The following is a 112055-nucleotide window of genomic DNA, read 5'->3' as shown; positions in this document are numbered from 1 at the left end:
TTTTAGTGCACTTTTGCTAAAAAAAAAAAAAAAAAAAAAAAAGGATGTGTGGGAAAACCATATGATCCATTCCCCTAGAGAAGGTAGAACTCGGGCATTGGCATTATTATATCAGAGCATGGGGAGAGAACAAAATTAGGAAGAGGAAGGAAAAAGACAGCATAGTAGTATAACTTAGAAATTAAAAGGAAGCTCAGAAATAAAGGGAGAATTTTAGAGAGAATTTTTTTTTTTTGGAAAACTTGAAATAAAGATTAAAATCACTTTTCTTTGTTTATTTTATTTTTTAAACAATTTTTATTAGATATTTTCTTCATTTACATTTCAAACACTACCCCGAAAGTCCCCTATACCCTCCCCTCACCCTGTTCCCCAACCCACACACTCTGGCTTCCTGGCCCTGTCATTCCCCTGTACTGGAGCATATAATCTTTACAAGACCAAGGGCCTCTTCTCCCAATGATGGCCGACTAGGCCATCTTCTGCTACATATGCAGCTAGAGACACTAGCTCAGAGGGTACTGGTTACTAAAATCACTTTTCAGTGTGTCCCATCTTTCTTCCTGTGACTTTCACTTGCAAGCTGTTAGCCTAGATGGTCCTGTGGAGATAGGAAAAAGACTACTTAATACCCTGCTGTTTTAAGATGAGGTGCTAAAGGCCAGAGATTGGCCTCAGAGGAACTCAGACAGGCAGGCCAGCTATCACATTCCCCCTCCCCCTTTATGAGAGAACCAGAACACCAGAGCTGACCTCGGACAGAAATGTGGGAAATATAAGAAGCAACTAGAGAGGTTACAGGTAGAGGATGAAGCTCTTGGGAAGTGAGTAGTGCTGGAGAAAGGGGAACAAAAAAGTTCAGACCTGGCGATTGAGAGTGGGAACTTCCCACAGGTTGAAAAAGGGACGCCAACTCAGCTAGAATGCAGATAGTGGCTCTGACCTATGCTGGACACTTAACAGTTTCAAGCCCCCACTACCTCTAGGCAAGATGGAGAACCGGGAGGAGAAGGAGCCTATACAGGGTGACAGGGTTAAAAAGAAACAGCCCATTTTGAGGGGAAAAAGGTGGAGAGAGCTTGATCTTGAACCAACTGAACCAGAGGGGCAGTCTGGGGTTACAATATTACCACCATTAGCTTTCCCCATCATTGCACAAGGTCACACACATCAAAATGCCAAGTGCTTCAATTGTGGTATAATCAACCATGTGAAAAGAAATTGTGACCAAGCCACTAAAGTCTCAGAGCTCAAAATGTCCAGTGCATTACCTTCGAGGAATACAGTACTCTAGGCCATAAAAATGAACAAGGTATTTCTGTTGGTAATGGGTTCTTGGTATCTTACTGCAAAGTTTACTGTCCAACTCTTCAGAGACAACTTTTCCTGGAGTTTTGGGGATTTTTTGTTTGTTTGTTTTTTGTTTTTGTTTTTTGACACCAGGAAGCAGCTTTGGGGCCCTAACTCAAAGCTCCACAATAAAAACCATGAATCATATTTAGACAAGAGCAGCTGAGAGTCACAGATCATAAAAAAAAATTAAAAAGTGGGGGGATAGAGGATGATAGGGTAAAAGGTTTAAGGTTATTTTGTTGAACTCTTGCTTAATGTATTGTGCATATGAAACTCATTTGAAATGTAATGTAAACTTCCACTCTTATGAAAGCTACCATTGCAAACTGTTTAGGATAATTAGAAATGTAAGTTAGTAGTTAGTCACTTATAAATAATCTTACTTATAGTCTTGCTAGGTCCTAGTCCAGCTAATTAGAGAAATGAGCTTTGTTTAGCCTCTTCCATATGTTTTCAAAGTTAAGCAGAAAGTAAATAGCTAGAAACATTTGTCCCTTTAAGTATGCTGAGATAGATAGGTAGTCTTCAAACACTTCAGAGATGTAAAGAATATGGCATTTAATATGTTATAATAGTAAAAGTTCTTTCTGACAGAAAGACACATCTGCTCCTGCCAGTGCCCCCAATCTACTTCAAAGTAGTTGATGATGGGCACCAAAGAACCTCCACATGGATTTTGCTTCAAATGTGGCAATGCTGGCCAGTGAGCAAAAAAGTACCCTTGACTTATGACAGCAGGCTATCCAAAATGAGGACAAGCAGGAAATTGGAAAGTCAACTGTCCAACTTTACAGAGATAATATAGGCCAATCCTTCAAAATTCCTGCTTCACAGAAAAATCTGTTGGCTATTCTGGGCCTGTCAGGTGAAGATGAATGCCCCAGTAATACAGAGGAACTTTGGGTGACTGTGTAAGCAACCAATAGTCTCTGTCATTTCTACACTCTGGGAGCTTCTTGATCTGCACTTCCTGTTCACTCCGGTAATCTTTATCTTTTGCGGGTCTCTCACCAGGCTGAAGGCTAGATAGTTACAGTGTTACAGTTTTCCTTATTGAAGATTAAAGACATAAAAGCTTAAGTATTTTAGGATCTAAGGAAATGTTTTAATGTCTACATAAATGTGTTTAGGTTGGCAAGTGAAAGTTATGATAAGAAAATAATTTAGGTATGAAACATTGGACTCACTAGGATGGGACAGATAGTGGAGTAGTTTCTCCAAAGCTTCTGAATACATGTGGACTGGACATTATAGGTGTAATTCTTGCTTGATAGTTTTCATAATTTATCTTCCTGTTTATAGTTTATTAATGTTAGAGAAAAGGCCATTATTTTGTACTTACGGGGAAATGTAGCGAGAATTTTGGTTTCATTTAAAACCCAGTTATGTTCTATGAATATGCTTTTGTTTTAATACCAAGTATGGGATAAGATGCTGCGTCACAGCAGGTGATTGTTTTTTTGAGTGATTTTTTTTTTGCCAGTTCTCTGTTTTATTTTAGTTTAATTCTGGGGAACCTGGAGGGAGCATAAATGAGGGGGAGAGGGCTGCATCCCCCCAGCACTGCCCATCAAGAATTGCTTTTAATATAACTTCGCAACTGAAAGTGACACTATGATAATCCAGTGAAGCCTAAACTGTCTCTTTACTGGTGCCTTGTTATTCCAGAATTGTGTGAGCACCATGCTCACAGATGCCTGCACAGAGGAGAACCCATTGGCCTTCTGCAAAGCTGATCCTAGAATCGAGTGGCTTTACATGTTCAGTTTCAGGAGCGTGGTTTTCAATCTTACATAATCATTAGTGTAAACTTTCTTCAAAGGCACCTGCTATATAGCCCAGTGCTTTGTCATTCCATGAGGTCTTTTGGAAATAGAACCAGAGGGGAAAAGTTGGTGCAGTGAAAGCTGAGATTTAAGGAGAAAACATAAAATCCCAACCCTTAAAATAATATTAATATGTTTCCTCATTTTTATTATAGGCATGTTACATAAACATATATACCTCCTAGCAAAATGAGCCAGTTTCCTGCTGTGAATAAATTTATACCAGATTTTCCTAACTTGTATTAAACAAATGCATATCAATTACTGCATACATCATTATTATTTCATGTAATACATTCTTTTTTATCAAATACCAGGCAAATAAAAATTGATTTTAATTTAGTTTTGAAATAGTAACAGAATTCATTCTTCCATTTTAATTAAAATATTTATAGATGAATCTACTACAGCCTCCTCTGATTTTATCTCAAACCTATGTCTGTCTCTTACCTCCATGGGATAGTCACTGAAAAGCCAAGCTTGGTTCTCCTCAGGTACCTACAAGATAATTATATGCACAAATATAAGCACAAAGACAAATATTTCACAGTTTGTATGCATTTCTATCTAAAAGGTGTTTTGCTATGGAACTTATTCTGTAATATACAGCTTTTGCTGAATAAAGTTAATTCATTCATTTCAACTGCTTATAAAATTCTATGATAGGGATATGTGCTAAATTTTATATAATGACTCACCTCTGGTGAGCATTCAGGTTTATTTTCATAATTACAAACAATGCTGTCTTAATATTGTGCTTATTTCTCTTTGTTTACACATACTGTCAAGGGTGTATCTAGAAATGGAATCATTGGCAATAGGTGTTTGCAATTTGAATCTTAATAGATATTGCCAAACTGCTTTCTAATTAACATTGACACTCCCATAGAGGTGTATGAAAGTGGCCTTTCCCCAGCAGAGCCCAAATTGCATCACCTTCAGAAGTTCTACTAATCTCTGGCATCAACAATACCATCCATATGCCTATGCCTCTGTCTCTGTCTCTCTCTTATCACTTATGTTTTTCTGAATTCTTTTTCAATCTTACTAGCCTTATAAGTTTATTTAATGTAAAATGTTTAATTTTTAAATTTTTATGGTTGGGTCTTTTACTATTTGGTATTTTTAGTTCAGTTATTTCTGCACCTTGAATATCAATTTCTTTCTTGTTGAATATATTACTAATATTTTCTCCCAATCAAATTTTATTTTAGTAATGCCTTCAGTTCATGGAACTTCTGAAGTTTTAAAAATCAAATTCATGTACTTTTTTTTTCATATGCATTAAAGTAATTCCTAATAAAAATAAAATGATACTTTTTAGTTCTTTATAGATCGTGGCTATTAATTCATTATTAGATGAATAACTGGCAAATATTTTTTCTCCTACTTTGCAGGATGTCTCTTCACTCTGCTAGTGATGTTTCCTTTTTTTAAAAAATTAGGTATTTTTTTCATTTACATTTCCAATGCTATCCCAAAAGTCCCCCCATACCCTCCCCCCCAATCCCCCCCCCCAACTCCCACTTCTTGGTCCTGGCATTCCCCTGTACTGAGGCACATAAAGTTTGCAAGGCCGATGGGCCTCTCTTTTCAATGATGGCCGACTAGGCCATCTTCTGATACATATGCAGCTAGAAACACGAGCTCGGGGGGGGGGGGGGCGAGGGGTACTGGTTAGTTCATATTGTTGTTCCACCTATAGGGTTGCAGACCCCTTTAGCTCCTTGGGTACTTTCCCTAGCTCCTCCATTGGGGGCCCTGTGATCCATCCAATAGCTGACTGTGAGCATCCACTTCTGTGTTTGCTAGGCCCCTGCATAGCCTCATAAGAGACAGCTATATCTGGGTCCTTTCAGCAAAATCTTGCAAGTGTATGCAATAGTGTCAGCGTTTGGAGGCTGATTATGGGATGGATCCCCGGATATGGCAGTCTCTAGATGGTCCATCCTGGGCATCATCCTGAGTGAGGTAACCCAATCACAAAAGAACTCACATGACATGTACTCACTGATAAGTGGATATTATCCCAGAAACGTAGACTACCCAAGATACAAGATACAATCTGCAAAACACATGAAACTCAAGAACGAAGACCAAAATGTGGACACTTTGCCCCTTCTTAGAATTGGGAACAAAACACCCATGGAAGGAGTTACAGAGACAAAATGATGTTTCCTTTGATGTTCACAAACGTTTATATTTTGTCTAAACTCATCTTGTCAATCCTTGCTATTATTTTTCTGACCTATTTTCCTACTCGAGAAGCCATTGACTCTAGGGATATCTTCAAGTGTTATGATTTCCTTTACTTCTGTCAAAGTTCCAAGTCTTACATTAAGAGCTTGATACATTTAAAATTGATGCTTTTGTATGCAGAGTCAGGAATCTCCTTCCAGTTTTCAACATATGGATATCCATTTTCCCTGATACAATTTAGTAAAAAGGCTGTCTACTTTTCAACATATGTTTTGGGTACCTTATTTGAAAAACAGATGCCTTTAGCTGCATGGGTTTATTTCTAGACCCCTTTGTTCGTTGGTCTATGAATTTAATTTTCTGCTGATACCATGCTGCTGTTTTATGGACCTTTGGTGGGAATATAAATTAGCCTAATCACTAAAATTGAAATTCCTCAGTAGAAATTCCTCAGCAACTAGTAACAGACTTAACATGGCCCCTTACTATACAACTCCTAGAATCAGTCACCATGCAATAAAGTCATACAAACATACAGGTTTGTTGAGACTATTCACAGCAATTTGCACCAATGAATGCATGAATGAAGAAATGTAGTATACAGAACAATAAAATGATGTCAATTTCAGGAAAAGTAGAACTTGAAACCATCATGTCTAATTGAGTTATGCAAAATTCCAAAAGAGTCTAACACCTGTTTTTCTCACATGAAGAACGGTGACTACTTTGAGGGAGGGGACATTACAACAGAAAGGGGACGAAAAGGTAATAGGGTATAAATATGGTGAAAGTACATCATGTTCGTGTATAAAAATGTCACAGTGAAACCCATACTTGTGTAAACATATGGTAATAAAATATATTTCTTTCTTCTACATCTTCAAATAATTTAAATTTGGTTATCTTTGTTTGCCCTGGTTTGCGCTTAGGTTGATCGTCTGTCTACCTGAACTTACTTCTGTGTAAACTGACTAGATTTGCTACAAGGCCCAGGGTTACAGAGGAAGGGTTGAGGGACCTTCAACCCCAGATACCTCAGCTTATTACCCTGACAATTATCAGGCTTCACTCCTTGTTTGACCTTATAAGGTTACCCTACCCTACCCTATACCCAGATATATAGATGAAGCATCTTCCAACACCCCAGTCCTGACCAAGGTATACAACCACAAAAACATTGCCCCAGAGACCCTGGCCACCTCCCCAGGGGTATAAATAATTCCCCTTTCTCCCCACACCACCCCCAATAAATGAACCAGCTCTCTGAAGCTGCTCCCAGTGTGGTTGTCCCTCCCATCCCTAAACCCCCAGCACTCATCAGCAACAGAGTACTGCACTCAACCTTTCCTAGCTAAGGCTCCATCCCTCCAGTCCAGCTCAATTCCAACAGGCCTGGCTACCCCAAGGGCAAAGTAGAGATAGAATAGCAGACACCTACTGTTTATATGATATAGAAATGCTGACAGAAAACCATCTCTTACAATCTTGAATAATGAGGAATGCAAAGCAACTTCTATTTAAAGTACTACCTGTGTCACATTCTAAAGCCTCATGTACAAATGTTTGTTTGGACTGTTCTCTGTATTCATCCTTTGCCTACCCACAACACTGTGCTTAGTAAGCAAATTTTTTTTCTCGTCATTCAAATTTCTGATCGCCCATCTTTCTCTACTTTGTTTTCCATTCCAAATACAGACAGGCTTTTTACTGTACATTTACATTTCTATTTAGAATCATTTTGCTAGACTCTGTGGAAAGTTCAAGGATTTGGGAAGGAATTCTATTAATTTTGGTATTAATTTGGAGATAGAGGGTCATCTTTTTCTAGAGCACAGTTATTTGAAAGAGCATATCTTGGGTCAGCAAGATGCATTAGCAGGTAAAAGCACTTGTCACACAAGACTGACAACCTGTGTTCAACTGCTAAAATCAACTGTGGAAAGAAAGAACCAACTCCTGAAGATTTCCACTGACCTCCATATGAACACTAACACACATAGGCAGGCACACACGTGCACACACACACACACACACACACCAACACGTACATTAAATAAAATAAAAAATTTAAAACGTGTACATACATCTTTTAGACTACAGTGTAATAATGATCTAAGAGTAAAGCTACAATGTACTTATACTTGTGTGTCTGTGATGGTCCATATTGGTTATTAGAATTTTAATCACCCAGGGAACAATCTTTTTTCCATTTTTTTAATTAGGTATTTAGCTCATTTACATTTCCAATGCTATACCAAAAGTCCCCCATACCTACCCCCCCCCCACTCCCCTACCCACCCACTCCCCCTTTTTGGCCCTGGCGTTCCCCTGTACTGGGGCATATAAAGTTTGCAAGTCCAATGGGCCTCTCTTTCAAATGATGGCCTATTAGGCCATGTTTTGATACATATGCAGCTAGAGACAAGAGCTCCGGGGTACTGGTTAGTTCATATTGTTGTTCCACCTATAGGGTTGCAGTTCCCTTTAGTTCCTTGGGTGCTTTCTCTAGCTCCTCCATTGGGGGTCCTGTGATCCATTCAATAGCTGACTGTGAGCATCCACTTCTGTGTTTTAAACATGCCTATGAGAGTGTTTCTACATTCAGTTCAGTAGGAACATACAGCAATTAGGTGGGCAGCATTCTATCATACCCTGGAGTCCTGGATTGAAGACAAGCTGAGCACCTGCATCCCCCCCCCCCCCCCCGCCGCCTCTCTCTCCTTCCTGACTGTGGCTACAGTATGACCAGCTGCCTATGTTCCTACCTCTTTTAATTTCTCACAACCAGAGACTGTGGCCTAGAACCAACAGTCACACTTTCTAAAGCTGATTTTGCTATATAGCAAGAATAATAACTGACACAGCATTGTTCCTTATAATTTAATTATAAGCACACTATGGTAGCCTATGTATGCAATCTCAGGATTTTAAAAGCTAAAGCAGGAGGATATGTTTGAGACCATCTAAGGCCTAACATAATAAGATCCTATCTTTAAAAATAAGCCAATAGGAGTTTTAAAATCCTAAGAGAAATATTCATTGTAAAAACTCAACCTATTAAGATAAAGGGTTTATCAGTGCCATGAGTCTGTTTGAACTCATGTTTGTGCCTCTAAATAGCAAGACCACACTTTTGCAAAACTGTGCATATTCAGAGTAACTTATCAACCTCATCTAGTCAACAAGCAGAAATAAACACTCATGTCCTACATGGCTTCCCCAAATATTCCCACCATTTGAAACCTGATTAAATCCAAGTTATCTTGCATAGTACTTATTATTATTCTTTGAGTTTGCAGCACTCCTTTGTTCCTTTATATTTACTAGGGCTATTTTACCCCACGTTAAACTATTTAGCTCCCAAATAAAAGACACAGAGACCTTTAGATTTATAATAAGCTTTAAATCACTATAGCTGGGTAGGTAATAACCCTCTAAGCAATCTTGTCTGCTTCCCTGTAAAAACCCTTTAGATATTACTTGCGATGTATTCCATTTGGGCTGTTTCTGCTCCATCAGGCCAGCCCTCATGACCACATGTTCATGATCCATGCTACCCCATGATGACTTCCTTCTTCTCCCTTCCTTGTCCTCCCCCATGGATTCTACCTCAGATCCCAAGAATGGGAATCTTTTTCCCAGGTATCTCTCTTCTGTCCAGCTACAGGCTGTCAGCAACTTTTATTATCCAGTCAGGTATAACCGGGTGGGGGGTGCAAGGCATCCATAACAAGGACTCTTGTATGTGAGAATATGATCATCTTGGGATACAGAAGTTAGCATTTGAATACACAGCAACAGATCAAACTCAATAAACTTCTTTCTCTCTCATGAGAGACTCAATAATTCTTTAGGCAGCACAGAATCTTAAGAATATCATCTAGACTTTAAGTCTCACCAAACTCGGTTCCAGATTAGCTTCCTAAAACTCTTCAGACCTTATTTGTCTCCCTAAACTTTTACAGCTAACTTCTTTTACCATAACTTGTTCAACTTCTTATCTGACCAAGGAAAGACACAGAAGTTGTAACTCATTAGATTTTGATTTACAGTAAATTAAAAAATCCAACCAAAATTCTTTTGAATATTAGTTTAAAAATAAATCCTGCATATTATATCTCCAGATAAATATCTTGACAATAAGGTTTTTGAAAGAGAAAATAATTTACTTTTATTTCATTTTTTTCTAGGAGCAATCTATATCTATATTGCCCTAATCTAATGTCTCCTTAATTGATGTTTATGAATAATACTATAAAATACTTGTCAATGTATACATTGCAGCAAGTCAATCTAGTTAACTAACTAGAGTAGATGCCACGTCACATTTTATGGCAAGAATGTTTTAAATCTACTGGGATTTTGAACTATACAGAACTATATCAAACATGATGGTCACAGTGAGTATACCAAATCAGTAAATTAAGTCTTCCAGTCTGAAACTCCATGTCTCTTAACAGTGGTGAGGACTAAACCCAGGATATTACTCATGCTAGGCGAGTGCTCGACCATAGCTCGATCTCTATCATCAGCTTTGGATTCTTTAGGCACCATCTTTCCTCTGCCCCTCTCGGACTCAACTATGTTCATTTGTTTCTAAAAGATTGACTTTTACACGCTCATTCCACATGTACATAAGATTGTACAATGTTTAGCTTTTGTATCCATTTTAGTACTTTTCCCATAATGCCTTCCAGTCCCTGCAACACTGTTTCAAATCACAGAATTTCCCTTTTGAATGATTTGATGGTATATATTGTATACATACCCCATATGTTCTTCAGTTTTAGCATGACACTTAAACCTTCTGTATTTTGGCTGCTCTCAGGAACACTGAAATGGGCGTAGAAAGCTTTTTCAATACTTTCAGATGCATTTGAAGCAGTGTGACTGCTAAATCATATAGCTATTTTATTTTTAATTATGAGAAAACTTCTAAGAGATTTTCTAAATGGGCTCCATTAGATGGTATGAAAACCAGCTGTCTTAATATGCAGAATTTCTCAGCCTACTTAGATTTTCCTTTATGGCCTTCTATAAATTACAGAAGAATTATAATTACATTATCAGGTCTATTTAGGGCACCTTACATTATAACAGTAATGAAAATGAAATTTTCTCATTTGAATCAGTGATTTCTTTTACACAGGAACCTATGAGCTCATTTGTGTTGATCATTAATGTACTGTTACTGCACCTTCTTACTTTCCTTGCGTATTAACCAATCTATTTGGGTTCACTCCATCATCAACAGTTCATAGAATTACCTTTCTTTTCAGTATTTATATTTTATTTCCTGATTTAGCATCGTAACGAGCTTTAGGTGCATTGTTCCATGACATTAATGCCTCCACACTGTGTGATACTCACCTCAATCTATCTCCACTTGAAAGTCTATAGTTATCAGATACTAACTCACCATTCTCCATGGACCTGACTGGGACATAGCAATGAGTCTAGAGTCAGGCATGGTCAGAATGGTAATTTCAGGATGGCGTCCCACTCAGTTAGCTTATCCTCTGTGCTTAACCGAGGCAGGTAGGTCTCATGAGTTCTTTTACAATGTTAAAAGGAATGTGTGTGTTGTTTCCTTAGAATTAAGAGGAAGGGGTACAGGATGCTGATTCATAGGACAGCAAAAAGGAAACCTGAAATAAATAACTAAATTGCTACGTAAATAGAAAAGTAGGCTTTTGGTCTGTATGAGATAAGCTTGCAGAAATTGATAGCAGTTCTTTTTTAGAATTTTTCTCTAGCAAGAGCTGAGCTATCTAGAACTCTCTGGAGAGCAAAACCAGCTCTTTTAGAATTTTTCACAGCTCTCTATACACACACACACACACACACATATGACTTTTGACCTCTTAGAGAGCTGACACAGCTCTTTTAGAATTTTTCTGGATTTCTGATCTTGATCTGAAAACCGAAGAATTACTTTTAGAATTTTTCTAACAGGATTTTTGACTTGGTCAGAAGATCCAATAATTTTTTTTTTGAAGTTTTTCCAGCTTTGGTCAGAAAACCCATGAGCCATCTAAATAGCTTTTAGAACTTTTACTAGCAGAGAGAGCTGTTTAAACCAGAGTTTATAGAATAGCAAGAAAAAGCAGAACACACACAGAGTGAGAACAGTCCGGAAAGCCATTTCAGCAGAAACTAGTCCACCAGCTTAGACGCACGATTTGACTTTGGAGGTGTTAGTTTTTGCCACTCCCAAACACCCCTCTCTCGGGAACCCTTCTTCAAACTCAGGCTGGTCCTTGGCAGAATATTACCATACTAATTACAGGATAATGCCAAAGGCACTTCCTCAAAACCAACATGGTGAAAAACAAGGGTTTAGACTTCCACATCACAGTAAATCACAGTGTACTCAAGGCAGGAACAGAAGCAGAAGCCATGAAGGGATGCCATTTACTGGCTTGCTCCTTATTGCTTGCTTGGGCTGATTTTTTTATATACCCTGGGAACACCTTCCCATTGTGGGTGGGACTCTTCCATATCAATCATTAGTCAAGAAAATGCCCCACAGTCTTGCCCATAGGACAATCTGGTGGGAGCAGTTTCTCAACTGAAATTCCCTCTTCCTAAATGATAGGCCTAGACTGTCCAGTAAATGCAGATGCTGTGGCAAAGACCAGCATTGGACTAATGAACACAGATCAAGGAGCGGCAGTCAGACAATGTAACTCCTTGTTGGGAAAATATCCTATGGTGAATTTCAAAGGTCCCAACATGAAATTCAAATTGGCCATTTTAGGTCAACAGCTGAGAAACTTATCCACAGAGCAATTAAACAGCACTGCTCTAGGTATAGTCATTAATTATCCAGATATCAAATTCAGAGCTGCTTCCATAAATAAAACAAATTAGACATTGAAGCTGAAGATTTGGTAGATACAGAAAAATATATAACAATAAATTAACCAAAATTTTGAAGTACAGATTGGCTTCTTAAGGAGATGAATTTTCAATTTCCAGGGGTTGGAACATTTTCCCTGGTAAACAAAGTATAAGATGGCTTAAGTGTTTAGGGACAGAAAATCAAATAGGAAAATAAAGGCTATATGTGGTTAATATAGCCATGAATTCATGGGCATAAGACTGGTTACAACAATTGAAGACAGACTAACATTCCATAAATCTCAGAACTAAGCCATAAAATAAAAAAAAAATGCTCCTGAGAAAATATTGAAAGATATCATCAAAAACATTCATAGACTGTCTGGGTTGTCCATAAGCAGGATGCAACAGATGTTGGCTCTTGAGTTTTATATGGGGGAGCCACTACTGATAGACTAGTGGTTGACTAATGAAAGTTACAGGCACTCAAAGAGCTAGTCCATGAACAGTTTCAGGCTCAAAATACAGATGAGTTCACAAGCCCATGGAATTCTCATGTTTGTTATTTAAAAAAAAATCAGAGGAAAAAAAAAAACCTCAGAGGAATAAAATAATATAGACGACAGCCTCTTGACGGCCTCTTTATAGCCTGATTTTCCACTGAATTTCTGTTAACTTCAGAGTGAAAGTCAAGAAATATGTTTGTCTGTTTCAACAGGAAATGAAAAGCTGTGGTTTCTTTCAAAATTAATAAAGATTAGATTTGACCAGTGGATATGTGAAAATCTTGGCTTCAGACATGAAGAAAGAAATCAAGAAGAATAACAAAACCGGTGGCATGAATGCTGAATCCTCTACATGGAAACTGCTGTTACTGGGTGAGACATTGCTACATAGCCAATAAATCTTATTGGCTACAGAGTCCTCAGTATGTATTATTACACACCATCCTTTTAAATGCATGGATGGAGATTCACATTACAGTTTAGTTATACAGTCCAGACTCATAAAGTTTGATGCCTTTCACCTGCTCAGACAAAGAGCAGAGAATCCTCTGTATCTGATTCGATCACACATTCCATACCTGTTAATGCAAAAAATGTCTATTGCCTTTAAAAGTTTGTGTGTTTTCAGGAAAAAAAAGGACCAGACTGACTCAATAGATGTTTCCTCAAAAATACACATCTAGAAAAACTTCAAAATGACTAGCCAAGATGGTCACAGACTGCTTCAGCCAGGACTTCAGTTAAGCCCTCCACTTTTCCATCCCACTGAGACTGGACAACAAGTGGTACAGTTAGCTTTCCTAGGATCTGGCCAACATCCTAATTTGCTTAGCCCTCTCCCACCTACTACCAATAAATTTCATCACCTCCAGATAACAGGAAGAAATCTTTAGAGAACAAACAATCACTGCTGAGAGGATGGGTGGGTTTTGGTCTCTCAGTGGGTGATGGATTTTTGTCATCATTTTAGGGGGTGGTCAGTCACAATTTGTTAATGGTCTTGGTCAGGGAGGCCACAAAGTAAAGGAGGTTAGATTCAGGGATCACTTCTTTTTCTTTCTCCCATCTTTCCTGCTTTCTCTTCTATCTAGTGTTAGGAAAAAGGAGGAAGAGGGGGGAGAAAAGCAAAGGTATAAGAATAATAGGATAAATTGTTGAATCTGCTTTCAGACTAAATATTTAAGGTTATTTTTGTTACAACACACTATATATGTTTCAATTCTTGCTTAAAGTATTGTACCTATGAAACTCATTTTAAAATGTAATGTAAAGTTGTAGTACTTGAAATATGCTAGTGAAAGCTGTTTAGGATAATTTAAAAATGTGAATTAGTCGATCAATCAAGCTTGTAGTCAAGTTAGGTACTACTTAAGTTATTTACAGAAATAAGCTTTATTTAGCCTTCATTCAACAGATGGTAAATAACTAGATATAAGCCACATTTGGCTATTCAGAAATACTTTCGAAAACCTTTCAGAGATCTACAGAATATGGAATTTAAGATGTTTTCAAAACATAAGACTTTTCATGACAGTGACTCATGTCTGCACCTGGCAGCACCCAATACTACTTCAAAGATGAGCACTGAAGGAATTCCGTATGGAGTTTGCTTCAAAGGTGGCAAAGTTAGCCACTGGACAAAAACCTGCCCTTGCTTCAACTGCTGACAGCATGGTTTCCAAAGTGTGGACAAGCAGCACATGGAGGAAGTCAACATTGAACTTTGCCAAGACAAAGTAGGCCCGTCCTTCATGATCCCCGCTTCACAGGATGTCTGTCAGATATTCTGAGCCTGTAAGCCAAAGACAATGCTCCCACAGTGCAGAGGAGTCTTGGATGACAATCTAGGCAGCCAGCAGTCTCTGTCATTTCTGTAGTTTTGGAAGGTGCTTGCTCTGCACTTCCTGTTTACTCAGGTAAGATTTATCCTTCTCAGTTTTCTAACGGGATTGAAGACTAGATAGTCTCACATTTAGCTTAAGTTGTGAAGGTTTTAGGAAAAAGATATAAGGTCCAAAAAGACGTTTTTAGGTTGATAAATGCAAGCTATGATAGAAAGTGAGTTAGGTACAGAACTTTGAACTCATCAAGATAGGATAGAAAGCACTGTACTTCTCCATCGTTGCCAAATGCAAACGGGCTAGACACTCTGCATGTAATTCTTACTTGATAGTTCTCCTAATTGTCCTTACTGTATACATTTCATTGATGTTAGAGAATGAGTCTTTTATTTGACGTTAAGGGGAAATCTTGGGGTGATAGTTTTGGGCACTGTGTACAGATTGTTTTTGTATTATTCAGATGCTGATTTCTGCACCAACAGAAATCTGATTATAGAATGTTTTATAAACCTCTTCTCCATCACCTTCTGATTGGTGAAAAGAGGTGCAAAGTCTGTAACAAAGCAGGAAGGGATAGGTAGGACTTTCAAGCAGAGTTAGGGACTCTGGGAAAAAGAAAGAGACAGGTGAGATGCAGAGTGAGAGATTCACCAGCCAGATGTGGAAGAAGAAACAAGTGCCAGTATTCAGGAGGTAATGAGCCATATGGCAAAATGTAGATGAGTAGAAATGGGACAATTTAAGTATATGAGCTAGTTAGGAACTAAGGCCAAGCTTTCATACTTAATAAAAGGTCTACATGAATGGCTGACCAGTGACAGGCCCTACTTAGGATCCATCCCATGGTCAGGCACCAGTCCCTGACAATATTACTGATGCTATGTTGATCTTGCAGACAGGAACCTGGCATGGCTGTCCTCTGAGAGGATCTACCCAGCAGCTGACTGAGACTGACTCAGATACTCACAGCCAAGCATTGGATAGAGGTCGGGAACCCCTGTGGAAGAATTAGGGGAAAGGACTGAAGGAACTGAAGGGGACACCATCGGAAGACGAACAGTGTCAACTAATCCAGACACCTGGGAGCTCCTCTGGGACTAAGCCACCAAGCAAGGAGCATGCATGTGCTGCTCCAAGGCCCCTGACACATATATGTAGCATAGAACTGCCTTGTCTGGCCTTAGTGGGAGAGGATATGCCCAATGCTGTAGAAACTTGATGCCTCAGGGTGAGGGAGACACTGGGGGTTGGGAGGAACTACCCTCTCAGGGTGAGGAAAGGGAGGAAGGAGGGACTGACCCTGCAGGGGATCAGGAGGGGGTGGCATTTGGAATGTAAATAAATAAAACAAATAACTAATACAAAATTAAAAGTCTCTGTGTCATTACTTGGGGGAGTTGGCACCTCAGAGACTATCTGTTTGCAGTAATATGTTGCATATTTTGCATTTCCATAACTCTGTCTGATCACATTATTCTCAACAACAGTAAGAACACATTAATGTCAATGATGATTTGTATATGCTCAGCCCAGGGAGTGGCACTATTAGGTGTGGCCCTGTTTGAGCAGATGTGGCCTTTTAGGATTAGGCATAGCACTGTGGGTGTGGGCTTTAAGACCCTCATCCTAGCTGCCTGGAAGCCAGTATTTTGCTAGCAGCCTCCAGGTGAAGATGTAGAATTCTCAGCTCCTCCTGCACCATGCTTGCCTGGATGCTACCATGCTCCCACTTTGATGATAATGGATTGAACCTCTGAACCTGTAAGCCAGCCCCAATTACATATTGTCTTTTATAAGACTTGGATTGGTCATGATGTCTGCTCACAGCAGTAAAACCCTAACTAACAGTGTCCAAGTAACTGGAAGGTCCTAGTAAGCATGGGTGTTTAGGTGTGAGGAATGGAAAAGAAGAACTGTTCTCAAAAGAGTTAAAATACAGAAAGGGAACTGAAGAATCTCCATAACAGAGCTTCCAAATCACCATTTGCAAATACCAGCATTAAAAAGTTGCTTACACCTGTGACTAATATTATCTTTTGTATCTTTGTGTTGCCTAATAAAAATGCAAATTTCTTGAAGGGAAAAACTACTGTGAATACTGTTTCTTCTGTGATAGTTAAATACATAGAAACACAAAGCATATGGGAATTTTGTTTGCTTGTTTGTTTGCTTGCTTGCTTTCAATTAAATAAAGCTTATTGGGTCCTACATGTCCACTTTTGGAGATACTGGGGATATAGATTCACATATTCCATGTCTTCAAACATCATTTTACAGTAATAATGTACAGTAATAGTACCGTACAATAAAGTATTTCCAATGATACTAATGAGAAAGTCTGTGAAGAAAAGGAAAAAGATAACATGGCAGAATCTGGGAATGGTGAAATAAATAGTGGGAGGAAAATGTGACATATAAGTTACAAAATTTCCTATAAAACCAATGCAAGAAGAAACAGATAAATTCAACAAGTCATCAAGAATTTAAGCATTTACCTGATAATCAAAGAGCTAGTCTTCCATCTCCAAACCAAAAACATCACATCTGGATTGCTAAGGAGTTCTACCAAACTTTAAAGGATGTTGTACAGGATGAGATGGTTCAGTGCTTAAAAGTACCTGCTTCTCTTGCAGAAAACCTGAGTTTGGTTCCCAGAAGCCATATCAGTGGCTCACAAACATCTCTTGATAAATATACACAAATGTGCAAAAAACATCAGTTAAAATAAGTGTCTCCTATTTACCAATTCAGTAAGACTTCATAGTTATGGAATACTAACAATTGCCATCATTTACTATCTATTACAATGTCAGGCCAAGAGCCACAACGTTGATTTATAATTCCTTAGTACCCTAAAGAACCTTGCGAAGCAGTGTCCTCACTATGAATATGAGGAAACAAAGGAGGAGAGGTTAAGACATTCACTCAGTCACACAGCTTATAACCGGAGAAGCCAGTACTCAAATGCTAGGCTAGGAGGTTTGTGAGAGTGCGCTGTCATGTCCACAGTGGATTTTTGTAACATTAGTACTAACTGGGAGACAAATACTGGAAGCATAGTGGTGCATAGAAATACAGTTCATTTCATAAAAGTAGTTTTCATGTACCACATCCAAAGAGTCCTTTCAATGAGAAACTTCATAACTTGAAGTCTATTAAATCCATACTGTGAAAGGAAATGTAATCTTCTTTTGTCTATCTGTGTGTTCAATATGTAGTCCCAGCTTCTCTGGAGCTCCCTCTATAAACCAGGCCTTGAACTCACAGAGACCTACCTGGCCTGCCTCTAATTCCTGAGTGCTGAGATTAAAGGTGTAGACCACCACACCTGGTGTAGTTTTCTCTGAATTATTTTAAACATAAATATCATATAACATTGTCAGGATAATTAAATGGATAACCTGGTTAAAGAAATGGTGAGATGTGGTTTAAAAAAGGGGGTGGGTTATTCTAGGAAATATGAGTTCAATGATTAAACAAATGTTGAAAAGCCTACCCCCCCCCACCCCTCCCCCCCCAATCCTAACAGATCTCAGCCTCTCAAGTACTGCCTGCCACAGAAGGGCAGAAAAGTCATCTTGAAAACAAAACAAAACAAAACAAAACAAAACAAAACAAAACAAAAATCAACCCAAGACCTGAGAGTTCTAAATGGGCACAATGATCTTCCATCTACCCTATGAGTTGGTACCAAAATTGATTTGACCCAGCTATGTTAGAAATTGTCCCAAGTTATCTAGATATCCTAAAATAAGACAAATCCCTTGAAGCAAACATTCTTAGAAACTGGGAAAGTCACACTTAATAGGGATCCTGCTAACAAAGCACATTGGTGTAATATGTCCACCTACACATCAACAATATTACCATTGATGTCACAATCTATGAGGTCAACAAAAACAAATCATCAGATTAGCCAAGTCACAAAGTCAATCGCCCTAGTCTGTGTTCTTCAGTCTCAGTGGCTTTTCTATATACCTGGTAATTTAGAGTCCTGATGTTTTTAACTTTTGCTATAATCAGAAATTGCATATACTATACCTGAATAACTCAAGACTTATTCTGATGTTCACTTTCTGACCCCATCAAGTTCCCAGACTATTAAACTACGCAACCCTTCTGGACAACAGCTAAGCCATGCACACTATTCTGGTCTCTGCTCTGACTACATCTGGGTGAGAGGGGTGTGGTGTGACCAAAGGCTGAAGCTGGCTACACCACTAATCATGGAGATTATCAATCAAACATCTGCCTATTCTACTACATGTAGGTGGTGAAATGTGATGTATGAGTAACCAAGAGACGAACAAAGGGAAAATAAAGTCTATGTTGACAGAAAGTAAGTGCTACGTAGATACACAATCTACAGCACTACAAGTTTATTGAGGCACCTATCACTCAGAAGTAGTGGCCTTACATAGGAAGAGGTTAAAGACAGAAGTTACCTGAAATTCAGGAGCAAGCATCAGGTTCCCTATGCTACCATGCTGTCCTTAATCCCTTGCACTCACGATAACACACTTACCATCTGATTCCTTGTCTTTATGATAGAAACTCTTCTTTGTTCTTCAAAAGCCTGTATCTAAGATTAAAATTCTGATGTGATGAACCCTAATGTCCTTCTAGCGATTGATGGAATGTCTTTGATATCAACTCCCAAATACTTGCTTATCTAAACCTCTTATTCTACCTCTGAATTCTGACACTATTGGGCTGTCCTCACTAAATTGCCCAACACAGCTGTTTGGCAGGGTTTAACTAACCAATTGCTTCTTATTCTTCACTCTGCTTCATCCTCCACATCCAGTGCCTCAGTAAGGACTGCTTCAAGAAACAGCTCTTTCTTCAGTTCCATTGCCTTACTTAAAGACTTTTTTTTTTAATCTCTTTTCTTTTATTAAAATAACCGATGATCAACTTAATCTTCCACTCATATGCCTAAAAGTCATTTTTACTGAAAATATCTGATCTTCTTAAAATTCTACTTTGAAAAGTCTTCCATTGCTACCTAATATAAATAAGCAAATATCCACATCAAATAACATGCACATGCCTTGACCTGGCTTTCAGGACTTTCTTTATATGGCCTTTTGGGCTGAACACCCCTGCTCTTTTCCATATTTTATTTTTAGATATGTGGATGTTTTGCCTGCTTCTATGTCTCTATAATGCATATGTGCCTGGTGTTTGCTGCAGCCAGAGAGGGTGTCAAATCCCCTGGAACTAGAGTTACCAATGATTGTGGGTGTCATGTGAGTGCCGAGACTAGAACCTGGTCCCCTGTAAGAGCTATCAGTGCTCTTAACCACACAGACATCTCTCCAGCGTCCCATAAACTAATCCTCTTAACCTCAGATTGCACATCAACTCCTCTTGACCTCTAAACAGTGAGTTGACTTCTCATCTCTTCTATTCATCTACAGATACCTTTATTATCACACACTGCTTACATGTCTGCCTTCCTCATTCAATTATGAACTCTTTGAGGACAGAGAGCATGCCTTACTTATTTATAGTCCTGTGACACACATGGTGATGGACAAGTTGTCACGTTGTTTGTTGAATGAGTGCATTGTCCCTGAATATTGTGACTTATTTCCATCTGACTTTTCCTTAGTACCCTGCAGAGGCTTCCCACTCAAAAATATATTCGTACATATCTGTCTATGTACTATCTCTCTCCTGCTTTCCATCTATACTACCAGAATATCTTGAAGGGAAAGGCAAAAGGAGAGTGGGAGCATTATTTCCATTCCACCTCCTTGATCTTCCACATTCTCCTGTGATTAGTAAACTATGCTAGACCCTGTTTGGACAGATTAACATTTTTAAAGTCTCAAACATCTCTATAACGCCTTCATCTTGGCTGAATTCTTTTATTCAATATTCTAATGCTTCATGACTGTCACTAATCCTCACTGTTTGCTTCTGTAAGACATGGAATGCCTAGTGGTCTGTTCTTCACTGATGATGACGTTCTTTGCTGATACAGTCACCTAAAGACCTAAAAATTTTATGGTTCCAGAATCAAGAGTTTCTCATCCTTCCTTGGAAAATTGGACATAATATTACCCGAGGACACAGCTACACCACTCCTGGGCATATAACCAAAAGATGCTCCATCAGATAACAAGGATACATGCACCACTATGTTCATAGCAGCCTTATTTATAATCGCCAGAAGCTGGAAAGACCCCAGATGTTTCTCCACAGAAGAATGGATACAGAAAATGTGGTACATTTACACAATGGAGTACTATTCAGCTATTTAAAAAAATGATTCCATGAAATTCTTAGGCCAATGGATAGAATTAGAAAATATCATCCTGAGTGAGGTAACTCAATCACAAAAGAACATACATGGTATGCACTCACTGATAAGTGGATATTAGCCCAAAAGCTCAGAATACCCACGATACAATTCACAGAACACATGAAACTCAAGAAGGAAGACCAAAGTGTGGGTGCTTCGGTCCTTCTTAGAAAGGGTAACAAAATACGCATGGGAGCAAATACAGAGACAAAGTGAGGAGCAGAGACTGAAGGAAAGGCCATCCAGAAACTGCCCCACCTGGGGATCCATCCTATATACAGTCACCAAAGGCTGACACTATTGTGGATGCCAAGAAGTGCATGCTGACAGGAGCCTGATATAGCTGTCTTCTGAGAGGCTCTGCCAGTGCCTGACAAATACAGAGGCGAATGCTCACAGCCAACCATTGAACTGATCATGGGGTCCCCAATGGAGGAGTTAGAGAAAGGACTGAAGGAGCTGAAGAGGTTTACAACCGCATAGAAAGAACAACAATATCAACTAATTGGAGCTCCCAGGGTCTAAACCACCAACCAAGGAGTATACATGGAGGGACCCATGGCTCCAGCTGTATATGTAGCAGAAGATGGCCTTGTCAGGCATCAACGGGAGAAGAGGCCTTTGGTCCTGTGAAGGCTTGATGCCCCAGTGTAGGGGGAATGTGAGGGCAGGGATTCGAGAGTGGGTGGGTAGGTGAGGGCACACCCTCATAGAAGCAGGTGGAGGAGGGATGGGATAGGGGGGTTCTGGAGGGGGATCGGGAAAGGGGATAACATTTGAAATGTAAATAAATAAAATACCCAATAAAAGAAAAAAAAAGAATTTCTCATCTTAACTGTGCAACCATGTTACAAAACAAAACAAAATAAAACAAACAAAACCCCCAACAGCTCCCCCCCAAATGAACTCACTTAAAAAGGGAAAGAAGAGACAAAGGAGAGGAAAGAAGGGGAGGGGAGGTGAGAAGAGGAAAAGAAAGGGAGAGTACTGGATGAGATGGGACAGGATAGGATAGGATAGGACAGGATAGGATAGGACAGGAGAACTGAAAGCAACTTGAAAATCTTGTTTGAGATCAATATTACTTCTACCAGTGTCCTGAAAATTTCAAACATCAAATAAAGATGTATTCAGTTACTTTTCTGCTCCATCACTGGATTGCAAAGCAGGAAAGTCAGCTTTTAATATGCCAAGGAACCAGAGACAATATTGACCTGGAAAAATTCTAACCCCAAAAGAGCAACTCCCAGGAGATGACTACCGCTCCTGTAGGAAATCATCTAACCACAAATTCCAACTCCCCTTCACTCCTACAGCCTCAGTCACACATCTCAAAGGGCTGATCCCTTGAATTATGACAACCTGACCCACTTCAGCACCCCAGAGGCCATATGGCAACATATGTCTTTCCAGCCTACTGGATAGGGAAAGGGAGGGACAATCAATTGAATGATTGTGATTGAAATCCTGTAATTTATGGTTTGTCAATAACTCTTGCCCTTGGAGGAGTTCTCTTCGCCCCTTAACAAATCCTAGCAGCTATAGCATAACTTCATACATCTAACACACCTCTGAAACCATTTGTTGCATGGTAACAATAAGACAAAGAATAAGGACTCTTTGGGGATAGAGATATCCCCTATATCAGAGCTCTATACACAATGCCATTAAAGACATCAAAGAAAAAAACCTTTGGATTCTAAAATTAAAAAGCTAGTATGCAGATGGGATCAGCTATGCTAGAGTGAACTGGGATGGAAATTGGAATCAAAGCATTGTCTTTTTACCCCACAAAATAACATTGGATGTGATATCCCTGCAGTCACTAAACCACAATGATCAAACAGCCTCAGGGTTTTTGACAAATAAAATCATGTAAAGATATTTTCTTGAAACACAGAAAACTAGCTCTTAGAATAAAAGATTTTTCTTTTTCCCTCAGAAAAATCCCTGTCTTGGGCTTATTTCCTAGCAAGTGATGCAATCTGGCTCAGTGCAAAGAGGAGGTAGGATGAAAGTCCTGGGTTACAGATGAGGGTCTTTACTCTTGTATTTAGCAGCCATCCAACACTAGAACTCTTCATCCACAGTATAAAAGAGCTGGATTATCTCATGGCCAAGAAAGGTCTCTCATGTAGTCTAAGTCACCTACACAATAATTAGGAACTACCATCTCCAAAATTAACTGCTGAAACATTTTAACAACTCCAGTGATGACAATTTTTCTTTCTTAGACTAAGTTATCACTCTTGTCCCTGAGTTCTACCTACTCTAGCACTATGAAGCTTGAGCAAAACCTTTTTCTCATATGACAGCCACCAACATAACTAAAGACTGATATGGTGTCACCCATCCATGGCCCATCCATACATCAATCCAGTTAAGCCTATTCTCTTTACTACTTAAACATGTAATCATGTTATTTGTTTCCCCTAGAATACATATCAAGTTACCCATCACCTTATTGAACTGTGATCACAGGAAGTGAATAAAATACTACAGAAGTCATCTTATAAATGTCAAATAAGGAGGACCAACACAGACTTCATTCTGGCTGATCTGCTTTTCTTAACATAGCCTGATACTGCACTGTCTACTAGCTACCACATCAGTGCCACTGTTAAAATAAAACTTCCTTAATTGTGAATCTTCAGTGCTGTTATGATGTTTAATTTAGAACCAAAGTCAGATTTTTTTTACTTTTGTTTATTTTATAACATTTCAACTATTGATACTTCATGCTAAAAATCATCTTGAATCTTTGCTTCCAAAGATACCTGCCATCTTTTTTTTACTAATTCATCCAAGTTATTTATAAAATACATTAACTGTGATGTAGTTTTAGAAGTCAGTCCTGGAACATGCCAACATGATACTGATATGAATCTATAATATTTGGGGTCTTCTGAGTTTAGAGAAAATGCTGCAGTTTTGGGTGCCTGTCCTTGTCACTCTTTGTACTTACATTCCCTGCTCTCTCAAACACAATGATCTAGTCTTTCAATTGCTTTTGCAGTGATTTCCACAGATAATTTTGCTCAGGATTTGGGGAAACTTGTTGAAAAAAATGAGAACTATAAATAAAGTTGCTAAAAACAAAACAAAACAAAAGAACAAACAAAAAAAACAAAGGAGGAAAATTATAAGCAGCATGAGGTGGTAGAAATAGGAGCCTGGATGACCTGAGATTGAGTCCTCCTTGCTCACCTTCTCAGTATCAGTTCTCTCATCTCTGAAATAGGGATAATGAGAATGACCTCACAGGGCTGCTCTGAGCCTAAGAAGTAATGCATTGAAAATCTTAGCACATTCTTATCACATATCGAGTACACAATAGAGATTAGTCTTATGATTATCATTGTTACACCATGTTAAGACATAAAGACACAATAGCTACTGGCACACAAAGAAAATCACACCCAAAAATTTAAAAAGAAGACCTGTGTTCCGTGTTCTAAGTGATGTTCAAAATGAAAAGAACTAGTAGTCTACACAAATTAGGAATGAGGGCATTAAGCCTTATATAAGGCATTAAAATATTTTTTTTAATCTAAACAATTTTGGCAATCCCTGTTTGACCTGATTTGCTCATGTTTCAGACATGGTTAAGAGCACCCAAGAAAACAAAACAGGATTCAGACACAGGAAACAGAAAGTTGAGGATAGAACCCAGAAACAAACAAAAAAAGTAATTAGAATAAAATGTACATTTTGTAAGTGGTAAAGCTAGTGTGTCGAAAATGGCAAGCTACCTAGAAATGACAACGTTCTATGCACAAGGTGATGATTCAAGAGGGTCCTGATGGTTACTGAACTTAAAATTGAGAAACTCTCACATAGTGAGGATAGCACACATAGATGTTCAGCAGGACTTATTTTTTAACATGACTTTTCCACAATGTTTGTGGAGAAAGAGGAGCTTGAAGGATATGATGCATGCATAAATGTGAAAAGGCTTTTATGTTAAGTAAAGGAATTTAGAACTCTCCAGGCAAGGAGCCTGCACAGAGAATAAAATTACAAGCCGAAAGATGAATAAAAGAAACGGATTAGTTGTAATATTTATTTCAATTGACAAGTGTTACAGTTAAGAGCTAAATAAAAACTGTCACATGGGAGATGAAGAATGAGCCTGCATAAAAAAATACAAGCTAAAAATAATATACATTATGTGACATAAGCATGACAGATAGGAAAAGATTAGGAATGGCTTAGTCTAACTTGAGGTGTTTAATGGAAGGAAATGTAACTAACCAATGTCCAGACTCTGCACGATGGAGTGTTTTGGTCAGGGAGGGATACAATAATCAGTTCAATTTGAAACAATATGGACTGAAGTATGGAGGGGACATCCAAATGGAAGTATGGTTGGTTTAGCATACCAGTGTAGTTACCAAAAGACACATCCAGGATAGGGGTCTCCTCTATGTTTTCAGGAATAACAGTTTATCCCCATCTTCCTCAATACCCATTCACGCCTGTTATGTTACTCCTCATGTGGGAGACATGGAAAGGTGCCTCAGAGCAAGATCCCTGAAAACATGGCATACTAATGGATTTTGACCAATAAGCTTGTATTCCTAGTGATCACAACTTCTAACTCAAGAGTGCAAATTTTGAAAAATCAAAATTAATGTGACTGCCTTTCCCCAATTATTACAGAATCAATACTTACCTTGTAGCAAGTTCTCTTATTAGCCAGAGATGACACTCATAGCTAAAACAGAATATGAAGACAAGCACTGTACTTGTGTTACATTTTATACATACATAACTTTTCTAGAAACAAGGAAGGATCAATTTACACATACCAGGTCAAATTGGGACCTAGAAAAACATAGATATGGGTGCTACACACATGGACCTTTCGTAAAGACCCTTACTGAAACTCACCAATATCATAGAACTTATTTAAATCCAAATTTGGAGCTTGCTAAAACAAGTACACATGAGTACGTGAGGAAGTTGAGAAGTAAACACATGACATTGGAGAAATAGAGGTGGAGATATGGGTGGATCTGGGTTTGGTTAAGAATGAATCAGACCATCCCACAGAGAGTGGCTCCTCCCTGGATGGACTTACTATATAAAAAGCCCATTCACTCAGACTGCAGTACCCAGCTAGCTCCTTCAGCTGCATTCGATTCAGTCTTCTTCCAATCAAGGTAAGGGGGAATATAGTTAACTTTGCTAGATCAGTGTTAAGACAAAAGGATACTTGTATAAAATGTATTCTTAGGCAAAGGGCAAAATCATACATATATATATACACACATACATATATACATATATATATGATTTGTGATATGTGTGTGTTTGATTTTATTTCCATGAGGTCAGTTAATGTTCTCTTTGCTCTGTTGATTTGTCCATGTTTTCATTCGTTTTCTTTGTCCAGTTCTGCTGCCATTGGCACAGATCTTACATCAGAGAACTATATAAATTCCATACTTGAGAAGTTTACATGTAGTTGTGAAAGATATTTAGCAAACAACCAATAAGTATGCCTACTAATGGCAAGAATGATGGAAAAAAGGGAGAGTCATAGAACAGCATAATGGAAGGGCAGGAGTACTGTAGATTGAATGCTCTGCAAAATTATCTTTCCTTTGTTCTTTATCTTCTCTTCTCCTTTTTTGACCATTGAATAAAAATTCAAGTTGACATAGAATTGTACATAATACATGGCTATATAACATATACACATCTGTATGATGTATAATCAGAAAAATATTTATGTCTATTATCTCAAACACTTATAATGCCCAAACTTTATGAGATGAGAATAATAAAAATCAAGATGTCTACATGAAGCCAAAACCTATTCTAATTTATAATCATTACTCTATGATTCTATAATGATAGCATACAATTATTATTATTACTATTACTATTATTATTATAGGATTAATATAATATAATATTAATATAATATAATATTTCATGGCTCTTGTCTTCAGATCAGTGATTCGTCACTGTGCCCAGTCAACTCTGTGATCACAGCATTTCAAATCCAATTACCTTTGTCTCTCAACCTACCATGATCATTCTGGTTCAGTGTACACTTGGGTCCTACCTCTGGTTATTATAAGAAAATGCCACCCATCTCTCCATTTTTTTCAACTGATGAACACTTGAGTTATTTTTATGATAAAGATTATAAATAATGATGCTATAGTGTTTTGTGCAATAATTTTGGCAGTGTGTATGTGTATGTGTACGTGTTTCTGTTAGGTAGGAAGATTCTAGGGGTAAACTTTTGGGTCTTAGCTACTACCAAACAATATTCCAAAGAACCCCTGTTAGTTTAAGCATTCTTTGGCAGTATAAAAGACTTCAGTTTTACATATCTTCATCAATATTTGAAATTATCATGTTTTTCTAACTTAAGTCACTTGTGAGTATATTACATCCTCACACTATCATTATAATTTTTCTCTGTTTAGTAACTAAGGAGGTTGAACATTTATGAAACATTTATTAGCAATTTGGTACTTTCTGTAAAGTGCTTTAGATGAGATTCATTTTTCTGTTGAGTTGTCTCCATTTCATGGATATTGTTTTTACATCAAGAATAGTTTTTTATCGGTTAAAAATGTTGTATTTTTCTCCCATTTTCACTTTAACGATATTAGAAATGGACAGAGATTTTTACCTTCAGTGTAGCCCAGTTTTAAAATATTCCTTATGATTAGTATATTTTGTTTGTTGAGACAGGTCTCACTATGGAGCCCAGTGACCTGAAACCTTCTATGCAGTCTAGGCTGGCCTCAAACTTGTGATTCTCCCATTTCAGCTTTTCAAGTTATGACTGATAATTTTTAGTTCAACTTCAGAAGCATTTCCCATTCCAAACACTTTAATACATTCTTACGTATAATCTTTCCTAGTGTTGGAGCTACTGAAAAACATTTTTTCCATACAGTAATCTAATTAACCCCAAACCATTTACTAGATAGAATGTCTATCCTCAGCTCAAAATATGGCTCAGTCAGTAAACTGCTTCCAATGTAAGCATGAGGACCCAAGTTGAACCCCAGAAATTATGTAAACCCAATCTTGGCAGAGAAGCCCATGCTTATCATCAGTGCTGGAGAGACAGACAAAAGCAGGCAGAGCCTGCAGCTCACTGCTTATCCTAGACTACTCAATGAGTCTCCTAGCAATTCTATTTCCAAACTAATTTGTTTTCTGATGTTCAGGCAAATGGATTTTGTGGATAAAATTTGCTTAGATTTGACATTAGCTTGCCAATCCTTACTTGTATAATGTTGGGCTCTGTTTGCCTTTTTTCCCCATATTTTTGTGTATGTATTTGTGAAATGAATACTCCCAAAATTTGTTTCATGTTTATACTAGATTCACAAAAGAGTTTCTCTTTTTCATTCTTTAGAGAAATATCTGTAGTTTTAGGATTATTTCCTCCCTAGATTTTAATAGAATTTACAATTGAAACCCCTAATTAACATCTTCACACCCACTATAACTATATTCACTTAAACTGCAATCTTATTAACAAGCAGAGAGCTATTTACACATTTTATCTATTGCCTGTTTCATTAAGGTGTGAAGTATAGTTCTAGAAATGTCTGTTTCACCTACATTCCAAACTGATTCCAACACAGGCTTTCATACTATGGTTTCATTGCTTCTCAAAAGTTTGCAGCATCTACTACAATGTCTTTTTTTCTTTCCTTTTTTTGATCCTGGTTATTTATGACTTTTCTCTTTCCTGAAGAATTTGTAGGGTTATTGGCTTTATTAGATATGTTCAGGGTGGAACATTGTCTTTGTTACCTCTCTAAGATCTCTGCTTCATTAATGTTATCTTTATTATTTCATTCATTATAATATCAGTTTTATTTTCTTGTTCTCATTCAATTTTCTTGAGAGCAATGCTAGTTGTTGATTTTTTTATCTTCTCTTTTAAAAAATACATTTATTTGAGCTATGAAAACTCACATGGAGTTAATAAATCCAACCAGCTTTGTTAAGATCTCAACCTAATTTATGAATGTGGAAACATATTAGTATTATAATTTTATTCTATCAATAGACACTAAAACTTCCTCATATATTTATTCTTTAACTATTCCTCATTCTTCAATGACTCCCTATATTCCCCAGTAAGATCATCCCTTACTTTGTCCACTATTGCATCTGCCACATGATGAGTTCTTTTCCAGTTTGAATATAAATCACAATATACTAAAATGAGCTTCATAGTTCTACAGTAATAACACAACACAGAGAGAGAGAGAGAAAGACATACACACACCAGTTATCTCCGTTCTCAAAAGGAAGACTGATCCAAAACAATCAAATAAACTATTAAACAAAGTAATATTTTAGTAAACAAACTTTGTGAACATTTTCTGACAGAAATCATTATTCCATCACATTAAGAGTCAAATGCAGCAATGGTCCACTAATAAGATCATTCTACTGAAGCAATATCTATATCTCTCACTTTAACTTGCATTAATTGTGCATTTTCTTTTCCCCATCATTTTGACTGCTTTGTAAGGCTTAAATTCAATCTTTCACTGGGTAATCATAAACTTGTTAAACTATATATTCAAACAAATCACATCAAAATACAGCATACATATTTAATTTTGTTCAATAGTCCTAGATCCATAAGGCTTTAGGTTAGACAACTATACTCACGTTTGACAAACTTATGTTACCTATAGTATTCTGGTTTTCCCTGTTATTTAAGTCTAAAAGTCATCATTATAATGTTTTTATATGTGATAAATACTTATTTCATTTCTTGACATGTCTACTACTTTCTGTTCATTGACAAGATAAGCAAGGGAGGTTTTTATTACCCTGCGAGGAGGAATGGCTGATTTACCAAAAAGGAGTCTTGCCAAGAGCAAACTGACTTGTAAGCGTTTAAGAAGCTAGTACTATGAATGTATTTAAAACCATAAAACAGGCAGTGTGAGTTGCAAAAGTCACTTGATGTTTTATACTATAAACATTAGAGAAGTTGTTCTTTAGCAAGTTTCATTTCTAAAATGTGCTCATTAAAAAAATACTATGAGTTTAAACTATAAAGAGGCATTGCAATGATAAATACAAACTATAAAATTAAAAGTAAAAAGGAAATGAATTTTGTTTCCCTTTTTCAGGTGCATACTCACTACTAAAAGATGTCCGCTCTCCTGGAAAGCATCACTTGCATGATTGAAATATTCCAACAATACTCAACCAGTGATAAGGAGGAAGAAACACTGAGCAAAGAAGAGCTGAAGGAACTTCTGGAAGGACAACTACAGGCAGTCTTGAAGGTGAGACATGTGTAAGAGAACTGATGAGGCAACGATTTCTGTGCCTTACTAATAATCTACCCAAAGATTGTATAAAAATGTTTTTAAGTGCTTCATTAGTAAAAGAAATTGCCATGATTAAGACTGGATAAAATGTATTTAGCTTTCTTTAAATGTGTACCTACATGTTCTTCATACATGAGATAACATATTTGAAACTCAAAAACTATCAATATTTAATTTTAAAATAAGAGAAATGAATACTACCAACCAAAATTATCACAGTTTTCCCCAAAATTAAGATTAGTAGAGTATACTTTGAAAATAATTGGATCATGAAAAGAATAAAATTCTGACACATGAAATAAAAAAGAAGAGTAGATTGCCAGGCGTCCTTGTTGGAGTGACATCGTCTTTAAACCCCGCGTGGCAATCCCTGACGCACTGCCATGATGCCCAGGGAAGACAGGGCGACCTGGAAGTCTAACTACTTCCTCAATCATTCAACTTTTGGATGATTACTCAAAATGCTTCATTGTGGGAGCAGACAACGTGGGCTCCAAGCAGATGCAGCAGATCCGCATGTCCCTCCGAGGAAAGGCCATGGTGCTGATGGGCAAGAAAACCATGATGCGCAAGGCCATCAGGGGCTACTTGGAGAACATCCCAGCTCTGGAGAAACTGCTGCCTCACATACAGGGGAACGTGGGCTTCGTGTTCACCAAAGAGGACCTCACTGAGATTCGGGATATGCTGTTGACCAATAAGGTGCCAGCTGCTGCTCGTGCTGGTGCCATCGCCCCATGTGAGGTCACTGTGCCAGCTCAGAACACTGGTCTGGGGCCCGAGAAGATCTCTTTTTTCCAAGCTTTGGTCATCTCCACGAAAATCTCCCGAGGCACCATTGAAATTCTGAGTGATGTGCAGCTGATAAAGACTGGAGACAAGGTGGGAGCCAGCGAAGCCACACTGCTGAACATGCTAAACATCTCCCCCTCCTCCTTCGGGCTGATCATCCAGCAGGTGTTTGACAATGGCAGCATTTATAACCCAGAAGTGCTCGACATCACAGAGCAGGCCCTGCACTCTAGCTTCCTGGAGGGTGTCCACAGCGTGGCCAGTGTGTGTCTGCAGATCGGGTACCCGACTGTTGACTCCGTGCCGAACTCCATCATCAATGGGTACAAGTGCGTCCTGGCTTTGTCTGTGGAGACTGAGTACAACTTCCCACTTGCTGAAAAGGTCAAGGTCTTCCTGACTGATCCATCTGCATTTGCGGCTGCTGCCCCTGTGGCTGCTGCCACCACTGCTGCCCCTGCGGCTGCTGCAGCCCCTGCCAAAACTGAAGCAAAGGAAGAGTAGGAGGAATCAGATGAGAATACGGGATTCCGTCTCTTCGACTAATCCCCTCAAAGCAACCAAGTTAGCCTGCTTAATTTGAGAAAGATGGAAATGAAGGCTTAGTTCTCTAAAAAACAAAAACAAAAAAGTAACTGACTTAGGAAAAAGTGATGTTTAATAGCTGATATTTAAACATTAATTCAGATACTATTGACACTAAAAGACAAGAAGGGAAAAGCATAAAAATACTACAAAAAAAAAAAAAAACCCTAAGTGAACAGGTTCTAAGATATCATAAATGTGTATTGCATTTGAATGGTAAAACTAAAATTAGTTGTAATGGAAAAATACTTTTCTTAACTTCTTACAGAATCCAGATGACCAAGACATTGCTGAAGTCTTCATGCAAATGCTAGATGTGGACCACGATGACAAACTAGATTTCGCTGAGTATTTACTACTGGTGCTAAAGTTGGCAAAAGCATATTATGATGCTTCCAAGAAAGAAAGATTCCAAACACATGAATCAAATAGGAGAAGTAAAAATTATTATAAAGGACTAGAAGAGGAGGAAGAGGAAGGAGAAGAACAGAGTCTTAGACGGAGGCATGGTGGAACTGATGGAAAGAGAAAAAGTGACAGAACCCCAAGCCCAGGAGGAAGAGGAGGTAAAAGGCAAGAATCAAAATGTAGAAACGAGGGAAGAGATAAACAAAAGAGAGAAACAGAAAAACACAGACACCAACAAGACTCAAATAGAAAGCACAGGCATGGTTCTGGTTCCACAGAAAGAAAGGACAACAGAAATAGGAGACACAGACAGTCAAAAGAAAGAAATTATGCTGAAATCTATGACAATGGAAACTACAATGAAGACTGGGAGGCAAGTTACAACAACTGTTACTACAAAACAGAGAATGCTACATTAGATGAAAGAGAAAAAAACAGAAGATCCAGACCAGACTACCAGAAGGAACCCCAGTCCTCCCATGGTCAGGCAGACAACAGTGACTATGAAGGAGGCAGGCAGCAATCCCACTCAAGATCATCTCCACTCAGTGCTGGCCAGAGTAGATCTAGTGCAGGCGAAGCCAACTCTCCCAGGGTCAGCGCAAGATCAGGCTCAGGAGAAAGAGGACAGTCCCCCGACGGCTCCGGCCGCAGCTCATCCAGGAGGGACAGACCCCGGCAGCCCAGCCCCAGCCAGTCCAGTGACAGCCAAGTCCATTCTGGAGCCCAGGTCGAAGCCCGGCGCGGGCAGTCCTCATCTGCCAACAGGAGGGCCGGATCCAGCTCCGGCTCAGGGGTCCAGGGGGCCTCTGCAGGTGGAGTGGCAGCTGACGCCTCCAGGCGTTCTGGGGTGCGTCAAGGCCAGGCATCTGCCCAGGGTCGCGCAGGGTCACAAGGCCAAGCACAGGGCCGCGACGGCTCATCAGCTGACAGGCGCGGGCATCGAGGGGTCAGCGAGAGTCAGGCCAGCGACAGCGAGGGCCACTCCAACGTCTCAGAAGGCCAGGCAGTAGGAGCTCACAGTGAGGTTGGAGCCAGCCACAGGCACGAGCAGCGGTCCTCCCGAGGCCAGCACGGCTCCGGATACTACTATGAGCAAGGACACAGCGAGGAGGAATCCGATTCCCAGCACCAGCATGGCCACCAGCAGGTACAGCAACGCGGGCACCAGCACCACCAGCAGCGTGAGCACGAAGAGCCCGAGTCTGGCCACAGGCAGCAGCAGTCCAGTGGCAGAGGACACCAGGGAGTCCACCGGGAACAGGGAAGGGACAGCGCCAGGTCCCGGGGCTCTAACCAAGGGCACAGCTCCTCTCGCCACCAGGCCGACTCTCCCAGGGTCAGCGCAAGATCAGGCTCAGGAGGAAGAGGACAGTCCCCCGACGGCTCCGGCCGCAGCTCATCCAGGAGGGACAGACCCCGCCAGCCCAGCCCCAGCCAGTCCAGTGACAGCCAAGTCCATTCTGGAGCCCAGGTCGAAGCCCGGCGCGGGCAGTCCTCATCTGCCAACAGGAGGGCCGGATCCAGCTCCGGCTCAGGGGTCCAGGGGGCCTCTGCAGGTGGAGTGGCAGCTGACGCCTCCAGGCGTTCTGGGGTGCGTCAAGGCCAGGCATCTGCCCAGGGTCGCGCAGGGTCACAAGGCCAAGCACAGGGCCGCGTCGGCTCATCAGCTGACAGGCGCGGGCATCGAGAGGTCAGCGAGAGTCAGGCCAGCGACAGCGAGGGCCACTCCGACGTCTCAGAAGGCCAGGCAGTAGGAGCTCACAGTGAGGTTGGAGCCAGCCACAGGCACGAGCAGCGGTCCTCCCGAGGCCAGCACGGCTCTGGATTCTACCCCGTGTACTACTACTATGAGCAAGGACACAGCGAGGAGGAATCCGATTCCCAGCACCAGCATGGCCACCAGCAGGTACAGCAACGCGGGCACCAGCACCACCAGCAGCGTGAGCACGAAGAGCCCGAGTCTGGCCACAGGCAGCAGCAGTCCAGTGGCAGAGGACACCAGGGAGTCCACCGGGAACAGGGAAGGGACAGCGCCAGGTCCCGGGGCTCTAACCAAGGGCACAGCTCCTCTCGCCACCAGGCCGACTCTCCCAGGGTCAGCGCAAGATCAGGCTCAGGAGGAAGAGGACAGTCCCCCGACGGCTCCGGCCGCAGCTCATCCAGGAGGGACAGACCCCGCCAGCCCAGCCCCAGCCAGTCCAGTGACAGCCAAGTCCATTCTGGAGCCCAGGTCGAAGCCCGGCGCGGGCAGTCCTCATCTGCCAACAGGAGGGCCGGATCCAGCTCCGGCTCAGGGGTCCAGGGGGCCTCTGCAGGTGGAGTGGCAGCTGACGCCTCCAGGCGTTCTGGGGTGCGTCAAGGCCAGGCATCTGCCCAGGGTCGCGCAGGGTCACAAGGCCAAGCACAGGGCCGCGTCGGCTCATCAGCTGACAGGCGCGGGCATCGAGGGGTCAGCGAGAGTCAGGCCAGCGACAGCGAGGGCCACTCCGACGTCTCAGAAGGCCAGGCAGTAGGAGCTCACAGTGAGGTTGGAGCCAGCCAAAGGCACGAGCAGCGGTCCTCCCGAGGCCAGCACGGCTCTGGATTCTACCCCGTGTACTTCTACTATGAGCAAGGACACAGCGAGGAGGAATCCGATTCCCAGCACCAGCATGGCCACCAGCAGGTACAGCAACGCGGGCACCAGCACCACCAGCAGCGTGAGCACGAAGAGCCCGAGTCTGGCCACAGGCAGCAGCAGTCCAGTGGCAGAGGACACCAGGGAGTCCACCGGGAACAGGGAAGGGACAGCGCCAGGTCCCGGGGCTCTAACCAAGGGCACAGCTCCTCTCGCCACCAGGCCGACTCTCCCAGGGTCAGCGCAAGATCAGGCTCAGGAGGAAGAGGACAGTCCCCCGACGGCTCCGGCCGCAGCTCATCCAGGAGGGACAGACCCCGCCAGCCCAGCCCCAGCCAGTCCAGTGACAGCCAAGTCCATTCTGGAGCCCAGGTCGAAGCCCGGCGCGGGCAGTCCTCATCTGCCAACAGGAGGGCCGGATCCAGCTCCGGCTCAGGGGTCCAGGGGGCCTCTGCAGGTGGAGTGGCAGCTGACGCCTCCAGGCGTTCTGGGGTGCGTCAAGGCCAGGCATCTGCCCAGGGTCGCGCAGGGTCACAAGGCCAAGCACAGGGCCGCGTCGGCTCATCAGCTGACAGGCGCGGGCATCGAGGGGTCAGCGAGAGTCAGGCCAGCGACAGCGAGGGCCACTCCGACGTCTCAGAAGGCCAGGCAGTAGGAGCTCACAGTGAGGTTGGAGCCAGCCACAGGCACGAGCAGCGGTCCTCCCGAGGCCAGCACGGCTTCGGATACTACTATGAGCAAGGACACAGCGAGGAGGAATCCGATTCCCAGCACCAGCATGGCCACCAGCAGGTACAGCAACGCGGGCACCAGCACCACCAGCAGCGTGAGCACGAAGAGCCCGAGTCTGGCCACAGGCAGCAGCAGTCCAGTGGCAGAGGACACCAGGGAGTCCACCGGGAACAGGGAAGGGACAGCGCCAGGTCCCGGGGCTCTAACCAAGGGCACAGCTCCTCTCGCCACCAGGCCGACTCTCCCAGGGTCAGCGCAAGATCAGGCTCAGGAGGAAGAGGACAGTCCCCCGACGGCTCCGGCCGCAGCTCATCCAGGAGGGACAGACCCCGCCAGCCCAGCCCCAGCCAGTCCAGTGACAGCCAAGTCCATTCTGGAGCCCAGGTCGAAGCCCGGCGCGGGCAGTCCTCATCTGCCAACAGGAGGGCCGGATCCAGCTCCGGCTCAGGGGTCCAGGGGGCCTCTGCAGGTGGAGTGGCAGCTGACGCCTCCAGGCGTTCTGGGGTGCGTCAAGGCCAGGCATCTGCCCAGGGTCGCGCAGGGTCACAAGGCCAAGCACAGGGCCGCGTCGGCTCATCAGCTGACAGGCGCGGGCATCGAGAGGTCAGCGAGAGTCAGGCCAGCGACAGCGAGGGCCACTCCGACGTCTCAGAAGGCCAGGCAGTAGGAGCTCACAGTGAGGTTGGAGCCAGCCACAGGCACGAGCAGCGGTCCTCCCGAGGCCAGCACGGCTCTGGATTCTACCCCGTGTACTACTACTATGAGCAAGGACACAGCGAGGAGGAATCCGATTCCCAGCACCAGCATGGCCACCAGCAGGTACAGCAACGCGGGCACCAGCACCACCAGCAGCGTGAGCACGAAGAGCCCGAGTCTGGCCACAGGCAGCAGCAGTCCAGTGGCAGAGGACACCAGAGAGTCCACCGGGAACAGGGAAGGGACAGCGCCAGGTCCCGGGGCTCTAACCAAGGGCACAGCTCCTCTCGCCACCAGGCCGACTCTCCCAGGGTCAGCGCAAGATCAGGCTCAGGAGGAAGAGGACAGTCCCCCGACGGCTCCGGCCGCAGCTCATCCAGGAGGGACAGACCCCGCCAGCCCAGCCCCAGCCAGTCCAGTGACAGCCAAGTCCATTCTGGAGCCCAGGTCGAAGCCCGGCGCGGGCAGTCCTCATCTGCCAACAGGAGGGCCGGATCCAGCTCCGGCTCAGGGGTCCAGGGGGCCTCTGCAGGTGGAGTGGCAGCTGACGCCTCCAGGCGTTCTGGGGTGCGTCAAGGCCAGGCATCTGCCCAGGGTCGCGCAGGGTCACAAGGCCAAGCACAGGGCCGCGTCGGCTCATCAGCTGACAGGCGCGGGCATCGAGGGGTCAGCGAGAGTCAGGCCAGCGACAGCGAGGGCCACTCCGACGTCTCAGAAGGCCAGGCAGTAGGAGCTCACAGTGAGGTTGGAGCCAGCCAAAGGCACGAGCAGCGGTCCTCCCGAGGCCAGCACGGCTCTGGATTCTACCCCGTGTACTTCTACTATGAGCAAGGACACAGCGAGGAGGAATCCGATTCCCAGCACCAGCATGGCCACCAGCAGGTACAGCAACGCGGGCACCAGCACCACCAGCAGCGTGAGCACGAAGAGCCCGAGTCTGGCCACAGGCAGCAGCAGTCCAGTGGCAGAGGACACCAGGGAGTCCACCGGGAACAGGGAAGGGACAGCGCCAGGTCCCGGGGCTCTAACCAAGGGCACAGCTCCTCTCGCCACCAGGCCGACTCTCCCAGGGTCAGCGCAAGATCAGGCTCAGGAGGAAGAGGACAGTCCCCCGACGGCTCCGGCCGCAGCTCATCCAGGAGGGACAGACCCCGCCAGCCCAGCCCCAGCCAGTCCAGTGACAGCCAAGTCCATTCTGGAGCCCAGGTCGAAGCCCGGCGCGGGCAGTCCTCATCTGCCAACAGGAGGGCCGGATCCAGCTCCGGCTCAGGGGTCCAGGGGGCCTCTGCAGGTGGAGTGGCAGCTGACGCCTCCAGGCGTTCTGGGGTGCGTCAAGGCCAGGCATCTGCCCAGGGTCGCGCAGGGTCACAAGGCCAAGCACAGGGCCGCGTCGGCTCATCAGCTGACAGGCGCGGGCATCGAGGGGTCAGCGAGAGTCAGGCCAGCGACAGCGAGGGCCACTCCGACGTCTCAGAAGGCCAGGCAGTAGGAGCTCACAGTGAGGTTGGAGCCAGCCACAGGCACGAGCAGCGGTCCTCCCGAGGCCAGCATGGCTCCGGATACTACTATGAGCAAGGACAAAGCGAGGAGGAATCCGATTCCCAGCACCAGCATGGCCACCAGCAGGTACAGCAACGCGGGCACCAGCACCACCAGCAGCGTGAGCACGAAGAGCCCGAGTCTGGCCACAGGCAGCAGCAGTCCAGTGGCAGAGGACACCAGGGAGTCCACCGGGAACAGGGAAGGGACAGCGCCAGGTCCCGGGGCTCTAACCAAGGGCACAGCTCCTCTCGCCACCAGGCCGACTCTCCCAGGGTCAGCGCAAGATCAGGCTCAGGAGGAAGAGGACAGTCCCCCGACGGCTCCGGCCGCAGCTCATCCAGGAGGGACAGACCCCGCCAGCCCAGCCTCAGCCAGTCCAGTGACAGCCAAGTCCATTCTGGAGCCCAGGTCGAAGCCCGGCGCGGGCAGTCCTCATCTGCCAACAGGAGGGCCGGATCCAGCTCCGGCTCAGGGGTCCAGGGGGCCTCTGCAGGTGGAGTGGCAGCTGACGCCTCCAGGCGTTCTGGGGTGCGTCAAGGCCAGGCATCTGCCCAGGGTCGCGCAGGGTCACAAGGCCAAGCACAGGGCCGCGTCGGCTCATCAGCTGACAGGCGCGGGCATCGAGGGGTCAGCGAGAGTCAGGCCAGCGACAGCGAGGGCCACTCCGACGTCTCAGAAGGCCAGGCAGTAGGAGCTCACAGTGAGGTTGGAGCCAGCCACAGGCACGAGCAGCGGTCCTCCCGAGGCCAGCACGGCTCCGGATACTACTATGAGCAAGGACACAGCGAGGAGGAATCCGATTCCCAGCACCAGCATGGCCACCAGCAGGTACAGCAACGCGGGCACCAGCACCACCAGCAGCGTGAGCACGAAGAGCCCGAGTCTGGCCACAGGCAGCAGCAGTCCAGTGGCAGAGGACACCAGGGAGTCCACCGGGAACAGGGAAGGGACAGCGCCAGGTCCCGGGGCTCTAACCAAGGGCACAGCTCCTCTCGCCACCAGGCCGACTCTCCCAGGGTCAGCGCAAGATCAGGCTCAGGAGGAAGAGGACAGTCCCCCGACGGCTCCGGCCGCAGCTCATCCAGGAGGGACAGACCCCGCCAGCCCAGCCCCAGCCAGTCCAGTGACAGCCAAGTCCATTCTGGAGCCCAGGTCGAAGCCCGGCGCGGGCAGTCCTCATCTGCCAACAGGAGGGCCGGATCCAGCTCCGGCTCAGGGGTCCAGGGGGCCTCTGCAGGTGGAGTGGCAGCTGACGCCTCCAGGCGTTCTGGGGTGCGTCAAGGCCAGGCATCTGCCCAGGGTCGCGCAGGGTCACAAGGCCAAGCACAGGGCCGCGTCGGCTCATCAGCTGACAGGCGCGGGCATCGAGGGGTCAGCGAGAGTCAGGCCAGCGACAGCGAGGGCCACTCCGACGTCTCAGAAGGCCAGGCAGTAGGAGCTCACAGTGAGGTTGGAGCCAGCCACAGGCACGAGCAGCGGTCCTCCCGAGGCCAGCATGGCTCCGGATACTACTATGAGCAAGGACACAGCGAGGAGGAATCCGATTCCCAGCACCAGCATGGCCACCAGCAGGTACAGCAACGCGGGCACCAGCACCACCAGCAGCGTGAGCACGAAGAGCCCGAGTCTGGCCACAGGCAGCAGCAGTCCAGTGGCAGAGGACACCAGGGAGTCCACCGGGAACAGGGAAGGGACAGCGCCAGGTCCCGGGGCTCTAACCAAGGGCACAGCTCCTCTCGCCACCAGGCCGACTCTCCCAGGGTCAGCGCAAGATCAGGCTCAGGAGGAAGAGGACAGTCCCCCGACGGCTCCGGCCGCAGCTCATCCAGGAGGGACAGACCCCGCCAGCCCAGCCCCAGCCAGTCCAGTGACAGCCAAGTCCATTCTGGAGCCCAGGTCGAAGCCCGGCGCGGGCAGTCCTCATCTGCCAACAGGAGGGCCGGATCCAGCTCCGGCTCAGGGGTCCAGGGGGCCTCTGCAGGTGGAGTGGCAGCTGACGCCTCCAGGCGTTCTGGGGTGCGTCAAGGCCAGGCATCTGCCCAGGGTCGCGCAGGGTCACAAGGCCAAGCACAGGGCCGCGTCGGCTCATCAGCTGACAGGCGCGGGCATCGAGGGGTCAGCGAGAGTCAGGCCAGCGACAGCGAGGGCCACTCCGACGTCTCAGAAGGCCAGGCAGTAGGAGCTCACAGTGAGGTTGGAGCCAGCCACAGGCACGAGCAGCGGTCCTCCCGAGGCCAGCATGGCTCCGGATACTACTATGAGCAAGGACACAGCGAGGAGGAATCCGATTCCCAGCACCAGCATGGCCACCAGCAGGTACAGCAACGCGGGCACCAGCACCACCAGCAGCGTGAGCACGAAGAGCCCGAGTCTGGCCACAGGCAGCAGCAGTCCAGTGGCAGAGGACACCAGGGAGTCCACCGGGAACAGGGAAGGGACAGCGCCAGGTCCCGGGGCTCTAACCAAGGGCACAGCTCCTCTCGCCACCAGGCCGACTCTCCCAGGGTCAGCGCAAGATCAGGCTCAGGAGGAAGAGGACAGTCCCCCGACGGCTCCGGCCGCAGCTCATCCAGGAGGGACAGACCCCGCCAGCCCAGCCCCAGCCAGTCCAGTGACAGCCAAGTCCATTCTGGAGCCCAGGTCGAAGCCCGGCGCGGGCAGTCCTCATCTGCCAACAGGAGGGCCGGATCCAGCTCCGGCTCAGGGGTCCAGGGGGCCTCTGCAGGTGGAGTGGCAGCTGACGCCTCCAGGCGTTCTGGGGTGCGTCAAGGCCAGGCATCTGCCCAGGGTCGCGCAGGGTCACAAGGCCAAGCACAGGGCCGCGTCGGCTCATCAGCTGACAGGCGCGGGCATCGAGGGGTCAGCGAGAGTCAGGCCAGCGACAGCGAGGGCCACTCCGACGTCTCAGAAGGCCAGGCAGTAGGAGCTCACAGTGAGGTTGGAGCCAGCCACAGGCACGAGCAGCGGTCCTCCCGAGGCCAGCACGGCTCCGGATACTACTATGAGCAAGGACACAGCGAGGAGGAATCCGATTCCCAGCACCAGCATGGCCACCAGCAGGTACAGCAACGCGGGCACCAGCACCACCAGCAGCGTGAGCACGAAGAGCCCGAGTCTGGCCACAGGCAGCAGCAGTCCAGTGGCAGAGGACACCAGGGAGTCCACCGGGAACAGGGAAGGGACAGCGCCAGGTCCCGGGGCTCTAACCAAGGGCACAGCTCCTCTCGCCACCAGGCCGACTCTCCCAGGGTCAGCGCAAGATCAGGCTCAGGAGGAAGAGGACAGTCCCCCGACGGCTCCGGCCGCAGCTCATCCAGGAGGGACAGACCCCGCCAGCCCAGCCCCAGCCAGTCCAGTGACAGCCAAGTCCATTCTGGAGCCCAGGTCGAAGCCCGGCGCGGGCAGTCCTCATCTGCCAACAGGAGGGCCGGATCCAGCTCCGGCTCAGGGGTCCAGGGGGCCTCTGCAGGTGGAGTGGCAGCTGACGCCTCCAGGCGTTCTGGGGTGCGTCAAGGCCAGGCATCTGCCCAGGGTCGCGCAGGGTCACAAGGCCAAGCACAGGGCCGCGTCGGCTCATCAGCTGACAGGCGCGGGCATCGAGGGGTCAGCGAGAGTCAGGCCAGCGACAGCGAGGGCCACTCCGACGTCTCAGAAGACCAGGCAGTAGGAGCTCACAGTGAGGTTGGAGCCAGCCACAGGCACGAGCAGCGGTCCTCCCGAGGCCAGCATGGCTCCGGATACTACTATGAGCAAGGACACAGCGAGGAGGAATCCGATTCCCAGCACCAGCATGGCCACCAGCAGGTACAGCAACGCGGGCACCAGCACCACCAGCAGCGTGAGCACGAAGAGCCCGAGTCTGGCCACAGGCAGCAGCAGTCCAGTGGCAGAGGACACCAGGGAGTCCACCGGGAACAGGGAAGGGACAGCGCCAGGTCCCGGGGCTCTAACCAAGGGCACAGCTCCTCTCGCCACCAGGCCGACTCTCCCAGGGTCAGCGCAAGATCAGGCTCAGGAGGAAGAGGACAGTCCCCCGACGGCTCCGGCCGCAGCTCATCCAGGAGGGACAGACCCCGCCAGCCCAGCCCCAGCCAGTCCAGTGACAGCCAAGTCCATTCTGGAGCCCAGGTCGAAGCCCGGCGCGGGCAGTCCTCATCTGCCAACAGGAGGGCCGGATCCAGCTCCGGCTCAGGGGTCCAGGGGGCCTCTGCAGGTGGAGTGGCAGCTGACGCCTCCAGGCGTTCTGGGGTGCGTCAAGGCCAGGCATCTGCCCAGGGTCGCGCAGGGTCACAAGGCCAAGCACAGGGCCGCGTAGGCTCATCAGCTGACAGGCGCGGGCATCGAGGGGTCAGCGAGAGTCAGGCCAGCGACAGCGAGGGCCACTCCGACGTCTCAGAAGGCCAGGCAGTAGGAGCTCACAGTGAGGTTGGAGCCAGCCACAGGCACGAGCAGCGGTCCTCCCGAGGCCAGCACGGCTCTGGATTCTACCCCGTGTACTACTACTATGAGCAAGGACACAGCGAGGAGGAATCCGATTCCCAGCACCAGCATGGCCACCAGCAGGTACAGCAACGCGGGCACCAGCACCACCAGCAGCGTGAGCACGAAGAGCCCGAGTCTGGCCACAGGCAGCAGCAGTCCAGTGGCAGAGGACACCAGGGAGTCCACCGGGAACAGGGAAGGGACAGCGCCAGGTCCCGGGGCTCTAACCAAGGGCACAGCTCCTCTCGCCACCAGGCCGACTCTCCCAGGGTCAGCGCAAGATCAGGCTCAGGAGGAAGAGGACAGTCCCCCGACGGCTCCGGCCGCAGCTCATCCAGGAGGGATAGACCCCGGCAGCCCAGCCCCAGCCAGTCCAGTGACAGCCAAGTCCATTCTGGAGCCCAGGTCGAAGCCCGGCGCGGGCAGTCCTCATCTGCCAACAGGAGGGCCGGATCCAGCTCCGGCTCAGGGGTCCAGGGGGCCTCTGCAGGTGGAGTGGCAGCTGACGCCTCCAGGCGTTCTGGGGTGCGTCAAGGCCAGGCATCTGCCCAGGGTCGCGCAGGGTCACAAGGCCAAGCACAGGGCCGTGTCGGCTCATCAGCTGACAGGCGCGGGCATCGAGGGGTCAGCGAGAGTCAGGCCAGCGACAGCGAGGGCCACTCCGACGTCTCAGAAGGCCAGGCAGTAGGAGCTCACAGTGAGGTTGGAGCCAGCCACAGGCACGAGCAGCGGTCCTCCCGAGGCCAGCACGGCTCCGGATACTACTATGAGCAAGGACACAGCGAGGAGGAATCCGATTCCCAGCACCAGCATGGCCACCAGCAGGTACAGCAACGCGGGCACCAGCACCACCAGCAGCGTGAGCACGAAGAGCCCGAGTCTGGCCACAGGCAGCAGCAGTCCAGTGGCAGAGGACACCAGGGAGTCCACCGGGAACAGGGAAGGGACAGCGCCAGGTCCCGGGGCTCTAACCAAGGGCACAGCTCCTCTCGCCACCAGGCCGAATCTCCCAGGGTCAGCGCAAGATCAGGCTCAGGAGAAAGAGGACAGTCCCCCGACGGCTCCGGCCGCAGCTCATCCAGGAGGGACAGACCCCGGCAGCCCAGCCCCAGCCAGTCCAGTGACAGCCAAGTCCATTCTGAAGCCCAGGTCGAAGCCCGGCGCGGGCAGTCCTCATCTGCCAACAGGAGGGCCGGATCCAGCTCCGGTTCAGGGGTCCAGGGTGCATCAGTCAGTGGTCATGGAGGATATGATTCCATAGTTACAGCAAAGCACCTTGGTTTTAGTCAATCACACAACTCTTATTATTATTATTAGTGAAAAGCACTTTGCAACAGAAAAATGCTTAAATGCATGTCCAGGTATATCCTTTCTTCCTTTTAGTTTTTGGTTATTTGTTCCTTTTTTTTGCAAGTTAACATAGGTTTTTCCATTTGGGTGATAGTTCCTTTTTATTCTAAGAATATTTTGAAGATTTAATCAGAATTTGCATAACATTAATTTACTTAAGACCAAGATTCAAAATTTCAACATATGTATTTTGAGTAAAATACTTATCTTTAAAATGTTATATCGTGATCCACTGAAAACTAGACAATAATTTCACCAAAATGTTTAAAAATGCCCAAAAATTATATTGAGAGTTTGGAGGGTGCCATCCTGTTCCTGCAATAGGATTGACTTCTCCATGTGTACCCCTTGGACTTTCTAGGATCTGTCCCTTTTTCAGCAATCAGTGAAATCACATTGGACATAACAAATTCAACACAGTAAACTGTATAATAATTGACAATAAACAATTGGCCATCTAGTACTGTTTTCCTGTCATGGTTTTTGTTTAAAATTTGAAGACTTCTTTTTGTGTTTGAGAACTGAATCTTTCAATGTTGACCGAATTGCTAGGTGACAATACAGTCCTGTCAACTTGGAAATTATTAATGATAGGTTTAATCATATACCCATATATTTCTCCAATGACATCACTGTTCCAAAGTATCACATTATGAAGCTAAAGAGCTTTTGTATAAATAGAAATTAGCACTGTACTTTGATTTTATCCTTCAAAATATGAGACTTCATAGATTCATAGGCACACACCCTCAATTCAAAAGTGAGTTTATCACACAAATAGCATAACTCCCTGCAAGATAATAATCAGTTATCAATTGTAGCAGTAGTAGGCTAATCTGCCAAATGTCCCCAGTGGCAGGCTTGAATTACTCACTACCACCCCAATGCTCTGGATCCTTATATGAAAGACACACACACACACACACACACACACACAGAGAGAGAGAGAGAGAGAGAGAGAGAGAGAGAGAGAGAGAGAGAGAGAGAGACTTCTATTTTATTGTGCCTTAAACACAGCAATGCCTGAGCAACTCCTAAATTTCCATGTTGATAATGCCTTCCCTCCTATACTCCTGAATTATCACTTAGTAAAATCTATATTCCATCTTTGGTACCCTAGACCCAATTGGGGGTTCCTTGGGGCTGCTCTTCCCTGACTCTTCCATAATTGAAAACTTTCATCTGCAGTTCTCAAGCCTGATCCATCTGCCTCCCCAGCATGACAGTACTAAATCCTTCTTATGCCCTCCAGTCCAGTCCCTTGCCTGGAAAAACCTCTGTCCTACCTCTGTCTCTCTGCCCAACCTGCAGCTGTATTTACCAATTGGAACCAACTGGAGGCAGGGACCCACAGTGTCTTACTTCTCAAGTAATTTGGGGTGGGGGGACCAATTAACACAATACAAGCAATAACCAAATCCACATTTCCTCCTTTTTGTCCATTAAAAAGGCCTTTTCTCTCAAATATACATTAAAGATAGTTATAACAGTTATGTAAATATAAGATATGATATACACTAATAATGTTCTCTCCATCATTTTTGTGAATTTAGGTACATTACTCTAACATTACTCTGATCAATAACATCTATCCTAACTTAAAGAGTTTACAATTCTATATCTGAATTAGGTTCTGATTTTAACTTGCATTATCATGTGAAAACCATCCTTTCAAATCTACATCATCTTCTTCAATGCTAAACAACTTGTTTGTTTATGAGACTATAACTAGTCTTCAACCTCGCCAGAGATCTGAGAATGAATTAAATATTACCCAAATACATAGGATTCACAAAAATATTGCTTCTAAAACTTAACCAATTTGCAGAGACAGCTAGCTACCTGGATATGTCCTCTTGAGTCCATCAAGTAAACACGAAATGTATAAGCTATTTCCAACATTACATGTCTCGTATGGGGAGCAGATCTAGAGCAAGAGTGGATCAAGAAGGCATTGCCCAACCCCCAAAAAGCTCATCCTGAGACTGGCAGAAGTAGTACTGCTTCTTTTCTGCTCCAGCCAGCATGTAGCGTGATGGCCAGGTTACATACAGGTTAAAAATTCTCTTTCCTTATAGGATCATGTCCAGCAGCCTCTGGATTTCTTCCTTATGCAAATAAGGCATTCCCAGCACCTCAGCCCTGATCAATGATGTTCACTCACCTCATAGCCCCTACTCACCCCCAAAGTGTGGGATGTAAAACCATGCCAGGAAGTTTGGTAAGGTAGATTAGGTTGAGACCCACAGATTCTATGTGCACACACCTGAGGCTTAGGTGATTCCCAGCTCCCTACCAGACTCCTCACATGAAACACTTGCCATGCTTCTCACATAAAAGAAACATGTCCTATGGTCACGCAGGCCCAAAACAGAGTTCAACCTGCTAATGAGGTACCTAGAGGCCCAGAGGGCTTAGCCGATAAACTTCTCTTCCCAGACATTCCTCCCTGCAAAGGGTATTTAATCTCAGGCCCACCCTGAGAAGTGGGGTATGATCCATTATGCATCCATTTTCCACCGTGAACAACCAATAAGCTGTTTGGAACCATGAGGAACCTGGGGAAGGCCTTTGTCTACAGAGCCGAAGCTTTATGCTCCTGTAGAAGGCCTCTCTGTGTTCCTAGCCACAACAGCCACCAAGTCTGCCTCTCTCAAACCAAGGACAATCACCTCATGACACAAGCTGGAGCTCCCCTTTTCCCCTGGCCCCAGGCTAGACACTGTCACCAGCCCAGACACTGTCCCCAGCCCAGAGGCTCTGGATTCGGTTCTCTGATCTTCTGGGACTCCCAGTGGCACCTGGATGTCCAAAAGTCTGAGAACCCCAAGACCCTGACCTCATCGCAGACCTGGGGACCCCTGAACTGGCTCTAACTTTCCTACATCTCAGACTGTGTTTTACCACACTGAGAGTAGTGTTTCAGAGCTTCCAACAGCCCAACACCTGCCCCAACAGCAGTGTGGGATAGGCACAATCAAATTCCCCAGGTCCCACCTCCCTAAGAGGCCCGTGTCCAGTGTCAGAGGGGATGCAGATCCCCACCACCACCACAGTTAAATGAGTTACACAATGAGGCCAGTTTCCCAAGAAGCCTATTTCTCACAGCTTTCACTTTCATGACCCTCAGCTGTTCTCACCTTGCTTTTGCTCTCAGGCCCCTGACTGTGATTGCAGACAATGACACCATTGAGAGAAAAGAAGCAGAGTTGGTCCAGCAGTGTGTGGTTTGAAGAGACTGCCAGGATGCACAGAAGAAAGTAAAAAGATGAGAGCTTATCCCAGAGGAGACACTGATTGGTCACCCAGATCGTGCGTCTATGCTACTAGGGCAGGCAGCGTGTCTTTTCCTTCTCTGTCTTCCCGGTTTATCCCATAGCATTGAACTGAGAACTGAGAAGGATAAAGAGATAAATGAAACCGTCTGGCATTGGTAAAAGGTCTCTAACCATTGCCTGAACCTTGACAGCCCATTTGGGTGTTGAGGGTGGGGGGGACCCTATCTTTTCTCTTAAAAAAAAAAAAAACAGTTTCACAACAACCAGTTAAAAGCCATTTAGGAGAGCTGCCAGTTTTTCTGAAATTTGTGATCCAGCTTACATTTGGTGACTATGGGAAATCCCCCGTGGAGAAGTTGCACAGCCTCTAGGAAAGGTCCTCTGACCTTGGAGTTTCAAAACTTTCTCAAAAAAAAAAAAAAAAGGAAGGAAGGAAGGAAGGAAGGAAGGAAGGAAGGGGGGAAGAAAGACAGGAAGGAAGGAAGAGAAGGAAAACCAACCAAACCAAAAACCAAAAAGATCAAAAAAGGGATTCACAAAACAATAGCTTCCTCACTCTTGGTGGCCCTACCCAATCCATTCCCTACTTCCACTGCCTGGTTAGGTCAACTAGCAGTAAAGCACAAAAATCCCCCAAAGAGAGACCATTTTCTGGAAACTTTTTAGAAAAGGGTCTTTGAGGTAGCCACTCACACTTGGCAAATGGTGGTGGGAAGCAATGTCAAAGAAGCCAGGGAATAGGCATGCTGGCCCTTCTGTGAGGATGCTGCCACAGTCACCCAGAGCCTGAGGGAACAGGACAGGGCAGGTATATCACAGACCCTTTGTCCACTCCCATTCTGTCCTGGAGACAGCAAAGCATAGCTTTCCTCAGTGTCTTCCCATGGCTGGACTGCTGCCAGTCCCACTGCCACTGCTACCACAGACCACCAATGGTGACGCCTGAACCCTGATCCTAGTGAGGGAGCCGGAACCTCTTGGGGCCCGGGGGTGGGGGGGGAGATTCCCCTCTCCCTCCCCACTGTCCTTAAAGTGAGAAAGGCAGGGAAGAAAAAACTGGTTTGTTTTTAAACTCTGGTTCCTCTGAGTTACTTACAAAGTCCAACCTCCTCCTCACTCTTCCTCCACCAAAACTTGGAAGAGGCTTACGCTTACTCTTACTCTATTTTCAGAAATAAAATGAGCTTTAAAAAATCTGTGAGCCTGCAGCCAGACACCTCCTTCTTAAAAACATCATGTGGAAGGGTATGACTTTCAAATTCAAGCCCATCAGCTTTTCCACCCTTGCCATCTTCATTCCATCCCCTGAAATGCGCCTGATGGAGCAGCAGGGGCTGAATGGCCACAGGCAGGAGATGACACAGCTGGCCCAAACTTTCTGGCTTTTTTCCCCTAATAATGGAAATAACATAATGTTTAAAGTCACTTCATGGGAAATATTTTTCTTGTTTTTCCCTAATAGTGAAAATAACTCAATGCTAAGGGTCCCTCCATGAGAAATATTTTTGTTTGTTTGTTTGTTTGTTTGTTTTCCTCTGGTAGCAGGAAGAATTCATTATCAATAGTCCCTTCGTGGGAGAAAAAACTTAGGGTAAACTAAACTTAAGAAGGCACAGATCAAAAGATATCATTTGCAAACTCTTTCAAAACCTGCTGGGTGATATTAACTGGCTATAACCCCGTATTGGATTGGTTACTTCAGAGCTAAATAATTTATTTCAAACCTTATAAACTCATTTGGAATTAAATAATCCAAAAAAGAAAAAAAGAAAAAGAAAAAAAAGAAACAAGAAAATCACCAGCTGAGGGGGAAAAAGAAGAAAAGGAAAAAAAAAAAAAAGACCTCTGGTTCTGATTTTTAAAATTTGCTTATACAACAAAAAAGGAGGGATAAGGAGTCCCCAGATTAAATAATGCTTCACTAAATTTAATTTTTTTAAATGCTAATGAAACAGAAATAAAAGTTGCTGAAAGGCATTGAACTTTAAAAAAAAATGCTAACTTGAATTAGAATGTGTACCACAAGGTTTTTTTTTTTTTTTAAACATCAAAATAAAAACCAGGAAAGGTGTTAAAATGGGGCCAAGGCCCTTCTTAGAATTGGGAACAAAACACCCATGGAAGGAGTTACAGAGACAAAATTTGGAGCTGTGACGAAAGGATGGACCAACTAGTGATTGCCATATCCAGGAATCCATCCCATAATCAGCTTCCAAACGCTGACACCATTGCATACACTAGCAAGATTTTGCTGAAAGGACCCAGATATAGCTGTCTCTTGTGAGACTATGCCGGGGCCTAGCAAACACAGAAGTGTATGCTCACAGTCAGCTATTGGATCACAGGGCCTCGAATGGAGGAGCTAGAGAAAGTACCCAAGGAGCTGGGGGGGATCTGCAACCCTATAGGTGGAACAACAATATGAACTAACCAGTACCCCCCTGAGCTAGTGTCTCTAGCTGCATATGTATCAAAAGATGGCCTAGTCGGCCATCACTGGAAAGAGAGGCCCATTGGACTTGCAAACTTTATATGCCCCAGTACAGGGGTACGCCAGGGCCAAAAAGGGGGAGTGGGGAGGGTGGGTATGGGGGACTTTTGGGATAGCATTGGAAATGTAAATGAGGAAAATACCTAATTAAAAAAATTTTAAAAATAAGTAAAAAATAAAAACTTTAAAAATAAATAAATAAAATGGGGCCAAGGAAGTTATACTTATGTTTCTATAGGAGATTAAAAGTTACAGATAATATCAATACTGGAGTGATGTTTTTATGCACTCTAAGATCATCTCTGAATGATACAAATGCTGATTTCTTGCTGGGGACAGCATACCATGACAGGGACTGCCTGCAGTAGGCTGAGATGGACGTATCTCAGAAGCTCTTGGCAGCTCTTTGTAAAAAAGGATGGTAACTGGAACCCTGAGAAGAAGGAGACACATAAGGCCAGGATGGAGAATCTCAGTAGCCCACAGCAGCTCTTCATAAGAAAGAAAAAGGAAAAAAGGAAAAAAAAGTATACCCATTTAGCCCTAGACAATGGCTGTACAGATTTCATTTGTGAGTGACTGCTTTTCAATTGGTCTTGGTGTGCATAATTATTCTATTATATCTGTGACTTTCTTACTCTCCTTCTGCTCTGGTAAATTCTGTGAAGCTAGATGTACCTTGATGTAATAATTCTTAAACAATCAAAAATTGAGGCATAGGGCCACAGCACAGCACAGTCCTCATGGCCCAGGTGCATATTGTGAGCTCTCATCTTGGAAACAATGTAATAACTAAACAATGGTAGTTTGGGATTAATATTTGGCTTGCAAAGAAAGTTTGAAGAAATTATGAAAATGAAACAGAGCCAATATTGGGACCCTGAAAAAGGAAAAAGCTATTGAAGTTATGAAATAAGTTTTGTGTAACATTTGAGAGTGGTTCCTGGTCTCCTTTGGAAATTTATATAAGAAAATAAAGCATACATAGAATTATATACTAGTAAAACTAAGTTAAAACACTGGGACTCTTAGGAGAGTCACTGTGTGCAATGTGCAGAAGCAGAAAGCTGAGTTAAGGGTTAATTTGATTTTTTTCTGGCCACTGCCTGGCAGCTTTGCCCACGTCATTTATCATTAGAGCTTCACAACAAAATGCATATAGCTGACCTTGTAGCTCTGAGCTCTGAAGTATAAGTCAAAAGTTAAAGTTTAAATAATTATACATTTGCAATTATTATTTTGGCCACAGGTCTGGAAATAGGGGACGCTTGAAACTTTGGGGAACAATTATAATTCTTGATTCTTTGTGAGATGTGGTCATTATTTTGAATTTGGTTTGTCAATGATTATACAATGTCTTTTTTTTTCTACCTGCTTTTGGAGTATCAATAAAAGACTAGGGCGAGTTAAAGGCAAGTGGAGTGTGTGAGGGAGAGTGAGAGGAGAGAGTTGAGGTGTGTACGAGTGCATGGAGATTGTGTGTGTGAGTGAAAGGAGAGAGCATGGGGTGTGTGAGGTGTGTGTGTGTGGTGTGTATGTGTGAGTGAAAGGAGAGCATACGGAGGTGCGTAGGAGTGTGGGAGTTCGAGAAAAGAAAAGCGCACAGTAGAAAAGCAGAGTGCACAGAGGAGTGCTAAGTGCGTGCAGCCTCAAGCTGCATGAGCAAGTAAGCAGACAGAGAGACAGAGACACAGAGATGCAGAGACACAGAGAGAGACACAGAGAGTGAGCAACTTCAAGCCTTGAAATTTACCTGTCAGCATGTACTGGCTAGTTTGGTGTCAACTTGACACAGCTGGAGTTATCACAGAGAAAGGAGCTTCAGTTGAGGAGATGCCTCCATGAGCTCCAACTGTAAGGCATCTTCTCAATTAGTGATCAAGGGGGAAAGGCCCCTTGTGGGTGGGACCGTCTCTGGGCTGGTAGTCTTGGTTCTATAAGAGTGCAGGCTGAGCAAGCCAGGGGAAGCAAGCCAGTAAAGAACATCCCTCCATGGCCTCTGCATCAGCTCCTGCTTTCTGACCTGCTTGAGTTCCAGTCCTGACTTCCTTGGTGATAAACAGCAGTATGGAAGTGTAAGTCAAATAAACCCTTTCCACTCCAATTTGCCTGTTGGTCATGATGTTTGTGCAGGAATAGAAAATCTGACTAAGACACAGCGTGTACCCAAAAAAATTTGTCAATGTGTGTTTATCATGCACCTTCCAGATATTCCCTGCTTCCAGTTAAGAACTCTGATCCTGTGTCCAGGCTGGACCCTGGCAATTTCTGAACTGGCAGAGATATGATTACAGGCCAGACTTGGGCACTGTTAAGCTTTATCTGTCTCAGTGTTTTGTAATATCCTCCCTCTCTCCTTCTCCCTCTTTCCCTCCCCCCTTTCTCCTTCTCCCTCTTTCCCTCCCTCCTCTCTCCTTCTGACTGGTTTATTAAAAAGCTGATGGGCTATAGAAAAGGCAGGAAATAGAAGGTGAGATTTCCTGAAAGAGATACGAAGACATGAGACATTTAGGGAATGTAAGTCAGCACACAGAGCTGGCATAGGCTTCCTTTTCTTCTTCTCCTTCTCCTTCTCCTTCTTCTTCTTCTTTTCTTTTCATTTTTCCTCTTGGTTTCTCAAGGCAGAGTGTTTCTGTGTAGCAGTGGTTGTTCTGAAACTCACTCTGTAAACAAGGCTGGCTACAAACTCAAAGAGATCTGCCTAACTCTGCCTCCTAAGTATTGAGACTAAAGGCATACACCACCACTACCACCAGTCAGTTTTCTTTCTGAATGGGACTCCAGTAGTGCAGGGAATAAAAACCAAAAGTCAATACACAGCACCTCAAAAAACATAAAAACAGCCGGGCATGGTGGCGCACGCCTTTAATCCCAGCACTCGGGAGGCAGAGGCAGGTGGATTTCTGAGTTCGAGGCCAGCCTGGTCTACAAAGTGAGCTCCAGGACAGCCAGGGCTATACAGAGAAACCCTGTCTCGAAAAACAAAAACAAAAAAACAAAAAAACAAAAAACAGAAAAACTTTTTATATCAAAGAACACTTTCAATCAACTGAAGAGGTAACCCACAGAACATAAGAAAGTCTTTGGCAGTCATTCATCTGACAGGCATATATTTGTGAAAAGAATATATAAATAAAACTAAACATCAAGAAAACAAATGACCCAATTTTGAAATGGGCTATTGAACTAAACAGAGACTTAAAAAAAATAAAAAATGGCTAAGAAACACCTTTTTTTTTCTTAAGTAGTCAACATTTTTAGCTATCAGGGAAGTGCAAATTAAAACTACTTTAAGATTTTAACTCATCACAGTCAGAATGACCATCATCAAGAATACAAACAAAAAAGTTCTAGCGTAGATATGATAAAACAAGAACCACCTCTTGTAGGTATAAACTAGTGCAGTTATTTGGGATATCAGTCTGGAGCTTCCCCTGGGCTTTTACCCAAAGGACTCTGTATTATATTACAGAGATATTTGAACATCATTGCTGCCCTATCACAATAACATATGTGTTTGCAACGGTTTTTCTCAAATTGGCACAAGTTAGAGTCAGGTGGGAAGAGGAACCTCAATAGACAAAATGGGTCTACCAGACTGCCTGCCTGCAAGTCTCTCAGGCATTTTCTTGATTAATGATTGATATGATATACGGTGCCACCCTTCAGTAGGTTACATAAGAAAGCAAACTGAGCAAGCAATGGAAGCAAGTGCATAAGTAGCATTCCTCTATGATTTTTGCTTCAGTTTCTGTCCCTAGTTCCTGTCTTGAGTTACTACCCCGATTTTCTTCAAAATGGAGTATAACGGTAAGCAGAAATAAATCCTTACTTCCCCAATTTGCTTTTGGTTATGGTATATATCACAACAAAAACTCAATAAGGACACCAGGAAATGGAAGCAGCCTAAATGTTCATTAACTGGGGACTGGATGTTGAAAAGAAAAGAAAACAAAAGAAAAGAAAAGAAAAGAAAAGAAAAGAAAAGAAAAGAAAAGAAAAGAAAAGAAAAGAAAAGAGTGGTATACATACACAATGGAATTTTACTCAACTCTAAAGAAAAATGAAAATTTCAAGAAAATGGATAGAACTGGAGATCACAGATGATAGATAGATAGATAGATAGATAGATAGATAGATAGATAGATAGAGACAGGCAGGCAGGCAGGCAGGCAGGCAGGCAGATCAAACAGAGTGAAATAGCCCAGGCCTAGAAGGAGAAATACAGCATGTTCTTTCTCATATCCAGATCCTATCATGTATTCTTCAGTGTTTGTTTGTTTAACCTAGAGAAACTAGTAAGGATACATTGAGAGGAATGTGTCTGAAGGAAAGAGAAAACATAGAATATTGGTAAAAGACAGAAAAGAGTGATGAAAGAAGGATTTAAAGGAGGGGATAGGAGAATTAATCAAAATAAAGTGTATAAAAAAAGGTCATATAAAAACGTACTATATTATAACCCAATTTAAAACTATAGAAAGAAGATCGAAAGTAATGCTGTTCATAGAAGCAGTGGGTTTTTAAACCAAATCTTCACTGCAGATATGTCTGTAAGAGTTAATAGTTAAGGAGGCTACAAAAGCCTCCCAAACAATGCAGGCTCTGATCAGTGCTTATGTTTACCCATTATAACTAGTGGATAAGACCTTATTGCTGAAGATACCATGTTTCAATCGCAAGATACAGAAAAATCAAGTCAATAAGTACAATGCAGGAAACAGGTGAAGAAAAGGCATCAGTGGTTTCATCCATGTGTGAACTGTCAGATAGAATGTACCCACTGCTGCAATAGTGGCATGACTGTTATGGGAGCAAACCAACCACTCTCTGCTTAGATTTGAAGCCCACTTCACAGAAGAAATCTACATCTGGCACAGAGGCCCAGCCAACAACTCATGCCTGGAAGCTCATCGGCATAAAGAATAACTATTAAAATTGTCATACCTTCAAATTGTATTCTAAATATCTGTGTTTATACTCATAGACAAATGCTACTCTCATCCTTAACTAGAGAAGTCACTCTCTGACTAAGTGAACAATTATAAATGCAAAGACATATGTATCCCCACTGTGCTGGGGATAAGTCATTGAGGACCCAGTCTTAAAGAAGAACTACCCCTCCTTACAGTCTCAGCAGAACAGATGTTCAGGAAGAAGTTAAGGAATAAGAGAAGGGCTATAAAATGCCATCTAGACACCACAGTCATTATGCTCATGAGCTCACACTTGTGGCTACTTACTATAGGTCTCTACATGACCAGCCCTGTAAACAATCAATCATAAATGAACAAAGAGCTCATTCAGTCATACACTTAGTCCTGAACTATTTGCTATTGATAGATTTTGGGACAAAGGAAGTATTTTTCTTCATTTGTAACTCCTCAGGTGACTCTACTTGGCTCGAATGGGTAGCTCCAAACCCATTGCCCTGGTCAAGTTCACAGAATAAAACAAACAAACAAACAAAAAACCCACAAGAATTTAAGAAAGATTCACAAGAAAGAGAATGTAGACAGGTATAAGAAAGGGTTAAAAGGGAGTAGACGGGTAATGATAATTATGGGGAATTGCAGGCTGGTATCCAGTCGAGCTGAGATCTGAACCCCGATGGTCATATTTCACCTACATGACATGGTAGGCATTCCCTCATGCTCCTGGAACTCTGGCCCCTGCCTAAGGTACCACCTCCCACAGCCCCCACAAGAGAAGCATGGTCAGTAGTCATGTAAGCAATGACCCAAGCTTCTGACCTTCAGGCTAAATTCCTCCCCAGTTACCTAGCAACAGTAAAGACCATAAAAAAGGGGTGCTCAGCCCCCACCACTCTCTCTTACTCCTTTGTTCCTTTACCACTCACTTCTCTCTCCTCTTCCCTTTGTCTTTTCTCCTCTCCTCCTTTCTCTCTCTCTCTCTCTCCTCTCCCTCCCTCTCTCTCTCTCTCTCTCTCTCTCTCTCTCTCTCTCTCTCCTCTCCTCTCCTCTTCTCTCTCTCTCTCTCTCTCTCTCTCTCTCTCTCTCTCTCTCTCTCTCTCCTCTCCTCTCCTCTCCTCTCCTCTCCTCTCCTCTCCTCTCTCTCTCCTCTCCTCTCCTCTCCTCTCCTCTCCTCTCTCTCTCTCTCTCTCTCTCTCTCTCTCTCTCTCTCTCTCTCTCTCTCCTCTCCTCTCCTCTCCTCTCCTCTTCTCTCTCTCTCTCTCTCTCTCTCTCTCTCTCTCTCTCTCTCTCTCTCTCTCTCTCCTCTCTCTTTCCCCTGCATTTCTATAATAAAGCTCTTAAACCATAGAGTATCTCTGTTCCATCAAAGCCTGCTGAACACTCTGGTCAGTGTTGGGAACTTCTTCCCCTATTCCCTCTCTCCTGCAACTCTGGGGCTTTAGCAAGGTAGCTCTGGGGCGGGGGGGGGGGTGTCCCAAGCAGGGCTGCACCTTGGCCACCCCCTGAAGATTGGGATAGAGGAATGCCCACCCAGGGATAAGTGGATAGGGTAGGTAGCAGCCCTCCCACACGTGACCAGAAAATAGGAACAGGAGAATGATATTTAAATAGGATATTAGGAAGCCAAGAAAGATCTCAAAACAAAAAGACTAAAAGGATATAAGCATGCATCCTGGGTCACAGAAGCCATGATTGTTTGGGTCTGACTGCTGCAGTCTTTGCACCTCTGCCTCAGCTTCCCACACTGACTTTGGCCCTGATGCTCAGCACCACTCTGACCCTGGGGAGAGGAGGCTGGGATGCTGCAGCTGGCCTTGGTACTCCTGTAGGTACCTGGAAGGATCACACATTTGTACTGGCAGTACCCTCTAAAATTAGAGAGAATTGAGGACCAAGTGCTGTACGTCTTGAAACTTGATGACAAGATTGGCCCAGAAAAACCTTCAGTAAATTTTCCTTCTCATGAAGGACATAGGCTTGAACAATTTGAACCAAGTAGAGATTATTATGGCCATCGAAGATGAATTTGTATTTGAAATTCCTGATAGAGATGCAGAGAAGTTAATGTGTCCACAAGAAACTCTAGATTATGTTATGGGTAAGAAGGATGTATATGAATAAAGTATCAAAGCTTTCTTCCTCACCAACAGGACTCCAAGAACATGGGATGGTGTCATGTGCAATCTATTATGAATTGTTAAAAAAAAAAAAAAAAAAAAGCCCTTCCGGTCCAATGCAGCACCGGGGTTCTTGGCCTGCTGAGTCTCTGGACACCCGCAAGGACCCACACAGGATCCCCCACAGGATCCTAAGACCTCTGGTGAGTGGAACACAGCGCCTGCTCCAATCCAATCGTGCGGGACCTGAGACTGCATTAACTAAGGAAGCAGATAACCCGGCCTGATCAGGGGCACAAGTCCCTTCTGGTCCAGTCCAGCACCGGGGTTCCTTGTGCACGGAGTTTCTGGACACGCCCAAGGTCCTCACAGGACCCTCCACAGGATCTTAAGACCTCTGGTGAGTGGAATACAACTTCTGCCAGAGGCCTGTTCGAACACCAGAAATCTGGGCACCTTCCCTTCAAGAGGAGAGCTTGCCTGCAGAGAGTACTCTGACCACTGACACTAAGGAGAGAGCTAGTCTCCCAGGTCTGCTGATAGAAGCTAACATAATCACCTGAGGAACAAGATCTAACCAGAGACAACGATGACAACTAGCTCCAGAGATTACCAGATGGCGAAAGGCAAACCTAAGAATCCTACTAACAGAAATCAAGACCACTCACCATCATCAGAACGCAGCACTCCCACCCCACCTAGTCCTGGGCACCCCAACACAACTGAAAAGCTAGACCCGGATTTAAAAGCCTATCTCATGATGATGGTAGAGGACATCAAGAAGGACTTTAATAACTCACTTAAAGAAATACAGGAGACCACTGCTAAAAAGTTACAAGTCCTTAAAGAAAAACAGGAAAACACAACCAAACAGGTAGAAGTCCTTAAAGAAAAACAGGAAAACACATCCAAACAGGTGATGGAAATGAAAAAAACCATACTAGACCTAAAAAGGGAAGTAGACACAATAAAGAAAACCCAAAGTGAGGCAACACGGGAGATAGAAACCCTAGGAAAGAAATCTGGAACCATAGATGCGAGCATCAGCAACAGAATACAAGAGATGGAAGAGAGAATCTCAGGTGCAGAAGATTCCATAGACAACATAGGCACAACAATCAAAGAAAATACAAAACGCAAAAGGATCCTAACTCAAAACATCCAGGAAATCCAGGACACAATGAGAACACCAAACCTACGGATAATAGGAGTGGATGAGAATGAAGATTTTCAACTTAAAGGACTAGCAAATATCTTCAACAAAATTATAGAAGAAAACTTCCCAAACCTAAAGAAAGACATGCCCATGATCATACAAGAAGCCTACAGAACTCCAAATAGACTGGACCAGAAAAGAAATTCCTCCCGACACATAATTATCAGAACAACAAATGCACTAAATAAAGATAGAATATTAAAAGCAGTAAGGGAGAAAGGTCAAGTAACATATAAAGGCAGGCCTATCAGAATTACACCAGACTTTTCACCGGAGACTATGAAAGCCAGAAGAGCCTGGACAGATGTTATACAGACACTAAGAGAACACAAATGGCAGCCCAGGCTACTATACCTGGCCAAACTCTCAATTACCATAGATGGAGAAACTAAAGTATTCCATGACAAAACCAAATTCACACATTATCTTTCCACAAATCCAGCCCTTCAAAGGATAATAACAGAAAAAAAAAACAATACAAGGACGGAAATTATGCCCTAGAAAAAGCAAGAAAGTAATCCCTCAACAAACCAAAAGGAAGACAGCCACAAGAACAGAATTCCAACTCTAACAACAAAAATAAAAGGAAGCAACAATTACTTTTCCTTAATATCTCTTAATATCAATGGACTCAACTCCTCAATAAAAAGACATAGACTAACAGACTGGCTACACAAACAGGACCCAACATTCTGCTGCTTACAGGAAACCCATCTCAGGGAAAAAGACACACACTACCTCAGAGTGAAAAGCTGGAAAACAATTTTCCAAGCAAATGGTCTGAAGACACAAGCAGGAGTAGCCATTCTAATATCGAATAAAATCGACTTCCAACACAAAGTTATCAAAAAAGACAAGGAGGGACACTTGATACTCATCAAAGGTAAAATCCTCAAATAGGAACTCTCAATTCTGAATATCTATGCTCCAAATACAAGGGCAGCCACATTCATTAAAGACACTTTAGTAAAGCTCAAAGCACACATTGCACCTCACACAATAAGAGTGGGAGACTTCAACACACCACTTTCACCAATGGACAGATCATGGAAACAGAAACTAAACAGGGACACAGTGAAACTAACAGAAGTTATGAAACAAATGGACTTAACAGATATCTACAGAACATTTTATCCTAAAACAAAAGGTTATACCTTCTTCTCAGCACCTCACGGGACCTTCTCCAAAATTGATCATATAATTGGTCACAAAACAGGCCTCAACAGATACAAAAATATTGAAATTGTCCCATGCATCCTATCAGACCACCATGGACTAAGGCTGATCTTCAATAACAACATAAATAATGGAAAGCCAACCTTCACGTGGAAACTGAACAACACTCTTCTCAATGATACCTTGGTCAAGGAAGGAATAAAGAAAGAAATTAAAGACTTTTTAGAGATTAATGAAAATAAAGCCACAACATACCCAAACCTATGGGACACAATGAAAGCATTTCTAAGAGGGAAACTCATAGCTCTGAGTTCCTCCAAAAAGAAACTGGAGAGAGCACACACTAGCAGCTTGACAACACATCTAAAAGCTCTAGAAAAAAAAAGGAAGAAAATTCACCCAAGAGGAGTAGACGGCAGGAAATAATCAAACTCAGGGGTGAAATCAACCAAGTGGAAACAAGAAGAACTATTCAAAGAATTAACCAAACGCTGAGTTGGTTCTTTGAGAAAATCAACAAGATAGATAAACCCTTAGCTAGACTCACTAGAGGGCACAGGGACAACATCCTAATTAACAAAATCATAAATGAAAAGGGAGACATAACAACAGATCCTGAAGAAATCCAAAACACCATCAGATCCTTCTACAAAAGGCTATACTCAACAAAACTGGAAAACCTGGACAAAATGGACAAATTTCTAGACAGATATCAGGTTCCAAAGTTAAATCAGGATCAGGTTAATGATCTAAACAGTCCCATATCCCCTAAAGAAATAGAAGCAGTCATTAATAGTCTCCCAGCCAAAAAAAGCCCAGGACCAGATGGGTTTAGTGCAGAGTTCTACCAGACCTTCAAAGAAGATCTAATTCCAGTTCTGCATAAACTATTCCACAAAATTGAAGTAGAAGGAAATCTACCCAACTCATTCTATGAAGCCACAATTACTCTGATACCTAAACCACAGAAAGATCCAACAAAGATAGAGAACTTCAGACCAATTTCCCTTATAAATATAGATGCAAAAATCCTCAATAAAATTCTCACTAACCGAATCCAAGAACACATTAAGGCAATCATCCATCCTGACCAAGTAGGTTTTATTCCATGGATGCAGGGATGGTTTAATATACGGAAATCCATCAACGTAATCCATTATATAAACAAACTCAAAGACAAAAAACACATGATCATCTCGTTAGATGCGGAAAAAGCATTCAACAAGATCCAACACCCATTCATGATAAAAGACTTGGAAAGATCAGGAATTCAAGGCCCATACCTAAACATGATAAAAGCAATCTACAGCAAACCAGTAGCCAACATCAAAGTAAATGGTGAGAAGCTGGATGAAATCCCACTAAAATCAGGGACTAGACAAGGCTGCCCACTTTCTCCCTACCTATTCAACATAGTACTTGAAGTCCTAGCCAGAGCAATTTGACAACAAAAGGAGATCAAGGGGATACAAATTGGAAAAGATAAAGTCAAAATATCACTTTTTGCAGATGACATGATAGTATATATAAGTGTCCCTAAAAATTCCACCAGAGAACTACTAAACCTGATAAACAGCTTCGGTGAAGTAGCTGGATATAAAATTAACTCAAACAAGTCAATGGCCTTTCTCTACACAAAGAATAAACAGGCTGAGAAAGAAATTAGGGAAACAACACCCTTCTCAATAGTCACAAAGAGTATAAAATACCTTGGCGTGACTCTAACTAAGGAAGTGAAAGGTCTGTATGATAAGAACTACAAGTCTCTGAAGAAAGAAATTAAAGAAGATCTCAGAAGATGGAAAGATCTCCCATGCTCATGGATTGGAAGGATCAACACTGTAAAAAATGGCTATCTTACCAAAAGCAATCTACAGATTCAATGCAATCCCCATCAAAATTCCAAATCAATTCTTCAACGAATTAGAAAGAGCAATCTGCAAATTCATCTGGAATAACAAAAAACCTAGGATAGCAAAACTCTTCTCAAGGATAAAAGTACCTCTGGTGGAATCACCATGCCTGACCTAAAGCGTTACTACAGAGCAATTGTGATAAAAACTGCATGGTACTGGTATAGTGACAGACAAGTAGACCAATGGAATAGAATTGAAGACCCAGAAATGAACCCACACACTTATGGTCACTTGATCTTCGACTAGGGAGCTAAAATCATCCAGTGGAAGAAAGACAGCATTTTCAACAAATGGTGCTGGCACAACTGGTTGTTATCATGAAGAATGTGAATAGATCCATTCCTATCTCCTTGTACTAAGGTCAAATCTAAGTGGATCAAGGAACTTCACATAAAACCAGAGACACTGAAACTTATAGAGGAGAAACTGGGGAAAAGCCTCGAAGATATGGGCACAGGGGAAAAATTCCTGAATAGAACAGCAATGGCTTGTGCTGTAAGATCGAGGATTGACAAATGGGACCTCATGAAACTGCAAAGTTTCTGCAAGGCAAAAGACACCGTCAATAATACAAAATGGCCACCAACAGATTGGGAAAGGATCTTTACCTATCTTAAATCAGATAGGGGACTAATATCCAATATATATAAAAAACTCAAGAGGGTGGACTCCAGAATATCAAATAACCCCATTAAAAATGGGGCGCAGAACGGAACATAGAATTCTCATGTGAGGAATACTGAATGGCTGAGAAGCACCTGAAAAAATGTTCAACATCCTTAATCATCAGAGAAATGCAAATCAAAACAACCCTGAGATTCCATCTCACACCAGTCAGAATGGCCAAGATCAAAAATTCAGGTGACAGCAGATGCTGGCGAGGATGTGGAGAAAGAGGAACACTCCTCCATTTTTGGTGGGATTGCAAGCTTGTACAACCACTCTGGAAATCAGTCTGGCGGTTTCTCAGAAATTGGACATAGTACTACCGGAGGATCCCGCAATACCTCTCCTGGGCATATATCCAGAAGATGTCCCAAACGGTAAGAAGGACACATGCTCCACTATGTTCATAGCAGCCTTATTTTCAATAGCCAGAAGCTGGAAAGAACCCAGATGCCCCTCAACAGAGGAATGGATACAAAAAGTGTGGTACATTTACACAATGGAATACTACTCAGCTATTAAAAAGAATGAATTTATGAAATTCTTAGGCAAATGATTGGACCTGGAGGGCATCATTCTGAGTGAGGTAACACAATCACAAAAGAACTCAAATGATATGTACTCACTGATAAGTGAATATTAGCTCAGAAACTTAGTATATCCGAGATAAAAGATACAATTTGCAAAACACATGAAACTGAAGAAGAATGAAGACCAAAGTGTGGACACTTTGCCCCTTCTTAGAATTGGAAACAATCACCCATGGAAGGAGTTACAGAGACAAAGTTTGGAGCTGAGACAAAAGGATGGACCATCTAGAGACTGCCATATCCAGGGATCCATCCCATAATTAGCCTCCAAATGATGACACCATTGCATACACTAGCAAGCGTTTGCTGAAAGGACCATGATATAGCTATCTCTTGTGAGACTATGCAGGGACCTAGCAAACACATAAGTGGATGCTCACAGTCAGCCATTGGATGGATCACAGAGCCCCCAATGGAGGAGCTAGAGAAAGTATCCAAGGAGCTAAAGAGATCTGCAACCCTGTAGGTGCAACAACATTATGAACTAACCAGTACCCCGGAACTTGACTCGAGCTGCATATGTATCAATCAAAAGATGGCCTAGTCAGCCATCACTGGAAAGAGAGGCCCATTGGATTTGCAAACTTTATATGTCCCAGTACAGGGGAATGCCAGAGCCAAAAAATGGGAATGGGTGGGTAGGAAATTGGGGGGGGGGGTATGGGGGACTTTTGGAATAGCATTGGAAATGTAATTGAGGAAAATACGTAATAAAAAAAATGCTTACTTTCTAAAGTGAATAAATAAATAATAAAAAAGAGTTGGATTTGTGGATTTGTCCAACCCAGAACCTTGCACATGTTAGAAGAACTATGCCACTTGGATATACCTGGTGCCCAAACAAGGATGCCTTTTATTTTCTGTTATTGTCATCACCTACCTCTTTAATATCCTTTCCCAAACTCCACAATGCCAACAGATATAAATATATAAAACACAAATAACACCCTGAAGATTCTGTGTAATGATCATTAGCTCTACAATCATATTTTCTCCACAAGGGGAGCCACTGGATCCACTATTCAAGACCTCGTATTAATAAACTTCAGTCTTCTCAGCTTATTTGCCTTGTAAACAGGCTGTTTTTCACACTGTCAAAACTGCAATTCTGATGGGGGCTTAGTCTTTCTACATTGTCAGTTCATGTGTGTCCCTACTTCCGATTCCTTAACAAATCATGTGAGATAGCTAGCTTCCCTTTTAAGCTATAAGCAATGGTGCATTCAAATATGTGGGGAGCAGGCTTGTTTCTTCATAAGTATCAGGAGCCTGGGGATATGCATCTTGAATTTTGTCTCTGTATATGTTCTGCATTCCTTGATGTTTGCTCTCATGTTTTGTTCCAATCGCATACAACTCTCCTGCAAAATGGCAACAATATGAACACAACATTCCATATAAGGTTTTGCTATGAAGAAAAGAAAAAGAAGTGGGCTAGAAAGACACCTTGTTAGTTAAATGTGCTTGCTGCTCAGGCACAAAATGTTCATGTCCCAGAACCCACAATGGGAGTTCACAACCTCTTGTAACTTCAGCTTTAACTCCAGCACCCTCTTCTGGCCTACACCAGCATATACACACATGAGCACACAGGCAAATAAGTAAAATCATTCAATTAACTAATTTTTTTAAAAGAATGAGACAAGAGTACTAGATAATTTTTTCAGATATTATATTTTATAAATCAAGTGAAAAACCTGCATAGATTTTTTGTATACTATATTAAATTTTATATATTACCTCATATATATTACCACATATACACATATATATAATATCTTTCATATACAGAGATAATAAAGACAGAGATAGTAAACTTCACATTTTCTACCCATACTGTTATTCCTAAACTCATACTTTAACATTTATCACTGTTAAGACTATTTCTGCTAGACTTTCCCACTATTTTATTACAGCCTATAATCTTCATATATTCTAAATCACATAATCAACAGATAAATTTTAGTAATCTAATAATGAACAAGACCTAGAAATCTGCCCATTGTAAGAGCAGAATCCTAAGAGTATCCTGAAGAGCATCAGATACATCACAAATTTTAAACAACATATATTGAATCATTAGAAAGAAAGAAAAAAAATCCAAGAACTCTGGAGACAAAAGGAGGGTTCAGGAGAGAGAGAGGGAGAATGCAATAGAAGCTAATACTGATTTTAAAGCAAAACCATGGACTTATGTCCATGTTTTTTAAATGCTTCAAAGAGTATTTAATGTAAAATAGTTCCTTAAAAAAACATTCTTCAAAAGAAGAACCCATGGTTAAAAACAGCTAACTTGGCTTACACAGTGGTGAAAGACAAGAGACCCTGTGTTAAAGCACATGGCATGAATAGACACTCAAGGCTGTCCTCTGACCTCCACATGTATGTCATGGCCCACATTTGCATTCTCTCTCTCTCTCTCTCTCTCTCTCTCTCTCTCTCTCTCTCTCTCTCTCACACACACACACACACACACACAGTTTTTAAAACTAAAATAAAACCAAAAACTCACTAATATTTGAGACTGTCCCATAAAAATAACAACCATAATTACATGTAGTATGTATAATGTGTACATGGATTTGAATGATATGCTAAGCACATAGATAAAATATGAACAGTTGTTATAAGAAAAATTAGGAAGATACTACAAAGATTAAAAGATTTATTTGTTCATTCAGGCAATAAATATTGACAGGTATCTATTAGGACCTAATCTAGATTCTGAGATTACATTATTTAGCAGACAAAAATCCCTGCTCCCACAGAGCTTACATAGTTTTTAGTGAGATGATGCTAAATTAATTTCAGATGAAAATAAGGTACTTTAAAGAAAATAAACGTGTCAAACTGTCTAAGTAGGAAATAATGTAGAAGGCAGCATTTGAACATAAAGTAGACCTCAAAGCAAAGTCATCTATGTAGAGAAAGATGAAAAAAAAAAAAAAAAGAAAGTAAGAAGATAAGGTCCTGAGGAAATAACAAACAGGAACAGAAAAGACACTACATAATTCTGAGCTGAAAGGTCAATTTGTACAGTCTAGTGAGAAAGAGGAGAGGTACAAAATGAAATCAAAGTAAATGGATATCAAATCTCAATAGAAAATGGAGAAATGTGCAGTGTGTTATAAAAAAGAGCCACTGCTCTAATCTACATTTTAAAACTTCAGGCTGATGTTATTTATATACAGTAGATTTTGAAATGAAAAAGAAAGAGTAAGGAAAACTTTGTCAGGCTGGAGAGATGTCTCTATGGTTAAGAAAACTGACTGCACTACGTAGGGCCACAAGCCTCTTCCGGTCAGAAAAGCACCGGGGCAGCTGGGGCGCAGGGTCGGCTGACACTCTCCAGCAACCCACAACACCCGCCACAGGATCTTAAGACTTCTGGTGAGTGGAGCACAGCTTCTGCTCCAATCCAATTGCGCGCAGGACCTGAGACTGCATTAGTTAGGGAAGCAGAAACCAGCCTGAGTAGGGCCACAGGCCTCATCCGGCCGGATCAGCACAGGGGTAGCTGGAGCGCAGGGTTGCCTGACACCCGCCAGCTACCCACGACCCCCGCCGCAGGATTTTGGGACTGCTGGTGAGTGGAACACAGCTTCTGCTCCAGTCCAATCACGCGGGACCTGAGACTGCTTTGGTTGGGGAGGCAGAAATCCAGCCTACGTAGGGCCACAAGCCTCTTCCGGTCAGAAAAGCACCAGGGTAGCTAGGGCGCAGGGTCGGCTGACACTCGCCAGCTACCCACAACACCCGCCACAGGATCTTAAGACTTCTGGTGAGTGGAACACAGCTTCTGCTCCAATCCAATTGCACGAGGGACCAGAGACTGCATTAGTTAGGGAAGCAGAAAACCGGCCTGAGTAGGACCACAGGCCTCTTCCGGCTGGACCAGCACCAGGGTACCGCCAGCTACCCACGACCCCCGCCGCAGGATTTTGAGACTGCTGGTGAGTGGAACACAGTTTCTGCTCCAATCTTTAAACAGTGACAACGATAACAACTAACCCCAGAGATTACCAGATGGCGAAAGGTAAACGTAATAATCTTACTAACAGAAACCAAGACCACTCACCATCATCAGAACCCAGCACCCCCACTTCGCCCAGTCCAGGGCACCCCAACACACCGGAAAAGCTAGACACGGATCTAAAAGCATATCTCCTGATGATGGTAGAGGACTTCAAGAAGGATTTTAATAACACACTTAAAGAAATACAGGAGAACACTGCTAAACAGGCAGAAGACACTAAAGAGGAAGCACAAAAATCCCTTAAAGAATTGCAGGAGAACACTGCTAAAGAGTTACAAATCCTTAAAGAAAAACAGGATAACATAATCAAACAGGTAGAAGTCCTTACAGAAAAACAGGAAAACACATCCAAACAGATGATGGAAATGAACAAAACCATACTAGACCTAAAAAGGGAAGTAGACACAATAAAGAAAACCCAAAATGAGGCAACACTGGAGATAGAAACCCTAGGAAAGAAATCCGGAACCATAGATACGAGCATCAGCAACAGAATACAAGAGATGGAAGAGAGAATCTCAGGTGCAGAAGATTCCATAGAGAACATCGGCACAACAATCAAGGAAAATGTAAAATGCAAAAAGATCCTAACTCAAAACATCCAAGAAATACAGGACACAATGAGAAGACCAAACCTACGGATAATAGGAGTGGATGAGAATGAAGATTTTCAACTCAAAGGACCAGCAAACATCTTCAACAAAATTATAGAAGAAAACTTCCCAAATCTAAAGAAAGAGATGCCCATGAACATACAAGAAGCCTACAGAACTCCAAATAGACTGGACCAGAAAAGAAATACCTCCCGACACATAATAATCAGAACAACAAATGCTCTAAATAAAGATAGAATACTAAAAGCAGTAAGAGAAAAAGGCCAAGTAACATATAAAGGCAAGCCTATCAGAATTACACCAGATTTTTCACCAGAGACTATGAAAGCCAGAAGATCCTGGACGGATGTTATACAGACACTAAAAGAACACGAATTCCAGCCCAGGCTATTTTACCCAGCCAAACTCTCAATTAACATAGATGGAGAAACCAAAGTATTCCACGACAAAACCAAATTCACACGTTATCTCTCCACGAATCCAGCCCTTCAAAGGATAATAACAGAAAAAAACCAATACAAGGACAGGAACCACGCCCTAGAAACAACAAGAAGGTAATCACTCAACAAACCTAAAAGAAGACAGCCACAAGAACAGAATGCCAACTTTAACAACAGAAATAACAGGAAACAACAATTACTTTTCCTTAATATCTCTTAATATCAATGGACTCAACTCCCCGATAAAAAGACATAGACTAACAAACTGGCTACACAAACAAGACCCAACATTTTGCTGCTTACAGGAAACTCATCTCAGAGAAAAAGATAGACACTACCTCAGAATGAAAGGCTGGAAAACAATTTTCCAAGCAAATGGCATGAAGAAACAAGCTGGAGTAGCCATTCTAATATCTGATAAGATTGACTTCCAACCAAAAGTCATTAAAAAAGACAGGGAGGGACACTTCATACTCATAAAAGGTAAAATCCTCCAAGAGGAACGATCAATCCTGAATATCTATGCTCCAAATACAAAGGCAGCCACATTCATTAAAGAAACTTTAGTAAATCTCAAAGCACACATTGCACCTCATACAATAATAGTGGGAGACTTCAACACACCACTTTCACCAATGGACAGATCATGGAAACAGAAACTAAACAGGGACACAGAGAAACTAAGAGAAATTATGAATCAAATGGATCTGGCAGATATCTACAGAACATTCTATCCTAAAACAAAAGGATATACCTTCTTCTCAGCACCTCATGGCACCTTCTCCAAAATTGACCACATAATTGGTCACAAAACAGGCCTCAACAGATACAAAAATATTGAATTTTTCCCATGCATCCTATCAGATCACCATGGACTAAAGCTGATCTTCAATAACAAAATAAATAATAGAAAGCCAACCTTCACGTGGAAACTGAACAACACTCTTCTCAATGATACCTTGGTCAAGGAAGGAATAAAGAAAGAAATTAAGGACTTTTTAGAGTTCAATGAAAATGAAGCCACAACATACCCAAACTTATGGGACGCAATGAAAGCATTTCTAAGAGGAAAACTCATAGCTCTGAGTGCCTCCAAAAGGAAACTAGAGAGAGCACACATTAGCAGCTTGACAACACACCTAAAAGCACTAGAACAAAAGGAAGCAAATTCACCCAAGAGGAGTAGACGGCAGGAAATAATCAAACTCAGGGGTGAAATCAACCAAGTGGAAACAAGAAAAACTATTCAAAGAATCAACCAATCAAGGAGCTGGTTCTTTGAGAAAATCAACAAGATAGATAAACCCTTAGCCAGACTCACTAGAGGGCACAGGGAAAGCATCCTAATTAACAAAATCAGAAATGAAAAAGGAGACATAACAACAGATCCTGAAGACATCCAAAACACCATCAGATCCTTCTACCAAAGGCTATACTCAACAAAACTGGAGAACCTGGATGAAATGGAGAAGTTCCTAGACAGATACCAGGTACCAAAGTTGAATCAAGATCAGGTTAATGATCTAAACAGCCCTATATCCCCCAAAGAAATAGAAGCAGTCATTAATAGTCTCCCAACTAAAAAAAGCCCAGGACCAGATGGGTTTAGTGCAGAGTTCTATCAGACCTTCAAAGAAGATCTAATCCCAGTTCTTCACAAACTATTCCACAAAATAGAAACAGAAGGTACTCTACCCAACTCATTCTATGAAGCCACAATTACTCTGATACCTAAACCACAAAAAGACCCAACAAAGATAGAAAACTTCAGACCAATATCCCTTATGAATATTGATGCAAAAATCCTCAATAAAGTTCTGGCTAACCGAATCCAAGAACACATCAAAACAATCATCCAACCTGACCAAGTAGGTTTCATCCCAGGGATGCAGGGATGGTTCAATATACGGAAATCCATCAACGTAATCCAGTATATAAACAAACTCAAAGACAAAAACCACATGGTCATCTCGTTAGATGCGGAAAAAGCATTTGACAAGATCCAACACCCATTCATGATAAAAGTCTTGGAAAGATCAGGAATTCAAGGCCCATACCTAAACATGATAAAAGCAATCTACAGCAAACCAGTAGCCAACATCAAAGTAAATGGTGAGAAGCTTGAAGCAATCCCTCTAAAATCAGGGACTAGACAAGGCTGTCCACTTTCTCCATACCTATTCAACATTGTACTTGAAGTCCTAGCCAGAGCAATTCGACAACAAAAGGAGATCAAAGGGATACAAATTGGAAGAGATGAAGTCAAAATATCACTTTTTGCAGATGATATGGTAGTATATATAAGTGACCCTAAAAATTCCACCAGAGAACTCCTAAGCCTGATAAACAGCTTCGGTGAAGTAGCTGGATATAAAATTAACTCAAACAAATCAATGGCCTTTCTCTACACAAAGAATAAACAGGCTGAGAAAGAAATTAGGGAAACAACACCCTTCTCAATAGTCACAAATAATATTAAATATCTTGGCGTGACTCTAACTAAGGAAGTGAAAGATCTGTATAATAAAAACTTCAAGTCTCTGAAGAAAGAAATTATAGAAGATCTCAGAAGATGGAAAGATCTCCCATGCTCATGGATTGGCAGGATCAACATTGTAAAAATGGCTATCTTGCCAAAAGCAATCTACAGATTCAATGCAATCCCCATCAAAATTCCAAATCAATTCTTCAACGAATTAGAAAGTGCTATCTGCAAATTCATCTGGAATAACAAAAAACCTAGGATAGCAAAAACTCTTCTCAAGGATAAAAGAACATCTGGTGGAATCACCATGCCGGACCTAAAGCTCTACTACAGAGCAATTGTGATAAAAACTGCATGGTACTGGTATAGTGACAGACAAGTAGACCAATGGAATAGAATTGAAGACCCAGAAATGAACCCACACACCTATGGTCACTTGATCTTCGACAAGGGAGCTAAAAACATCCAGTGGAAGAAAGACAGCATTTTCAACAAATGGTGCTGGCACAACTGGTTGTTAACATGTAGAAGAATGCGAATCGATCCATTCCTATCTCCTTGTACTAAGGTCAAGTCTAAGTGGATCAAGGAACTTCACATAAAACCAAAGACACTGAAACTTATAGAGGAGAAAGTGGGGAAAAGCCTTGAAGATATGGGCACAGGGGAAAAATTCCTGAATAGAACAGTAATGGCTTGTGCTGTAAGATCGAGAATTGACAAGTGGGACCTCATGAAACTACAAAGCTTCTGCAAGGCTAAAGACACCATCAATAAGACAAAAAAAACCACCAACAGATTGGGAAAGGTTCTTCACCTATCCTAAATCAGATAAGGGACTAATATCCAATATATATAAAGAACTCAAGAAGGTGGACTCCAGAAAGTCAAATAACCCCATTAAAAAATGGGGCTCAGAACTGAACAAAGAATTCTCACCTGAGGAATACCGAATGGCAGAGAAACACCTGAAAAAATGTTCAACATCCTTAATCATCAGGGAAATGCAAATCAAAACAACCCTGAGATTCCACCTCACACCAGTCAGAATGGCTAAGATCAAAAATTCAGGTGACAGCAGATGCTGGCGAGGATGTGGAGAAAGAGGAACACTCCTCCATTGTTGGTGGGATTGCAAGCTTATACAACCACTCTGGAAATCAGTCTGGCGGTTCCTCAGAAAATTGGACATAGTACTACCGGAGGATCCAGCAATACCTCTCCTGGGCATATATCCAGAAGATGTCCCAACCGGTAAAAAGGACACATGCTCCACTATGTTCATAGCAGCCCTATTTATAATAGCCAGAAGCTGGAAAGAACCCAGATGTCCCTCAACAGAGGAATGGATACAGAAATTATGGTACATTTACACAATGGAGTACTACTCAGCTATTAAAAAGAATGAATTTATGAAATTCCTAGCCAAATGGATGGACCTGGAGGGCATCATCTTGAGTGAAATAACACAATCACAAAAGAACTCACACAATATGTATTCACTGATAAGTGGATATTAGCCCAAAACTTAGGATACCCAAGATATAAGATACAATTTGCTAAACGCATGAAACTCAAGAAGAATGAAGACCAAAGTGTGGACACTGTGCACCTTCTTAGAATTGGGAACAAAACACCCAGGGAAGGAGTTACAGAGACAAAGTTCGTAGCTGTGATGAAAGGATGGACCATTTAGAGACTGCTGTATCCAGGGATCCGTCCCATAATCAGCTTCTAAACGCTGACACCATTGCATACACTAGCAAGATTTTGCTGAAAGGACCCAAATATAGCTGTCTCTTGTGAGACGATGCCGGGGCCTAGCAAACACAGGAGTGGATGTTCACAGTCAGCTATTGGATGTATCACAGGGCTCCCAATGGAGAAGCTAGAGAAAGTACCCAAGGAGCTAAAGGGATCTGCAACCCTATTGTTGGAACAACATGATGAACTAACCAAAACCCCGGAGCTCTTGTCTCTAGCTGCATATGTATCGAAAGATGGCCTAGTCGGCCATCAATGGAAAGAGAGGCCCATTGGACTTGCAAACTTTATATGCCCCAATATAGGGGAATGCCAGGGCCAAAAGAATGGGAATGGGTGGGTAGGGAAGTGGGGGGCGCTATGGGGGACTTTTGGGATAGCATTGGAAATGTAATTGAGGAAAATATGTAATAAAAATATTAAAAATCAAAGAAAAAAGGAGAAAAAAAAAAAAAAAGAAAAGAAAACTGACTGCTCTTCCAGATACTCTGAGTTCAATTCCCAGCAACCACAAGGTGGCTCACAACCATCTGTAATTGGATCGGATGCCTTCCTCTGGTGTATCTGAAAACAGCCACAGTATACTCATATACATTAAAATAAATAAATCTTTTTAAAAAAAAAAAAAAAGAAAGGCTGTGTCATGGTGTATCTTGGATGATAATGACAAGGACTAATGGACTTGAAAGAAACTGGGGATATTTGAGGTGAAAGGTAATAAATAGGACTTGCTAGTAGACTATATATAAAAGTTAATGGGGAAAGGAATACAGGATAATGCCTAACTAATATCAAAGATGATGAACTTTTATATGTCTATTTATTTTTTTAGTTATGAGTGCAGTATAGTTTGATGAAATAGAAATCAGAAGTACATTTTTGGTTATGTTACAGTTCCTACCTACAAGCATGTCAAAAATGTCAGGCATGTAGATGGATAATGTCCATGCTACCACATTCAATAGTCATTTCAATTTCTTGATATTAGAGCAACATTTAACATAATTAACTTTCTTTTTGCTTTCTTTTTTTTAATATATTTTATTACGTATTTTCCTCAATTACATTTCCAATGCTATCCCAAAAGTTCCCCATACCCTCCCCCCCTCCCCCATTTCCCTATCCACCCATTCCCATTTTTTTTTTTTTTTTTTTTTTTTGGCCCTGGCGTTCCCCTGTACTGGGGCATATAAAGTTTGTGTGTCCAATGGGCCTCTCTTTCCAGTGATGGCCGACTAGGCCATCTTTTGATACATATGCAGCTAGAGTCAAGAGCTCCGGGGTACTGGTTAGTTCATAATGTTGTCATGATACCATTTTCTTCTGGATCCTCTTATTTTACTGGCACCACCTTGGTTTGCTTGGTTGGCTCTGCTTCCTCAGCACTCCATCAACCAAGCCCAGGTCCAAGCGGGGTAGGAAGATGGAATCATTTGGACTTGTTAGCTTCCACTCTAGCCAAGAAAAACATGAGTTTTGTGTTCGGAGAGAAATCCTACATCAAAGGAATAGACAAAGAGTGATAGAGAAGGATACTTAGTGTCCTTTTCTGGCCTCTGGACATATGCACATACATTGTCAATTAGTTAAACTTTATTAAAAGATGCTCTAGCCATGAATAGTCAAAGTCAGATTGGAGTAATATGGGGCGGCAGAGAGATATTTGGATGATTTTTTAGAGATAAAAGCAGAATAAAAAGTATTTGTGAGATATTAATTTGTCATAAAAAATTGGTGAATTTTGTGACTACAAAAAGCTAAAGAATAAATTACTATTAAGTGCAATTAGAAGAAATTTTGGCTTTCTTGAAGTCTTTTGTATACTCATAAAAGTTACATTGATAAAAATCAAAGAGCATATAGAGCCCATTGAGTCTAGCACACTTAAAAAAATAAAGGATGACTTCCATTCAGTTCCTGTTGCAGTATAGTGAAACACTTTAAGTAAAAGATGACAAAAATAATCAGATATTTTTAGATAAATCCATATCTTCAACAGAAGAAAATATTTGAAATTTCAATAAGGTTATAAATAAAGATGAATCTGAGCAAATAACTTTTTAAATTCTAATATTTTGTAGATTTGGGTCACTTGATATTGGGTCATACAGTATTCTTCACATTTTATTTTGATAATAAGAACAAGCCAGAGTGATGAAGCAGGTTCAGGAGAATAAAGACATTTCAAGCTAAAATGAGCCAAAATGTTTAGAGCCAAAAGGTCAAAGAATGCATATAGTTATGATAGTTCACACCAATCCCAGCATTTGGGTGTCTGAAGCAGAATTGGCATGAGTTTGAGGCCAGACTGGTCCACATGAGTACTAAGCCAGTCTGGGCAACAGCCAGACTATGGAACAGTTCTTATCTTTAAAAAAAACAATGCAAAGAGACAAAACTGACTTGTGTAGACTTGTCAATAAAGATGTGAAGAGGCTATTGAGAGCTTTGTAAGTTTCATCCAGCTACATCTAAAATGAACATGAAACTAAGCTTTAGATAAAGGATAGATCTTTATGGATTAAATGATAAAAATAAGAAATGAAAAAGAATCAGCAACATTTAAGTCATGATTTTCATATGTTCGTGTATCCATGTCTACCCATGAGAATACTGCTTGTTCTGTTCCTTTCCACGTTGCTATCAGAGCAGGGGATGGAACACAGGGCCTTGCAAATACTCTCCTTCTGAAGCATACCTCTAGGACCTTTATAGAATCCTTTTGAGAATGACAATTCAATGAAGATGCATGTTTTATATGGACTATGTAAGCTACTAGAGCATAGAAGATATCAACTTATGGTACTTTTCTGTGTAAATGGAGCTCTGAAATGAAATACAGCATTTTGAAAAGATTTTTCAAAGAAAATTTAGCATTTAAAGAGGTACCAAAAAAAATAAAACCTTAAATCATATTTTTAAAGAAAATTGAACAATTCTAGAAATCAGTTTTAATATGTTCTGCTTTTGTGGAAAAATTGTTTATTTACAGTGTTAAAGAATACTGCAATCTAGTTAAATGTCTACCTCCAAACTGGCCTGAAAGGGACTGAGTAGCTCTTAATTTTCTAGGCCTTGTTTCTATCTATTTGCCACTCTGCTGATCTTACAGGAAATAAAAGCTTATATGTGCAAATTCTCTTTTTAAAACTGAGGTCATCAAATATTATCATCTACTCACTGACAATCCAGAGCTTTCAATGAAGAATCTGATTTAACAAATGGGCTCACTTATGGGCGATTTAAAGGCACCACTTCAGTTTTAGGCTAAGCTCATAAGCAACTATTATTAACACATTTGAGATTTGCTATAAACCGACATCAGGGGAGCATCCACAGAGATAGTGATGATTAATTCAATCTGGCAGCAACATAGTTCAGGGCTTGGACAGTCTGTAGAAAAAGTAATGGGATATATCACCAAGAAAAATGAGGGTCCAGTCATAGGGAACTTAGGCATAAATTATATAAATTCTATGAACCCATTATAAAGTCTAATCCTAGGACTTATAAGAGCTAGATATCCACTAATGGTTAGTCTAAATCTAAACATAGCTGATCTAGATACAACATTATAAATAGTCAAATATGCAGCTATGAATAGACAGAAGGAAGCTCTAGACAAATAGTATATGAAGTGGAAATTTCTGGTTTCTTTGGAAACAGTTATGTCATGTGATATTTGCTGGGGCGGACAGGTGAAAGGAGATTTTGCGAAGCAGACCCATGAACAAGTTTTTTGCTATAGCAGACACATGTGGATGTTTTGCTGAAGGAGACACAAGTGAGGATGTTTTGCTGAAGTAGACATGTGAAAAGATGTGTGATGTTTAGAAAGAATATAAATATGAACCCACAGACAGTGGGAGGAGGCTCATGCATTGGTTTGCTTTGCTCTCCTCACTGGTCTTCACTGACAATGGTCTTCTATTAGCTTGCCTTACATAGTGCTGCTGATGTTAGCTTGCTGTGACTTCACGGAGACTAACTCACCAAAGAACTTCTCATGTTACTATGACCAGGATGTGGGCAGATTGGCAGAGCCTCACAGTTAGTTCAGGATCAAACTGCTTTTGCTGATTTGTGAGGGGTGATTGCCAAATAAACTGGACTACTGCTGCTGCTGCTGATTCATGGGCAGAGACTGGAATAGCCCCCAAACTATTTCTAAACAGGTCCACAGCCCCAGATTTTCTATTAACTTTTCTTTTCCATTACCACTGGTAGGTGGTGGTGGGATAGAAGGGAGGTTGAATCATTTAAGAACCTTTATTAAAGTAGGTTCTGAAAAGTCAAAGGCTACAAGTATATTTTCAAGGCTAGACATAAACTCATGGATAGTTTGGATTTAGTCACACAGAACCATGAACACTCCAAAGATAACTACAGATGCTTAGAGACAAGTTCAACAGCTTTCTGGAGCCTGTGCAAAGAGACCAAAACCCTAAGAGAATACAAAGAGAATTATTAACATCCTATGAGAAACAAACAAACAAAAAAGTACATGTTGAGTCTATGAGAAACAAGATAAGGGCCTATCCATTGTTTTTTTTTTTTTTAAGTGAAAAATTGGAGTCTAGGCACACAGTATAAGCAGAAAGCAGATACCAAGTCAGATTCATTTTAGTGTTAGTAAAGGGCACTCAGGAAAATGAAATGGGCTGTCAGCTTTTGTGCATAGTCACTTTGAGTGAGGTTATAAACAGTTATGGTTCAACACAGAGGAAGACAAGTTTGATGACTAATCTCCACTGTCAACCAGGAAGGATTTAGAAGCATCAGACAAACACATTTCTGAGTGTGTCTATGGGGATATTTAAGAAGGGTTTAAATTGAGCTACTTCCATGAGTGAGAGCAGAAGAGCTGGGCCAGCCCCTCACAGGCTATATCACTTGGGAGAGTGGGCCCCACTTAACTGGGTAGCACAGTTAAATAGACTCTGAAGGCTTGGGTGCAGGTGAGCTGTCCTAAGGGCATGAGAATAGGAAAACGGGAGAGCTGATCCTGCCTCCTGTCAAGGATGACATTGGGTGGTCAAACCGGAGCAGTGCTGGAGAGCTTGTACTGGTGATGCAGATAAGGAAGAGAGTGTGACCTGAACAGCTCTGCTATCACCCAGGTCCACCCCTGTATCATCTGCCAACATTTGGGAGCAGTGAAAGGGCTGATCCTTTAGATCCAAAGCTGTGGAATCTCTATGATACAGGGCAACAAGAAGATAACCAGGAGGAGCTCCAGTGAGGATTCAATATTGATACTGGCACAGAAGCCAGAGGCCTCAAACCAGACCAATGACTCATTACAATGAACATTTACAAGTGAAGATGTGTGGATAGAGGGAATATATTGTGGGACACACTGTGACATACTACAACTTCCACAATGAGATGTTTTCTATGCTTTAGGGTTTTTGCTTGGTTTGTTTGTATATTGCAGTCTTCTTTTTTATTCTGGGGGGATTACAAGAGCAAAAGGCAAATATGAGGGGACTTGGAGATGAGCGAGACTAGGGTTCATGACATGAAAATCACAAAGAATCAATAAAAATTGAAAAAAAAGCCAAATAATCACTAACTGATGATGTGATTCTGCCCATGGACCCTCATGATCCATCACAGGAGCAAAGCATGAGTGCTTTAAATGAGGCTGTCTGTCTGTCTGTCTCTGACTCTCCTATCTTCCATTTGCTCTTCAACTCTTTACAAGATGATTTTCATACCTTCTTTCAGGTTTTCTTGGCTTCTCCTCCTCCATATACTTACTTACATTCCTTTGTACTTACATGTTTTTATTCCCTAAAGCTCTGTCCTCAATTATCTGCCTAAGTAAATCTGTTTCCAATCTAAGGGAAGAGGTGAAATGCACTACTCGCTCAAGGTTGTTTTGTTTTGTTTGTTTTGTTTTGTTTTTTTAATTGGAAATTCTCACGCAGTTAAACTGGCTGAAAGAGGGACTCTAACACTAAGATTCTGGTGAGCCACAGTGATATGATACTAGAAAATCTAATGCATTGTTTCAAGTATATGGAATATAAAATCAGCAAAGACTTACTACTTCAACTTCATATTTCACACTTATTCCCGGACAATATAAATCTTATATAATATTAACATTTAACTTATTTCACATAAGTACACTGAGGAGGAGAAATACAAACTATCTCTTAATCATAGTCTGTTAAATATTCTATCTTTCTGTGTGTGTGTCTGTGTGTCTATCTATTTATCTATCTAATCTATCTACCTATCATTCATCTATCTATCTACTACCATCTGTCTGTCTCATAAATACCCTCACACATAGAGCTTAAGCTAGAAAGAATTTTTTGAAACAGCATGGGAGAAAGAGATTAGAAAGAACTTTCTGGATCTCCTGTATCCATCTCTGTATCCAGTAGATGGTGCTACACTACACCTCATGGCTTCCAGACCAAGAATGGGTTTCACATGATTTTTGAGGAGCAAATTTTCAGTTTGGGGAGGCAAATTTTTTCAGCACATAATTCTTTTATATACTTAAAAAGTTCTGAATGTGATCTGGGGTTGACTCTTTTAATTTTTCATTATTTGACAATCACACACACACACATTTTTGTTCACAATCACTCCCTATTTCCTTCTTTCATTCCCCTCTCTTCTACTAAAATTCTTTTTCTTACTTTTTCCCACTAAGGCCTGTCTTGTTTTGATGTCATTTTAACACCTACTGACTTTAATTGTGGTTTGATGTATACTTGTGTGAGCATGAATTATTTATTAGAAAATGAGCAACTTCTCAATGGCTATATTATTGGAAAAACTGGTGTGCACATACATGCCAACACACAGTAACTTCACATAGTCCTTCAGTGAGGTGTGAACCTTGATGAACCTTTACTCCATGGAGGGTAAAATGGTGACAGGCCCAATTGTACTTGTAACCAGACACAGCTGCAGTGAGTTCATGACTGGAATGCCTACATTATGTCCAGAAGACACAATTTCATCCCCAAACTCTGTCTCTTACCTTCTATCTGTCTGGGTAGCAAAGTTCTTTGGATGAAACATTCTACTCCCCAAGAACTATCTCCAAAACCTGACCTTTTCTAAAACAGCTGCCTGCTCGACACTTCATAAGAATTTGAAGATCTGTGTTTGAATCTTGCATCATTTAGTAGCCACTTTGAAGTTAGTCACATTATTTAATGAAATGCTATGAATCGGCACACAATGCACTTTGCTTTTGCAGATAGGATAAAATAATGTCTTTTCTCCTCTCAACATATAAGGAACAATAAAAAAACAGATCCTGGTACATATCTTCAAAACCTTTTCTTATTCAAGGTTTGGTAGCAAATTCCCATAACACCAACATTCAGGAAGGAAAAGCAAGAGAACAGAGATTCAAGGCCAGCCTGGGCTATATATATAACAAGTTCTAGAATAGTCAGGGTTAAAGGAGGGAAGCATCTTTTCTCTTGAAGCCAGTTATCACTGAAGAAAAGCATTAACTAAAACTATAGGGGAGAATTTTTCATGCCCAACCTTGCGACTGTGGAGAACACACACACTAAGGAAACTATGAACCTTAAGTTTAGAAGGACAATCTGATTAAAATCTCACACTGGTAAAACTTAGTACAGGGGGAAAAAAGCCAGAGTATAATTTCAATATGAATCTTACTTTGATTATACAAAGCAGGAAATAATACTTGACAAAATTCAGCTTGCTAAGGACATTAGGAAGATAATGTGCTGAAAGGCTAAGTGGCTTTGAAACCAGAGTACTACTTAAGGTCCATATGACAGTCAGTATAATAGCCAGACAACAAACTATTTCAGAAAGTACACACTGTCTTTTCATTTAGTTCAGATGTTAAAAGTATCTGTCTTACATCAGGTCAAAATATGTTTCCTTTTATGAGTAACCATGGTCTGTTCCCATTCCATGAAGTCTGATCAATAGGTATGTGAGAGTTAGCAGCTCTATTGTACCACATACTTCAGCCTTCTTTTTCCTGTAAGAGCCTACTCTCCTGGAAAATCTTCCAACAAGCAAAGGGAGCAAGCAGTGATAACTGTGCCTCTTAGGCTATATCAAGTTCATCACAGTTCACGTAAGCAAAGTCCATAATGCACCAGTCATCAGCCTTCCTAATGCCGCAGCCCTTTAATGCAGTTCTTCAGGGTTTGGCGAACCCCAATCATAAAATTATTTCATTGCTACTTCATAACTGTAATTTTGCTACTTTTATGAATCATGATGTAAGTATCTGGGTTTCCCAATGACTTAGGTAAATCCCAAAGGGCCCCAGATGCACAGGTTGGGAACTGCTGTCATAAAGAATGTTTTCTACATTTCCAACTTGCTGAAAGATTATGTGACATACAAAATTATAAGATCAGTGTCCATAAGTGAATTTTATCACAATATAACCTTTCTATATAGATATTATCAGGTTAAGAATGCTGGTTGTTCACTATTGCATATGCCAGAAAGATTTTGCTGAAGGGACCCTGTTATAGCTGTCTCATATGAGGCTATGCCAGTGCCTGGCAAATACAAAAGTAGATGCTCACAGTCATCTATAAGATGGAACACAGGGCCCCCAAAGGAGAAGCTAGAGAAAGCACCCAAGGAGCTGAAGGGGTCTGCAACCCTATAGGTGGAACAACAATATGAACTAACCAGTATCCCCAGAGCTCGTGTCTCTAGCTGCATATGTAGCAGAAGATAGCCTAGTCGGCCATCATTGGGAAGAGAGGACCCTTGGTATTGCAAACTTTATATGCCCCAGTACAGGGGAATGCCAGGGCCAAGAAGCTGGAGTGGGTGGGTATGGGAGCAGGGTGGAGGGAGGGTATAGGGAACTTTCGGGATAGCATTTGAAATGTATATAAAGAAAATATCTAATAAAAAATAGATTTAAAAAAATGCTGGTTGTTCTGCCAGAGGATCCAGGGTTTGATCCCCAGCATATCCATAGCAGCTCACAAAGATGAAGGACTCGAGTTCTGGGTGGGAGGGGGGTTGGGGAGTGGGGAGAGGAGTCTTGATACCCTCATCTAGCATCCATGGGCATCAGACACACATGGTACAAAATATCTATTTTAAAATTTAAAAAAAAATTTAAAAATACATTATTTACTACTGCTTTCGTGCTAGAATAGCAGTTGAATAGCTGCAAGAAAGAGCATTTGGCCTGCAAATATGATCGTATTTGCTGTCCAGCCATTTAAAGAAAAGTTGCTGACACCTAGTTTAGGCGAACACTGGCCTCAAAGGCATGTTCATCTGCAACAGTCCTCTTACGACTCTTCCCTGCCTCTGAAATAACAACTCTTTACTCAGCAAATTCCACCTCCCCTTGACTCCCACAGCCTCAGTCACACCTTTAAGAAGGTCAGTGCTCTTATGCAGTGTAACAACCTGGCCCAAATCAGGCATCCAGGGAAATACAACTATGGACTAGACACTGAATATTCACCCTCAGGGTAGTTTCTAGAGGGGGAAAAAAAAAGTCTAATGATAGTTGAAGTTGTAATCATGCAATTTGTCATTTGCCAATAGTTGCTACCACCTCTTCTCAGATTTGATGACTATATTATATACATTTTAGGTTAATTTAGCTTAGGATATCTTTAATAAAATTTATGTTATCCATTCTCAATGAATAGAACTTGAGGACAAGATCCACAAAAATGAGCAGAGAATAGCTGGCTCATTTTCAATGCTAAGATTCAACTCCTAAACTGAATATTGCAAGAAAAGAGACAGAACTTACTGCCAAAAAATATAAAAATAAAAAGTATAGGTTGGTCTGTGCAGAGGTCTAAAGGCATGGCCTTCCTTTTTAATTCAACTGAAAGTGGGAAATAGAAATTATATAAGGGAGAAACAAATATGTGTATAAAAAAGTATTTAACCAAGTTACTAGGAAATCAAATTATTGGTGATGTATTTTTTTCTAGTATATTTCTAGATACTATGATTTTTCTTTCCTTATCAGCATTTTTAACTTCCTACTTTGGAGGCTGAGTTAATGGCTCAGTCAATAAAGTACTTATCATACAAGCATGAGAACTTGAGTAGAGGTTCCAGTGTGTGCGTGGGCACGCACTCGCATGTACACACACACACACACACACACAAAGCTAAGGCATGTCTGAGTCAGGAGGGTGCCTGTAATCCTACCATGGGGACAATATATATGTCCAGAGACTAGCAGATAGCAAGCTCACTAGCTAGGCAGTATAGCTACTTGGTAAGTACTGCATTCAATGAGAGGTCCTATCTCAAAATACATGATAGAAAATGATAAAAGAAAATGCCTGACATTGACCTCTAGCTTCTACAAGCAAGTACACACACATACACACACACACACACGTGTGTGTATATATATATATATATATATATAGAACATATATATATATATATATATATATAGAACATATATATATATATATGTCCTAGTTTTTTCCACAATGTTAATATTATGCTTAACTTAATATTTTATCAGAATGGGGTAATAGCTCAGTCAGTAACATGCTTGCCTCACAAACATCAAGACCAGAGTTCAGTCTCTAGAATAAATGTAACAATACAGGGTATGATAGAGCATGTGTGTAACCCCAGCTCCCTGGAGAGAAAGACAGGAAGGAAGAACCCTGACAAGCCAATCTAGCCTAATGGCAAGTTCCAGACCACTGAGAGATTCTGTCTTAAAGTGGATGAAAGGAACATTCAGATTAGACTTGATGGCATACACTTTTAATGACAGCATGCAAGAGAGCAGACGTCAGTAGACCTCTAGGAGTTTAAAGCCATCATGATTTACATAGAAAGTTCCACCTAGGGCTACCAAATGAGACCCTGTCTCAGTAAAAAAGATCAATGGCATTCTTGATGGTGACACCTAAAGTTGTCCTCTGGTCTACACACACACACACACACACACACAGATTAACTTGATGTCCTCTGGCCTACACACACACACACACACACACACACACACACACACACATACACACACACACACACACACACCTATGTAATGTTGCATTGAAAGCTAGCTGTATAGTTTAATAAAAGTAGAATATAATGACATCACAATCCAAATGTCAAAAGTAATGGAATTTGATGTTCAGAAGGAACCTGAAGTATCCTAGTCAGATGCACCCTTATTAAACTAGTTAACTAGTTTTATATAAGAGATTCCAGCCAAGATACCATCATGATTTTACTGCCTCTTGGCTTTAATAGTGGCTGTAGAGCCTCTTTTCATCGCTTTGTATACACACACACACACACACACCTCTTTTCATCGATTTGTATACACACACACACACACCTCTTTTCATCGCTTTGTATACACACACACACACACACACACCTCTTTTCATCGCTTTGTATACACACACACACACACAAACACAGCCCTTCTGCAAAGTGTCCTGAAAGTTGGACAGGTGGGGCTGATACTAGCCCAGATTTGGGAGCTGCTATTGCAATCTCAGGTTAACGTGTAAGGAAGTAAGAAGGTAAACACCTGGGAGGTGAGATGGAGAAGGAGCTGGACTTGTTTAGGAGTGAACTAGGACATCTCAAAGAAAGCAACTCCTCCCTCAGATGGACCATTATAAAAAGGCCAGTGTTTCCAATGAGCAGCACCCTGCAAGCAACATCAGTCTCCATCCCTACTGTTCCTCTGGTGAACCAGGTAAGTGAACAATCGCCCACTTCTACTCACAGTATTTGGGTCTACTAAATACAAAAGTCCAGATTAGACTTGAAAGTTTTCTTTTTAGAATATTATGAGGGACTCTGATATAAAACTACACTGTTTGTAGCAGCTCCTGTCTTTGAGATCTTTCCTTACAAGTATACAAATCGAGTAAGCCCCTACCAGCTTGTCTCCTTTTATTCCTCTGTTATATAAGCAGAAAGTCTTGAGGAATGGTTGCTACACAAAGAATGAAAGCAGATGCTGTCTGAGAGGAGCCTTCCTCAGCTTCCTATCACCTAACCCTATAGCTAGCTTTGCTCATTTTTTCTACTTTCTTTGTCTGAGAAAACTTTGAGAACCCAAGTTAGCCACTGGTACTTTTGAGGTGGATTTAGACTTTCTATGTAGGTGACATGCCTGTCTCCTGTAGTGTGATGATTGAGACTTAGAGAGCAGCTAGGAGGTGGATGATTAGCACATTTGGGTTTTCTATAGATCCAGAACAAATCAGGTAGCCCAATAAACAAAGTCTCCCCTACATTCATTCAGGAATTGAAGTAAGACATAGGGATCCTGTTCTAATTTCATCACTCTCTTGCTACATAGCTGGAACAAGTTATTCCACTCTGGATTCATTCTCAACTAGTACAGAAAGAAATTAATCATGCTGACAATAATTACAAATGATTGGAACTATTTATGTGTTTAAGCAATAAGTTAGAGATGGATCTCTTGTTCCCTCATCTAGGTTAAATTGAATTTGCAACAAGATGCCTAAACTCCTGAAAAGCATTGTCAATGTCATCGATGTTTTCTATCAATATGCCACTGAATATGGGAACTGTGACATGTTAAGCAAAGAAGAGATGAAAGAACTTCTGTTAACAGAGTTTCACCAAATTCTGAAGGTAAGAATTCTATACCCAGACTGAATTCTGAAGCAATTCTCTTCTCTACTTTACTCTACCATTTGTTTATATTATCAAATATCAGAAATGACTCTCCTATTTAGCAACAGACAAGTGAATATGGAAGACTTGAAATCATCCATAAACCATTGATTTTTAACATGTTTAGGTTAAAATGATCCTACCAAACAACAGGCAATTTACAGATTTAAAAATTTCCTGCCTGTGAGAGCAATCCTTGTAACAGGAAATCTTCAAAATATAATGAGTCACATTCTTACATTTGATTTCTTTAGTGTAGAGTCTAAACCACTACCTATTTCTGAGATTCTGGTAATCTTAAATTAAATCTGGTAAACTTAAATTAAAAGAAATTTATATTGACCTATGAAAGGAGGAGAAAAATGACCTTAAACTTATGAGCTCTGAAAATAAACATTTGGGAACTTAAAATTATCCTTTAATTCAAATGCTTACTAAATAGCATTTGGATTCCTATGGCTATCTTACATCAAATACCCTACCTCCTAAACTTGTTCTTTCTCTTTTAGCACAATATAGAATCCCAGGGTAGGTACTGATTTCCTCAATCTCAGAAGACACTACTATCTTCTAATCTCCATCTAGTTTATAAAGAGACTTTTAAAACAGTCCATTTCTCTCCATCACAAGTACTAGTCCTCTGGTTCAAGCTAAATTCTATTGTAATTTCACCATAAAAATCCTCCAGTGAACCACATCAGCTCTTAATATAAAACTCAAAATTCCCAAATATGATTTAAGAATTATGATCCAATCTATATTAATCTCACTAGCACAATGTCTTTACTGCTTGTACTAAATTTAGCAGTCATGAATTTCTGTCAATTCTTTAAATAAACTATAGTTCTCTTTCCTTTCACACTGTGTTCATATCATCACTTCTATCTGCATCTTCACTGTGTTCCTCCTACCTTTCTTCCTTTAGCTAGTTCTAATCTATCCTTCAATGAATAGCATATTCTCTCATTAAACTTTCTTGAATCACAACTGGCTCCCCTTTGATGTGCTCATATTTGACATAAAAATTATAAATTTGTATATCAAACCATAAGGCTTTACTTTTAATATTTTATCTATTTGCTCATTTACTATTAAAACGATATCTCCTGTAATATAGTCTGGCCTTAAGCTTGCTATGTAGCTGAGAATGACCTTGAACTCCTGATCTCAGTGCCTCTACCTCCTGAGTGACAGGATTACAGGCATGCCTGATGAGGCCAAGCAAAAAACTTAAATCATTCACTGCTTTAGACCCTCCATAACATAGTGCTAGGCATACTACAGCTCTGACCCCAAGATTACTGTTTTAAAATCTGTAATTAGCAAATAAACAGACTGGGCAAAGAAAATTTATATATAATTAAGTAGACATCTACAATTATTATTTATAGATTTTCTAACCATCGTTGATTAACCATTGCCCGTCTTTCATTCTTTCCTTCCTTTCTTCCTTCCTTCCTTCCTTCTTTCTTTCTTTCTTTGACAAGATTTTGCTTCTAATTCCAAGGATGCCAGGAACTTCCTATGCAACACACACTGCAAAGTCAAGATCATATTTTGCTTGGCTTGCAAAGCATTATTCACAGCTACTATCTTTACCAAGCATAACAGGCCAACTTGCTCCCTTGCCAATCTCTCTCTCTCAATCTCTCTCTCTCTCAATCTCTCTCTCTCTCTCTCTCTCTCTCTCTCTCTCCCTCCCTCACTCACTCACTCACTCACTCACTCTTCCTCGCTGTCTCCCTCTCTATCCCTTTTACCTTTCTAGCCCAAACAACTATGTGGTCAATTTCAACCAAAATGTATTAAATATTCATATTTAAGCAGCCTTCCCCCAAATGTTTAACTAGCTTTGTATTATATAGTTACAGAACCTTCACTTGTACCTTATTCCTTGACAGAATCCAGATGATCCAGACACCGTAGATATCATCATGCAAAGTCTGGATCGAGATCATAACCACAAAGTGGATTTTACTGAGTATCTTCTGATGATACTCAAGCTGACTAAAGCTTGTAATAAAATAATTGGCAAAGATTACTGCCAAGCTTCAGGGTCAAAGCAGAAAAATCACAGTCACCAGCACCAAGAGGAACAGAGTAAAAAAGAAACAGAAAACAAGGAGCAAAAAGGCTCTTTAAGTTCTAGTGCAGGAGAGAATGACTCTTATTCCAGGGGCTCAAGAGGAAGCAATAAAAACAAATCCAGAAAACTAATAAAAGGGAAGGAGCAAAGTTCTAAACAAACGACAAAATCAAATTCAAGTCATCACGAAAATAGTGAGGATTATGAACAAGGCAAGCATGGATCAGGATTTTCCAACTCATCTAGCAACGGGAGACCTAGCTCAAGGAAAGCTTCTGGCTTTCCTCAACCTGCTTCAGAACCAGGACAATCTTCTAGCTCCAGTACAAAAGGATCTGGTGAATGTTATTCTTCTGGTAATGGAAAACATGGTTCATCATCAGGAGGATCAGCAGTTTCTGGCTCAGGTGAATCGAACACCTATGGTAAACAAGGAACAGGATCAAGTCATTCATCAAGACACAGAAGAGGCAGGTCTACCTCAAGGGAATCTTCTGGCTCCCAAGAATATAGCTCTGGATCATCAGAAGAACCTGGCTTTACACAACATGGATCTGGTCAAAAAAACTCTTCTACAGGTGGAAAAAATGGTTCCTATTCTGGAGAGTCAACAGGGAGACATGAAGAAAAATTTGGATCTAGTCATGAATTCCGATCGGGACAATCAATCACCTCTGGTAACCAAGACTATCATTCTAAACAGTCATCAAGCTATGGCACACAAGAGTGTGGGTGTGGCGAGTCTTCCATGAAGAAGGCACATGTTTCTGGTTCAGGACACTCTTCTGGTACAGGTAAATATGGATCCACTTCAGGACAAACTTCAAATTCCACTACACAAGGTTGTGGACAAGGCAAGTCCTCTGGGTCTGGACGAAATGGCACCTCATCAGGACAGACTTCAGGCTGTGGGTCAGGTCAGTCCACTCGCTATGGTGAAAAAGGTTCAGGATCACGTAACTCATCTACCCACAGGAGAGGCAGGTCTACCTCAAGGGAGTCTTCTACATCTCAACAGTATGGATCTGGCTCAGGAGAATCTTCTGGCTTTAGTCAAGGTAGATCTGGGCAGGGTCGATCTTCTCGTGGTGGACAACGGGGTTCCTTCTCTGGACAGACAGAAGGCAGTCAACAGCATGGATCTTGTTGCGGTCAGTCTTCTGGGTATGGTCAAAATGAATATGGCTCAGGTCAGTCTGCCAACTCTGGTCAGCAGGGCTCTCATTACAGTCAGTCTTCCAGCTATGGCACACATAACTCAGGTGCAAGCCAGTCTTCCAGCCAGAGAGGACATGGCTCTCGTCCTGGACAATCTTCAGGTTTAGGTCAATATGGATCCCCTTCAGGACAAACTTCTAGCTCCACTAGACAGGGTTCTGGACAAGGTCAGGCCTCTGGGTCACGACGAAATGGTGCCTCATCAGGACAGACTTCAGGCTGTGGGTCAGGTCAGTCCACTCGCTATGGTGAACAAGGTTCGGGATCACGTAACTCATCTACCCAAAGCAGAGGCAGGTCTACCTCAAGGGAGTCTTCTACATCTCAACACTATGGGTCTGGCTCAGGAGAATCTTCTGGCTTTAGTCAAGGTGGATCTGGGCAAGGTCGGTCTTCTCGTGGTGGACAACAGGGTTCCTTCTCTGGACAGTCATCAGGTAGAAATCAGCATCAATCTGGCTCCAGGCATGGGTCTGGCTCAGGACAGTTTCCCATCTCTGGACAGCAGGGCTCTCATTACGGTCATTCTTCCAGTTCTGGCACACATAACTCAGGGTCCAGCCAGTCTTCCACCCAGTGGAGTCATGGTTCTGGTTCAGAACAGTCTTCTGGTTTGGGTCATTATGGTTCCACATCAGGACAAACTTCTAGCTCCAACAGACAGGGTTCTGGACAAGGTCAGGCCTCTGGGTCAGGACGATGTGGCGCCTCATCAGGACAGACTTCAGGCTGTGGGTCAGGTCAGTCCACTCGCTATGGTGAACAAGGTTCAGGATCACGTAACTCATCTACCCACAGGAGAGGCAGATCTACCTCAAGGGAGTCTTCTACATCTCAACAGTATGGGTCTGGCTCAGGAGAATCTTCTGGCTTTAGTCAAGGTAGATCTGGGCAGGGTCGATCTTCTCGTGGTGGACAACGGGGTTCCTTCTCTGGACAGACAGAAGGCAGTCAACAGCATGGATCTTGTTGCGGTCAGTCTTCTGGGTATGGTCAAAATGAATATGGCTCAGGTCAGTCTGCCAACTCTGGTCAGCAGGGCTCTCATTACAGTCAGTCTTCCAGATATGGCACACATAACTCAGGTGCAAGCCAGTCTTCCAGCCAGAGGGGACATGGCTCTCGTCCTGGACAATCTTCAGGTTTAGGTCAATATGGATCCCCTTCAGGACAAACTTCTAGCTCCACTAGACAGGGTTCTGGACAAGGTCAGGCCTCTGGGTCACGACGAAATGGTGCCTCATCAGGACAAACTTCAGGCTGTGGGTCAGGTGAGTCCACTCGCTATGGTGAACAAGGTTCGGGATCACGTAACTCATCTACCCAAAGCAGAGGCAGGTCTACCTCAAGGGAGTCTTCTACATCTCAACACTATGGGTCTGGCTCAGGAGAATCTTCTGGCTTTAGTCAAGGTGGATCTGGGCAAGGTCGGTCTTCTCGTGGTGGACAACAGGGTTCCTTCTCTGGACAGTCATCAGGTAGAAATCAGCATCAATCTGGCTCCAGGCATGGGTCTGGCTCAGGACAGTTTCCCATCTCTGGACAGCAGGGCTCTCATTACGGTCATTCTTCCAGTTCTGGCACACATAACTCAGGGTCCAGCCAGTCTTCCACCCAGTGGAGTCATGGTTCTGGTTCAGAACAGTCTTCTGGTTTGGGTCATTATGGTTCCACATCAGGACAAACTTCTAGCTCCAACAGACAGGGTTCTGGACAAGGTCAGGCCTCTGGGTCAGGACGATGTGGCGCCTCATCAGGACAGACTTCAGGCTGTGGGTCAGGTCAGTCCACTCGCTATGGTGAACAAGGTTCAGGATCACGTAACTCATCTACCCACAGGAGAGGCAGGTCTACCTCAAGGGAGTCTTCTACATCTCAACAGTATGGATCTGGCTCAGGAGAATCTTCTGGCTTTAGTCAAGGTAGATCTGGGCAGGGTCGATCTTCTCGTGGTGGACAACGGGGTTCCTTCTCTGGACAGACAGAAGGCAATCAACAGCATGGATCTTGTTGCGGTCAGTCTTCTGGGTATGGTCAAAATGAATATGGCTCAGGTCAGTCTGCCAACTCTGGTCAGCAGGGCTCTCATTACAGTCAGTCTTCCAGCTATGGCACACATAACTCAGGTGCAAGCCAGTCTTCCAGCCAGAGGGGACATGGCTCTCGTCCTGGACAATCTTCAGGTTTAGGTCAATATGGATCCCCTTCAGGACAAACTTCTAGCTCCACTAGACAGGGTTCTGGACAAGGTCAGGCCTCTGGGTCACGACGAAATGGTGCCTCATCAGGACAGACTTCAGGCTGTGGGTCAGGTCAGTCCACTCGCTATGGTGAACAAGGTTCGGGATCACGTAACTCATCTACCCAAAGCAGAGGCAGGTCTACCTCAAGGGAGTCTTCTACATCTCAACACTATGGGTCTGGCTCAGGAGAATCTTCTGGCTTTAGTCAAGGTGGATCTGGGCAAGGTCGGTCTTCTCGTGGTGGACAACAGGGTTCCTTCTCTGGACAGTCATCAGGTAGAAATCAACATCAATCTGGCTCCAGGCATGGGTCTGGCTCAGGACAGTTTCCCATCTCTGGACAGCAGGGCTCTCATTACGGTCATTCTTCCAGTTCTGGCACACATAACTCAGGGTCCAGCCAGTCTTCCACCCAGTGGAGTCATGGTTCTGGTTCAGAACAGTCTTCTGGTTTGGGTCATTATGGTTCCACATCAGGACAAACTTCTAGCTCCAACAGACAGGGTTCTGGACAAGGTCAGGCCTCTGGGTCAGGACGATGTGGCGCCTCATCAGGACAGACTTCAGGCTGTGGGTCAGGTCAGTCCACTCGCTATGGTGAACAAGGTTCAGGATCACGTAACTCATCTACCCACAGGAGAGGCAGGTCTACCTCAAGGGAGTCTTCTACATCTCAACAGTATGGATCTGGCTCAGGAGAATCTTCTGGCTTTAGTCAAGGTAGATCTGGGCAGGGTCGATCTTCTCGTGGTGGACAACGGGGTTCCTTCTCTGGACAGACAGAAGGCAGTCAACAGCATGGATCTTGTTGCGGTCAGTCTTCTGGGTATGGTCAAAATGAATATGGCTCAGGTCAGTCTGCCAACTCTGGTCAGCAGGGCTCTCATTACAGTCAGTCTTCCAGCTATGGCACACATAACTCAGGTGCAAGCCAGTCTTCCAGCCAGAGGGGACATGGCTCTCGTCCTGGACAATCTTCAGGTTTAGGTCAATATGGATCCCCTTCAGGACAAACTTCTAGCTCCACTAGACAGGGTTCTGGACAAGGTCAGGCCTCTGGGTCACGGCGAAATGGTGCCTCATCAGGACAGACTTCAGGCTGTGGGTCAGGTCAGTCCACTCGCTATGGTGAACAAGGTTCGGGATCACGTAACTCATCTACCCAAAGCAGAGGCAGGTCTACCTCAAGGGAGTCTTCTACATCTCAACACTATGGGTCTGGCTCAGGAGAATCTTCTGGCTTTAGTCAAGGTGGATCTGGGCAAGGTCGGTCTTCTCGTGGTGGACAACAGGGTTCCTTCTCTGGACAGTCATCAGGTAGAAATCAGCATCAATCTGGCTCCAGGCATGGGTCTGGCTCAGGACAGTTTCCCATCTCTGGACAGCAGGGCTCTCATTACGGTCATTCTTCCAGTTCTGGCACACATAACTCAGGGTCCAGCCAGTCTTCCACCCAGTGGAGTCATGGTTCTGGTTCAGAACAGTCTTCTGGTTTGGGTCATTATGGTTCCACATCAGGACAAACTTCTAGCTCCAACAGACAGGGTTCTGGACAAGGTCAGGCCTCTGGGTCAGGACGATGTGGCGCCTCATCAGGACAGACTTCAGGCTGTGGGTCAGGTCAGTCCACTCGCTATGGTGAACAAGGATCAGGATCACGTAACTCATCTACCCACAGGAGAGGCAGGTCTACCTCAAGGGAGTCTTCTACATCTCAACAGTATGGATCTGGCTCAGGAGAATCTTCTGGCTTTAGTCAAGGTAGATCTGGGCAGGGTCGATCTTCTCGTGGTGGACAACGGGGTTCCTTCTCTGGACAGACAGAAGGCAGTCAACAGCATGGATCTTGTTGCGGTCAGTCTTCTGGGTATGGTCAAAATGAATATGGCTCAGGTCAGTCTGCCAACTCTGGTCAGCAGGGCTCTCATTACAGTCAGTCTTCCAGCTATGGCACACATAACTCAGGTGCAAGCCAGTCTTCCAGCCAGAGGGGACATGGCTCTCGTCCTGGACAATCTTCAGGTTTAGGTCAATATGGATCCCCTTCAGGACAAACTTCTAGCTCCACTAGACAGGGTTCTGGACAAGGTCAGGCCTCTGGGTCACGACGAAATGGTGCCTCATCAGGACAGACTTCAGGCTGTGGGTCAGGTCAGTCCACTCGCTATGGTGAACAAGGTTCGGGATCACGTAACTCATCTACCCAAAGCAGAGGCAGGTCTACCTCAAGGGAGTCTTCTACATCTCAACACTATGGGTCTGGCTCAGGAGAATCTTCTGGCTTTAGTCAAGGTGGATCTGGGCAAGGTCGGTCTTCTCGTGGTGGACAACAGGGTTCCTTCTCTGGACAGTCATCAGGTAGAAATCAACATCAATCTGGCTCCAGGCATGGGTCTGGCTCAGGACAGTTTCCCATCTCTGGACAGCAGGGCTCTCATTACGGTCATTCTTCCAGTTCTGGCACACATAACTCAGGGTCCAGCCAGTCTTCCACCCAGTGGAGTCATGGTTCTGGTTCAGAACAGTCTTCTGGTTTGGGTCATTATGGTTCCACATCAGGACAAACTTCTAGCTCCAACAGACAGGGTTCTGGACAAGGTCAGGCCTCTGGGTCAGGACGATGTGGCGCCTCATCAGGACAGACTTCAGGCTGTGGGTCAGGTCAGTCCACTCGCTATGGTGAACAAGGTTCAGGATCACGTAACTCATCTACCCACAGGAGAGGCAGGTCTACCTCAAGGGAGTCTTCTACATCTCAACAGTATGGATCTGGCTCAGGAGAATCTTCTGGCTTTAGTCAAGGTAGATCTGGGCAGAGTCGATCTTCTCGTGGTGGACAACGGGGTTCCTTCTCTGGACAGACAGAAGGCAGTCAACAGCATGGATCTTGTTGCGGTCAGTCTTCTGGGTATGGTCAAAATGAATATGGCTCAGGTCAGTCTGCCAACTCTGGTCAGCAGGGCTCTCATTACAGTCAGTCTTCCAGCTATGGCACACATAACTCAGGTGCAAGCCAGTCTTCCAGCCAGAGGGGACATGGCTCTCGTCCTGGACAATCTTCAGGTTTAGGTCAATATGGATCCCCTTCAGGACAAACTTCTAGCTCCACTAGACAGGGTTCTGGACAAGGTCAGGCCTCTGGGTCACGACGAAATGGTGCCTCATCAGGACAGACTTCAGGCTGTGGGTCAGGTCAGTCCACTCGCTATGGTGAACAAGGTTCGGGATCACGTAACTCATCTACCCAAAGCAGAGGCAGGTCTACCTCAAGGGAGTCTTCTACATCTCAACACTATGGGTCTGGCTCAGGAGAATCTTCTGGCTTTAGTCAAGGTGGATCTGGGCAAGGTCGGTCTTCTCGTGGTGGACAACAGGGTTCCTTCTCTGGACAGTCATCAGGTAGAAATCAGCATCAATCTGGCTCCAGGCATGGGTCTGGCTCAGGACAGTTTCCCATCTCTGGACAGCAGGGCTCTCATTACGGTCATTCTTCCAGTTCTGGCACACATAACTCAGGGTCCAGCCAGTCTTCCACCCAGTGGAGTCATGGTTCTGGTTCAGAACAGTCTTCTGGTTTGGGTCATTATGGTTCCACATCAGGACAAACTTCTAGCTCCAACAGACAGGGTTCTGGACAAGGTCAGGCCTCTGGGTCAGGACGATGTGGCGCCTCATCAGGACAGACTTCAGGCTGTGGGTCAGGTCAGTCCACTCGCTATGGTGAACAAGGTTCAGGATCACGTAACTCATCTACCCACAGGAGAGGCAGGTCTACCTCAAGGGAGTCTTCTACATCTCAACAGTATGGATCTGGCTCAGGAGAATCTTCTGGCTTTAGTCAAGGTAGATCTGGGCAGGGTCGATCTTCTCGTGGTGGACAACGGGGTTCCTTCTCTGGACAGACAGAAGGCAGTCAACAGCATGGATCTTGTTGCGGTCAGTCTTCTGGGTATGGTCAAAATGAATATGGCTCAGGTCAGTCTGCCAACTCTGGTCAGCAGGGCTCTCATTACAGTCAGTCTTCCAGCTATGGCACACATAACTCAGGTGCAAGCCAGTCTTCCAGCCAGAGGGGACATGGCTCTCGTCCTGGACAATCTTCAGGTTTAGGTCAATATGGATCCCCTTCAGGACAAACTTCTAGCTCCACTAGACAGGGTTCTGGACAAGGTCAGGCCTCTGGGTCACGACGAAATGGTGCCTCATCAGGACAGACTTCAGGCTGTGGGTCAGGTCAGTCCACTCGCTATGGTGAACAAGGTTCGGGATCACGTAACTCATCTACCCAAAGCAGAGGCAGGTCTACCTCAAGGGAGTCTTCTACATCTCAACACTATGGGTCTGGCTCAGGAGAATCTTCTGGCTTTAGTCAAGGTGGATCTGGGCAAGGTCGGTCTTCTCGTGGTGGACAACAGGGTTCCTTCTCTGGACAGTCATCAGGTAGAAATCAGCATCAATCTGGCTCCAGGCATGGGTCTGGCTCAGGACAGTTTCCCATCTCTGGACAGCAGGGCTCTCATTACGGTCATTCTTCCAGTTCTGGCACACATAACTCAGGGTCCAGCCAGTCTTCCACCCAGTGGAGTCATGGTTCTGGTTCAGAACAGTCTTCTGGTTTGGGTCATTATGGTTCCACATCAGGACAAACTTCTAGCTCCAACAGACAGGGTTCTGGACAAGGTCAGGCCTCTGGGTCAGGACGATGTGGCGCCTCATCAGGACAGACTTCAGGCTGTGGGTCAGGTCAGTCCACTCGCTATGGTGAACAAGGTTCAGGATCACGTAACTCATCTACCCACAGGAGAGGCAGGTCTACCTCAAGGGAGTCTTCTACATCTCAACAGTATGGATCTGGCTCAGGAGAATCTTCTGGCTTTAGTCAAGGTAGATCTGGGCAGGGTCGATCTTCTCGTGGTGGACAACGGGGTTCCTTCTCTGGACAGACAGAAGGCAGTCAACAGCATGGATCTTGTTGCGGTCAGTCTTCTGGGTATGGTCAAAATGAATATGGCTCAGGTCAGTCTGCCAACTCTGGTCAGCAGGGCTCTCATTACAGTCAGTCTTCCAGCTATGGCACACATAACTCAGGTGCAAGCCAGTCTTCCAGCCAGAGGGGACATGGCTCTCGTCCTGGACAATCTTCAGGTTTAGGTCAATATGGATCCCCTTCAGGACAAACTTCTAGCTCCACTAGACAGGGTTCTGGACAAGGTCAGGCCTCTGGGTCACGACGAAATGGTGCCTCATCAGGACAGACTTCAGGCTGTGGGTCAGGTCAGTCCACTCGCTATGGTGAACAAGGTTCGGGATCACGTAACTCATCTACCCAAAGCAGAGGCAGGTCTACCTCAAGGGAGTCTTCTACATCTCAACACTATGGGTCTGGCTCAGGAGAATCTTCTGGCTTTAGTCAAGGTGGATCTGGGCAAGGTCGGTCTTCTCGTGGTGGACAACAGGGTTCCTTCTCTGGACAGTCATCAGGTAGAAATCAACATCAATCTGGCTCCAGGCATGGGTCTGGCTCAGGACAGTTTCCCATCTCTGGACAGCAGGGCTCTCATTACGGTCATTCTTCCAGTTCTGGCACACATAACTCAGGGTCCAGCCAGTCTTCCACCCAGTGGAGTCATGGTTCTGGTTCAGAAAAGTCTTCTGGTTTGGGTCATTATGGTTCCACATCAGGACAAACTTCTAGCTCCAACAGACAGGGTTCTGGACAAGGTCAGGCCTCTGGGTCAGGACGATGTGGCGCCTCATCAGGACAGACTTCAGGCTGTGGGTCAGGTCAGTCCACTCGCTATGGTGAACAAGGTTCAGGATCACGTAACTCATCTACCCACAGGAGAGGCAGGTCTACCTCAAGGGAGTCTTCTACATCTCAACAGTATGGATCTGGCTCAGGAGAATCTTCTGGCTTTAGTCAAGGTAGATCTGGGCAGGGTCGATCTTCTCGTGGTGGACAACGGGGTTCCTTCTCTGGACAGACAGAAGGCAGTCAACAGCATGGATCTTGTTGCGGTCAGTCTTCTGGGTATGGTCAAAATGAATATGGCTCAGGTCAGTCTGCCAACTCTGGTCAGCAGGGCTCTCATTACAGTCAGTCTTCCAGCTATGGCACACATAACTCAGGTGCAAGCCAGTCTTCCAGCCAGAGGGGACATGGCTCTCGTCCTGGACAATCTTCAGGTTTAGGTCAATATGGATCCCCTTCAGGACAAACTTCTAGCTCCACTAGACAGGGTTCTGGACAAGGTCAGGCCTCTGGGTCACGACGAAATGGTGCCTCATCAGGACAGACTTCAGGCTGTGGGTCAGGTCAGTCCACTCGCTATGGTGAACAAGGTTCGGGATCACGTAACTCATCTACCCAAAGCAGAGGCAGGTCTACCTCAAGGGAGTCTTCTACATCTCAACACTATGGGTCTGGCTCAGGAGAATCTTCTGGCTTTAGTCAAGGTGGATCTGGGCAAGGTCGGTCTTCTCGTGGTGGACAACAGGGTTCCTTCTCTGGACAGTCATCAGGTAGAAATCAGCATCAATCTGGCTCCAGGCATGGGTCTGGCTCAGGACAGTTTCCCATCTCTGGACAGCAGGGCTCTCATTACGGTCATTCTTCCAGTTCTGGCACACATAACTCAGGGTCCAGCCAGTCTTCCACCCAGTGGAGTCATGGTTCTGGTTCAGAACAGTCTTCTGGTTTGGGTCATTATGGTTCCACATCAGGACAAACTTCTAGCTCCAACAGACAGGGTTCTGGACAAGGTCAGGCCTCTGGGTCAGGACGATGTGGCGCCTCACCAGGACAGACTTCAGGCTGTGGGTCAGGTCAGTCCACTCGCTATGGTGAACAAGGTTCAGGATCACGTAACTCATCTACCCACAGGAGAGGCAGGTCTACCTCAAGGGAGTCTTCTACATCTCAACAGTATGGATCTGGCTCAGGAGAATCTTCTGGCTTTAGTCAAGGTAGATCTGGGCAGGGTCGATCTTCTCGTGGTGGACAACGGGGTTCCTTCTCTGGACAGACAGAAGGCAGTCAACAGCATGGATCTTGTTGCGGTCAGTCTTCTGGGTATGGTCAAAATGAATATGGCTCAGGTCAGTCTGCCAACTCTGGTCAGCAGGGCTCTCATTACAGTCAGTCTTCCAGATATGGCACACATAACTCAGGTGCAAGCCAGTCTTCCAGCCAGAGAGGACATGGCTCTCGTCCTGGACAATCTTCAGGTTTAGGTCAATATGGATCCCCTTCAGGACAAACTTCCAGCTCCACTAGACAGGGTTCTGGACAAGGTCAGGCCTCTGGGTCACGACGAAATGGTGCCTCATCAGGACAGACTTCAGGCTGTGGGTCAGGTCAGTCCACTCGCTATGGTGAACAAGGTTCGGGATCACGTAACTCATCTACCCAAAGCAGAGGCAGGTCTACCTCAAGGGAGTCTTCTACATCTCAACACTATGGGTCTGGCTCAGGAGAATCTTCTGGCTTTAGTCAAGGTGGATCTGGGCAAGGTCGGTCTTCTCGTGGTGGACAACAGGGTTCCTTCTCTGGACAGTCATCAGGTAGAAATCAACATCAATCTGGCTCCAGGCATGGGTCTGGCTCAGGACAGTTTCCCATCTCTGGACAGCAGGGCTCTCATTACGGTCATTCTTCCAGTTCTGGCACACATAACTCAGGGTCCAGCCAGTCTTCCACCCAGTGGAGTCATGGTTCTGGTTCAGAACAGTCTTCTGGTTTGGGTCATTATGGTTCCACATCAGGACAAACTTCTAGCTCCAACAGACAGGGTTCTGGACAAGGTCAGGCCTCTGGGTCAGGACGATGTGGCGCCTCATCAGGACAGACTTCAGGCTGTGGGTCAGGTCAGTCCACTCGCTATGGTGAACAAGGTTCAGGATCACGTAACTCATCTACCCACAGGAGAGGCAGGTCTACCTCAAGGGAGTCTTCTTGTTCCCAACGTGATGTTTCGGGCTCAGGAGAATCTTCTGGCTTTAGTCAGCATCCATCATGTCAAGGTGAGGCCTCTCACAGTGGGCAATGTGGTCCTTTCTCTGGACAATCATCTGGTCATATTCACCATGGACCTTGCATGGGTCAAACTAAAGGCTCGTTTCAGTCATCTAACTGTGGAAAGCAGGGTTCTACTTCATGGCAATCTTCTGGTTTTGACCAGCAAAGGTCTGGATCACATCAGTCTTTTCCTTGTAGTAATCATGAGTCTACCTCTCAAGAGTATTCTAGCTTTGGATCATGTGTGTCTGGTTCAGGAGAATGTTCTGGCTTTGGTAACCAAGTATCTAGACCAGGTCAGTCTACTTATGAGCATCATGAATCTAATAGAAATCAATCTTCTGGCTATAGTCAATATAATACTCCATCAGGACAGTCATACTGCAGTGGTCAGTGTGGATCTAATTCAAACCAATCCTCTAGCTACAGAGAACAGGGACTTGGTTCAAATCAGTCTTCTCACTATGGCCAATATAGATGTCCCTCAAGTCATTACTCTAGCCAGAGCCAACATGGAGTTGGGTGTAGTCATGGTTTTAACACTGGTCAAGATGGATCTGGTTCCTATCCCTCTTCTATCTCCAGAGAAAACTGTCCAGGATCTGGTCTGTGCCCTACTTCACAACAATATGGGTCTGGTTCGTGTCAGTCCTTTAGTCCTGGATCATGTGTTTCTGGATATGGTCAATATTCTAACTTTGAACAACCTCAGTCAAATAGGAGATGCGGAAACCAGTGGGAATCTGGCTGTAGCTCCTCAAATTGTAATGAAAATCAATCAATAAGAGTGCATAGACAAGTAGAAACCTCCTCAGGCTGTGACTTTGGACAATTTTCTTCACATGGACAGATTAGATCTGATACTGCTGATAAATTGTCACTTTGTAATGTATACAATAGACAAGGTAACTGTAAGTATCAGATAATCAAGGAAAGTAACTTTGGAATGAGAAACACAGTCTCAGGACCTCATAGTTTCAATAGTAGCACTCCACTGTATGAGTATGTCCAAGAGCAGAGACGCTAATTCTCATAGTAAATAAAGAACTGTGATAAAATTAACGTAAATGTTAATTTAAGAAATGAGAAATTGTGATAGATAAGAAGCTCATCATGAAATTCCTTTCTCAATCTGGACATATCTGCTCTCATCCGTTTAAAATGAAAATTAGCATATATTTCTAGTTATTGGGTTCCTTCCAAATAACATATGATAGTTGGGGTACTTAGTTAGGGTCTATTACAGTGGATGTTTGGTTTAAGGGAATTAAGTTAGGAAGAATAATTTGAAGAATATGGGATTTAATTAAGTATCTATCTGAAAGACTATTATTTAGTTAAGAATGATGCTAAAGCTAAGCTTATAGTTTTAAAGGGCAATATGTTATAAATGTATCATCAGTCCAGTTGCCAAAGCTTTACTTTACATTAACAGTCTAATTTTTAATGTATAAATGTTAGATGGCAAAAGCAATGTATGTGTGTTTCTATTCTTACACAAATCACCAAGATACTCTGGCACAGTTTAAATCAGTTAGTGGACAAGTGGCACTAAGCTATTGCTCCAGATGCCTATTCCTAGCCAATGGAAAAGTGGTGCAGGAGCAAAGGATCAAAATGTGGACTTTACCTTTATTTCAGCAAGAGATATCCTGGCTTCCATTTGTAAGAAATTGTTTTAGATTAGAAAAGTTTACCCATAGTACATACAGCTTTGAAGTCTAAGTAGTTTACTGGTCTTCCCATGTGGAGATATCATTAATAAAAAGACAGAAAGGAAGCTTGCCATTGTTATAAAGATCTTTGTTTGACTGTAATGTATTTCTTTCACATCTTTGGATTCAAACAACTGGATTACATTAATATTGACAATAAATTGGATGGTGATTAAATACTAAGCTTTGTTCTGCCTCTGTTTCATTTTACTTCTTTAATACAAGTGTTCAAACTAGATACCAATACAAGGAGCAATTTCCAAAAGTCCCATACCTCACAAACAAATCCAGATTAGAAAACCTTAAAATCTTAATAATATGGACTATTTAATTTAAAAATAGGCAAAACCCATGTGTTTTGGTCTTGTGTGGGATCCAGTTGGTTGGTTGGTTGGTTTGGTTTGGGACCAGGTCTCATGACTAGCTTTGCCTGGGCTCAACTCATTCCTCCTGCCTTAGCCTTCCGAATGCTGTGATTACAAGCATGTGCCACCATGCCCAGCTTCACCACATTGTTCTTCACAATAACTTTTTATGTGACACAGAGAGCAAAAGCAAACTAAAAATAAGTGAGACTACATCAAACTAAGAAGTAAAATAATCAAGATTAAAAAGGCAAGAGAAAAATATTTGAAATAAATGTGTCTAAAGAAGCCAATAAGAAGTTAATATCTAAAATAAACTCAAAACGACCAAAAAGAAAGGACAAAGTTTGCAGATTTTAAAATGGGAAAGCCCTGAAGAGGCAGTTTCCAAAGAAAACAAGTAGACAACAAATATGTAATAACAAACTAAAATTAGATAGGCTTGTGGGTAGCATGTTTCTAGTATCAGCATTTGGAAGACTGAGACAGGGGTACTCAGCCTTGGGTCATAGCAAGACCATCTTTCAAAAACAGAAAAAGAAGGAGGAGGAAGAGGAGGAGAAGGAGGCAGAGGAGGAGGAGAGAAGGGAAGGGGAGGGGAGGGGAGGGGACAAAAGGAAACGAATGGAAACAAAAGGGGAAAAATGAAAAAAAATACAAAAGAAAGGAATGCTAATAGGAACCTGCAGGACCAGCCCAAGCTGCACATCCTGTGCCTTGGCCTAGCATGGTGAGTCCACCTGACCCTATTCTCCCTACATCCTCCCAGGTCCCATACCCAAACCAGGTTTCACACTGAGTGTTCCAGCTCAGTCTGAAGAGCCTTATACCATTCCCAATCTCTAGGCATGGTACCAGTGGCAAACCTTATGTGCCATGTCCAGATGCTGAGTTCACCAGACTCTATCCAACCCATGCTATATCCAACCTCCAGACTTAGTGAAGCTCACACAATCTGAGTGCTGGTCCACTCTAGTGAGTCTCCTGGATCCTACTCAGCCTGTACCACATCCAACCTCCAGACCTAACCTGGGATATATATTTGTGTGCTGGCAAAGCCTAATGAGTCCCTAGAACCTCAGCTGTTCACCCTATCCCCAATCCTTAGGTTAAGCCTCAGTCACACAGTTAACTCCCTGGAACATCACATGTCCATGCCATCCCAAATCTTCATCTTAGTTCCACAACCTTTATGCCAGCCTAAGTTGGTGAGGACCAATTCCCCAGTCCACCCATGTAATCTTCATATTCCCAGATAAACCTTGAGCAGTATGGATGGTATGTCAGCCAAGTGAGATCCAGTCATCTGTCCAACTCACGTGAGTTTTTGTTTAACACAGAACTGGACTCAGTCTGATCAAAATTCAACACTGAGTATCTGAAGGGTTAACCTACAAATTCCTCATACCAGATCTGAAATCAACCATGCTTGGACAAAAACAAAATAACTAATTGCACATCAAACACAACCAACAACATCCACATGCCCAAGTCTCAACACAAAAATACAAATAATATAAAAGGTCAAGACAATCTGTCAACAAATCAAAGAGCTGAAAGATCCACACATGCCACTCGCCATCAGAAAAATAAACATTAAAACATTAAGAAAATGTTGTAACATACTATTTGAATGACTAAAGTTTAAAAACACTGGCAAAACCAAGTGCTAGTTCTGCTCAGGTAAAGGAAAGTTATACAGACACTACAGGAAATACTTTTTATCATAAAGTCAAAGTAATTTTGTGAGAGTAACGAGAACAAAATGGAATCATTTCTATTAATAAAAAATAATTTCATAGGGCCCAGTTCCAACCCTTTGGCAACCTAACATTACACATCTTAAGACCTGTGGAGTCTGATCCCCAGGTAAGACTGTATTCCGTTCTCTAGTACTATAATTTCTGGCATTTCAAAACTCACACAGAGCTTACTTTCCAGATGAGAATCATTTCCCTTTTTCTGGCTCCCAAATCTCAAGTGCCTAAGGATACAAGGGAGATCATTCCAAGGTTAGAGGCTGCCTCTCATATGTAGGCATCCTAGCCCCACCATCTTAGGACCCAAGTAGAATTCTTCCCTAATTTAGAAGTCACATATCCTGTTCTCTGGCACCCAAATCTTCATATCTCAGGTTTCACATGGACTTCACTCTCCATCCTTCCAAGACCCAAGAGCTCATTCCCCAGGTCACAGGCCACATGTTCCACCTTCCAGCACCCTAACCCCAACATCTATCAACCCATAAGAAGTTTGTTGCCCATGTCAGAGGCCAGGAAGCTCACCTTCTGGCCCAACAGCCCCCAAAACAACCTAAGCAGAGCTTGTTCCACATGTCAGAAGCTACACCTCTGTACTTGGGCATCCTTGGGACCCAAGAGAGGCTTGCTCCCCCAGTCAGAGGTTATACCCTTGCCTTCCCTTTGCCTTCCCTTTGCCTTGCCTTTGCCTTCCCTTTGCCTTGCCTGTGCCTTGCCTTTGCCTTTGCCTGTGCCTTGCCTTTGCCTTTGCCTTGCCTTTGCCTTCCCTTCCCTTCCCTTCCCCTCCCCTCCCCTCCCCTCCCCTCCCCTCCCCTCCCCTCCCCTCCCTTCCCTTCCCTTCCCTTCCCTTCCCTTCCCTTCCCTTCCCTTCCCTTCCCTTCCCTTCCCTTCCCTTCCCTTCCCCTCCCCTCCCCTCCCCTCCCCTCCCCTCCCCTCCCCTCCCTTCCCTTCCCTTCCCTTCCCTTCCCCTCCCCTCCCTTCCTTTCTCTCCTTCCTCTCTCTCTCTCTCTCTCTCTCTCTCTCTCTCTCTCTCTCTCTCTCTCTCTCTCTCTCTCTCTCTCTCTTTCTTAGAATTCCAGACTGGTATATAGTGTGCCCACCCTTATTGAAGAGATGTTAGCACTGGATAATTGCTAGGAGAGGAAGAGAGTCGCTCTCTAGTGAGGATATGGCAGGTGTTCCCTATGCTCGAGCAGATGTCCCCACATCCATACACATAAGAGTAGCACTAAGTAGACTAAATTTCCACTAACTTAGGAATAAGACAAAGATGTCTACTTTCTCTAGTCCTGTCCTGTTCAATAGAATGCTTGAAGTCTTAGCTAGAGCAAAAAGACTAGTGAAGGAGATAAAAGAGATACAAATTGGAAAAGAAGAAGATTATCCTTCTTTGCAGATGACATTATTCTACACATAAAAGACCCTAAGGACTCTGCCAGAAAACTTTTACAGCAAAGTAGCAGGATACAAAATTAACAAAAATATCATTTGCTTTCTTATAGACAAATGGCAGACAGAACAAGAAAGAAATCAGGGAAACTATCCCATTCACAATAGTTCCAAAAACAAAACTCTTGAAATAAACCTAACCAATTACATGAAATATTTACTCAATAAAAACTCTAAGACACAGAAGGAATTTGAGAAGACAACAGACAATGGAAAGACCTCCCATGCTCATGGATTGGTTAGATCGAAATTGTGAAAGGGGCCAACCTACCAAAAATAATCTCAAACTCAACACAATCAATATCAAATCTAAAACAATTCTTCATAGAATTTAAAAAAAATCTTAACATTTATATGGAAACAAAAAGGCCTAAGGAAACCAAAATAATCCTAATTAACAATAAAAACATTGCTAGGTGTATCACCATTCCTAATTTCAAGTCACAGTACAGAGAAAGAGTAATAAAAAACAGCATTGTTTTGCTGATACATTGATCAGTGGAATAGAATTGAGAACCCACATATAAGCAAACACTCCTTCAGTCAACATATTTTTTTAAGCAAAAAAACAAAAAAATATACACTGAAGAAAAGACCATCTTCACTAAGTGGCATTCACAAAACTGGATAACTATATTTAAAAGAATAAAACTTAGATTTCTGTACCTACAGAGAACTGAATACAGGCTAGCCTTTGGTACTGTTATTTTTAGGAAGCATCGCCTGTTTCGATGTTTTGTCAACATCTTTTCCATCACCTTCTGACTGGTTTAATAAAGAGCCAAATGGCCTCTAGCAGGAGAAGAGAGGAAAAGCTGGACATCTGGGCAGGTCTAACAGAACTAACTCCTTTTCAGCTTCAGCTGGAAGTCCAAACCACCTTCTAATGCTTGAAGCAAATTGCCTAGCTCTGGAGTAGTTAATTCTGAAAGGGGTAGTAAAGGCCCCAAGAGATAGGTTAAATAGTACTTTAGTAACTTTAATTTTTTTTAATTCTAATGAGGAAAAAAACAACAGCTGCTGAGAGAAATTGGATGCAAAGCTGGATTATATTTTAGTCATTTTGCCATCTGCTCCTTCTCCCACAGGAATTCTGATGCAGTGAGAAGATAATATCTTAGAATGGATATTTTAGCACATAAACAGAGTGGAAAATTTAAGACCTATGTAGACTTGTTCTGGAATTAATTCTGAAAGGAAAAATAAGAGTTTGTCAATTAACAGGAAGAGACCTGGAAGAAATTATGGTACCTTTTACTAATACTGAAATTGCCTCATTATGGGCAGAAAACAGACATTGGCAAAAGAACTTTTGGGGGGGGGGCAGGGGGGATAACAACAAATACCCCAAAAGCAAGCAAGCAATTTCAGTTTATCAAAAGAACTCATTGAATTCTTCCTCATAGAGTAAAAAGAACACCAATTTCTAAAGCTCCTATCTTTTATATAGATGCCAATAAATCAGGAACAGTGGGTTGTAAGTCAGAAAATTGTCAAAGACTATTTTTGACACCAAGGGTAAAGTGAGGTGGGGGCCTAAAGTGATAGTTCCTGACAATCTGGTGGTCTTTTACTCTTTTAGGGCCAGAACTGCTAACTTCTGGCAATTGACTGCTGCTAGTTGCAGAAGGAGATGAGAAAGTGAGAAGCTCTTAGCCTGTGAGAAGCTTGGAGCTCATTAACTCTTTGTGAGCCAGCTAGAAAGAACTGAGACTAAGACTGGAGGAACAACTGCAGATTTACTCATCTCTGCTCGAGTGAGTGAACATAACATATCAAACTTTCCCAAGATGTTGTAACTATCACCACATCCAATTTTACATTGGGTGCAATTTCCCCAAATCTGTAGAGCTTCCTCTACAGTTACATTTCTCTTGAAGTCATGAACAGCATTCATTTTAATATTACCGGTAACATCTAGTCCTTAGATATAAAGCAGGCTCCTACTAGGTCTTTCTAGGTCATCAAATACTGGTTTAATAAGGAAGGAAGTAAGAGAAGGAAAAGTAAATAGATGAAGAAAATGGTAAATAATAAAAATAATTGAAGAAATGACATCATGAGGTGCTTGTGCCAAAGAAGCAGGCCTTGAGGCCTCTCAGTACTCATACTGGGGCCCACACAAGGTCATAACCTTGCACTCAGAGACACGGTACCCCCGGCAGGTTTTTCTTTCTCATCATCAGGGGTCCCAGGCATATTGAGCTTAATGTGCGGTGTCTCCAACAACTTAAGAGAATGTATGATGTTTGGATGCAAGACTGTAAGTATAACCCAACAGTTAGTGGATGATGCTCTTTCATTGGTTCTCCTTGGAACGCTTCACTGGTCTTCACAGACAGGACCCTTGCATTGGTAGGCTTACAATGTTTTACTGGTCTTTGCTGATATTTGCTTTCTTGACTTCATAAAGAGAAACGTGCCAAAGAACTTCTCACAGTATTACGGCTGCTTCTTGCCACGTCTGCAGACACGTGCTGAGTCAGCAGAACCTTACAGTTTCTTCTGGATTGAGCCTATACTACTGATTCATGTTTGGTGTTTGCCTATTGGACTGGACTGCTGTGACTGATTCATGTTTGAGTTTTTTGAACTGGACTGCTGATATCCTGACAACAAAGATTAGAATCATCCCAAAGAACTACTTCTAAATAGGCCCACAGCCTCCATTCCCTATTAACCTTTCTTTTCCCCTAACTCTGGTAGGTGGGCTATAAGAGAGATTGAAGCATTAAAGAACCCTAATTAAAGTAGGTTTTGAAAAATCTAAGCCTACAAATATCTCAATTTTCTTAAGGTCTGTAAAACATGTTATCACCCCCAGATAGCAGGAAGCATTTTTAAGAGAATAACATCCCATCCCCAGGGGGGAAGAGAGGGTCATTCAACGATTGATGGATGTTTGTAATTGCTTAAGTGGAGTTGGTCACAGGTTGTTAATGATCTTGGTCAGAGAGGAAACAAAGTAAAGGGAGCTCAGATTTGAAGATCTCTTTCTCTTCTCTATTCTTCTTTCTCTCCTATTTAGTGACAGGGGAAGGGTAAGAAGAAGATGAGAAGAAAAGGGGGATACAGGAAGGATAGAATGAAAAGATAGATTATTGAACCTACTTTTAGACTAGGAAGCAACAACAAGCCAAATATTTTTACATTGGTATGGATTTTTGTGTATTAATAAAAATGAAGATTATTTTTGTTACAACGTGCTATATATAAGTTTCAACTCTTGTTTAAAATATTGTACCTATGTAACTCATTTAAAAATGTAAACTTCTAGTCCTTGAAAGCTACTATTACAAACTGTTTAGGATAATTAAGAAATGCAAGTTAGGTCTGGAGAGATGGCTCAGAGGTTGAGAGGTTCTGAATTCAATTCCCAGCACCCACATTGTAGCTCACAACGATCTATAATGGGATCTGATGCCATCTTCTGTCATGCAAGCACACATGCAAATAAAGCACTCATATACATAAATACATAAATCTTCAAAAAAAAAAGAGAAATGCGAGTTAGTAGTCAATCAAACTTGTGGTCATGATAGGTATTAGCTTGATTAATTAGTGAAATAAGCTTTATTTAATTTTTCAACATTTAGCAGATGGTAACTAGCTAGAAACAAGCAACGTTTGCTTATACAGATATAGTCTAGATAGACACTCTCCAAACACTTCAGGGATCTGCAGACTATGGCATTTAGGATGCTTTAATCACATGGGGCTTTTCATGGCAGAGATACTCAGCTTCTGGCAGCACCCCATACTACTTCAAAGAAGGTGATAGGCATCAAAGAACCTCCATATGAAGTTTGCCTTAATATGGCAAAGCTTGTCACTGGGCAAAAACCTGCCCTTATCTCAACTGCTGACAGCATGCTGTCCAAACTGTGGACAAGCTGAAAACCGAGCAAGTCGACTATCAAACTGTGCCAAGACAAGGTAAGCCAGTCCTTCATAATTTCTGCTTATCAGATAAGTCTGTCAGATATTCTGGGCCAGGAGGCCAAAGATGGATGCTGTAATGTTGCAGAGGAACCTTGGGTAACTGATCAGACAATCAACTGTCTCTGTCATTTCTGTAGTTTTGGAAGCTGATTGCTCTGCACTTCCAGTTTACTCAGGTAATATTTATCCTTCTCAGGTCTCTCATGGGGTTGAAGACTAGATAGTTATAGTCTCACATATATGCTTAACTTGTTTAGGATTTAAGAAAATGCTTTTAGCTCTAAAAAGATTAGTTTTTACGTTGATAAATATTTATAATGAAAGTGATTTGGGTGTAGAATTTGGGACTCACCAAAATAGGATACATAGTAGAGTACATTCCCTATGTTTGCCAAATACAAATAGACTAGACATTGTGTATGTAATTTTTACCTAATAGGTCTCATAATTATTCTCATTTTATATAGTTTATTAATATTAGAGAAAGACACTTTTATTGGACTAAAGAAGGAAGATGGCAGGGTAATCTCTTGTGCATGGTGTAAAGATTGTCTTAGTATTATTGAAATGATGTTTTCTGTACTGGCAGAGATTCGAGTACAGGCTAGACTTTGGTTTTGTTTTTTTGTATGAACCATCAGTGAAAAACTGATTCAGTGTTTTGTAAACATCTTTCTCCATCACCTTATCATTGATGTTATGAAGACCTGAAACAAGAGTGAATAGATGAACTCCTGGCAGAGATGGGAACTCTGGGAAAAAATCAGGAGTGAGGAATTCTCCAGCAAGACAAGGAAGAAGGAAGAGGTGCCAAGACTGAAGTAGAGGTGATGTGCCATATGGCAGATCTTAGATTAGAATAATCTAAGAATTAATTAAGTTATACAAGCTGGTCAGGAAACAGCCTAAGCTAAGGCCTGAGCTAAATATATAAGTCTTGGGCACTGGCAGGTGGGAGACAGTCCATGGGGTATTCCTGGGCTCCTCCAACATTTGTACTCATATGCACATGACCACATGTGCACAGATGCACATACACACACACACACAAGCACACACACACATGCACATAATTAAACATAAAAAACCCTTTAAAAATTATGAAACTAGATCCTCACCTCTTTTTTTTTAAGTTTTGTCATTTTTATTTAATTTTTTATATATTTTATTGCGTATTTTCCTCAATTACATTTCCAATGCTATCCCAAAAGTCCCCCATACCCTCCCCCCTCTCCCCCATTTCCCTACCCACCCATTCCCATTTTTTTTTTGGCCCTGGCGTTCCCCTGTACTGGGGCATATAAAGTTTGTGTGTCCAATGGGCCTCTCTTTCCAGTGATGGCCGACTAGGCCATCTTTTGATACATATGCAGCTAGAGTCAAGAGCTCCGGGGTACTGGTTAGTTCAGATCCTCATCTCTAATCCTGTATAAAATTCAATTCCAAGTAGATAAATGACCTCAAATTAAGATCCCACACTGAATCTGTCAGAGGAGACAGTGAGAAATTAGTAATGTGTGCCAACTACAAACATAAGTAAGGAATTTATGACTAGTACTCTATTAGCCAGGGATTAAGACCAACAATCAAATGAGACTTCATATAACTAAAAAGCTTCTATACAGCCAGGGACACTGTCATTTGAATGAACAGGAGCTTACAGGAGAGGCAAAAATCTTTAACAGATATACATCTCACAGAGGATTCATGTATAAACTACACAAAGAATTCTGGAAACTAAACATCAAGAAAACAAATAAGTCCATTAAAAGTGAGGACATGGAACTAATAGTGAATTCTCAAAAGAGAATTTTCAAATGGCTGAGAAGAAAATTTTAATGTTCAGTGTCCTTATCCATCAGAGGAATCTACAAATTTATACTAATTTGAGATTTAACTTTACACCAGTCAGAATGGCTAAGATCAATAAAACAAATGATAACAAATTATGGCATGGATATGGGGAAAACAGAATATTTATTCATTTTTGGCTGCAATGCAAATTGACATAGCCACTACAGAAGTCAGTGTGAAAGCACCTCAAAAACCTAGAAATACATCTACCACATGATCTAGCTATACCACCACTGGGTCCATCCCCAAAGGACTCTATATCCTACACAAAGATTCTTGTTCATCCATGGCCATTGCTTCTCTATTCATAATACCCAGTAAATAGAAACAGTCTAAATATCCATTAACTAAAAAAAGGACAATGAATTTGCCCATTAAAAAATGAAATCTGGAGCCGGGCGGTGGTAGCACACACTTTTAATCCCAGCACTCGGGAGGCAGAGGCAGGTGGATTTCTGAGTTCAAGGCCAGCCTGGTCTACAAAATGAGTTCCAGGACAGCTAGGGCTATACAGAGAAACCCTGTCTCAAAAAAAAAAAAAATCAAAAAAAGAAGAAAAAGAAAAAGAAAGAGAGAAATCTGCAGTAAAAGGGATGGAACTAGAAACAATCATTTTTCCAGAGGGGAAGAAGCATCAGTCTTACACAGGTGTGAACCCTGAAGAGTGGCCTGACAAGATACGCCCTCACCACCCTTTGCTCATACAGCTTTTCTTTTCTTTTTTCTTTTCTTTTCTTTTCTTTTCTTTTCTTTTCTTTTCTTTTCTTTTCTTTCCTATTAGGTATTTTCTTCGTTTACATTTCCAATGCTATTCCAAAAGTCCCCCAGAGTACTACTCAGCTATTAAAAAGAATGAATTTATGAAATTCCTAGGCAAATGGATGGACCTGGAGGGCATCATCCTGAGTGAGGTAACTCAATCACAAAAGAACTCACATGATATGTACTCACTGATAAGTGGATATTAGCCCAGAAACTTAGAATACCCAAGATATAAGATACAATTTGCAAAACACATGAAACTCAAGAAGAATGAAGACCAAAGTGTGGACACTTTGCCCCTTCTTAGAATTGGGAACAAAACACCCATGGAAGGAGTTACAGAGACAAAGTTTGGAGCTGAGACGAAAGAATGGACCATCTAGAGACTGCCATACCCGGGGATCCATCCCATAATCAGCCTCCAAACGCTAACATACACTAGCAAGATTTTGCTGAAAGGACCCTGATATAGCTCATACAGTTTTTCTACCTCCTCTTCAGCAATCTTCCCTGGGCCTTACAGTGGGTGCCATAGATCTTTGCTATCTCTATAGATCTAAGAGAGAATTTGTACCTAAACGATACAAGGAATTTAACATTTAAAACCTCAAGAAAATAAACACCCATATTTTAAAAATTAGTTATGGAATTAACTGAAAATCCTCAAAAGAAATAACAATGGATAATAAACATTTTTTAAAGTGTCCAAAATCTTTAGCCTTTAGGGAAATGCAAATCAAAGCTAATTTGAGATTCTATCTCACTCAAGTAAGTGTGACCTTTTTCAAAAAAAAAAAAAAAAAATGTTTACCCATTCTCTCCATAAACAGATACTTTTTTTTTAAGCCAGAAGATTATAAGGGAAGAGTCTCACATGTAGTAACTTAATAATAATTACTATAAAAGACTCTGCCAGAACTACAATCTATACACCTCAACCATAGCCAAAAAACCCTTCTGCAAGGGCACCTGCAGAGCAGTTGTACATCCTTGTTAGTAAATGTTATAGCTAAATTGATTGTTCCAAAGCATCTTATGCAGGTTCTTCCAGGGAAAACGGCAAAAACCATTTGTGTTCTTGTGTCTCCACTGGCCATAAAGCCAGTGCCAGGGTCAGGGCCAATGGAAGAACCCAATAGCTCATCCCATGGCTAACCTCAGCCCTAGCAGAACATCCTAACTACATCACAGCTTCCAGGCTCCTGGGAAATTAGGACATGGAATTTTGGCAATCAGATCAATTTTGCATTAGATGTTGAAACATCACAAGAAATTTTTGCACCAAGATAAACAGATAGAAGATGGTGATGAAAACTGGATTTGCAGTGCATGAAGTGGTTAGAGGACAAAGCGTACTATGTATCCTGTTAGCTTACATTGTAAATTAAGGCCCAAAGCAATTACAAGACTTGTTGATGTGAGCACAGATAAGGCTCAGGATTGGTAACAGATACTTGCCACCACATCACTAATTCCTGGCTGTTCCTCAGTAGGCATCATATCATCTCAAGCTTCATACTATCTGTACTGGCTAGTTTTGTGTCAACTTGACACAGGCTGGAGTTATCACAGAGAAAGGAGCTTCAGTTGAGAAAATGCCACCATGAGATCCAACTGTAAGGCATTTTCTCAATTAGTGATCAAGAGGGAAAGGCCCCTTGTGGGTGGTGCCATCTCTGGGCTGGTAGTCTTGGATTCTATAAGAGAGCAGGCTGAGCAAGCCAGTAAAGAACATCCCTCCATGGCCTCTGCATCAGCTCCTGCTTCCTAACCTGCTTGAGATCCAGTCCTGACTTCCCTTGGTGATGAACAGCAGTATGGAAGTGTAAGACAAATAAACCCTTTCCTCCCCAACTTGCTTCTTGGTCATGTTTGTGCAGGAATAGAAACCCTGACTAAGACACTATCTAAAGCATGTGTGTTTATACACATGCCATCTAAAATACCATGTAATTGTATCCAAAAAAGTTAATACTTATACTACTAAAAAATCCACCTTTTTCTAAAATATAGATTTTTTTTTGGTGTTTTTGTTTTGTTTTGGTTTGGTTTGGTTTGGTTTTGGTTTGGTTCTTTGAGACAGGGTTTCTCTGTGTAGCCCTGGCTGTCCTGAAACTCACTTTGTAGACCAGGCTGGTCTCGAAGTCAGAAATTCGCCTGCCTCTGCCTCCTGAGTGCTGGGATTAAAGGTGTGCGCCACCACACCCAGCAAAATATAGAATTTTTAAGTATTAAAAAGAGAAATAAAATATCAACTCAAGCAACTCCAAAAAATATCTTAGCAGATACTCATTTTTTTGTCTTTAAAAATTGTGAACTGAGCTAATATAATGCCAGTTTAAAGTTGCTTTTGGACAGAAATTTACAAATCTAACAATTATCCATGCCAAAATAAAAGCTTTTTATCTGGAATATTTGCTCATAAAAAGTAAAAATAGAAACTCCTAAGCAGAAACAAAAGGCAATTTTATCTTGCCTCAGCTTCTTTAAAAGCCTATTTAAAAGGTTAATAGCCTCTTTAAAAGGCTATTAACCACAAGCTATACAGTATTATTAGTTATACTGTAATACTGCATAAAACGAAATCATGCCATGTATATGTTTTATAACCTATGGACAAACTTCAAAATCACAATATTCACTGAAAAATTTATGAAATGTTTGTATCATGAATATAAGATATTTAGGTGAACAATAAATACCAAATTCATGATACTGAGTACTCTAGAGAGAGTAGAGAAGATGAGACTAAGAGCATATAAGACCCAAACATCGCTGAATCAAGATGGCATATGTTACATGGTTCTCTGTACTTGTTTGTAAACCACAAAG

At 42.9% G+C, this 112055-nt stretch overlaps 1 protein-coding gene and 2 pseudogenes across 1 annotated transcript; all 3 read left to right on the top strand.

Annotated features, from left to right (window-relative positions):
- The first annotated feature begins 11304 nt into the window (after positions 1-11304).
- LOC147005578 (U7 small nuclear RNA) lies at positions 11305-11361 on the top strand (annotated as a pseudogene).
- Positions 11362-28591: 17230 nt separating this feature from the next.
- Positions 28592-98161, top strand: Hrnr (hornerin). The gene is made up of 12 exons (XM_085836055.1): positions 28592-30180; positions 31871-43312; positions 83633-83770; positions 85714-85912; positions 86145-86575; positions 86693-87088; positions 87245-88103; positions 88286-88387; positions 88524-89170; positions 89327-90185; positions 90284-97471; positions 97962-98161. Exons 1-12 carry the CDS (start codon positions 30043-30045, stop codon positions 98159-98161), a joined length of 22599 nt encoding a protein of 7532 aa, XP_085692181.1. The 5' UTR covers positions 28592-30042.
- LOC110291082 (large ribosomal subunit protein uL10 pseudogene) lies at positions 30556-31563 on the top strand (annotated as a pseudogene).
- Positions 98162-112055: the final 13894 nt, after the last annotated feature.

This window comes from Mus caroli, unplaced genomic scaffold (assembly GCF_978045245.1).
Source record: "Mus caroli unplaced genomic scaffold, Mus_caroli_1 scaffold_3, whole genome shotgun sequence".
In the NCBI taxonomy this organism is placed as follows: Eukaryota; Metazoa; Chordata; class Mammalia; order Rodentia; family Muridae; genus Mus; species Mus caroli.
The sequence above is the reverse complement of the archived record's forward strand: the minus strand, read 5'-3'. Positions and strand labels throughout refer to the sequence as shown.

Bases quoted from the DNA above. Each gene is read 5' to 3' on its own strand.
- Hrnr (XM_085836055.1), top strand. From the start codon at position 30,043: ATGTCCGCTCTCCTGGAAAGCATCACTTGCATGATTGAAATATTCCAA. The intron at 83,771-85,713 runs GTAAGAATTCTA...ATTCCTTGACAG, and splicing joins AGTTTCACCAAATTCTGAAG to AATCCAGATGATCCAGACAC. The intron at 88,388-88,523 runs GTGAGTCCACTC...TTCTGGCTTTAG, and splicing joins AACTTCAGGCTGTGGGTCAG to TCAAGGTGGATCTGGGCAAG.